The 112,098-nt window shown below is 46.5% G+C and overlaps 4 protein-coding genes across 13 annotated transcripts; 3 read left to right on the top strand and 1 right to left on the bottom strand.

Annotated features, from left to right (window-relative positions):
* Positions 1 to 9,224: 9,224 nt before the first annotated feature.
* Positions 9,225 to 15,586, bottom strand: RETREG2 (reticulophagy regulator family member 2). 2 transcript variants are annotated; one of them, XM_079924154.1, is made up of 9 exons: positions 14,732 to 15,586; positions 14,341 to 14,405; positions 13,589 to 13,619; positions 13,093 to 13,228; positions 12,602 to 12,686; positions 12,155 to 12,298; positions 11,899 to 11,993; positions 11,609 to 11,744; positions 9,225 to 11,356 (listed from the first exon to the last, which is right to left on the bottom strand). In XM_079924154.1, exons 1-9 carry the CDS (start codon positions 15,010 to 15,012, stop codon positions 10,743 to 10,745), a joined length of 1,587 nt encoding a protein of 528 aa, XP_079780280.1. In that variant the 5' UTR covers positions 15,013 to 15,586; the 3' UTR covers positions 9,225 to 10,742. The 2 variants fall into 2 exon arrangements, with proteins under 2 accessions (XP_079780280.1, XP_079780279.1); XM_079924153.1 differs by having other exon boundaries at positions 9,228 to 11,356; positions 14,341 to 14,447; positions 14,732 to 15,581.
* On the top strand, positions 15,554 to 21,496 carry CNPPD1 (cyclin Pas1/PHO80 domain containing 1). 3 transcript variants are annotated; one of them, XM_079924157.1, is made up of 9 exons: positions 15,554 to 15,686; positions 16,776 to 16,863; positions 17,316 to 17,424; positions 17,980 to 18,061; positions 18,226 to 18,346; positions 18,432 to 18,560; positions 19,486 to 19,547; positions 19,915 to 20,032; positions 20,267 to 21,496. In XM_079924157.1, the coding sequence occupies exons 2-9, from the start codon at positions 16,795 to 16,797 to the stop codon at positions 20,810 to 20,812; spliced, it is 1,236 nt and encodes a 411-aa protein (XP_079780283.1). In that variant the 5' UTR covers positions 15,554 to 15,686; positions 16,776 to 16,794; the 3' UTR covers positions 20,813 to 21,496. The 3 variants fall into 3 exon arrangements, with proteins under 3 accessions (XP_079780283.1, XP_079780282.1, XP_079780281.1); XM_079924156.1 differs by lacking the exon at positions 15,554 to 15,686 and adding an exon at positions 16,620 to 16,649; XM_079924155.1 differs by lacking the exon at positions 15,554 to 15,686 and adding an exon at positions 16,634 to 16,673.
* A 1,543-nt stretch (positions 21,497 to 23,039) lies between these two features.
* SLC23A3 (solute carrier family 23 member 3) lies at positions 23,040 to 29,795 on the top strand (the record flags this gene model as incomplete). 3 transcript variants are annotated; one of them, XM_079924699.1, is made up of 12 exons in its annotated part: positions 23,040 to 23,336; positions 23,464 to 23,621; positions 23,735 to 23,832; positions 24,045 to 24,118; positions 24,447 to 24,628; positions 24,952 to 25,075; positions 25,231 to 25,339; positions 26,485 to 26,738; positions 27,236 to 27,341; positions 27,781 to 27,948; positions 28,964 to 29,059; positions 29,503 to 29,795. In XM_079924699.1, the coding sequence occupies exons 1-12, from the start codon at positions 23,172 to 23,174 to the stop codon at positions 29,793 to 29,795; spliced, it is 1,827 nt and encodes a 608-aa protein (XP_079780825.1). In that variant the 5' UTR covers positions 23,040 to 23,171. The 3 variants fall into 3 exon arrangements, with proteins under 3 accessions (XP_079780825.1, XP_079780824.1, XP_079780826.1); XM_079924698.1 differs by having other exon boundaries at positions 23,735 to 23,856; XM_079924700.1 differs by lacking the exon at positions 26,485 to 26,738 and having other exon boundaries at positions 24,983 to 25,075; positions 25,300 to 25,339.
* Positions 29,796 to 30,713: 918 nt separating this feature from the next.
* Positions 30,714 to 108,797, top strand: NHEJ1 (non-homologous end joining factor 1). Of its 5 annotated transcripts, none has more exons than XM_079925311.1 (9): positions 30,717 to 31,015; positions 34,161 to 34,337; positions 34,781 to 34,993; positions 37,904 to 38,119; positions 42,026 to 42,164; positions 42,744 to 42,802; positions 106,162 to 106,279; positions 106,847 to 106,962; positions 107,431 to 108,797. In XM_079925311.1, the coding sequence occupies exons 2-9, from the start codon at positions 34,161 to 34,163 to the stop codon at positions 107,503 to 107,505; spliced, it is 1,113 nt and encodes a 370-aa protein (XP_079781437.1). In that variant the 5' UTR covers positions 30,717 to 31,015; the 3' UTR covers positions 107,506 to 108,797. The 5 variants fall into 5 exon arrangements, with proteins under 5 accessions (XP_079781438.1, XP_079781437.1, XP_079781439.1 ...); XM_079925310.1 differs by having other exon boundaries at positions 30,761 to 31,015; positions 106,844 to 106,962; XM_079925312.1 differs by lacking the exons at positions 106,847 to 106,962; positions 107,431 to 108,797 and adding an exon at positions 106,438 to 106,602 and having other exon boundaries at positions 30,714 to 31,015.
* Positions 108,798 to 112,098: the final 3,301 nt, after the last annotated feature.

Here is a 112,098-nt window from a genome sequence, read left to right as displayed (position 1 = left end):
AGTTTGTGTTTCCCAAAAGCATAACCTGAGACAAGGATTTCGGTGCAGATAATTCATGTAGGAGGTAGTCCTAGCCAGAGTAAGAGAGCAGGAAGGAGGAAGACAGGGAAGGAAGGAAAACAAAGTGTATTATTGAACTGGTTACTACTGTGGTTCCCAATTCCACTGGGAGCCCTAGGAGGAAGCATGTAAAATACACCTCAGAATCGTCCTTCTAAAGGACAGGAGGCTGGGCTGACTCCTGTCTTCTGTAAGTTGGGGGTTTCTCCTGGGAGTGATAAGTCCCCCATGTCCACCTTGCACAGCCAACCCGTACCTGTGTGCAAGCTGATTGAGCTACGCGGGGCTTTGGGAAAAGCCCTGAGGCAGAAATACTGAAGCTGGCTCAGCTTGGAGGTGGGAAGGCATCTGGGCTCACAGGAGCTGTCCACAGCGACAGCTGAAGTCCAAGGTGTGCCAAGCAGACGAGGCACAGGGCACCAGGAGCATCTGCTATATTTGGCCAATCAGATTCTTTCCTGGGAATTTGGAATCGAGGCCAAAAAAATCAGTGTTCATTGGATCTGTAACATACAAGCTATGGGCTTGCCATCTGCCATACTACCATGCTGTCATACTGACTGAGGGACAGGAAGAGATTGTTATCTGCAATACTATGACTGATGGGACACAGCCCCATAAAAAGAGATTGATTTTGTAGCTTACACACGTGGGTTTAAATCATATCATTACCTCTTTTGCCTCCTCCGAAAGTCTACACCTCCCAACAAAACCGTGGCTAACTGCCTTCATTTCATTAGTTTCACTTTGTCCCTTTCAAGATAGTTATAAGTTATCCCATTAGATTCACTATATTTCCCAAGGCTTTGTCAGACTCTCTTATCACACCCGAAGTCAGGCTATTGACATGCAGGCACTCTTCATCCGGGTATGCACCTAGGCGTCCTCTGCCATAGGGATTCAGCTTTTGACCTAAGCCCTTCAGAAAGGAGAGCTGTTGAAGAGCTTGCTATTTGTCAATTCCAAGACTCCATATCTGTGGAATCCAGCATCAGTTCTGTTAGATTTAAACATATGAAATTGTTAATAGTTGACTTTTTTTTTAATTTACAAAAACAGCAATTTCATATGGTTTAATCTAAGCAGCACATGTCATAGGCAAGAACTGTTTTTCCTCTGACCTTCAATCTAATCCTCACCCTGCTGGGTTTTGGAGCCCAGATATGAAGACAAACAGGCACTGTCTGGGAGTATGGTTTAAAGTCCACACACCTTAAAATCAGATGTGTCAAATGTCTATGTACCTTAGCACTTCAACCTTGCACCATTTTCTACTAACAATGTATAAGGAGAGGGTATTGGGTAGGATATAGGTTAAACTGCCATAACAGTGACTCAGAAACAGTGGCATTAACAAGAAAGAAGTTTAATTTCTTGCTTATGTAATTATTCAGGGCTGGCAGGTATGATAGCACTTGTCGGGGACTTGGACACCTCCTATTTTGTTGCTTCACCATCATTAAGGTGTTGCCTTTGTCTACGTGGTACCAAATGAGTCCTTGTTCTAGGCAGCAGAATGAGGGAGAAGAAGGCATCCCCTCCACCCTCCACCCGCCCCACCCCCGCCATTCAATCACCTTGAATTTGCATACATCACTTCTGTGAACATTGTATAGACCAGCTATAATTGTATAAATCATTAACTTAGTCATACGATCACACCCAACTCCAGGGAAGCTGGGAAATGTAGTCTTTAGCTGGGTGGCTATGTGTCCAGATAAAATTTCAATTATTATGTCAGTGAAGGAGAACAGATATTTGGGGGACAACTAGTGTCACAAAAGGAAATAAAGGATGACTTTTATGGTATTTGGGCTGTCCTGAGCTTGAAGTAATGAAGCAGGTGGTGGGTCACTTAAAGGCACACAGCAGCCAGAATGGTGTAAGGCATATCTCTTAGCTCGGGAGGTTGGAGGATGAGAAAAACAGGACCAAGCACCACCTGGTGAGTCTCCGATTGTAGCCCACTCTACCCAATAGCCATTCCCCAGCTCCCTCCTTGAGGACAAAACTCTGATTTTAATCATCTTTTTCCAAGTAGTTGTGTTTTGCATAGGTCCCTTTGCAGCTCCTAGAATGAGTCTTAAATGGTCTAAGTCAATGTTTTTCAAACTTTTTAACCATTACTCACAATAGGAAATACATTTTGTAACCCAACACACACACACGCACACACACACGCACACACACGCACACACACACATACATGCCTGACACTTGACTTTTTTTTTTTCTTTTTTGCGGTATGCGGGCCTCTCACTGTTGTGGCCTCTCCCGTTGCAGAGCACAGGCTCCGGATGCGCAGGCTCAGCGGTCATGGCTCACGAGTCCAGCCGCTCCGCGGCATGTGGGATCTTCCCGGACCGGGGCACGAACCCGTGTCCCCTGCATCAGCAGGCGGACTCTCAACCACTGCGCCACCAGGGAAGCCCTAAAAGTTATTTTTTAGCCCTGTGGAATGTTAATCAGTTTAGTATCTAACCTAGTAATTATTTTCATTCTGATATGTATACATTTTTTTCCCTGAAAACACTCAGAGAACCATTTTTTTGTATTCTTTATCAGTTCCCCCATGAATGATTTATATGTTCATATAGTCTATTTGGATGAGAATTTATAATATTTCTGCTCTGGACATTACCTATGACATCTAGCACTCAGGCAGCTATTTTGTGACCATGAGTGGAGCCAAGCAGAGCCAACATGCTGAAGATGGCAGAGAAGAAAGATGGAAAAGATCCAGGGTCACTGATAAATTAACCAACCCGGGGATACCACATCTGGCTTCTTGTTATGTAAGAGAGGAAATGTCCTTGTTAGCAATGCTTTCTACATTTTGCAACCCAAAGCTTCCTTTGTGATACACCTGTTGTGGCAGCTCACCTTAATAAAAGTGAACATTTGATTCACCCAGATGGAACTTTTTGCTGGTGTATCATCAACATATGATGGTGGCTCTGGTGGTAGCAGTGGAATGATCACTGAGTTTCCCAATCAACTTTAGAGATCCTCCCCTCACAGCTCTGCAAAGACTCCTGATACAGTGATATTATATTCTGCACATTAATATTCTGTAAACTTGTTTTTATCTTTATTTTTGTTTACTTGCTTTTAATTTTAAATTACTTCCAGGGCTTTATAAATCCTTTTGTTTTAATATATAGCTGTCTGATTTTAAATATTTTTTCTTGTTAAACTATAATCATTTCATTTTAAGAATTTTATTTATTCATTTTTTCCCTTTCTACATTCATGGCTTTAGAGAGGTAGGCTTCCAATTTTTTGGAACCTTGTGTGGAGCAGACTAAACAAAGAGAAACACTGCCTCTTTCCCCGCTCCCACTCCACAAATGCTCAGATAACCAAAAGCTTAGAGAACCCTAAAAATAAAATCTTGGAAGTTCTCTCTTGAGCATAAGCTAGAATGTTTTAACTGTCAGAGACCCCAAAGGCCACAAGAGAGAATGAAGCCCTCACAGTTTCCCTTGTCTCAGGCAAAACTTTTCCTGACTGGTAGGTTATAGTCCAGATTAAGCTATAACCTACCTGACTGGTAGGTTATAGTTCTGACTGGTAGGTTATAGTCCAGATTAACCTACCTATAGGTAGGTTAAGTCCATGCTGATCAGCAGCCTAGGAGCTTCCCAAGATTTAAAAGGATGATGAACAGACCAAAGCCACTACCTCCTGCTACATAGTGTGGACGTAGGTTCCTTGCTTCCGAATAAGGGAATAAAGGAGAACATTGAGAGAAATCCAGTAACACTTTCCAGGTTGAACAAGCTGTGTCAGAAGATATCAACTAGCAATTGAGCATTGCTTAAGTCTCTTTGATTGTAGACCAACAAAGCACACGCAGACCTGCTAAGCAGCTTTGTGCTTCAGCTGTGGGAAGCTGAGCTGCAGCCTCCCACAGGAAAAGGAGAAATGGGCTCCTCTACAAATCAGCAGTTGCAGTCACGGCCAGACACCTCTTATCTCAGCTTCAGCAGGTTTAAAGCAGACAAGGTCAACGTGAGGATGCCAGCAAGGATGTCTTGGGCCCAATTCTACTCAAATTTTAGTTTAATGGTATCTGTTTAGTTTCGTGGTTTTCCTCCTCCTCAAATGACTCTTAGAGAAACAGTGCATACTGAAAGGGAAAGGAAAACCGTTTTGCTAACTGTCCTGTCCTACTATTACTCATCTCTTAGTTTATTTAATCCCCCATGAAAACCTTTTGAAGTGAATATTATGTATTCCCCTTTTGAAGATAAGAAGACTGAGACTGAGAGAGATGAAGTTACTTGCCTTTGGAGATGGGATCTGGACCCAGGTTTGTGCATTGCCTTAAGTCCCGTGTTCTTTCATTATACAACATTGCCTCCCCCAAATCGACTCTATAACCTCCTCAGCAACTGAAAAGAAGAATCTTAAGGGGTGGTTTTCTCAGAGTGTGGAAAATCCCAAATCTCTCCATGGGTTATCAATAATCAAACACCCTTTCAGAGCAAGGTACTATTTAAATATCTAAATATGACTATTTAAATAACCAGGTGTGGAAGCTCTTTGATTGGAACTGACTTCAGACCCCAGGAGAGACCAGCATGGCTCTGCCTTCACTGAGGTCTGCCTTGCTTTCTCAGGTACGTGATACACAATCTTTGTGACAATATTCAGTCCCTTGTCCTGAAGTGCCCTAGCTCTCCTGTGGATTAATTATAGACCTAGTTTAGGCGCATAGTTCAAATTCATATGATTTTATAGGTCACACAGTGATTTCACATGTATCTGATTCAACCCACTAAATATTGACCAAGTCTTATCAGATGTTATACTAGGCCCTGGGCATAGAGGTGAATAACTTATGGCCTCTACCCCATAGTTGTTCAATGTCCAGAGGGGTAAGGGGATAGTGGGGGAGAGGGTGCTACTGGCATCTAATGGGTGGAGGCCAAGGATGATGCAGCTAAACATTCGACAATGAACAGGACAGCCCCTATCACCACCAAAAAATAATTATCTGGCTCAAGGGGCTTCCCTGGTGGCGCAGTGGCTAAGAATCCGCCTGCCAACACGGGACACGGACGGGTTCGAGCCCTGGTCCGGGAAGATGCCACATGCCGCGGAGCAACTAAGCCCGTGGGCCAAAACTACTGAGTCTGTGCTCTAGAGCCCGTGAGCCACAACTACTGAAGCCCACGTGCCACAACTACTGAAGCCTGCACACCTAGAGCCCGTGCTCCTCAACAAGAGAAGCCATTGCAATGAGAAGCTCTCACACTTTGGGCAAGCCATTTTACCTCACTAAGCCTCAGTTTCCTCATCTGTAAAATGGGGAAGGGGTCCTACATCCAAGCATGATGGTGAAGATTACAAAACTGATACATGTAAAGCACTCAGATCTACGACTAACATATACTAAATTATCTAACATATGTGTATTGTTAGTTGTTTAACTGTGTATATTATTCATTATTACTAAATTTGTTCATTTTCCATGTGTTGATACATTGTCTTTATTTTTTTTTTTTTTTTTTTTTTTTTTTTGCTGTACATGGGCCTCTCACTGTTGTGGCCTCTCCCGCTGCAGAGCACAGGCTCTGGACGCGCAGGCCCAGCGGCCATGGCTCACGGGCCCAGGCGCTCCGCGGCATGTGGGATCTTCCCGGACCGGGGCACGAACCCGTGTCCCCTGCATCGGCAGGCGGACTCTCAACCACTGCGCCACCAGGGAAGCCCCATTGTCTTTATTTTTTATAATGGGTAGATTGCCAGTCCAAATTCTTGAATATAATTTCAAGATAAGCTTGGTGTCGTGGTTTTAAAATATGTCCATAAGAGAACTCCCTGGTGGTCTAGTGGTTAGAACTAGTGGTTTCACTGCCATGACCCGGGTTCAATTCCTGGTCAGGGAAGTAAGATCCACAAGCAGTGCAGCCAAAAAAAAAAAGTCCACAAATTTTTTTCTACTTTTCCCTTAAAGAGCTTGGGCTGGACTCAGTGACTTGCTTCTAATGTATAGAATACAGTGGAAGTGATGGAGAGTGACTTTTGACACTAGGTCATAAAAAGCACTGTGGCTTTCTTCTTGCTCTCTTGGACCACTTGCTCTAGGGAAGGAAGCTGTCATGTCGTGATGACACTCAAGCAGCCATAGGAAGAGGTCAGTGTGATGAGGAACTGAGGCCTCTTGTCAACAGCTATCTATCCATAAACACATACGCCTCTGTACTCCATACACCGTACTCATATGAAGATTCTACGTGATATGTGGAAAAACAGCAGTATACTGAGGGAGCACTAGGAGAGCAGGTCTGCTATGGGGGGCGGGGTGGGTGATGTGGAACATCAGGGAAGGCTTCGAAAATGGAACGTGGTCTGAAGTACATCTTAAAAGACAAGTGAAATGTTTAGCAGCTGGAGGGATGAGGGGTGTGGGTGTAGAGCAGGGGTGGAGGAGGGCAGTGCAGCTGAGCCAAGGAAAGAATCTGTCTGGGGTTGATGCTGTAGTGTAAAGAGCAAGCCAGGGCAAGGGCAGATCTCAGAAGACTTCTTTTTTTTTCATAAATTAATTGAAATTATTTTTTAAAATATTTATTTGGTTGCGTCGGGTATTCGTTGTGGCATGCGAACTCGTAGTTGAGGCATGCACGTGGGATCTAGTTCCCAGACCAGGGATCAAGACTGGGCCCCCTGGGCTTCCCTGGTGGCGCAGTGGTTGAGAGTCCGCCTGCCGATGCAGGGGACACGGGGTCGTGACCCGGTCCGGGAGGATGCCACATGCCGCGGAGCGGCTGGGCCCGTGAGCCATGGCCGCTGAGCCTGCGCGTCCGGAGCCTGTGGTCCGCAGCGGGAGGGGCCACAGCAGTGAGAGGCCCGCGTACCGCAAAAAAAAAAACAAAAGAACTGGGCCCCCTGCATTGGGAGCGCAGAGTCTTACCCACTGAGCCACCAGGGAAGTCCCTTAGAAGGCTTGTTAACCATATCAGGGAGCTTGAATGATACCTTGTAGGAGGAGAGCCTTGATTACTATTAGATAGCAGAAAGCTCACCCAATTTGTATTTTTAACTTATTTAGCTCCTTTTTTGGGCATAAATTTCGGCAGGGGTCAAGAGTGTGGGCAGGGAAACTGCTGCATTGGGCCAAGTGAGAGATGAGGAGGTTGTGAATCAGGGCTGTGAGAGGGCTGAATCAAGAAATAATTAGGACACCCAATTAGCAGCAACTCCACACCCAACTCTGGGTGTGGGATGAGAGAAAAGCAGACCTTCCGAGCTGGTGGTGACGACAAGCATGATAGTAAATACAGAAAAAGCCTATCTGTGTAGGGGAGTAGTGGGGTGGAATGCAGAGTGGAAAGAGCATGGGTTCAGTTTTTGTTATGTTGAGCAGAAGGTGCTCGTGGGACATTCAAGTGGAGATGCTTAGTCGGAAGTTCTGGGAAAGGAGCTAAGATTTAGAAGTCATCAGCATGAGTGGAAACTGAATGGGTGAACAAGTGAAATTGCCCAGGCAGACTGCAAGGAAAAAGTGAGCCAGTGATAGACGCAGTGAAAAACCAACATTTAAGGGAGCAGGAGGAGGAAGTCCAAGAGACTTTAGTTGGACACGAAAAGCAAAACAACATGGTGATATACTGGCCTTGCATGATGGAAAATTCTTATACTCTGTCCTTGCTCTTTGTACTTTTTTTTTTTTTTTTTTTTTTTTGCGGTACGCAGGCCTCTCACTGTTGTGGTCTCTCCCATTGCGGACCACAGGCTCCGGAAGCGCAGGCTCCGCGGCCATGGCCCACGGGCCCAGCCGCTCCGCGGCATGTGGGATCTTCCCAGACCGGGGCACGAACCCGTGTCCCCTGCATCGGCAGGCGGACTCTCAACCACTGCGCCACCAGGGAAGCCCGATCTTTGTACTTTTAAAGATCATTTAAATCTGTTTTGCAAAATCTCTGACCAGAAAAACAAATTCTGCCTACACTATTAGTAATCAAACTCTTCTCAAAGATTTAATTTCTGCCCTCTGCAGTACTACAGATAACCCTGCAAAGTTTGACGGCAGCTAACGTGACTTACTTCAGCATTCCCTTCTTGGCTTGAACGTTACTTCACAGTTTCCCATACGCTCCACGTGATGACATTTTCAGCCTTCATCTCTGGTGATTCTCTTCTGGCACTCTGCTATTTGCCAACTTGTCCACAAGCATAGCAAGCCATCCTCTGGAAGTAGTCTAACTTGTGCACAGTACACTCTAGGTATTATATTCTTTCCAGTAATGCAGCCTAAAATTAAGTTTAGGAGCAGCAACATTACACTATTAGCTGTTTGAACGTGTAGTTAACTAAAGTGCACTGCCCTCCCCCTGCAAACATAAACATGTAACCAACCCTTTTTTCCCCAGCCTGTACTTCATTTTTTTCTTTAGCCTAACTGTAGTTTTCACATTTCTGCTCATTTTTCTTTCACTCATATGAAAAGCTTTCTTCTTGTCTCTTTCATCATGGGGCAGGAAATGGCCAGGACGCCTGATAATAAAAAGTTGTAGACAAACATATAGCAACCATCAGACCAAGGCAAGTGTCAAGAATGGACTCTCATGCAACTCCAAACATATGGTTAATGTTTTGACCCAACTACAGGCTTCTGGCTCTATCTTCAAGCTGCAAGTTTAACAAGGAAATAGTTTATGGGTGGGGCAGACGGCAGCCATTGTTTTTCTGATTAATTCTACTTTTCCTGAATTGCCTGTTTGATGATTATAACTGTTTTCTCATTCTCTTCAGAAGTTTCTCGATGATTACAAGTTCTTATGCCTTCAGTGACAAAAGACAGGGAGGGCCATTGAAACCCTGAGTCTTTCAGGCAAATGTAAAACAAATGGAAAAGAAAAATTTCTCACACGCTTAAGAGAGATGCAGCACAGAAGTCAACCTCAAAAAGCCAGGTAGCATTGCCATATGGTGTCTCCAGCTGAAGGCCGAGGATGTGAACTCATAAAAAAGGCCATCTGCCCAGTTCTGGGCTTTCCTTTAACGTTGTTCTCCCCCAAAGAGCAAGGATTGTTAAGAGACCACTCTTTGTGAAGCTGAGATAGTATGCAGATTGGTGCTCTATCATTCCCACGCCCTGAGCATCTTCCCGTTTGCGCCCTACTAATGGACAGGGGCTTCCTGTTCCAGGGTGATTGCTGGAGCCAGACTGCTTGGGTTTGGATTCTGGCTCCACCACGTACTAAGGCCGTGGCCTTGTGAAAGTCAACATCTGTAAAATGAAATAACAGTATCTATTATCTCAGGGTCATGAGGGAAAAACGAGTTAATATAAATCACCTAGAGGAGTGCCAAGCACATATCTTGTGTTCAATTAGCACTAGACACCATTTCTTTAATGTTCCTGGGCCTGGAATCACTTTTAATACAGGTGTAGGTCCCGCTTGTTTGGTTCTCCCAGGATAGACAAATGAGGACCGAAGGAGTTAATTGTCAGCACGTAGACGAGTAAGGACTTCTTGACAGTGTTAAGGTTGTGGGCAAAACTGTAGAAAACAACTGTTATGGTCCCAAATTTCTACTGACTGGGAAGCCAAAGCAATTTCCTCCTGCATACAATTTATTTGGACGTGCTCAATCTCACCAAGTATATCACAGCATCAGAGAACACGGCTAAGGGCAGGTTACTTACGTCTGTCAGGGTAAATCCTTGCTTCTTGCCTTGTTTTGCACGAAGGTAAATAAACAGCCAGGAGCGAGGTGGGGGACAATGAAATAAGGGCAGAGCACAGAGTGAGGGCGATAGCTCGCAGTGAGGCAGGCAGGCAGGCAGCAGCAGTTCTAGCCATCAATACTTTATTGTTCCAGTCAACACCTGCACAGATGTTACTGTCCAATTCCTGACCCTAGTAGGGGGTCCCACCACACTTGGACCATGGCCCAGAGAAGCAGGTCTCCTTATTCCTCCCTAAGATAGTAAGAAAGCCCCTCGCCCCACAAGACAGAGCTCCTGCTCACTAACGTAGTGCTGGCGCATGTGCTGTGGGATCCCTGCTCCCATCCTGCATTGGGAAAGGCTGGGATGAACCAGGGCAAGGGTGCAGTGGAGGATACACGGGCTACAGCGACTAAGTGCATAACTACTGACCTGACCCACCACCCCGGGCTTCGTCTGCACCTCCCAGACAGGAGCCTCCCTAAAGCTTTGCCGGGGCCTGCTGGGAAGGAGGAGCTGGCAAAGAGCGGGGATTGAGCTGCTAAGGACAGGACACAGCAGGGAAATAAAGCAGAGAGGAGCGTGGCACAGGAGAGAAAAATGATAAAGTGCCTGAACTAAACAACCAAGTGGGACACGAGGACAGAGCAGCACAGGTCCCTGAGGATAGGAGGAAAAAGAAAGGGACAGACCACCAGGGCTTGGGGCATCGTGGAATGAGACTAGAGTTGAGGCAGGGAAGCAAGTGGGAAGGACTCTTCTAGCCCTGTTCACATCCACTAACCCAAATGTAAAATTATTTACAAGCTTAAAACCAATCCCAGGTACTGTACCAGGCCCAGGACAGCAGGCAGGCAGGCAGGCAGAGGGCGGACTGGCTCCATCTGATAGCCAGCTTCCCCACATATTGCTCCTCCCCAGGGCAGTAGGGAAAGGAGGAAACAGTGACATCCCTAGCCAAGAGCCCTACTGTGCCTGCAACTCCTTCCCCTGGGGTTCATGGCTCTGCCATGGCCTGAGCCTCTTGGGCTGACTGTACCAGAGACGGGGTATTGGGCCCTAGCGGGGGAGCATCAGCAGGCTCTGGGAATGTCTCTGGCCCCAACCCCAGCTCTGCATTCAGCTGCTCCAGCTCCCCCTGATCCAGCAATTCGAAGTCCTCAGTGGTGAGTGCCTCTTCTTCCTCGGGGGCAGGCAGGGGCTGGGGTGAGTCCTGGGGAAGAGGCGGGAGTACTGAGGGGGTAGGGGCTGGGTCATTTTCAGCAAGGCAAAGTAGGGGTGACAGGGCGCTAGGTGGAGTGATGAGATCACCACTCACTGCCTCTGGGCTCGGTGTCTCCACTGGTCCTCCAGGGGAGAGCATCACTCCATCTGTGGGAGACCCCGCCCCATTGAAGTGCGTGTTCACAAAGTGAAGGGGGGATGAGAGCCGAAGCAAGGTTTCCTTGGATGCCACATCTTCTTCCTCCTCCAAGTCCAAGTCTTGCCTTGAGAGGGCCTGAGGGGAGCCCAGCAGGTCTTCGGGAGGGGCCAGGTCTGTCTCCTCTCCCTCCCCCAGCTCCCGACTCAGGGCCTCCTCTGGCTCACTTGGCAGGCTCTGCTGGTCCAAATCTGGGCAGAAAACAAAGGGCCAGGAATGGGCCTGCTGTGCTGAGCAGCTGCAACAGGCCAATCGGCTCGAGGTTGAGAACTCAAGACATGGAAGGCTGGGCCAGGCCTTAGGCATTAAGGTCTTTCAGGAGTTTGGAGTAGAACTAGAGGATCAGCTCCCCACAGAAAACACTTATGGGGGCAACTGCCAGAGAGCACAGCCAGCATCCCACGACAGGGAACAGGAAGCTTGGAGGGGACAAAGGACCATACCCTCCGACACGTCAGTTAGTTGTGGAGTCGTCGCCCGGGATACAGAGAAGCCACCACTTTCCAAAATAGAAGCCTCCTCATCTGACAGCTCTGAGTCTGTAATGGCCAAAGCCAGGGCTGTTTTCTTCACATCCACCTGCAGGAGAACCAGGATGAATGTCACAGGCAAGGGGCTAAGAGAGCCCACTTTCCAGGAGCATCCCTGCCCCACCACCAACCCCCACCCCGTGGAGAGGTGGCTGCTCTAAAGCAGAGCAATTCTCCCCCAGCCCACCTCCCTTGGACCTCACCACTGGGGAGAAGCCAGCCAGTTCTGCCTCGCTCTCACTCTCTGTCTCCGCCAGTGGCTCATCACCTCCGGGGGGTGCATTCTTCCCCTGCCGCTCTAGAGAACCAAGAACAGCTGGGCAGTGACCAAGCAGCAACAGTGGTGGGGGACAAACACTGCCAAAGGTATGGAAAGTATCTAAATCCCAGGGCATTTCACAAGCTACAAGCCAAGGTCCTCCCCCATTCCCCCCCTTCTGGGGCATGGGATCCCCTTACTCCTCTTGTCGTGTTTGTGATGCAGGGCATCAGCTTCCGCCTTCATGCTGTAGTCCAGCTGCATGAGCAGGGGCTCCAGACGAGTGTACATCCTCTGGATCAGCTCATGATAAACCACCAGGGGCCACAGCAGGATGCTCAGCACTGGGGGTTAGAGTGTCCACTCAGAGATCCCTAAGCCTATTTCCCAAGGGCCCTCATTCAACTGATGCTTAAACAGAAAAGACTGAAGGAAGACAAAGTCCCTTCCTGAGGCTGTTCCAACTTCTTCCCACATCTACTGCCCTCCCCAGATGACTATTCCACTGTTACTAATACTACAGCATCCCCTGGAGGTCTCTGTAAATGGGTAACTGGGCAGACAGTGTACCATCCACCCCTGGGTCAGTCCATGGAAAGAAAACAAAGACAGGGCTTTGGAAAGGGGAGAGGTCAGACCCTACTCACAGACAATGTAGGAAATCATAATCCCCGGAACATAGTGTCCCAGCACAGCCAGCACAGCACAGCCAGAGCAGACGCGAGCACAGAACTGCAGAGGAGAGCATAGGATCTAAGAACTGTAGGCTGAGGTATGCGCTCCACTTATCTGGGTAAGAAATATTACTGCTCAGCTGGTGGAAGGAAGCGTATGCCCTCTAGGAATGCGGTGATCCAGTTTAGTCAAGTGGATGCCCAGGACCACCAACTAGGAAGTTTGCAACAAACATTACCAAACACCTATAATTCAAACTGGTCTCTCTCGGCAAGAAACCGTGTCAGAACGGCAGAAGCTTATTCTGCCTCCTGTACCAGACTACTAGCTGTAAATCTTGCCTCAAGAAGGCACCAGGCCTTATCCTTCAGTCTCCAGCTGGGGAGTTCGAGTCACTCCTCCCCACCCCCGCCTCTATTTCTCCACAGCGTAGAGAACTGTTGTGTGATGTGGGGGAGGTTACCTGAGCTGGATTCTGCCTCTTGTACTGCAGCAGCTCCTGCAGGTGAATCTGGAAGGTGAGCCAGCTCTCAGCCAGGTATCTGCACAACTCGGGCACACTCAGCAGGTGCGGCCGGGCGCCTGACCCCGCACCCTCACTGGGGAGACATGACACGACCCCTGGAGGCCTCAGACACCAGCTTCCTAGGCACTCAAATCCCTCTGAGAATGTCAATGAGCTCTTTAGTCTAAGGAAGTGGACAACCCCACCTCCCAGAGGGAGGCCGTCTGGGTCCTGGGGAACAAAGCCCAGAGCTCCCAACCCTTTGCCCTGAAAGGAGCAGGCACACGAACACCGGCGCAAGAACCTGGGACCAAGCTTGTTACCAGTGCATTCACTATGCTGGGGCCTGTGCCTGCAGAAGCTGCAGTACTGCTATGCACTGTGGCGGTGAGACACTGGCACCAAAGCAAGACAGGGATTGGGCATCTGTCTTCAAGGGGTGGCCTGCACTCACCTGTCAGAGTGTGGCTCCTCTGGGGATGATGCTTTAGAGAAAGGAGGAAAACAAGTTATTGAGGTGTAGAGCTCTGGGAAACACTCCCTAAGCCAGGAACAGCTGCCCTTCCTCTGCAGTCCCAGAGTGCTTTTTTGAAATGCCATTTGCAGGCAGTATTACATTGTTGTCATTTGTATGTCTGTCTCCTTCTTTAGACTTTACCTTTTTCCACAATGGGAACGACATCTTATTCACGTTTACACCCCAAACAACTCACACACAGTCTGGCACCTAGTTACTCCAACATGTCAATTAAGTGAGTATGTAGACAACAAAAAACACAGGAAGAGCTAACGCTCCTATAGTTCCTATCATATATGAAGCCCTACCACAGGCACATAAAGTGAGTCCACTTCTTTATTCTCCACCTCCTTACGAAATAAGTTTTACAGTCCCTGTTTTATAGTTGAGGAAACAGGCAAACGCAAATCGGAGATCAAGTGACTCTTCCAAGGTCACATACAGGGTAAATGGGAGAGCAGGCAATGGAACCCAGGCCATCTGGCTGCAGAGTCCGCAGTCTTAACTACTACACACAATAACATTAATTTTGAGAAAGGGGAAATTATATTTCCCATCTGGGGAAGCAGTTGTGCTCTGGGAGGCAGGTGGCCTGCTGTACGCTCTCCTCACCATTCAACCCAGCCAGGTAAGTCAGGCACAAAGCAAGTGCTCAACGGGGCTTGCTGTATGAATGAAGTAACACTCACCTGAGATGTCAGGGAGGAAGCGAGGCTGCCAGAGATCCAACAGAAAATAGGCCAAAAGTGAGATGCTGAGTAGGAAGAAGGGCCGTAGGGAGGAAGAAGACAGCAACCTTAGGGAGAGACAGGCAGCTCAGCGGTGAGTGGGTGAGAGAGGCTCCCACATCCATCGCAAAGGCGGAAAAGCGCCCACTGATGGGGGAATGGGAACCTCCAGGCCTAACTCGACACCCGAAGACAGAGAAATGGGGCAACCCAGGCGGACGACGACCTTTAAAAAACAGCTGATGGGTCAGTCCCCCAGGACAAGCATCTTCCCCAGAAAGAGGAATCCGGGCTCTCCCGCCTCCGCTCTACCGCGCAGCCCGGCCCCGCCCCCCTCCTCCGCGGCCCTTACCAGAAGAGGCCGTTGAGCGCGGCCGCCGTGACCAGGCTGTGCAGCGGCTTCTCCCACACCAGCAGCCGCTGCGCTGCCGCCAGCACCGCCTCCCAGCCGCGGAGCCGCAGCCACAGAGCCGTGGCCAGGCGTCCCACCGCCTCGGCCGTGGCAGCCTCCTCCTCCGCCTCGCCGGTGGCCTCACCCATGCCTAGGCTCAGGCCCAGGCCGAGGCTCAGGCCCAGCCCCGAGCCCCCACCTGCGCCGGTGTTACCAGCGCCACCGCCACCGCCACTCGCCATGGCCCCGCCGCAGCCGCCGCCCAAGCCCGCGAGGAGCCAGGGCTGCGCGGCCGCCGCCGGGGGCGCGTCAGGCGGAAGGGGGCGCACGCAGCGGAGAAGGCCGCTGAGGCCGCGGACGGGCGTCACGTGACGGCGGAGCGACGACTCCCTCACGTGACATGCCCTAACCGCCGAGCTAGGGCGGCTGGAGCCTGCGCGCAGGAGGTTGCCGGTGACCCTGCTCCTACGCAGGTTCGTGTTTTGGCTGCGCCGAGCGGTGTCTGCCTCTTTCGGACGGAAGGACGGAAATCTCCGCCTTTACCCACCCCAGCCAATTTTCTTCTCCCTGTGTAGTCAGGGCGGCTAGGAAGGCTGGTCTTGGCCCGGTATTTCTGGCGTGATGCGGCCGACAGGGTCAGGGAGTGGGCTTCAGATGCCCAGTATACCCCGAGAGACCTGCTTCTGCTCTGGTAGGGCGGCGACCGTTCCTTTACGCAACACTCGACGGTACTAGTCCTCCCAGTTCCCTCTCCTCAGCGAATAAACAAACAGCAGCGCCTGACTCGACAGACTCAAAAACAGCTCCAGCTATTAAGAGAAGTAGTTACCTTCCCATCTTTCTGTAAACTCTCCCGCCTTTACGCATGGAAAACTCCTTCCAGTCCCTTGCTTAAGCAAGAGATTGGGGTCTGGGGGTGAGTTTAAAAATAAAACCCTGTTTAGGTGCTGTTTACTCTTTGGGGGGCATGTTAACACCATTTGTTTTTGTTTTTTGCGGTACGCGGGCCTTTCACTGTTGTGGCCTCTCCCGTTGCGGAGCACAGGCTCCGGACGCGCAGGCTCAGCGGTCATGGCTCACGGGCCCAGCTGCTCCGCGGCACGTGGGATCTTCCCGGACCGGGGCACGAACCCGTGTCCCCTGCATCGGCAGGCGGACTCTCAACCACTCCCCCACCAGGGAAGCCAACACCATTTGTTGAGGCGTAAAATATAACAAGCGTTTTGTGTTTCCTTGAGATCACTTAATCTCTGCAATAATCCTACAGAATTCGTGTTTAATTAGGTCTAAAATTCCAAGCTGTACAAAAGGAAGATGTACAGCCAAAATTGCTCTTGCCTTTTGTACACAATTCACTACTGTTAAATTTTTGTGTACTCTTCCTGACGCTTTTTTATGTATATTATTCTGTGTGTGCGTATTATCTCCTCTTTAAAAAAACAACTGCTAGAAACTCCCTGTCCTGAGTCTTTGTTTTATTTACATCATCCTCACTGCGCCATGGTCCCCTAAGAATTGTTCCGATTTCTCAGACGAGGGCACGCTGGGGCTCAGCGATACCAGGAATAATAGCCCGGCTCCCTCCCGGCGGTCGGGGCCGGCGGCTCGGGCCAGAGGGAGGCAGGAAGTCTCGGGCGCTGACTGGCCAGCGGCGCCCCCGCGGCCTCTAAACGCAGGGCAGACGCGCGGCGCGGCAAAGGCACAACACGCGCCTCGAAGCCGGGTCTTCTCTACTGGGTGAGGTGGACGTCCTGGCCCTTGAGCTTCACTCCCCGAGTCCGGAGCCCAGATCCCGGGGCTGGGAGCCCGGAGCCCCGCCCGGAGCGGAACAGGAAGAGGCTCCCGCCTGCCCGGCCCCGCCTGTCGCCTCTGGCCAGTGGTGGGGGTTGCTCCGCCGGCGAGGGTGGGGGCCAGCTCGAGGGAGGCCGGCGGGCAGGTGGACAGGCATTCAGGGGCGGTTCCGCGGCTCCCTTACAATTCGTTTCCTTTCCTTCCACCTTCGCAGGGCGGCGGCTGGCGGCGCGATGGACCTGGCCGGGCTCCTGCTGGACGAAGAAGGCACATTCTCCCTCACTGGCTTCCAGGACTTCACGGTGAGCGTGCGGCCCGCCCCCTCCCCTGCCTCCCCGCGCTTGGAGCCGGGACTCCGGGCGCTCCCGTCGGGGCCCGAGCGGGGCCGCGATCTCGCCTGATGGCTCTGCCGGGGAACCAGGCGGTAGTCGCTCTAACCGTGCCTACTCGAGGCCCTGGCTGCTTGGGCCCCGGGGGGTCAGCCGCGGGGTACAGGACTATGGAGTAGGAGGTGGCCAGCCGGGGCCTTTCTCAGAGAACTTCTCCTCCAGAGCCCTCAGCGAAGAGGATTCCACCCCCTGTGGACAGACTGCTATTGGCAAATAGTCCGGAGAATGCGGGGCTGGGTGGGGCATGGGCCGCGCTAGTGGTGAGGCAGGCCTCTCGTCCGGCACCCCCCTTCCAGCCGGGATCCACGATCTCCATCATATCCTTCCCTGCCATTCGCTCTCCACCACCCTCCTGCCCTGTTCAGTTCCTCCCAGGACACCAGAAGCTGAGTGCTCGGATCCGAAGGAGACTCTACTATGGCTGGGACTGGGAAGCTGATTGTAGCTTGGAGGAGCTCTCCAGCCCTGTGGCAGGTTAGACAGTGTTGTGCGAATGGGCCAACGAGAAGCCTGAAAATGGGGTTGTCAGTGGTCACCAAAATGACTCTAGGTGTACCCTGGGAACTGCACTGTCTCTTCATAGCTGGTGCATTTGATTGGTGTAAGCACTAGGTTTGTGTTTCAGTTTTTTTTAAAAGCCTAGATGAGGAGGAGACATGGCTATTTTACAAGTCTATATCATTCTTTTTTTTTTTTCTATATCATTCTTGATTTGTATACCAGAAACTTTAAATTTTCCGAGGATACATGTCATATATTTCCGAAACAACGCATGTGGACCTTTTCAAATGAATTAGAGTAAAGAACAAATCTAGATAATTTCAGGTGACAGGGAAGTAAGCCTTCCTCCTGGAAGGAGCTGAAATTCAAACCTGGAATGGGCTTTTCGTCTCAGTGTGGGAGAATTCGATGTCTATTTTTTATTATGGTTCTGCCCCCAAGGCCTCAGATAATACAGTTTTGGGTGATAACAGTGGGGACAACTTTGGAGGAGTTGTTTGCTCACTGTTTTCCTTCTGCCCCCTGCAGACATCGCTGTGGAACTGCTCCAGAAGGCAGCCCCCAGTCCTATTCGCAGGCTTCAGAAGAAATATGTAGCCCATGTGTCCCGGTGAGCCTGCAATTGAGAGAGATGGAGTGAGAGTGTTTCGGCCCTAGAGAGAGGGGAACGGTTATCTCTAAGGAGAAGTTGTAAAGATACAGGGATGAGCATCATAAGACTTACAAGAGCTGAAAGACCCTTGGGTTTAATTACTAATCCTTTTCGCCACCCAGGGAGGCATGCATTTCCCCGTGTGCTATGATGCTAGCTCTGGTGTACATTGAGCGGCTCCGGCATCGAAACCCAGACTACCTACAGCATGTGTCATCGTCTGACTTGTTCCTGATCTCCATGGTAAGATGCCCTCTTCCCTTCATCTCTCTGGTGAGCCGGGAGCCCGGTGTGAGCTCTACTGACACCACCTCTGGTTCCTCTGCAGATGGTGGCCAGTAAGTACCTCTATGATGAAGGGGAGGAGGAGGAAGTCTTCAGTGATGAATGGGGAGCTGCTGGGGGTGTGGCCGTGCCCACTCTCAATGCCCTGGAGAGGGGTTTCCTGAGTGCCATGGTGAGTAACTATTCTCTCTCGCTCTGTTTTCCTGGCCCATCTTTATATTCCTTTCATCCTTTGTCTTTTATCTCCCAGCTTTCTGCTGTCTCTTCATTTCTCTTTTTGCTTGTCCTCCCTGTGCCTTCCCTTGTTACTGTCTTCCCTTCTAGCTTTTCTGGAATAAGCACACCCTTTGGAGGTTCCTGGCATGGTGAAGCCAGAAATGGAGCATCCCTCATCACCAATCCTCCAGGCACCACAGGGGACACTCTGGGCCAGAGCTTATCTTACTGGGCTCTGATTATTTGCTCCCTATGAGTATGGACCATCCTCAAGAATACTTTTTCCCCTTGCTTTTAATGGAGGCTGCAATATGAAACCAGATATGTGGTGACTAAGTAAGTTAATACGTAAAAGCTTTTGGAACAGGACTTCTCTGGTGGTGCAGTGGTTAAGAATCCACCTGCCAGTGCAGGGGACACGGGTTCGAGCCCTGGTCCAGGAAGATCCCACGTGCCACAGAGCAGCTAAGCCCGTGTGCCACACCTACTGAGCCTGCGCTCTAGAGCCCATGAACCACAACTACTGAGCCCACGTGCCACAACTACTGAAGCCCGCGTGCCCAGAGCCCATGCTCCGCAACAGAGAAGCCACCGCAGTGAGAAGCCCACGCATTGCCACGAAGAGTAGCCCCTGCTTGCCACAACTAGAGAAAGCCCGTGCGCAGCAATGAAGACCTAATGCAGCCAAAAATAAATAAATAAATACATATTAAAAAAATAAAATAAAATAAAAACTTCTGGAACAGTATCTGGCACACAGTAAGAGCCAAGTGTTACCCGTAGCAGTGGTTGTACTTGCTCCTCTGGGTCTGGTTATTAATTGACTGTGACTGTGGCTCATATCCAAGCCTGGTTCGACGCTCTTCTCTTCCTACCCACAGGATTGGCGTCTCTACACTGACCCTCGGGAGATCTTTGAGGTGCTGAGCTGGCTGGAGAGCTGGTAGGTTCCAGGATTTAGGAAGAGGTCGAGGGATTTGGGGGGAGGCTTCAGCCATAGGAGCTAAACAGAGATGAGGGTGTGTGTAACTGGGGGAGAGAGAAGACGGGAAAAAGAATCGCCCAAGGTAGTGGTTCCCAAAGCTGTCTGCGGTCCTCTTTGTAATAACCTTTGGGAGGGTGGGAGAAGCTTATTTAAAATACAGATCTTTGTCTCATTCTCAGTTTCTGGATCAACGGGTAGTCTAGGAATCTGTACATTTAACAAGTTCCCTAGTGTTTCCTGGCGGGTCCCCAGGGGAAAGAGCGTGCCAGTGGGCCAGCTGCAGGAGGCTTGCAGACGCTCTCTGTCTTTTCTCCTCTTTGTGCAGCGTGGCTGAGCAGCAGGGCCGCCGGCGGGGCTGGTACACCTACACAGACCTGTGTGTGCTGCTGGAGCAGCCTGCCTGGCAGCTGGCCCTGGGCTCCCTCTGCCAGTGGCTGGCAAAGGTGAGGAGGGGACAGGAAGGATAGGGAGCTTGAGCCGGCTGCGGTGTAGGGTGGGATGATGGAAAGCAAATACGGAAAGGCTCAGGAGATGAGGTTTGGGAGTAGATGGTGATAGAGAGCTCTCACTTGAGTCCAGGTGTCCAGAAATAAGGGGTGGGCGTGTTAAGGACAGTGAGAAGCGGGTTTGGGGGAAGGGGATCTGGGCACTGACCTTTCTTAATCCCTCTCCTGCAGGTGTCCTGCCTGTTAGCTATGGCATATGTGAGCAGTGTGGCCCTGGCTGTGGCATCGATGGCCGTAATACACCAGTCCTTGGGGCAGTCCTGTAGCCCCCCACCTGGCCCCCCAGACCTTGGACTGGCCTCCAGGTGCCTTTCGGAACCCTGCATACCTGCTTCGGTGCCACGGTGCCTGCCTTCTCCTGCTAACGTCTCCAGCTGCCTGGAAGTCAACGTAGGGCCGCGTCCACTCTGGGGCAGCCTTCTGGCCTCACGGGCACCGCCACCATTGCCTCCCCCGGCTGCTCCGGCTCCTCTCGCTCTTCTCCACAGCTGCCCCCTTTGCCAGAAGCTCCAGAAGGACTCCCCAGCCTGCCGTACCTGCCACCACCCCAACCATACCGTCCCCACTGGGCCCCCCAGCCCCCGGTACCACTCCCACGGCCTGGCTCCCCACTGGCCTTGGAGCCCGACGCCCCCGCTGCTCCCACAGCCCCAGCAGTGTTCCCTCTTCGGCATCATGGAACTGGCCCGCCTTAAGTCTTTCATATTTCCAGGCTAGGTAGGGTTCTGAGGAACGCATTAAGAGGATTTGGGAGTCCCTGAGAACCTGGAGGAGCAAAGCGTGATCTGGGTTCTTGGCTGGTCCCCTGTCCTCCTGAGTGATGGAGCTTAAGGGCGTTGTGGGGCAGAAGGACTGAAGGTCACTTGCTCTTCCATCCCTCAGTGGCTGGCTGATTGGCCAGGGCAGTGGTGGTGCCAGGAGAAGCTTCAGCTCAGCGACCAGGGACGTGTCACAGGTGGACAGGGGAGGAGCCCCTGTCCCTCCATTTCCCCTGGGCTCTTTTAGACTTTTGAGTTTCCTAGGATGGGGGGAGGGAGGGAGGAAACATTGGCCATGGTCTATGTGATGTCCCTGATGCTGCTGCCGGCAGGCGGGGTGAGGGGGGAAACCCGCTCCTCACCCGTCACTGGGACTTAGTCTGGAAAAGCCAGGGACTGCTGGGACCTGCAACCTGGCCCTTTCGTCTTCCACCCTTCTCTTCTTAGTCTCCCGCTCCTGGGCTTCCTTCTCTTCTGGTTCCTCTCCCGGGTGTTCTCTTCACAGGCCTCTCTGGCCACTGCTTTGTATCTGGGTTTTTCACGCTTTTTGTAGAACCAAGATTTCAATAAACAATTTCAGTCGCGTGGCTTGGACTCTTCCTTCTGCAGCAGCCCTCGAAGAACTCTCCTCCCCATATCTACCTTCTCAGCCTCCCTACTCCCTGATGCTATCATCTTGCAACTCATTCTCTCAGCCCCATTCCAGAACTTCCCTGTTGTTTGATGGCCATAGGCTCCCATATCAAGCTTCTCCCTCATCCCTGCTCCCGGCACCCTGGGGCCCCAAGCACTGCTCGACTTGGATGCAGTGGGGCCCAGAAGGTGACTGTGCCACGCCAGGGGGTCGTAGCCCTGTCTGTCACAAGTTCTGATTGAGCACCGTCTTTGTGGATCCGTAAGCACATCTCGTGGAGAGAGGCCAAACCAAGTATCCAGCGGAGCCCCGTGAGCTTGAGGGCAAGCCCAAGGACACCTTATCTCTCTCCGGACATCCTTTCTGGTCTGACACGTGGTCGTCTTTCTGGTCTGACACGTTAGGTCGCCATTATTAAAGAGAAGACCAAGGCTGGGTTATCACTGGAAGAAGGAAAACCGAGCAGCCAGCTGGACTAAGGTTATTTGGGACCATGGAAGAAGATCCTCAGCAGGGGTGGTGCTGCTACCTAGGGTGCATCTTGGAAATTTATGGGGCTTTTTGTTTGTTTTTTGGCCGCACCGTGTGGCATGTGGGATCTCAGTTCCCCGACTAGGGATGGAGCCCATGCCCACTGCAGTAGAAGCATAGAGTCCTAACCGTTGGACCACCGGGGAAGTCCCTATGGGACATTTTTTGATTGACAAAAATTTGAAGGGAAGGAACTCGCTGGCATGTAGTCGCCCTGTACAGGATGCTACACGTCCTGAAATGCTCAGGAACCTCACCTCTTATTATGAAGAATTCCTGAGACAATTTTTGAACCACCGGATGTACGTCACGTATATGAAAAGCCTGTTTGAGCCTAGAATTATGTGTTTTACATGTAAACACAGAATAGATTTTGCGTATTTGGAAAAAGACTCAGTTTGCTAGGAATGCACCTCTGTGTAAATTAAAACTATGCTTTGTTCATCACTTTACCAAGAACTTGTTCACTATTTTGGAACATCAGGTCACTAATGGCAGCAGTGCCTGTGGTACATGTGTCATCAGGAAAGCACCGATATCAGTTGGCATTGCAGTTGTCACATCCACGTTGATTCCACATGTGGGGGTGGGCACTGGACTACTTCATTGTCTTCTGGTTTAGTTGGGCCCAAGCTTTCACACACTGAAAGGATAAATTACTTGTATTTCTCCTTTATATTACAGTGAGGACATTATACGGAGTTGTGGTCACTGTTGTCGTACACGATGTAGGGATGTTTCCTTTTGAGGTAGTCCACGGGGCTGGACGCTAATAGGCTTGAGAACTGCAGTGTAATCGTGATGGTTGCAAATGGCAGTGGTGAGGAGGGAATACAGTCTGTAAAATCTCCCCAGCCTATTTTAGAGGCTTTCTCCCCACCACTCCTATCCCGGGACAGGGGCTCTAGATGGAGATTCTTGGGGGGAGGGGTCCAGAACTTGGCTCCCCGGTTAATGGGTGACGGAATTTGTGCAAGAGCTGGGCAAAGGTGAAAGGGCCGTGTCCTGCCCCAAATCCCTCATCCCTTCGCTCTGCTTCATTGACACTCCCGCCCCCTGCCCGCTCCAGGCAGCTAACTTCACACAAACTCTGACCTCTTACTCTCCCTCCTTAACTCCAGGGCAGGCAAGACAAGACGAAAGGCAGGGCAGCATGAGCCGATCACCCCCCAACGCCATACAACTCCGATCCGTGGGCTCCCAGGGTACCATGGCTTCCCTGCCGCAGCCGTCTGCTGTCCAAAATCCCTCCTCTCACTCTTGGGCCTCTGTGTGTGGGTCTCCACCCTGGGGCCTCAGCTGTCTTCTGGCTCTGCAGGTAGGAGCAGAGGTGCAGGAGCTGGTGCTGGCTGAAGGGGGTGTTTGGAGGGAGGAGGTGTGGCATGAGAAACCCTCTGGAAGTAGGTATTTCTGCCTATTTCTGAAGACTGTTCCTCTGCCTGCAGCATATCTTGGTCCTGGCTTCTCTGCTCTGCGCCTCCCACCTGCTCCTGCTTCAATGTCTCCCTGCAGGAGGACTCTCTTCCTCCCCTGCCCAGCTCCTGGCCTCCAGCCTCTTTTCATGTGGCGTGTCTACAGCCCTGCAAACTTGGATGGGCAGCAGGTGAGGGGAACTCCCTGGAGAGAAGGGAACAGGGTCCCAGCGCGTAGGAGAGGCTCGGGGAGGCTTTCAGCTGCCCCGTGTTTCCAGACCTGCCTGGGCTGCTGTTCCTACAGGCTGCCTCTTATCCAGGCTCCATCCTTAGAGTTTCTTATCCCTGGTCTGGTGCTGACCAGTCAGAAGCTACCTCTGACCACCCGGACACCTGGAAACTGTGAGCACAGAGCAAGGGCACAGGGTGAGGGTGAGGTTGGGTGCTCACCTGAGCACACAGTTGTAAGTGGGTGCAGGATTGAGATGGGGCAATGATGGGAGGGTTAGGCACCATGGGGTGCTGGAGCTGTGTCAGGCACCAGCCAGAACTGTAGAGCAATGGGTCTCCAACCTGTTTATCTCTCTGCTCTCCACGTCCCCAACTTCTCCCAGCTTCCCTTGTGCTGCGCCTGTGTGGGGGACCTGGCTGCCACGGCCTGGAACTCTGGAACACTTCTCTCCGAGAAGTGAGTACGTGGGGATGCGGAGGAGGAAAGCTAAGAGTGGTGCCCGACTGGGGAGGCTCTTGTTTCCACTTTACAGGGACTGAGAGGCTCTAGGGCAAAGAGTTGGGTGGGGGGAACCTCTCCTGGAATTTTTTTTTTTTCCACACCACGTGGCTTGTGGGATCTCAGTTCCCTGACCAGGGACTGAACCCGGGCCACGGCAGTGAAAGCCCGGAATCCTAACCACTAGGCCACCAGAGAACTCCCTGGAATTAGTTAAGATGTCCAGGCTGAGGTCATCTCAATTGAGCAGAATGTTTTCTCTTTGTCCACTTCTCCACTCCACCAGGTGTCCGGGGCCGTGGTGGTCTCCGGGCTGCTGCAGGTCATGCTGGGGCTGTTCGGGGGTCCTGGCCACTTGTTCCCCCACTGTGGGCCCCTGGTGCTGGCCCCCAGCCTAGTTGTGGCAGGGCTCTCGGCCCACAGGGAGGTAGCCCTGTTCTGCTCTGCTCACTGGGGCCTGGCATCGCTGTACGTAAGTCCTGAGAGGCGTGGTGCCCGGTGGGGTGTGTGGGAGCGGGGGAGGGCAGAGGTGCTGGCTCCACCGGGTTTAGCTGCCATCTTGAAAGGGACAACACTTTGTGGATCTGGAATCCAGAACTTTTGCTGGATTCATTTGTTCACCCTGACTTTCACCTTGTCTCCTACTGACCCCCAAGGTGCCCTCCTTCCCCCTCCATGGGGGGCTTTCTTCTCCAGGACCCCCTTTTATGGTATTCTGCCACTCCCACCTCCACTGCCCCGCCTCCGGATGACTGCTTCCTCTTGCTCGTAAAGCTCCTTCCCTCTCCTAGGCTTATCCTGCTCATGGTGGTCTGTTCTCAGCACCTGGGTGCCCGCCTGTTCCCGCCTCACCCCTGGAGGCGAGCTTCAACCTCTTCAACCCACACTCACATCCCTGTCTTCAGGCTCCTCTCGGTATGTGGAGGTCTGGGCAGGGGCAGTTGAAGTTAGAAGGGCTGGCACGGAATGCTCGCTCGGCCCCCTACCTTTTGGTTTCTGTCTACCCCTCCAAGGCTAGCTTGAAAAGTTCTGGGGGAGGGGTTCTTTTCCGTCTCAGTCTTGTCCCTCAGGTGCTGATCCCAGTAGCTTGTGTGTGGATCCTCTCTGCCCTTCTGGGTCTCAGCATCACCCCCTGGGAGCTGTCTGCCGAGGCACCGTGGTTTTGGCTGCCTCACCCAGGTAGGTTTTCTCCTCCTCCATCTTCTTACTCAAATAAAGGTGTCTCTTTCTTTGGACTCTGAGTTAATGAAATTAGCTGTACGGATTCTCAAAACACACAAGGGAGAGAAATTGCCAGTCTGAGGGGCAATGCCCGCCGCTCACCACAGGTGTCTTTGTTACTGTTTAGAGACATCTGTAAGCCCCACCACTGCGTGTTGATACTCCTTAACCAATTTACACATGTACGTTACTTACTCCCACAGACATTTGAGTTGGTGACCTGTGCACAAAGATTGCTTTTGAGGAGGCATTGTATATGAAATTTGCTCTCTCATCAATTTAATAGTGGTCTGTTGAGTGCTTATTATGTGCTAGACACGTGACAGGGGACATGGTGATAAACATGACAGACACGGTACCTGCACTCATGAAGCCTATAATCTGTTGGGGAATACAGATACTAATTAAATAGTCACCCAAGTAAATGTAAAATTGCACGCGGTAAATTAAAAAGGGCGGGTACCTTGTGTGATGAAAGGTCATAATGGGGAATCTGACTTTATTGGAGAGTTCAGGAAAGGCACTCTTTTTTTATGTTTTTATTTATTTAATTTTTAATTAAAAATTTTTTTGACTGCACTGTGTGGCTTGTGGGATCTTAGTTCCCCAACCAGGGATTGAACGTGGGCCCTCGCAGTGAGAGCATGGAACCCTAACCACTGGACCACCAGAGAATTCCCAGGAAAGGCATTCTTGAGGAAGTGATCACTGAGCTGAGATGTGAGAGATGAGTAGGAGCTTATTGGGTAAAGGCAAGAGTGAAGAGCATTCTAGGTGGAGAGAACAGCATATGCAAAGGCCCTCTAGTGGCCAGCAACACAAGTACAAGGGCCTGACACAAGGCCAGTGTATCTGGAGTGAAAGAAGTGAGGCAGAGTGTGGTGGGAGATGAGGTTAGAGAGATAGGTGAGGGTCAGACCAAAGAGGACCTTGTAGACCACAGTAAAGGGATGGGTCTTTACCCTGAGTTTGATGCTTTTGTCCCAAGCCATTATCTTCAGAGACAATGGGGCCTTTAGGGTGCTTGTGTCATAGGCTGTCAGAGGCAGGGGGATGCTTCAGACGTGAGTCTGGCCCCAAAGCAGCTCTTTCTCCCTCCCCAGCTGAGTGGGACTGGCCCTTGCTGACACCCAGGGCTCTGGCTGCAGGCATCTCTATGGCCTTGGCAGCTTCCACCAGCTCCCTGGGCTGCTACGCCCTGTGTGGCCAGCTGCTGCATCTGCCTTCTCCACCTCCGCATGCCTGTAGCCGAGGGCTGAGCCTGGAGGGTCTGGGCAGTGTGCTGGCCGGGCTGTTGGGGAGCCCCATGGGCACTGCATCCAGTTTCCCCAACGTGGGCACGGTGAGCCTTCTCCAGGTATGTGGACGGGGGTGGGGGGAGAGGAGCCGGAGGTGCAGGAGAGGGAAGGGGACTGATTGCCAGCTGTGCCCAGCCCTCTGCCAGGCACTCCACAGCAGTGATCTCATTTAGAGAGGTACCTAGAAGTGGTAAGGGCTAGGAGTGTGAGGAAGACACTAAATCACTACTGAACTCCTTCTGTGCCTCAGGCACTGTACCAGGGCTGAGGTTCTAGAGAGAAGCAAGTCAGATGAAGTCCCTGCTGTCTTGGGGACTTCGAGAGAGAGAGGTGGACAATTTAAGAAAAAAAAAAAAGAGATAATTTCCAAGAGTGATAAGTGCTATTTAGAAAACAAAGTGGGGGTGGGATAGTGGTTGAGTAAGGGAAGCCCCTTTAGGTAGAGTGCTGGGGGATGCTTCCTGGGAGAGTGACATTTGAGTTGGGATCCAAACGATGAGAAGGTGTTGGCCAGGTGAAAACCTTGAACGGTCGAGGAGGTGGCTGTGTTTTCTAGGCTGGATCTCGGCGAGTGGCCCACTTGGTGGGGCTGCTCTGCGTGGTGCTTGGGCTCTCCCCGAGGCTGGTCCAGCTCTTCACCACCATCCCACTGCCTGTACTTGGTGAGTGGATGTATCAGCAGGACTGGTGTTGAACCAGTACCCCCCAGCAGGGCCCAACTGGTTGCTGGTGGTCAGCACCCTTTCTTTCTGAATAGCCTCCCTAATATATGGATGTACGTGTCAGCTGTCCTATTTGCTCAGCCATATCTTGGCCTCTTTTTTTTTTTTTTAACATCTTTATTGGGGTATAATTGCTTTACAATGGTGTGTTAGTTTCTGCTTTATAACAAAGTGAATCAGTCATACATAAACATATGTTCCCATATGTCTTCCCTCTTGCGTCTCCCTCGCTCCCACCCTCCATCTTGGCCTCTTGACTGGCCTTCTCTGCTCCTGGGCCTCTTGGTGGTCTCCGCCCATTACAACCTGCCCTGGCCTGCAATACTCTCTGCTGTGCCAGCCCTCTCCCAACATCTTCAATTACTTCTGTATGAGACAGGTGGGGTGCTGGGGGTGACCCAGGCCGTGGTTCTGTCTACTGGATTCTCCAGCTTCCACTTGGCTGACATTGACTCTGGGCGGAATGTCTTCATTGTTGGCTTCTCCATCTTCATGGCCCTGTTGCTGCCAAGATGGTTTCGGGAAGCTCCAGTCCTACTGAGCACAGGTGGGAAGAGGGGGGATGGAAAGAGAAGTTGCTTTGCAGTGGGAAAGCAAGGGCTCAAGGCTTGAGTTTCTCTGGACTCCAGGCCCCCACACCCAGAGAAGGGCTTTGGTATAGTCCATCCATTTGTTTAGCAAATATTTATTGAATACTGTGCTAGCCCCTTGGGATACAAAGGTGACTGTAGATGTGACAGTCTAGAAAAAGAGATGAGATGTGTAGAAACATAACTAGAAATGTTTAGATAAAGAGCTATGGTGCTCGGCGGTGAGAGAGATGGCTTCTGTTGGAGATGATCTGGGTAACTTTTATGGAGAAAGTAACATTGAGCTTGTCTTGAAGGACGGTAAGATTTAAAAACATATTTGGTGAGAAGGTCATTCCTGGTGGAGGAACCACCATAAACAAAGACATAGAAGTAGGAAGTCATAGGGTATGTCCTGGGAGTGGCAAGTAACTTAGTTAGCTTAGCTTAGCAAATAGCAGTGGTTCTTAACTGAGGATGGTTTTGTCCCACAGAGAACATCTGGCAATGTCTGGAGACATTTTTGGTTGTTATAAGCAGGGGAGAGGTGATTGTTAGTGGCACTTAGTGGGTAGAAGGATGCTACTAAACATTCTGCAATGTACAGAACAGCCCCCTCAAACAGAAAAGTATCTAGTCCAAAATGTTAGTAGTACTGAGGTTGAGGAACCCAGGCTAGAGCACAGAAGGTAAGAAATGGGAAATAAGGTTGGGGCTTTTAATACCAAACTTTCAGGAGACAGGGAGCCTGGAACTATCGAAGCATATCTGGAGAGCATGTGTATGCTCAGAAGATAGGGTGTTGAGCAGGGACCCTGTGGGAAGGGCCTGGGTGTGGGAAATAGAGAGCAGAGGGACAAAGGAGGGGGGCATGGAACAGTTCAGAAAGATCTGTCCTTGGTCCAAGACTTAGGCTTAGGTTGGAAGTATTAGGCTCCTTGGCTTTGCATAGGATCAGAGTTTCCCCTCCTGCCTGGCCCCAACCCCCTGTAGGCTGGAGCCCCTTGGATGTGTTACTACGCTCACTGCTCACAGAGCCCATCTTCCTGGCGGGACTCTTGGGCTTCCTCCTAGAGAACACCATTCCTGGTAAGTTGAGGCCAGGCCCCAGCAGACTGGGGAATGGCCAGGAAGTCATCACTTCCTGGGTTGGGCAATGGCCTGAACACCCTCTCTCTCTCTCTCTCTCTCTTTTTGAATTAAAAAAATATATTTTTTAAAATTTATTTTATTTTTGGCTCTGTTGGGTCTTCGTTGCTGTATGCAGGCTTTCTCTAGCTGCGGCGAGCGCGGGCTTCTTATTGTGGTGGCTTCTCTTGCTGTGGAGCACGGGCTCTAGGCGAGAGGGCTTCAGTAGTTGTGGCTCGTGGGCTCCAGAGCACAGGCTCAGTAGTTGCAGCACACAAGCTTAGTTGCTCCATGGTATGTGGGATCTTCCCGGACCAGAGCTTGAACCTGTTTCCCCTGCATTGGCAGGCGGATTCTTAACCGCTGTGCCACCAGGGAAGCCCTGACCACCCTCTCTTTTGCAGGCACACAGCTTGAGCGAGGCCTAGGTCAAGGGCTGCCATCTTCTTTCACTGCCCAAGAGGTTCGGATGCCTCAGAAGTCCAGGGAGAAGCCTGCTCAAGAGTATGAGCTTCCTTTCTCCATCCAAAACCTGTGTCCCTGCATTCCCCATCCCCTCCGTTGCCTCTGCCCACTTCCCGAAGACTCTGGGAATGAAGAAGGAGTGCCCTCTGAGCCAGGAGAGACAGCCGACTTGCTGCCTGGCTTTGGGGAGCAGTGCCCTGGGTCTAGCAGAGAAGAACTTAGGTCCCAGTAATTACCAGGACTCCAGCTTCCACCTTGATTACTTTAGCCCTATCTCTCAGCTTGCTGGAGAGCCAGATCCCAGGCTCTACTTTCTCTCAGGGAGAGGATTGTGTGTGTGTGTGTTTCACACGGGCCCACCTAAAGGTCTCATTTCCCAGCAGGTGTGTTTGCCTTTCCTTCTCTTAATTAGGCCCAACTGTTCCAGAGCAGGGCCATGGTTTATGGGCCATGATTGAATGATATTTTGCCTGTGAACTATCTATACTCGAACCCCAGCATTCACTAACTGATACTTATTATGCCTCCTATGTGCAAAGTCCTGGAAATACAGATATGGATAAGGCAGGGTCCCTGCCCTCTCAAACACTTATGGTTTAAAAAGACATGTAATTACCAACTAAAATCCAAAGCAGAAAGCAGTCTGCAATAAAGATCGAAACAATGCTATGGGAGCAAAGCGGAAGAAATAATGAGTTCTGATTGGGGATAGTGGGAAAAGCTTTACATAGAAGCAGCACTGAGGCTGGCCTTAACAAGAGGATTTTTCGTTGTGGAACAGGGATGGGGAGAATTTTTTAGGCTCAAGTATTCAGCTCGAGCAAAACAGTAAGTTGTACAAGGTGCAAGATGAGTTGAAGGATGTCAAGCTTCTCTGTGGTGATGGAGCATAAATTGGGGGTGCATGGAGGGAGAAATGAGACAGGAGAGGTAAAGGATGAGGTCAGACCATGGGATTTATGCCTGGGAGACTCATCTCTTAACTCGAGTGCTGGTGGAGACCCAAAAGAGATATCTAGTGAAGTTCAATCCCCTCGTTTTATTTAAAAACAAAACAACAAAAAAGGCTGGACGCGTAGGGAAGGGAAATGACTTTGGGTTTATCAACAAATCCAAATCCGGGGTCCCCTCTCCTGCACTTCGTCCGGCATTCTTTCTACTCTGCCAGCGCGACACTGAGGGGCGGCCCTACCCCCCCACCTCTCTACCAGGGAGTCCTCCAGCCTCTCTTCTCGCTTTCCCGGCCACGGTGTCGCTCCACCTCTGACGGATCCAGTTTATCAGCTCCGTGGGCCCAGATGTCCCGCCCACATCAGGCTTGGGCTCCGCCCCAGTGTCCCAAGACCCCGCCTCCCCGTGGTTGGGGGGAAATGCCCCTACTCTAGGCCTTTCGGGTTGCGCGGGCGGGCCAGCTTGCCGCGGGGAGAGTGAGAGCTCTCGAGGCCGCTCACGGTAGGTGGGGTCGAGCTCTAATCGGGGCCAGGGCCGGGGCCGGGCGGCGAGAGATTGCTCGGACTCTGCGGGCTGGCCCTGGCAACGCGCTTCCTCCAAGAATTTTCCTCCCAGCAGGGACCCGCGCACGGCCGGGGTTCTGGGACAGGCCTCCGAGGGTGGGCGGGGGCGGGGCCGGGGGGCCGCGCGTGCGCAGCTTGCCTCCCGGCCGCGAGGCGGGGTTTGTGCGGGTACTCCTATGCGGGCCGCTCGGCGCCACCAAGTAGCCGGTTTTCGGCTTTGTTGCCCTTTGAGGGGTCCCGAGCCGCGCCTCATGCAGCCGGTGCTGTAAAAATAGAAACGTGGGGCTTCCCCGGTGGCGCAGTGGTTGAGAGTTCACCTGCCAATGCAGGGGACACGGGTTCGGGACACGGGTTCGTGCCCCAGTCCGGGAGGATCCCACATGCCGCGGAGCGGCTGGGCCCGTGAGCCTATGGCCGCTGAGCCTGCGCGTCAAGGCCACAACAGTGAGAGGCCCGCATACTGCATAAAAAAAAAAAAAAAAAAAAAAGAAACGTGAACGATGAAGGCCTTTCTAGTGAGGGCGAATGGAAACTGGACGCCAGGCGGGTCTCCTGGGATAGAGCTGTGGTAAAGGGACCGAGGGGCGGGGCGGGGCCCAGCCCGGACGGTCGCCGGGGTTTTGCTGCCCTCTGCAGGATGGCGGAGGAACTGCGCCGAGGGAGGGGCTCACGGCCGAGGTGCGGGACTGGGTGCCGACCCGCTTTAGGCCACCCCACTCCTCTGTTGGCCCTCGGCGCTTCCCCATCCTCATTCAAAATAATAAACGGGTGACTCTGGTTAACGGCATCCTTGAAGGAAACATGAGAAAGGTGAGATATAGAGGCCTCAAAGCAGGACACGCGTGGTGGGAGCAGCAAACCCAGGTCTGATGCTGAATTTCTCAGACCTTTTTAGGGGGCTTGTTGATCCCAGATCCCACATTTTAAACTCCTCCCCCGCCCGCAGAACAAAACATACTGTGTGAGGGTCCTGAGCTTCCAGGCTTTCCGAAGTGACAGGCTCGGATAGTCAACCCAATTTTGGTGACTCTTAGAGCGCACGCTGGGGAGTGCCTGTAAGGGAGAGAAGGGCTTGGCGACTTGCTGTTTGTGACCGACTTGCTGTTTCTGACCTTGAGCAATGTGGAACTCTGGTCCCGTGAGGACTAGCTTAATCATTCCAAGATCTTCTCTTCCCAGTAGGAACAGCAGGTGGGAATGTGACTGAAATACCATCATCTGAACACAAGGTTTTGAGGCTGCTGCAGATAAAAATCACAATATATATAGTTCTATTTCACCTGTCTAGTGACTGTACAAATTATGTTACAAGGCCATGCTTCAAAAACTAGGTTATGGTTGGAAGAATAATGGCTTAGATTGAGATGAAAATGACTGGAAGAACAGCACCGTGTTAACCACGTTAATGAAATCCAAGGATTTTCATTGTTTTCTTTGTATTCTAAGATCTGCGCTCCCCCCACCAACTTCACTTTGTGTTTATAAACTGAAATTACATCACGTTTTTTGTTTGGCTGCGCAGGATCTCTGATCAGGGATTGAACCCGTGCCCCCTGCAGTGGAGGCATGGAGTCTTAACCGCCAGGGAGGTCCACCCTTTTTTTTTTTTTACCCTCCGGAAAAATGATCAAACTGCCTGTAAAGTAGCCATAGTTACTGAACATCTACTAGATTAAGGCTACAAATTTAGTTGCTGAAGTCAAAAGGTTGGTTTCCAGGATGTGCAGCCGGGCATGATATCATTGATGGCAGTGCCTTGGATGTGGGTGTGGATGAGTGAAGTGGAGTTAATTCGTGGTCTCTACCTCTGTGATGTGCTGTGCCTTGTATTGACTTCTTAGTCATTCAGGGTCTTCTTGAAATGGGGTTGGGGCTTTTCTCCTTGCTTCTGGACACAGAGTTATTAGCTCTTTATTTGTGTCTCATTGATCCCTTTGAGAATTTGACCATAGCTGTGGACGTCTTCCCTCCAAATGGGTATATGCAGGTATGCACAAATTTTGCACATAATTCCAGAGGGTTTACATGCATAGACTCTAGATTAAGAATCCCTGACTTAGAGAATGTATATATATTTAGGGAAAAAATATATTTAGGGAGCATATATATATATATATACACACACACACATACATACATATATTCATTTAGGAAATATATATATATGTTTAGGGAATACATATATATATACCACACACACATATTTAAAATTCTGAGAGCTTCCAGAGTTTTTTTTTTTAGATTTTATTTATTTATTTTTAATTTATGGCTGTATTGGGTCTTCGTTGCTGCATGCAGGCTTTCTCTAGTTGCGGCGATTGGGGGCTACTCTTCCCTGCGGTGCACGGGCTTCTCATTGCGGTGGCTTCTCTTGTTGTGGAGCACGGGCTCTAGGTGTGCGGGCTTCAGTAGTTGTGGCTCGCGGGCTGTAGAGTGCAGGCTCCATAGTTGTGGCACACTGGCTTAGTTGCTCCACGATATGTGGGACCTTCATGGACCAGGGCTCGAACCTGTGTCCCCTGCATTGGCAGGTGGATTCTTAACCACTGCGCCACCAGGGAAGCCCAGAGTTTTGCTTTTAGATAATGATCAAATAATTTGAATTTCCTGCGCGTGACACTTATGACATGATGTTTTGTAAAACAAGAACTATTTCTTCTCTTCCAGAAGCTCTGGGAAAGGATAACATTGACATATTTATTAGGAATGTGATAAAGGTGCAACAAGAATGGTTTAGGTTTCCATATTGTTATATTATTAGAAAGCAGAAATACTAGTACCAATATGCTGAGGCTTAACCGCTATAGAAGAAGGAGATATTTTATGTTTTCTAGGAATTTAATATGGGAAAAAAAACCCTCAAAATTCTAAATCGATTTTTAGTGGCAAGAGGTGGTAAGGTTGGTGCTCAGCTGGTTATATACTGGGAGGGTGAAGGAGAGGGGGTAGAATGTAAATCAATGCCTTCTGTTTTCTTAGGGAGGATTTTCACAAGATGTATTTGATAGAGAACTCTCTGAGTGGTGTCCCCCCAGGCCTACAGCACCCTGGGGGCACTTTGCTAAATTAAGACTCTCCTGCAGATGGAGGAACTGGAGCAAGGCCTGCTGATGCAGCCGTGGGCATGGCTACAGCTTGCCGAGAATTCCCTCTTGGCCAAGGCTTATATCACCAAGCAGGGCTATGCCTTGCTGGTTTCAGATCTTCAACAGGTGTGGCATGAACAGGTGGACACTAGTGTGATCAGCCAGCGAGCCAAGGTAAGTGTGAAGAGAAGTACTGCTATGGGTGGCAGTGGACATAATTTCTTTCCTAGTGAAGGTCAGGGGGCATTAACATCACCCAGCTCATTGGCCTATAGGTAGCCAAGGAAGGTCAAATTAGGTTGCTACAATTCCCATTAATGTTCTGTACTTCTACCTCTAGCCCTAGGATCTTTCCATATGGGTGTGTGTCTGTGTGTGTGTGTGTGTGTATGTGTGTTTCTGTAGTGCATTCAGTGGAAGGCAGAATTGTGAAGTAGGCCAGTTGATCTCTCTTCTTTTTGTTTTCTTCTTTCCTGTTCTGATGTTTTTATTTTCCCTTCCCTTCCTCTTCTGCCCACTGTCTTCATGTTAACCAGAGCTTTCCTTTGCTGTTACTTACCAGGGAGTCAGTTTCCTTTTAGCCCTCTCACCCTGTGCAACGCTTGCTCTCTTCTTAGGAGCTGAACAAGCGCCTCACTGCTCCTCCTGCGGCTTTTCTTTGTCATTTGGATGATCTGCTTTGCCCACTGTTGAAGGACACTGCTTGCCCTGGCAAAGCTACATTCTCCTGTGATCGTGTGGCAGAGGCGCTGATACTCCGGGTGCGGAGTGAGCTCTCTGGTCTCCCATTCTATTGGAATTTCCACTGCATCCTAGCTAGCCCTTCGCTGGTAAGTGCAATTCAAATACGGGGTAGGGAAAGGGATGCCAGCTGCTTCCCCTTCTCAAAGCTTCTCAAATGAAGCTTTAGGTGGGTTTTTTTTTTTTTTTGGTAAACCCCATTTGACATTTGTCTCCAATTAGAAAACTTTCCTTGACTAGGAAGAAGGCAGAAAGATTTCTTGACTGGTACATTCTTTCCTTACAAAAGGAGCATAGTTTGGGCCTACATGCTTTACCGGGTATCTTTATTCATTACTTGGTTTATTCAACATTTATTAAGCATCTACTATGGGCTAATTGTTGGGTGTCCAGATCTAAAACAATATAGCCTATTCCTGGAGTTCATAATCTAATGAGAAGGCAGACAGACAGGAAACAGGATAAATTATGGTATATACTTTGATTGAGATAAGCCCAGGATGATTGAGGATCTGAAAAACCTTTTTGAAGAGAGAGTTTCTGAGCTGAGTTTTGAAGATGAATAGGAAATAAGTGGGAGAAAATAAAAAGATCATTTTAGGCATGAATGCATTCTGAGAGGTGTGGAGATGTATAAGTGTGGGGCAAGTGGGGGAACTTCATGACTACAGGGAGCCGTGAGAAATGAGGTAGACAGTGGCCAGATCTTGAAGGATTCTAATGAGTTTGGATTTTACCCAAAAGGCAACGGGGATTCACTGAACAACTTTAAGCAGGGGTTTAACACGATCCAATTTGTAATTTATCAAGATCACTCTGGTAGTAGGGTAGGCTATATACCAGTGTTGAGTACCTTTCTGAACATTATCTTGTCATTTAATCCTCACAACTGTCCTGTCCTGCAAGATAAATATTATTGCCATTTTTCAGAGTAGCAAGCTGAGATTGAAGGTAATTTGTCCAAAGTCATCCAGTTTATAAATGAATGAGCTGGAATTTGACTCCCAGGTAGGTCTGATTCAAGAGCCCATTTTCAGGGACTCAGAAGATAATGTCCTCTGCTCACTTGTAGCTTTCTAGGCCCCAAGAGCTTTTATTAGCAATTAGTTAGTTGAGAGTGAAGAACTAGTTTGCAGGAATTACTTCTGCTTGTCCTTCTACCCTTTTATAGAAACAGAGCTTGTTTTAGCATTAGAGGACAGGGTCTTCTTTGGGGGTCCTAAGGTTGTAGGTTTATCAGCAGAGGGATCTGAAGACAAATGGGCATCATTTCCTGTCTCCCTTCTTTAGTTTCCCAGAGGTAGTGTGATGCTTTGGCAACAATAGGGTGATGGAACAAAGTGCTTTTCAATAAACTGTTCCCTGTTTTTGATCTAGTATTTTTGACCCAAGCTAGTCTTGAGTGTTTGGAGAATACTAACCTCTGAATTTTTAAGGCCCATTAACAGTGCTTAGCAAATAATAATCACTCAGTTTTGTTGATTTTAATTGAACTTCTTGTGAAAGTTTCCACCTTGCTTTAGGTAGAATTTATCTTGTTCAAAACCCCTGTAACTTTTTCTAAGTAACACCAGGAGGCACTGTTCCCTCAATAATGCTTGTTATGACACCAAAACATTTGGGCAGCCTTGGGGAAGCCCTAGCAATAGCTACTCTCATTTTATATCACACAGCCCTGGAAATTCAGAAGAGTGAGATTGGGGAGGCAGTTCTTGTTGGAAGCTGATGGGCTCTAATAGTTTTTCTTTCAAAAGAATACAGTAAAGAACACTTGTACAATGATATTATAATTGAAAGTAATGGGTGAAGAAAACCTAGATATTCTAGGCAAATTCCTCTAATTGGAGAGCTGCAATTTAAAAAGAGGCAACAGGGGCTTCCCTGGTGGCACAGTGGTTAAGAATCCGCCTACCAATGCAGGGGACACGGGTTCAAGCCCTGGTCCGGGAAGATCCCACATGCCGCGGAACAACTAAGCCCGTGCACCACAAATACTGAGCCCGTGCTCTAGGGCCCATGAGCCACAACTACTGAGCACGTATGTCACAACTAGTGAAGCCTGCACGCCTAGAGCCCATGCTCCACAACAAGAGAAGCCACCGCAATGAGAAGCCCGCGGACTGCAATGAAGAGTAGCCCCCGCTCGCCACGGCTAGAGAAAGCCCGCGCGCAGCAATGAAGACCCAATGCAGCCAAAAAAATAAATAAATAAAATAAATTATAAATAAATAAAAAGAGGCAACAGTGTTTAGAGTGGAATGAATCTTGGTTGGCCATGGGGAGAACAATTTATTAATAATTATGCTTCAAGGTATATTATTAAAAGAAGAAGAATGCCATCCCAGGGAAATCCCTGTACCTGAGGAAGCTTTATAGGGAAAAAGTTAGAGCCAGTGGACACCGGTGAGGATGTAGGCGGATACTATTTCAGGCTTGTGTGTGTGTCTGTGAGGTCACACAGTCATAATTTTTGTTTGTTACTCATTCTTGTCATAGTTTTTATTTAATTCTTTTTGAATGAGTAACTCATGCAAAAGGCAAACACTTCAAATAGCATTTAAGGGTATGTAGGGAAGAAATAGGTCTTCTTTCTACTCCCTTTCCAGTCCCTCATTTTCCTTCTCTGAAGCAATTACTGCTGTCAGCTTCTTGTGAATTCTCAAGCAAAGCCACATATATATATCAGTACATATGAATATACTCATATAGTCAAATACATATCTAGATATATGTATTTTCACAAATGGCAACATTCTGTTCACAGTGTTCAGTACCTTGCTTTTTTCACTTAGTTTTAGAACATAGAAATCATTCACAGCATTACATTTAGAAGACCTGCCTTAATATTTTTTAATGGCAACATAGCATTTTGATGAATGAGTTTATCAACGTGTGTTTAATTGCTCTGCTGCTAGTAGACACTTAAATTGTTTCCATTCTTTTGTTTTTATATGTAGTGAATATCCTGCATTTTCTTTCTTTTTTTTTTTTTTTGGCAGTACGCGGGCCTCTCACAGCTGTGGCCTCTCCCGTTGCGGAGCACAGGCTCCGGATGCGCAGGCTCAGTGGCCATGGCTCACGGGCCCAGCCGCTCCGCGGCATGTGGGATCTTCCCAGACCGGGGCACGAACCCGCGTCCCCTGCATCGGCAGGCGGATTCTCAACCACTGCGCCACCAGGGAAGCCCTGCATTTACTTTTTCTATGTGTAAATGTGTGAGTAAATTCCTAGAAGGGGAATAGCTGAATCAAGGAGTATTTGCATCTTTGATCTCGCTAACGTAATGTTGTGTTGTCTTCCAGAGAGACTGTGCAGCTTAACTCCTCCAAGTCATGTCGGAGAGTAGGAGAGTACCTATTTCCCCACACTCCCTACCACATTCACATTAATAATGTAATACTTTTTATGTCTCTGCAGGATATTATGGAATATACAAAGCTTTCTAACACTAAGCCCATTTCCACTTCTGGCCAGCTTCTCTTCATCACCCCCTCCTCCTTCCCACTGTCTATTCTTCCTAGTATCTAATGTAATTCTTTTTTGTTGTTGTTATTCTTATCTTTTTTTTCTAGTGTAATTCTTTATATTCCATATTTTGAGTTTCAAATTTGTCACCTCTTTGGCCAGATTATGATTCCCAGGAGTCACATCTGAAGGTTTTTTGGGTGGTAGAAGGAGCACAGGCAGACCTGAATTTGTAACTCAGCTCCATCACTTTGACTACTTGTATTACCTTGGATAAGTTACTGAATTTTTATGAGACTCAGTTTCTTCATCTGTAAAATGGCGATACCAATCCTGACCTTACCACAGAGACGTGAGGATTAAATAAGAGAACATATGTAATATTACTTAACTTAGCATTATAGTGGGCCTGTGAGAGCAAATAGTCCAACTCCATAATTTGTCTTTTTAAAAAAAGACAAGGGGCTTTCCTGGGGGCTCAGTGGTTAAAAATCTACCTGCCAATGCAGGGGACATGCCATCGAGCCCTGGTCTGGGAAGATCCCACAGGCCGCAGAGCAACTAAGCCCGTGCACCACAACTACCGAGCCTGTGCTCTAGAGCCTGCGAGCCACAACTACTGAAGCCCGCGCGCCTAGAGCCCATGCTCCGCAACAAGAGAAACCATCGCAATGAGAAGCCTGCGCACTGCAACAAAGAGTAGCCCCTGCTCGCCACAACTAGAAAAAGCCCGCGTGCAGCAACGAAGACCCAATGCAGCCAAAAATAAATAAAATAAATTTATTTTAAAAATAAATAAATAAAATAAAAATAAAAAAGACAAGGACCATGAGAGTACTTGGGGTTAAGCCATTTTCACATCTAGGTGCTATGAGAGCCAGGGCTAGAATCTTGGTCTCCTAATTCCCAGTCTACTATTCTTTTCATTATATCCAAACATGATACGTTTCATCTTGGGATTGGTAACTGCCATCCTGCTCTTCTGCCTATGACTTATGAGCATTTCTATGGGAAATCTGAAGATGCTGGGGAAAATTATAAATAGCTTTTCCTCTGGAGAAGATTGGCGACTCCTGTTCTGTATCCACCACACTTCCTGACTTCCTTAATTGTTGTGATCTCTTTGAGGGCAGAAGCCTCACAGGGTCAGAGCGTGTATTCAGCACCCAGTAGGTATTTGTTGAATTGATTTATTGAACTGCATCTTTTCATATGTTGCTGTCTGTAAATGAAGGGGAGGGAGTGTCCCAGCCTCCTAAAGCACTTCAAGATTTTTCTTCGTAGTGTCTGTGGATTTGCTTTGAAATCTGTTGCTTCAGCCACAATGTTTTATTCTAATTAATTGATCTAAGTTAGGGTTCAACTAACTTTGAAATGAGTTATACCCCAATGAGTCAGAGTGGTGTAACCCAATCCTATGAAATTATTTGAGAAGTTGAAATATTTAAGGATAAAAAGCTTTTAAAAAATGCTCTATAGACATTGGAGTCCTATCAATAATTACCACATTTAATTAGACATAGCATTGATTAAAAACTGTTCCTCATCATGTTTCATGCTGTTATATTTACCACTACTCAAAGGAATTGCTGTGAAAGTAGCCCCCAGAGAAAGGTTGGTTATTAACTCTAGGAATTTCTGTTATTTGAGTGCTGCCAGCAGATGGATGGTGATGCTGCTTGGTTGGTAGTGGCAATTATTTTCAATTCAACTCACCAAACATTGGCTTGCTTTCATACAAGTATTCACCTATTTTTCCTCCTGATCTCCCTTGAGAAGGAGCAAACTTAAAACAATTCCTAGGAAAGAGAGTTGAGTCTAGAGCAGATACATTTTCCAAAAGCAGAGCTTCTGTCACATTCTGAACAGTACTTCCTGGAGGTTTAAGTTTATACTAAGGACTGAGCGGGGAGACAGTTCTAGGTTGGGATGTGCTATGTGACAGAAAGAAGTGACGGGTGTCTATAGCTGGACCTGATTGCCGGCCTTCCACTCTGCACTGTTACCCTGCGTTTCTTGGGTCCTGGTGCTGGTGCAAAAGCTGCTGCCACTAAACCCTAACCTCCCGCAACCCTAACGCACACCCAGTCTTCTCCTCTACTCTGTTTTTAGAGAAAAAGAATCATTTCCTGTTAGTTTGAGCCACAATACACCTGAAATTTTTAGTAATAAGTTTTACTAGAAAATTAATGGAAATGAAAACGTACAAGTCTGAAGAGTCCAGACTTCTGATCCTGATCCAGATGAGTCTGGCTTGCACATCTTATGGGCCACTTTAGTACCTTTTCCTCACTTCAAGCCTCTGTGAGGTTTCTTGTCTAAAAGCTATCCTTTTTAGGTCTAGGGTACAGGTTGGCATACTATGGCCAACAGGCCAAACCTGGCTTGCTGCTTATTTTTGTAAAGTTATACTGGAACCCAGCCACCCTCATTTATTACATGTTTTCTATGACTGCTTTCTTGCTACAACAGCAGAGTTGAATATTGTGACAGGGACTATATGGGCCACAGGGCTGAAAATGTTGACTCTGGCCCTTACAGAAAAAGTTTGCTGACCTCTGATCTAGGGCGTTTCTTCTCACTGCCTCCTTTAGTTCATCTCCTTGGGGGAAGGGAAAGGAACTTTCATAATATCCCCCAGCCACAAATTATCGATTTTAGCTAATTTTTTGGACGGCTAATGGACACCTTGTGTAGGTGAATGGAATGGTTATTCTATATAGCTATGCATTATCATATGAGAACATCACTCTAGCTGCGCTGCAGTGTAGCCATGCTTACATCCTTCTTACCTCTGGTTAAGAGCAAGCTGTGTGGAGGGGTGGTTTATTCCTTCCTAGGCTGGTCTCTTGGTGACTGGCTTGTTTCTATTACAACAGTGACCTTAGACTTTGCTGCATTTGTGGGAACAGATGGAAACTCTGGCCTCATTCTGGGCTATCATCAGCCCTGAAATGGTTCATAATTGGTGTCTGGGTCTGATTTGACTTTCACAGTTCTCTACTTTCTGTTGATATTTGTCTTCTATTACACTCCAGCTAGCATACTCTGTTTTAGTTGCACTTACTTGCTTAGAGGTTACTTGGATCTTCTGCTTTCATCTCTCAGTTTTTGCTGAGAGTTGAGTCCACACTTACCTCTTATCACCTGTATCACATCCTTCTCTCTTTTTTTTTTTGCGGTACGCGGGCCTCTCACTGTTGTGGCCTCCCCCGTTGCGGAGCACAGGCTCCGGATGCGCAGGCTCAGCGGTCATGGCTCACGGGCCCAGCCGCTCCGCGGCATGTGGGATCTTCCCGGACTGGGGCACGAACCTGTGTCCCCTGCATCGGCAGGCAGACTCTCAACCACTGCACCACCAGGGAACCCCACATCCTTCTCTTTAAATCACAGCTCTAGGTTATCTATTCATACATGTTCTCCTTTATTCTTCCCATCCTTTTATCTGTGCCACAAAGAAAATCCTTGAACCTCTTTCATATATTTATTTAATTATTATATTTGTGTTTACATTCATGTAAATGGGTTGCTTGACTATGAAAATACAAGTTCCTGTGAAAACATTTGTTTTTCAGTATTTTTTCCTGGTACCTTATACACTGTTAGGGAGTACTTTGTGTTTATCTGTTGGCTAATTGGTATCTCTTCCATGGAAGGTCTCCCAACATTTGATTCGTCCTCTGATGGGCATGAGTCTGGCACTGCAGTGCCAGGTGAGGGACCTAGCAACATTGCTTCATATGAAAGATCTGGAGATCCAGGACTACCAGGAGAGTGGGGCTACGCTGAGCCGAGGTGAGAGGACATTCTTTGAGGAGTTGGGTCGGGAGTGGTACAGACGGTCGAAGAGCCTTAGCAAAGGGGGAGACTCATTTGCATTAGGGAGGTGCTTTCCCGAGGGTGGGTGCTGGGTGCTGACCAGGACTGGAGACTAGATGACACTTCTTTTGCGTCAAGTACCTGGCTGGGGCCCAAGTATCCAACAGAAGCTGTAACTGAGCCCAGACATGCCCTAGGCAATGGGAAGGAAAGACTCTGGAAAGGGCCAACGGCTATATAAAATTGCATGAGGGAAAAATGACCTGGGACTTTAGGAAGCTGCATAGCTCCAACTTCAGAGTAAAAATTCAATTTCACCTGTCTTTGTGGTGGGAAAACCTTCTAGAGCGCCTGCTGCCAATGAACCTGTCATTTATTGCTAATCACCCTTTCCTCCTCCTGTTTGTCCTCTTCTCCCACTGGACTAGGTGTCTCTGGGTGTTGCATCTTTATCCTCTTTCCCAGGAAGTCCTGGGCTCTGTTCCCTTTCCATCTCACAGGTAGGAAACTCATTCTAAGACTCATATTTCTTTTCTGCCTCCCTTCTTATTACAGATCGGTTGAAGACAGAGCCATTTGAAGAGAATTCCTTCTTGGGACAGTTTATGGTAGAGGTAGAGTATTTGCTATTTCCTTTCTCCTTGTGCAGCTTTGCTTTACTTCCTCTTTCCAGATGCCTGAGTGGTGACTTGCATTTTGGGTGTTAGGTTTGCTTGCATCGTTGGAGAACCCTTTCTGTGGAAAAGTTACCTATAGAAAGTCTGATAAAGCTGAAGATGTACCTGGGGCAGATGGGGAGAAGTAGGGGGAAAGATGTAAAAGGCAAAAGTGAGCTGATTAACATTTGTAAAACATCTCTGCTAAGGTACCTAGGGATTTTGTTTGGAATTCTCTTGGAAACCTTGGTTGACCAGTTGCTAAATTTTTGCTTGCTGAGATCTGATCCCAGGTCTGGATTGTGGAGCGGGGGGCTAGTCATTATTACTTGTCTGGGCCCCTTCGACATCCCACAGTAGAGGAAGGTGAAAAGCACAGGGCTACCATTTGGGGACTGTCTTGTGGGCACAGTAGGCTGTGGAAAATCACAGTGTTTATACAAGGGGACTGGCAAAGGAATGAATGGGGAGTAGATAATTGTGGCCTGTCAGAAGCTCCTGCCTAGGTTTCCCTTCTAAGGATTGAGCTTGGCCAAAAGAAACATCTATTAAATGCCAAGCAGGGGTAATATTAATAGTAGTGACCTTTGATAATACCAGTCAATATTGATCTTTTTCTCTAACTCTTCTGAGACTTGTTGGTTGTACAGTTAGTACCCTAGTATTATTGCACTATTTTCTAATTATACGTGTTACCCAGGTTGGTACTTTATTGTGTAAGTAAATAATGCTGTTATAATATTGTGTTATGTATAGATTATTTATATTTCTGTCTTGTCTTCTAGGCTAATTTGTAAGCTTGTTGTGGACAGGGACTGTGACTCCTACTTCTTTTGAACCTGAAATTAGTGCTTTTCACAGGGCTGAGCAAAGCAGGTGATTTGGAACCTTCTGTTCTGCCTTTTGTCCATTGAGCAGTAGCCTCCTGATGCTTGAGGTCTCAACAGTGAGAACAAAACATGTGAGTTGAGCGTTCAGTCCATCTACTGAAGCAGTTGTAATTCTGGAGGAGAAGGAAAGCATGTGTTGCTAAGTCCTGAAGCAGAATAGGTTTCAGGTCTTCATGGGGGAAGAGAGATCATTAAACCTAAACCTGTGACAGAGAGAGATTTCCTAGGCCATTTTTCTCTCAGATAGCTTCCCCCATTTTTCTCTCAGATAGCTTTCTCTCAGATAGGTTTGGGTATTAAGGAGGTTAATGTAGGCTGGGATGGCATACTAGTTCCCTACCTCAGCCCCTTAGTCAAACAATGAGATGCTTATTCTTAGCTCAGCAGGGAGGTCCCTTCCTGATCTAGTGCCTGCATACGTATCCAGCTTGGTTTCTCAACATTTTTCTCTGTGTATTTTATGCTTCAGCCATGCAGAATGGCTTTGAATTACCAAAAACGCTGTTTTCTCTAGCCTTTGTGTCTTTGCACACATTGTTCCTTTATCTAGAATGCCCAGTGCCCTGGTCTTATCTACCTTGTAAACTTCTATTAATCTTTCAAGTGTCAGCTTCAGCTTCTTTGGGAGACCTTTCCGGACTGTCCTTGTAAAGATAATCCTTCTTTCCTGCTACTATAGTGCCTTGGTTCATGCCTCTATTTTACTAGTTATAACTTTGTCATGATGCTGTTTGTATGTCTGCAAGACTATGTCTTTTTCCACTCATCTATGGACTCTTTGAGGGCAAGGACCACGTTGAATGTGTTTCTATGTTCCCAGCACCAAACATAGTGCTTAGAAGTAATAGGTTCTCAACAAGTTTGTGGGTGAATATGTTGATAAACCTACACTGGAGGGATTTTATGAAAATTGTGGTGGTGTGGGCTGTGGATATAGTGTTGCTTGTTAGACCCATATTTGGGATCTTCAGTTATTCTCCTGATTTATTTTGCGGCTTTGGATAAATCACTTCTCTCAGAGCCTCTATTTTCTCATTTGTAGAACTGAAGTCTCATTTCTTTCATGCTGTTGGGGTGGAGGAACACTGCAGAACTGAATGAGAAAGCATGCGGAACACAGGTGCTAGCCCAGGAAGGCGATTGGTGTTTGGAACCAACTACTTCAAGAACTCTGGTCCTCTAGGTTCTGGGTGGATCACATCCAAACTGCATAGACCCGTAGAATTTTATTATATCTGGAAAGGATCTGGACGATAGATAGTTGTAGCTTTCCATTTCATAGATTAAGAAATTGGGCCTCAGAGGGGTTAGGTGACTCGCCTAAGGTCATATGGTGGTAGCTGTATGTTTCGGACCATCCACACTTCTTGACTCATAGTCTAGGATTATCCCTATTTTGTTTTGCTACTTATACTGGTCGTACACACAAATTAGAGGAGAGTCAAGGGCTAGGATAATGTAGAATTCTTATGACCTCTGGGATCACTGCCCTATCCTTGGAATGTCCTGTAGAACTGCTAGAACTGAAAGGTTTCCTACCGGGACTGCAGCATTTCTTATGGCCAGTGCATCTTTTCAGTTACTCTGCTTGCCTGGGGTCCTACAAACAGGACACAGAAGGGTCACGGGGTCACCCAAGACCGAGCTGGAAGGATGTGCCATCAAAATAAGCAACATAGGAAGATAAACAAACCAGAGACAGAGAGCTCGGGATGAAGGTGCAGGGGGCAGGGCTGATGTCAGAGGGCCATGCGGTCAGTGCCTTTGCTCTGTTTTTCCTGCTTCTCGTTAGGACTATTGCTAGGAAAGAGGACATCGAGATAGGGCACAGGAGGCAGTAGGATGGGAGGTTTCTAGGATACTAAGGCCAGGAAGATTATTTAAGGATCGAACAGGGGTTACTTCTCCATATTTAGTCCTTTTGTTTTTCCTCTCCCCTTAGGAGCCTGATTTTCATTTCCAGGGAGCCCAAGGGGGACAATCGATGGTGACCTAACTAGAGGGGGATTCCTGGCAGTGCCCATTCAAGTCAGGGCTGGCCCTGTTCTCACAGAAGGCAACATCCCCATGTAGAGCATTTCCTAGGACTAGGGGCTAGGAATAGAAGACCAGTCAAGGAATTGGGGGCTATGACTACATGCCAGTATGAACAGTGTTAAGGAGGAAGTTTAGGATGAGTGGGCTGGCATGGCCCACGCTCAGCAGGGTCCACTGGAGGGAGTTCCTTCCCCTGGCCGCGTCCATGCCTCCCTCTCTTCATCTGGTTGCCATCAGGCTGTACGGCTGCTGGCGTGCTCTTTATTTATTTATCCCAGTGTAATGGGGTGAGGAGGGAGCTGGCCTAAAGCTGGCATTCCGAGGCCATGCCACGAGCCACAGGCGGTTTGCATGGGTGTGTGAGTCACTGGGGCTGCATGCTGCTCAAACCAGACGCGGCTGGGCTCAGGGACAGCAGGCAGCCCAAAATAGAGCCCCGCCCTCTGCAGCTGGCAACCCCTGGCTGGGAATCAGCCCTGTACACCGAAACCTGGGCAGTTGCGTGAAGTTGGCTTCCTTGGGGAGGGAGGCCTTAGCAGAGATAGAGATTTTTGCAGTTCTCTCCTTCTCTATCTTCAGAGGAGAATATTCAGCATAGCAGTCACTCCCGTTAACTGCTTTCCGAATGCCTTGTAAGACTTAAAGAATCTGTTCCGTGTAATATCTTAACCAATTTCTATTATATAGTTATAGTTCTACAACTATAGTTAACATTGATTTGACTCAGCATCCTAAATGTAGCCATGGCCTTTGTGTCCTGTCTAGTTTTTTTTAGTATTTTCATCCCCTGTCTGGTTGCAGCCTGATTCTAGAGCAGAGACTTCAAGCTATGAAGATATTCATTGCTGTTCTTATGAAGCTAGAGCTTATATCAGAGACACCTGGGGAAGATGCAGAGTTCTTTAACCTGAAAATTGCTATCCTGTTAAGTTCACAGACAGCTTCTACTTGGTTTCCTTGGCTGGCTCTCCATCCTTTCCCTACCCTCAAATGTTAGTGTAACCCAGGATTGGGTCCTCCATCCTCCCACCCTTCACTCTCTTTCTCTCTGGGTGATCTCATCCAGAACCCAGTTCTAGCTATCACTAGTACACCCCTGAGTACCAGTTTTATATCTCCACTATGTTTCAGGCCCATATTTCTTTCTGCATATTTGACATTCCCACCTGGATGTCCCAAATGCAATACCCTAAACGTGTCCAAAATTAATCATCTGCTCCCCCCAAACCCAGTTCTCTTCTATATTCCTTATCTTGGGGAATTGTACCATTATCCATTCAGTTTTCTAAGCTAGAAACTTGGGAGTTATGCCCTCTTCTCTTTGTCCTTACTTCCAGAGCCTAATTTATTAACCCGTTTTTGAATCTGCTCTTCTTCTCTATTCCGGCTTCCATTGCCTTAGATTAGCCATTCCCCACCCTGTTTCTGGTTTGACTATGCCACAGCCTCCTAACTTGTCTACCAGTCAATACTTATTTTCCTCCAGTTGAACTTGCAGTTATGTCAGAGTGATCTCTTTAAAACAGGAACATGATGATGTCACTCTCTCGCTTAAAGTCCTTAAGTGGTTCCCAGCAGGCTGCAGGGTAAAGTTCAAACTCCTTGCATGCCACACAAGATGGTTCATGATTTGGTCCTGCTGACCTCTTCAGCCTGACCTTCTGTCACTCCCCAGTAGCACCCCACCCTTTCATCACGTTCAAGTATTGACAGCTTCCTGCCCGTACGTCTCGTGATCCATTTGCCAGGTATTCTCTTGTCCTCATGCCAAACTCCTGTTCAATTTTCCCAACTCTGCACTGGTGTCATCCCTTTTGTGAGTCTTCCATGACAGTTTTTCCTTTTCTCAGTCTGCTCTCCTTCCTCTAGGGATAAGTACACTACCCTGCTAGCCCCACAGCCCCCTGTAGTTATCACTGCTGTAGAATTTGACATCAGGCAGGATGTGGAAATGAAAAGAAGAGTAGGGAGACAGAGGACAATCGAGTTGGCTAATCCTTTCCCATTTAGGTTTTTCCTTTATAATGCTTGTCAGTTCCTTCTCTTCAATATACTTTCTTAACATGGCTTCCACAGAACAATACTCTCCTGTTTCTCCCCATCTCATTGGTTGTTCCTTCTCAGAATCTTTTGCTGGTTCTTCTCCCTTACCTCCTAATGTTGGAGTGCCTTAGGACTCAGTCCGTGATGCTCTGATCTTTTTTCACTCGTTTAGTGATCTCATCTAGTCCCATGGCTTTAAATATCATCTTGTTGATGAATCCCAAGTTTAATCTTAATTCTAGACCTTGCCCCTAACTTCAGACTGTCTCCTCAACATTTTTACATGGAAGTCTAATGGCATCTCAAATTCAACATGTCCAAAACTGAACTCCTAATCCTAACCCCCAAAGTTGCTTTTCTAAAAACCCCCTCCCATGTTGATGGAAACTTCATCCATTTACTTGCTAGGGCCAGAAACCTTGGAGTCATCCTTGACTTCTGTCCTTTCACATCCTACATCCAGTTTATCAGCCTCTTGGCTCTACCTTCAAAGTACACCTGTAATTTCACCTATGCTGCTACCACTCTTTTCTGAGCCACCATTGTCTCTTACCCACATTGTTGCATTAACCTCTTTATTAGTATCCCTCTTGCTACTTCTCCTCCCTTCTGGGCCCATTACCAACAAAGTGATCTTATTAAAACACAAATCACATCGTGATACTCTCCCGCTCAAAGCTGGCTTCACATTTCATTTATAGAGTAAAACCCAAAGACCTTATGATGGCCTACAAAATCCTACATGATCTGGATCTTATTACCTTTCTGACCTCATCTCCTCCCTCTCCCCCCACCCCCACTCCACTGCAGCCACACTGGCCTCTTGCTGGTTTTCTAATACTCTAAGCATCACCTCCTTTAGGCCTTTACACTGCCTATTCCCTCTGCCTGGAATGCTCTTTCTTCAGATATTTGTATGGCCAAATTCCTCCCTTCTTTTCTGTCTGTATTAGTTATCTATTGCCGTATAACAGATTACTCCAAAACTTAGTGGCTTAAAACAATAAACATTTATTATCTCACATGGTTTTGAAGGTCGGGAATCTAGAAGCAGCTAGCTGGGTGATTCTGGCTCAGAGTTTCCCTTGAAACCGCAAGTCAGGATCTCGGCTGGAAAGGCAGTCATCATAAGGGGCTGGAGAATTCACTTCCAAGCTCTCTCATGTGACTGTTGGCAGGAGGTGCCATTTCATTGCTACATGGCCTCTCCATAAGGCCGCTCACATGACATGGCCCTGGCTTCCTCCAGAGCCAATAATCCGAGAGGCTGAGAGACCAAGACCAAGACCAAGATGGGAGCTGCAGTCTCTTTATAACTTGATCTCAGAAGTGACACCTTATCACCGTCTTGTTATATTCTCTTCGTTAGAAGTGAGTCACTAAGTCCAGGCCACACTCCTCCAGGAAAGGGTAATTAAGCTCCACCTCTTAAGGGGAGGCATGTCAAGAAATGTGCCGGCATATCTACATGGACTACAATCGTGTCTTTGTTCAGATGTCACCTTCTCAGTAGGTTTACCCTAATTATCCTATTTAAGACTGTAAGCCACATCCCTGCCCCTCTGCACCTGGCACTCCCATTTCACTTTACCATGCTCTACTTCTTATTTTTTCGCCATAGCACTTATCTTCCATATTACCATCAAGTTTACTTATTTTATTATGCTTATGGTTTATGGCCTGTCTTCCCCCTGCCCGAATGTATAAACTCAATGAGGACAAGGATGTGTGTTTTGCGTGCTGGTTTATCCAAGTGCTTAAAGCCATGCCTCCACACATAGTTGGCACTCAGGAAGTATTTGTTGATGGATGAAGGAATCATATCTTCCCATTCTTCCTTATTTTTACTGTCTTATGACTAGGCCATGAAACCATCACCTGTTGGTAGCCTGAGACTTAGACAGCCCTACTGTAAACAGATGAGTAGCCTAAGGAGAAGATCACTGTCAGATTGCCATTCTACTACCTGCCTTGTTTCTTTGACACTTAGTTTACTGGGAGACAGTCCCAATTTTGGGATGAAGTATAAACCTTGAATCTTTTATTACTGAGAGATCCTAGAACCTGTTTTTTTAGAGCCAGTTAAGAAATTAAATATCTCAAAAACCAAAGGAATAAGAACCTGACAAAATCCTGGGAAGAACATTAGTCATAGAACCCAAAGTAAGTTATTAAGTTTCTTCCTTCCTCAGTCTTTCCTTCCTCTTCCAAGTCTGGAAGGGCTGCTCCTCTGCCATATATCTGTTCTTCAATATGTAGAGGAAGACATAGCATTCAGAGGATGTTTTTTCAGTTTTCTTCATGGGCATCACAAAGAAGGATAAGTCTAGATGCATGAGAACATCCTCCATACGATTGTGTGTGTCAGTTCTCTGATCTCGCGAGACTTGCAGCTAGTTCATCCTTACAGTATTCAGTGTTGTGCATATGTATTATGAGCATAAACGGCAATATTGCCATCAAAGAGCTTGCTGTACTTAATGAATGGCTACAGGGGCCACAGTAGTGGAGTGATTGGGAAAAGCTTCCTGTAAAAGGCATGACTTGAACTGGACTTTAGTCTTTCTTTCAGATTTTGCTAGGGAACTATGTGGAAGGCATTTTAGGTGAGAAACACATGGGCAAAGGATGTAAAATAAGAAGAAGAGTGGGTGAGGATTAGTAGAAAATAAAGTTAGCAAGATAATAACTTGAGGCTAGGTTGTGGGGAGGCCTTAAATGCTGGCCTGGAAGATTGGTGCTTTGTTCTGAAGGTAAATGTTTTTTAGCTCTTTTCTGCCTGTAATCCATTTATTTGCCCGTTTCAGTCCAGTTATTAACATCTATCATTACATGCAGTGATTTTCAAACGGCGGCACGTCTCCTAGGAGGGAGATGGGGCGCTTCCTTCTTGCAGTTAATTACTGTTATAGAGAGTGGGAAACCATTGGAAGTTTTGACTGGAGAAGTGACATATGAAAGTGATCTTTTAGGAAGATTAGGCTGTCAGTGCTTTGCCTATGTGATCTGAAGAATAGTGGTGCCATTGACAGACTGGAAAAATCATGGGTGGGGCTCAATTAAATCTAATCTTGGGCATATAAAGGAATGGTTTTCCTTATTTAAAACACAAGTCCACCAGTATTTGAGGTCTGGAATGAAAATCTCCGGGGAGGAAGGGATGGCTGCACATGTTTCTCAACCATATTTCTTCTGAATTTTGCCTTCGCTTTGGGGTTTTCTCACTGGGATTCCTGTAGTCACCACTGAGCCCTGCTACCAGGGGTTACCACTTCTCTCTTTTTGCCCCAAGAATGTATAAAAAGGCTTCTTTCTTTATTTTCCTTTTACAAAGCTCTATAAGGGCTTATACTTTCAAAAGAAGATATATTAAAAGTCTGAGGGGAAAAAACCCACCAAAAATCTGTGGGAAAACAAGAAGGAAATCAATATAGAGAATACAAGTGGGTTAAAATTACTCATTTCCAAAAGTTGGGCTTTCTGATTCTGAGAATCCCAGTAGTAAAGGGCTTTATCACATTTAAATTCTCTTATCCTAAAATACTCAAAACCAGGTGTTACAAACTCAGATGACTACAGGGGGTAGGTATATAACAGAAACATGTATCCAGCTGGATAAAAGACAACAGAGTTTGTAGGGGCCTGTGGAAAACTAAATCCTGCATGTCTAGATACATCTAGACCCAGATTGGCTAACACGGTTTAACAGACACTGCCGCAGGGGCTGTGCACCTTATTTCATTCAAAGGAAGTTACCTACTCTTCTAAAATGAAAACTGTTTTTCTTTTTTTCTGTTTAGCTTCACCAAATCCATTGCTAGTCTCTCATTTGGTTTCAATCTCTGGTCTGAGAAATCCACTGAGATGAGAATTGCGTAGTGAGGGAGTGATAACTGATACCTTATTTCTGGCAAATATCGAGTCCTTTTAGGTCTAACCTATAAGCTTCACATACCTCTGGAACATTTTGCCACAATTCACACAGTTGAATCTCCCTCGTCGTCCCCTAGTAGAGGAAGGGTTTCATAAAAGCCCATTCATTCCAGTGTGACCACTTAACGATGCCTTAGCTTATTAAAAAAAAAAAAAAAGCCTTATATATAATTAGAGTTAATTTAAAAACATAAGATGAAAATCTTTTTCAATACATGTTGAATTTAAATTGATTATAGGACATACAAGTGGGAATGTTCAGGAAAGAGTTAAAAAAATAGGATTGAAGCTTAGGTTGAAAAAGGACCTCTAGAAATAGAATTGGGAATGTTCTACAAAGGAGCAGCATTTGAAGGCATGAGAATGGAAGCATCTTTTGCTGGGAACAGCATGGAGAAAAGAACAGAAGTCCAATGATTGAGATTTGGGGAACAATCATAATTGGAAGGTAGTAGGAGCCAGTGAAGGAAACGTGAGATAGGAAGAGAATCTGGATAGAGGAGTAAGTTAGCTAAGAAAGGGGAACTAGCAGTTATCAAGTACATACTGCTCGTGTGTTAGGTACAGCAGTAGGTGCTTCAGCTAAGTTATAACTTTTAATCCTTAAAACAAACCTATGAGGTTGGTTTGATATTATCCTCATTTTAAAGATAAAGAAGCAGGAGCTCAAGGGCTAGGTAATTTGCTTCGGGTCACTTCAGGTCACAGAATTTGTCTCTATTCAAATCCCATGCTCTTCCCATTACCAGGCAGGGTCGTCCACCGTGCCATGTGCTGGATAGAGACTAGACTGACTGCCTGAGGAAAGATCATCAGGCAGTTCGGAATCTTGGGCAATATCAGCAGATTGTAGGCAGCTAAAGAAGGGTGGATTGATAAGGCAATGGAGGCAATAAGTGTAGAACTCTCATCGGGAAGTTTCACAATGAAAAGGAAATGAGAGCTAGCTGGAGAGCTAGAAGTGGCCCAGCAAAACTCCCCTTTAAAGAAGAGAAGACACATACGTGTTTGAAAACAAAGAAGCCACTGGAGAAGGAGAAACTTACGGTGGTGAAGGGAAAATGACAGTGTGAAAGCAAGGACCTACGGAGTGGAGCAAAGTGAGGGGATAGGCCTTCCTCTGGGATTTGTGGGTGGCATGAAGGCACAGGCGATATTTTGAAGATAGGTGACTTGATTTCTGCCTATTTCCCTCTTCTTTCCCCAGGGGATGTAGCCTTTTCATCCAGGAATTTTGCAGTTCTTTCCAAGGGCATTTAATTCTCCTTACTTAAAAAGAGAATCAGATGGTTCCATGACATTTCTGTTATGCTAGAAATAGTGAAAGGGACAGAAGTCAAGGTATAAGCTATATTCTTTCCCTCTTCTGAGATCCCACAATGCTTTGTATCTTTCCTGTGTCTCTTATCACTTTGGCCTTGTATATAAGAATTTCTGTACTTATCGCCCCTGTTAGGTGATAAATTCCATCAGGGCAAAACTGTCTTGCTCATTTTGTTTCCTATTCTGAACCTACTGCAGTGCCCTGTAGTAGGAGGTACACAATAATGAGTGCTTGTAGTTCAAAGGTCTTGGCATTGGAGAAGTTTCTCACATTGGTAAATGTCTCTGGTTATAGAAAGGAAGAGAGAAAACAAAAGTATCCAACGACTTACCTTTAAGCTTTGCCTGATCTATTGACTTTATATAGCCTTATATAAAGTGGTCTCTTATGATGGCCTTCGCTTGTGGGTGAAACCTGTTTTGGATAATGAGCCACAGTGAAACATGAGAGGGAGTCTGAGTTCTGTAGGTTGGCAGCTCAGCTGTCCAATGTTTAGGGAACAAGACAGCAGGATTCGTGGGCATCCTTGTTATCTCCCGTAAGGGAATTGTCAAAGGGGAAATTGCCCCGGAGTCTCAGGAAGCATTTTTTTCATTCTGTGTGGGTGATCTTTAGTCTATTTGTTTTTTTATTTGGAAATTTAAACTCTGTGTGGACAGTACTTATTAAGCACCAGTGAAATATTAAACATAGTGGAGTCATACTGAGAAGTTAAAACATGGTTTCTGCCCTTGAAAGATGGACATTTTTTTTTTATTTTGCGGTACGCGGGCTTCTCACTGTTGTGGCCTCTCCCGTTGCGGAGCACAGGCTCCGGACGCACAGGCTCAGCGGCCATGGCTCACGGGCCCAGCCGCTCCGCGGCCTGTGGGATCCTCCCGTACCGGAGCACGAACCCGTGTCCCCTGCATCGGCAGGCGGACTCTCAACCACTGCGCCACCAGGGAAGCCCCAGAAAGATGGACTTTTGAAGAGAGAGATTAGACCATGTTTACACATATGCAAAGAATATTCTAAATACATAAAATATATGTTGTCTGAGAGGAGGAAGAAATAGATTCATTTGGATGGGATCTAGGGTTCATATCAGGCTAGTTTGGGTAAGGTACTTCTGGGAGAGGTGAATCTTGAGCTTCAAGTTCAGAGAGATTTTGTACGGTGAATAGCTGCTGAAGGAAAGACACATCTAAGGATTTTATTCATTTATACAATCTGAGAGGCTCTCCCTAAGTGTGGTGGTTTGAGGGAGTCCTTCAAAAGCTCTTTGGCTACTGTTACTCTTACCCTTGAAGCCTAAGCAGTTCTGATGCTGTACATTGTCTTCTTCGAATATTTATTGCAAAGAACTCCTTCCAACTTGGTGTGAGTGAAGCTAGGAATGAAGAGGAGCTTTGAGACAAGGATGATGATACTGCTCGGTGTAAAGAAGGAACAGTCAATGAGCATCTTAGCATTTAGGTTTCTGTAGTACCCGGCAGCCGGGGAAGAGCAGAGTGAAACTGCTGAATTTAGTGGGTTCCTAAGGAGACGCAAGTCTCAAGCCGAATATCCCCCCCAATTTGGGATCACTTCTGATACTGAGATAAATAAGAATCAATATAAAGTGGATGAGATTAGCTACCTACAGAAGTAATCCACCCAACTGTTTGTAAATATATTGCTTATGAGATGAGGTTATAGACCTCAAGGGCCTAGGCTAGTACCTAAGAAGGAAATTATGGCATCTCAGATATCTTGTTCAGAAGATTAGAGCCATAGAATTTTAAGAGCTGGAAGGGACTTTATCAATCTAAGGATATATCAAGCCTCTTTGTTCTACTTATGAGGCAATTAGGGCCTACAAAGGTAAAAGAACTCTTACGTAGAAAAACAGTGGTAGATTTTGGCACCAGGACCCAGAATTTAGCACAAGGACCCAGGGCTCTGAACTTCCAGCCCAGTGTTCTTCCATCATGTCCCATTGCCTTGCTGCATGTTACACAGCTACACCTGGAACTTTCTGTGGGCAGGAGGCAAGACTGAGACCCATCTATGAACAATAGGGAGACTCGTAACTATCTCGTAACTTCATTTTTTTTTTTTTTTTTGCGGTACGCGGGCCTCTCACTGTTGTGGCCTCTCCCGTTGCGGAGCACAGGCTCCAGACGCGCAGGCTTCAGCGGCCATGGCTCATGGGCCCAGCCTCTCCGCGGCATGTGGGATCTTCCCGGACCAGGGCACGAACCCGTGTCCCCTGCATCGGCAGGCGGACTCTCAACCACTGTGCCACCAGGGAAGCTCCGTAACTTCATTTTGAGATAGGGAAGTGGTCCATGGCTAGAGAACTCTGCCCCAAGTACCGCCTCATTTCTTACCCCATATCCCTTTCTTCCAACTCTTCATCTTGCACACCTCTTGGCTCTTACAAGCAATTTGAGAAAAACTGTTATATAGTTAATTCATGAGGTCTGAGGAGATGTACTAACAGAGGAGCAGAGTTGTATAGAATTTAGGAAAAGGAAAGCCAAGGAGTGACAATTGATTAATTTGTCTAGCACAGTGCCAAAGCAATGCTAGAGTAGAATGAGGATGAATGGCTAGTTTTTTCCGCAGTGTATATGAACTATCACATAAAGTCATTTGCTGTGTTTGCCTTTTTTCTGTGTTTAGCAAGTAGCACTCTCAGTGTTTATTCAGCGTCCCAGGAAAAATCGGCTGAAGATATATCAGTCACTGGAATAGTATAGCCCTCACCTTGTAAACTAATAAATTGGTACTTTAATTTCTAAATTGGTCTCTTATGATTTTAGTTAGCATCAGTTAATCCTCTAGAGTCTGATTATCCCTAAACTAACCAATGGAAACCAAGTTAAAGACTCTGGACCTTTGGTGATGCCAACAAAGTAGAGACTCCCCATGAGATGCTGCTTCGGCAACCACTCAGGGTGTCTCAATCCATGTATCTATTTCCCTCCGCCAACATTTCTTATTGAAAACTGTCAATAGCAGGGGCTCATCTGACTCCCTCTTGGAGGATCAAGGTGATTTTAAATGCATCACAGATCAGTCCTCGGAGAGTGGGTATTGGATGCTGTGCCTCTTGTTCAGTGCAGTAAATGTACACATGGCCCCTTTTGTCAAACCTAACATGTACAGTAAGAAATCCTCCCATCAGTTTTGGGGCTTTGCCCAGCTGGAGAAGCCCTTTGGTGAAGGGAGGTATGAAGTTCTAACTGGAAGTGGGGGGTCTCTCTCAGCGCTCTCTTAACTCATAGCTTTCTTTTCTTTGACTTCATCCACCGGTGGAAGAGGGAAATATCGGTGCCCCTTTGACTCTCTTTGTTCCATTTTAGAAAATGTAGTGTCAGAGAACTTCCCAGAGTTTTGTTCCCCTGGTCTAGTGAGCCCTCATATCTCAGAAGTTCGAGCATTGTTTCTGGCTGTACTGGTCTGGTCAGAACCGCCTGGATCAACTAGCAATCAACTGACACACAGACCTCTCTTGAATCAAATGGCCATTGTACTAACCTCATATCGAGGCTCAGAATGTCAGTTTCCAGCTTGTCCTCATATATAAATATAGGTCTCTCTAGATATAAAAAGTGAGAGAGTCTGTAAGTTGCTTTTTTTTTTCTATACCCCCTTTCATGGGGAAGGCTAATGAGATGCATATCATTAGAGACCCGATGTTTTGTGGGACAGAGCCTTTTAAACTGGATGTGCCTGGCTTAGTCATGGCAAATATTTACCAAAAAAAAAAAAAAAAAAAAGGGACATACCATATAAAATTAGAGTTCTGAAAATAGTACTGAGAGAGGGAGAAAGAAAAAAAAAAAAAAAAAAAACCAGGACAGAAAATACAGGCCAGTCTGTTTGGGGAAAAGGGAAAAAGAGATAAAATGAGAGAAACCTCGCAGTAAAAACAGCATCTTGGTAAACAGACTATAAAAAAAATTGTGACCTGCTTTCTGGCAGCCCTGGCGGCTGTCGAGCGGGTGAAGGTGGCGAAGCTGGCGTCTGTGTGGACACACGGTGCCCGGGGCGCACGGCTCCCCTGGCCGCGCAGGGCGTTAAATTTAGCCACATAATGATGGGCCTGAGGACAGCCTCTTGTTGACCACACCATAATTACTGCTTCGCTTTATGAATTTTATTTTGCTTATTCTGTTTCCTCCTTCTTTGGCATGAAGGAGGCCTAGAGTGGGGGGAGTCCCGCCGCCACACCCCTCCTCTTACTGGACAAATGAGTCTTCATAGAAACTTGGACTCTTGAGCCAGGGTAAAGAGTAAGCTCCCCTGATTAATCCGAAGGGGAGGAAGGTTTCCTGGTCCCCAAGGCTCTTGATTGATCATAGTAAAGTCATAAATAGGACTTGCCAGCCCTACTTCTCAGTGCTCTTGGAGAAAATGTTCCTAAGTCTTTGGTCTTAGAAGGTGCTCTCCTGTGAGTCTGAGAGGTTGACGCTCTTACTCTGTTTATACCCCAAGAGCTAGACTTCCAGGTGGTGTCAGATGTTTGGGTCTTGGGTCCTCACTCCCTAGCTAGCTACTAGAAGTTTAGTGTTGACAACATTCTGCATCGTGAAGAGGTGCATTGTTTTATATATGTTAGTCTTGGTGATAACTGGGTTCTTGAATCTGAGAACCTAATATAATTAAGTGACTATTCAGATAACTTAAAAATACTTGTTCAGAACATTTTGTTGAAAGCTCAAATATTGTTCTTCTTGGGCACTTGTATAGGTGCTGATTTTCTTGGTTTTAGAGTTAAAATAGCATAGTTTGCTAGAGCGTACCATGACCTTTGTCAGAGTGGTGCTCTGAGGCTTAGTTTTACCTACAACTCTAGGGAAGGATGCCCTTGGTCTCAGACCAAAAGTACCATATTGGGGAGAGAAAGTAGGCTGTAGAAAGGGCATCGGAAGAGTCATATGGAGTAGGTACTGGGTCATTGGGGGTGAAGTTCTTGAGTGGTGACCTAGGCTGGCAGCTCCCTATGGCCCCACAGTGGCCCTCCAACTGAGGAAGTGGTGGAAAAGGAAAAGCAAACAGGGGTTGTGGTCAGGGTACTGGCTTGTCTCTCACTGGCCAGGACTGTCCTGTTTGTGTGTCAGGAGTGGTTGGGCTCCTCCCGAAGCCAGGCAAGAACGTGTCAAGGAGAGGCTTCTTGCAGCTCTTGTTTTCCCAAAACAAAGGAAACTCCTTGCATTGCTGGAAGTCGCGTGCTTGGATGCTGAGTTTGTTATTGCCTGATAACCTGGCCACCAACTCCTGCCCTCCTCTTCACCCCACACAGCCAGTGGCTTAGTGGGAGCAGCTTCCTGTTCCTCATCCTCGGCAGCAGATTCGCTCTCTTGTACCCAGAAGGGAGGGGGGGAGGAGGAGAGCTAGCCCTCCTACCCCAAGACCGTTCCTCTTCTCTTCCCATAGAACCTTCTAGAACAGTGCTTTTCAAAGTAATCTGACACATGGGCTTACTGTGCATAACTCATATGCAGCAGGTGTCACATGTGACAAGTCCAATGATACTCAAACTGTTTTGTACCCTGTTCATTGAGATGAGTCCTCTGAACATGTGTTTGGATGTCATGGCAATATCAGGTTGCTATAAAAGTTTTCAAATGCTTACACTTGATTTCTGTACTTACCTTATGTGTGGGCTGGTAACAAGGAGTCCATGGACCAGGAGCAATTTGTTGATAACACTTTGAGTAGCATTATTCTAGAACCTTAAGACGTAGTGAGTTTGAGCTATTCCTTATTGGACATAGAGGCCCCACCCTAAACCTGTTCAATGGGGGATGAATCTAAAAATAAATTCTTAAGGAAATTTCAGGCAGTAAGAAATAATCTGATCTCAATTGCCAAGTCATGCCAAAGAGCTCTGACACTCAGGTGGAAGGCTGGGCTAGAGGATTAAAGGTTTCTTTCCCAGTGCCAAGGTTCTGCAATTCTAAGGTTAAATGGTGAGGCCAAGAGATAAAGTTAATGACCATGATGATTTTCCCTTAGGGTATTGATTCTAAGCCTTAAACTGTGGCTCTAGGTGACTAAATGAGGTAAAGAAAGAAAAGGAGGGGATGTTTTTCATACAGTTCATTTGCTAGTCTGTCATTATCATCCAGTTATGAGGTCTTTCTTATACAGATCGATCATGTGTTTGGGCAGCATTATCTTAGCCTTCTGTTAGGAGGCCACCAAATTGTTTCTACAGGTTGAAAGATCTAGGATTGAGGAGAAAAGTAAATATTGGCAGAGTTGGTGGAATTCAAGTAAGAGATAAGAAATGGCCCTTGGGTTAGAAATGTGGACTATTGCCTGGGTTACCCGACAGCCCTCATTGGAGAGTGGGGGGTGATACTCAAGAAAGGACAAGAAACCAGATGGAAACTCCTGACTAAAGTAAATCTGGTCACGTGTTCCTGCTGAAAACTGATCGGTGGCTCCCTATTGACCTTAAGATAAAGTCCAAACTCCTTAGTAAAACCATTATGGCCCTTTATGATCTGGCGTCTCCTTACCTCTCCCACTCTTTTGCTAGGCCACACTCACCCCCAAATCTACACTTCCAAATCTACACCCCCAAACCCATCCCAGATCTTCACTTCAGTCGCAGTGAACGGCTGTCAGTTCCTAGAGCCCATTATTCTCTTATCTCTAGTCCTGGGCACATGCTCTTCCCTCTGGAAACCTCCTGCCAACCGTCAGCAAAACCTTCTCACCTGGATGACTCCTGTTATTGTTTGGATTTCAGTGAAGATGTCACTTCCTCCAGGGAATTTTCCCTGGCCCTCTGAGTTCAGGCTAGTTGCCCTTCTTTTTTTTTCTTTAAGGCCGTACCGCATGGCTTGCAGGATCTTAGTTCCCCTACCAGGGATCGAACCCAGGCCCCCAGCAGTGGAAGCACAGAGTCCTAACCACTGGACCACCAGGGAATTCCCTAGTTGCCCTTCTTATGTGCTACTTTTTTTTTTTTTTTTGCGGTACGCGGGCCTCTCACTGTTGTGGCCTCTCCTGTTGTGGAGCACAGGCTCCGGACGCGCAGGCCCAGCGGCCATGGCTCACGGGCCCAGCCGCTCTGCGGCATGTGGGATCTTCCCAGACCAGGGCACGAACCCGTGTCCCCTGCATCGGCAGGCGGACTCTCAACCACTGCGCCACCAGGGAAGCCCTTACGTGCTACTTTATTTGTTCTATCATAGGCCCTATCAACACTGCATTGTACTTACTGGTTTTTCTGGCTCCTTCCACTACACGGTAAGTTCCCCAACAGCAGGGATATTTTCTTATTTTTAATAAATTTATTTATTTTTTATTTTTATTTTTGGCTGTGTTGGGTCTTTGTTGCTGTGCGTGGGCTTTCTCTGGTTGCAGCAAGCGGGGGCTACTCTTCCTTGCGGGGCGCAGGCTTCTCATTGCAGTGGCTTCTCTTGTTGCAGAGCACGGGCTCTAGGTGTGCGGGCTTCACTAGTTGTGGCATGCGGGCTCAGTAGTTGTAGCACACGAGCTCTAGAGCGCAGGCCCAGTAGTTGTGGCGCAGAGGCTTAGTTGCTCCGCGGCATGTGGGATCTTTCCAGACCAGGGCTCGAACCCGTGTCCCCTGCATTGGCAGGCGGATTCTTAACCACTATGCCACCAGGGGAGCCCCTGAAAGCAGGGGTATTATTGGTCTTGTTTAACTTGTCTCATCCATTGTAAGTACTCAGCAAATTTTGTGGTGCTATGTATTCTGCAGAGAATTTTTGCCTTTGTTATTTAATTTGATTCTCATAACTATCTGATGAAATGAGCAGGTTTCATTGAGGAAAATTCAACATAATATATTGATCACCTACTCAGATTTTTAAAAAGGCTAAAAAGAAAGAACAAATTTACATAAAAATATTTTTCACTCCACTAGTGCCATTTCAGATTAAGGAGATATGATGGATTGGCTAAGAGAATTAAGTGACCTTGTGTCCCACAAGTAATTGCAGTTGAAGCCAGAACCTCATCCTTTGACTTTCTAGTACAGAGCTTTTTTCCACTATCTCACACTGTCTCAGAGACTCTTGTTCTAATGAAATATATTTCAGAAGGCAGGATACTCAGAGAGTAAAAAGCATTCCTGTAACTCTTCTTAACTCTGCCCATTGAAACACAGGTCTGAAATTATAGAAAAAACGGCCAAGCACCAAACTGGAGTATTATCACACAGAAGGTCAAGGAAAAATGTTAGGACCACGGGACATAGAAATGAGCTGAGACGCAGTTGGAGGGGAATCCTCTATCTTGGAGAAGGATCTGAGAAACACTGACATTTTCAGCTGCCAAAATGTTTCCCTTGGGGCCGCCCTGGGAACAGGATAGCCAAGTGGGATGAGAACAGAACTGGGTGGGATACTTGCTAGCCCTCTTCCAGCTCTAACAATTTCTCAGCCACTGAACAAGTAAGGCAGAGCTAGAACCATTAAGGTTGCCTCTCAGCCCTTTTTATCCTTCAGCTCTTGGGAGCTGGAGGGAATTGGTATCACCCAAATCAGCGGAAACCTAGTCTGTAGGCAGAGCTGGCCACAAGGCTAGGTTCAAAATTATTCCTGCGCCCTGGCCTTTGGGCAGGGAAGAGCGTGGCCTGCGTTCTCTCACCAGGAGGGATCAGTAAATTCTAGCCATATAGGACCCAGACGCTCTTTGTCCAGCAATGTTTTCCCAGTGTCTCCTGGGGAGTGATTCAGGGCCAAGGTGACAGTGGGTTTGGAGCCTAGATGAAAGGATCGCGGGGACCACAAGACAAGATCCCTTGTGTGGTGGCCGGCTGGAAAGAGGAGGGAGTGAGTGTGTGTGGAGGTCAGTGACGCAATCCCCCTGGCTTGCAGCGATGGAGGAGAAGGCTCGCGGTGTGTCTCCTTATAAAGAGGCCCTTACCACATGAAGCAGGGGTGAAGGTGATCCCACTGTGAGTCACCCAGGAAGGGACGCCGTGTGCCCAGAGCCCAGAGGAGAAGACTTGTGGATTTCCCACTCTTTCCTTCTATGATTTTATGCGTAATATGGGCTGGTTTAGTCACTCAGGCTGCACTGCTTCTCTTTCTGTCTTCGAATCCATTCTGTCTCCTCACTCTACACCATCCCTGATGTGTGCAGTCTCTAAATCTATCAATTTGCTCTCGATTTTTAATAGTTGTTTTTTTTTAATCTGAAGTTTGATATCTGTTGATTTCAAGAAACCCAAACCATTACTAATTGTGTTTGCCTTTGAGAAGATGGTCTGGTGGCTCTTTGCCAAGCATGGCTGTTCTTAGATTGTGTTTGCTTTCCTTCTTATCTTCAACCAAGGCAGGTTCATATCCTGGCCTGGAATCTGAAGAGATTCTAGGGGCCCCCCGGATCCAATTGCCCCTCAGTTGAAAGCGACTCTAGTCTGGCCTTTATTGAGGTCTGGGACTGCAGAGAGCTCTGGGGAGTGTCCCTGTAATCAGCCAGCCACCAACCCCACACTGCCTTGTAATAAAGCAGCTCTATATTTGTTCTGTTTATAGTCTCCTCTGTAATAATGCCACAGCCCTCACTGCTCTCTCTTTGGGGAGATTTTCTGGGTAATAGGAAATTTTGAAATGTTAAAGAGGGTTGTAGACTCAGAAAATGTTTTTATCTAGGATGTGTCTTAAGTTGGGAAGGTGCCCGGGAAATCCAGGCAGCCAGTGAGAGCTCGTGGGGAGGAGTGTGCTGTGGTGAGCGTGTTGTGTGTGAGATGCTGTGGCCGTAGGGACCGTGTGTGAGGGGGGTGTGTATGGGCCACGCTGTGGTTGTCATACGTGTGAAGCGCACCGCGCTCTTGGTGGCTGCAAGTGGAGTGTAGGGTCGGCTCGGCGAGTGTGAGAAGGGGTTGCAGAGGGGAGAGTGCAATGACAGAGAACCCTGTTTTGGCAAATTTCGAAACTGTCAGGTATGTTGGATGGTGAGATGTAGACGGTTAGCCTCAGAATAGAACCTTTTAGAGTTCACATTCCATTCATTCTTTCAACTGCCGTCCCCTGTACTCTGGTCCCCAGCCTTTTCAGGCCTCCACACAGTTCTGCGGACATTCCTTCTGCTTCCTTCCCAGTCCTTTCAATTTCTCATCTCTTTCTTTGTTAACCAGGAAGAAGTCAGAGGCAGACTGTTCTGGAGAGGGAGTGGAGCCACCTTGATCGGGGCTAGTGAGAGCCAGCCAGGTGGCCCAGGCTGACCCTTTGAAGTTGAGCTATGTGATGAATACTGGGGGTGCTGTTGCCAGGGCTCTTGCGAACAATTACAATTCTGATTCCTCTTCCCGCCCCCCACCCCCCCCGGATTCTATAAATACTTTATTATATGGCATTAGTAAAGCTTCAAGTGTTTCTTTTTATTAGAGCTACATAATATGGTAATTGTGTGACAGAACACAGCTCCATGAGCAGTCCCCACCCTCTTCCTAGTTGTGGCCTCCACCACCTCAGCTGGGGTTAGGCCCACAGGCCTCTCTGTTCCTCTGGAGTGTGTGCAAAGGGGGCGGGGTCAGGTGTGCAGACAGAGCTGGGGGTCAAGGCCTTTGGGTAGGATCAGGCAAGAGGAGTAAAGAGGTGTTTTCTAGTTTTAAGCAAAGTCTGCTTTGGTGTGCAAGTACAGCAGGAATCCTATTATTAGCATTAATTCCAATCCTCGCATGGCGCACTTAACCTGCCTTTCCTTTTTTTTTTTTTTGCGGTATGCGGGCCTCTCACTGTTGTGGCCTCTCCCGTTGTGGAGCACAGGCTCCGGACGCGCAGGCTCAGCGGCCATGGCTCACGGGCCCAGCCGCTCCGCGGCACGTGGGATCTTCCCGGACCGGGGCACGAACCCATGTCCCCTGCATCGGCAGGCGGACTCTCAACCACTGCGCCACCAGGGAAGCCCCTGCCTTTCCTTTTAATAGTATTGTCATGTGCCATGGAAGTAGGTTTTGAGCTTAGACCCAGGGCCAGTGGTGGCTGGGTTTCTTTGGTCAACTCAATTCATGGTACTTTTCCTTTATTTATGTATTTTTCATAACAGTCATCATTCTTACTGGTGTCTCCTGGGTTCAGAATCTGTAGGTGCTTAAGGAACCCGATCCCTCTTATCTCTTGCTCCTTCAGTGTTAGAACATCTTTTCCCTTAAACCCAAGTCATTGGTCTCTGTGTCTGCTTGTTTCACGGAAGGTGTAGGGCTGGAAATTCCACAGCCTGTAGGTCTTTCATTACTGTTAATGTGTGACCTGCTAACTGTGTATTTTGTTGCCTAATTGAGCCTTATTATTTGATTCTGGTTTCTGTCCAATGAGATCTGACTTTGAACCTTCCCTACCCCTCTACTGTAGCTCTTGATTGATCTAGGTCAGGGTATCCCTACCAGTTCTTCTCTGAATTGAGTAAGACTTAGTTTCTGCATCCTTACTTCTGTAGAGCTTGAGAATTGGGGATTTCTGCCTGGGTAGCAGATAACAGAGTCTTCAGTGCCAGGGACGTGGGCACAATGTTTAGTCCTTTCTTAACTGCCCTTGTGCCCAGCGTTTGCATAGGGGCCAACCCCCAACTAGACTCTGCCATTCGCTCTTTACTCATCACGGAGTCGTATGGGCATATGCTCTTCCCACCTTTTGGGACTAGCCAAGGTTAATATTAGACCTTCTAGCTGGGCTGCTGTTCCCGAAAGCCACAGGGTGTTGTTAATATTCATGTGACCGCAGAGGCTCATCAATATTCATGAGGTATCTGCAGCCTTCCTTCGGGCCCTTAGCTTGGAGAAAACAGGAATGATTAGAGTTTCTAGAACTTAAAACTAGCTCTATTTCCTGGAGTCTCTTGAGGAGAAGGCAAACCTTAAGAGTAAATGTCTGGGCCAAGAGAAAGAGGAATTTTCATGCCAATATCCTGAACTGGTCTGACAACTTAGCAGAGTTGTGCTGGATGGCTGTTCATGCCATCGTCCTTGTCCTGTGTGTATTGAGTACTGCTGGGTTTACGTTCTTGCGTGAGGTACTCTGTGGGGTAGGAAACTAGCATTGGTAAGTACTCAGTGAGTGCTAGGGATTCCTGCCCCAAGAGGCACGTGGAAGAGAAGGGGAGACAGTTAGGTATTCATATATCTATTATCCAAAGTGAGAGTACTGTTCCGGAGACGTACACAAAGCGCTGAGCGAGGACAAACGAGGAAGTCGTTCTCTGTGAGGAAATTAGTGAAGGATTTCCAGGGAGCTCTTGAAAGGAAAGAAAAATAGAATTTCCTGCGATTCCTTTAACAACCCTCAACAAGGTGTAAAGCCCCTCTAAATGCCACCTCCCCCGGGTGCCCTGCTTACCAGCCTTGCCTGCTACACCTTTTGTCAGATGCTTCAGCTATTCCAGTATCTTATTTAATAGAACTTCTTTCCTAGAAAGTATCCTTCTACTTCCTAGGTGGGAAAATTTCCCTTTTTTTTTCTGAAAGATTTAACTAGTAAGAGCTCCCAACTGTGATACAGTTTTTGGCATAGTTTGGTTATTGAAAAAGATGAACATAATTCCAGATTGCATAATTAAAAGAAGAGTAGGAGAGCCTGAGGCCACCCTTCCATTGTAGCACTAGTTGGCCACTTAGGATTTTGGTGTCATGTTTGAAAGATGCATGGGGCCTTAGTGCCCATAAGAAGATCAGGACAATAATAAAAGGGATGGAAACAGAATTCTTAAAAAAGTATCCAGGCTTCCCCGGTGGCGCAGTGGTTAAGAACCTGCCTGCCAACGCAGGGGACACGGGTTCAAGCCCTGGTCCGGGAAGATCCCACATGCCGCGGAGCAACTATGCCCGTGTACCACAGCTACTGAGCCTATGCTCTAGAGACTGCGTGCCGCAACTACTGAAGCCTGCGCGCTTAGAGCCCGTGCTCCACAACAAGAGCAGCCACTGCAATGAGAAGCCCTCGCGCTGCAACTAGAGAAAGCCCGCGCACAGCAACAAAGACCCAATGCAGCCAAAAATAAAAATAAATAAATTTATTAAAAAAAAGAAAAATATATTCAAGGAAAATGGGATTAATTAATTGAGAGAGTAGATTGAGTGGTAGCTCGTTTTTTTAAACATGAAAATTTATCATCTGTAGGATATGCTTTTCTACATTTCATACACGATATTACAAGAAAGGATAAACTTGAATTATAGCAATAAGGATATAGTTGAGGTGGAGAGAAGACTTTTTTACCTGACTGTAATGTTACCAGGGAAGCTTTGGAAACTACCCCTCCAGAATTCTTTAAGACTGTTTCCCTAATGACAGGTGTTGTCCCTGCTTGGAAACAATTGGAAAGCAATAGGAGAGGGCATGGCTGGCCCTAAGATTCTATGGTTAACTCTCTATTCCCCTCGAGTTGCTGGTTTGTACTACAGCCTAGCAGAAGTTTCTCCCTCTTCTACCAGATGACAATACTTTTTATGGAGCCACACATATTTCCTATGGTGACATTTGGGGAAATACTTGCATATAATTTAAGCTGTCAATCCCAGGCATCCCTTCATACTTTCTACTAAAGACCTACTAGATCCTTCTTGAGGTCTGAGGAAGCTGACCTTGGAAGCTGGCATGCAGTGCCTAGAGTTAGGTCCAGGAATGGGTTTTAGGAAAAAAACATTTCTTCAGAAGGAATATGAGGGAGGGATAATATTAACAGTTCTTTTTCTATACACATTCATTGTCCCCCTCTATATCCTTCCTCTTATATTTCTTCATTCTGTCTCTTTACAAAGTCTGTTTACATTTTTTCTTGATCTTCGCTGTTCACCTAGATATTCTTTAAGATGGGTGAGAAATTGCTAGATTACCTTAAAGAATCAGATAAATGATGCTAAAATGGAGGCTTCATGAGAGCTGGGTGCTTGTGTGTCTTGTTCACCACTGTACCTCCAGCTTGTGCCTCGTTCATAGTAGGTGCTACAGAAATATTTGTTAAATGGATGAACAAATGTTTATATTTGTGAGATGAACTGACCGCTCGATGAGCATATTGCTTATTAGAATGTTTGCCCAGACCACAGTGAGGACCACAGGAATGGTAGAGCAGCGTGAAATATCTAAGTCACTGCTCGGTGATGACACTGCTTTCATTCTACTGTTTGATGACAAAGGATCATGTCATCTCGGTGCAAAATTAGAATTCCTACTTAAAACCAAGAAAACCAGACAGTGTGATACAGAAATATTTTTTAAATATATGGAATTTATTAACTAGAGAAAGGGCTTGTTGAGTGTTCACAGTTCTCAAATCAGCAAGTCTCTTGGAGAAGGAACCTCACAGACTAACGGCTGTTAAGACTGGAACTCAGAACCCACTAAGAAGGTTCTGGCTAGTTGGGGTTCCTAAGACATCAGTCCAAAGGAATGGGAGAAGCGTGGAGCCCTGGACTTGTCCATTGTTTGGATTCCGTTCCTTTAGGGCTTGTGACGAATTGAAGAAGGTGAATTTGAGGTCCATCCAGTTTTAGGATCTAGTGTACTCAGCTGTCAGGAAGAGACAGCAGGTGGCGCCAAAACATTGTCCTACTTCTCACGCTGACTTGGGGAAGACGCGACGTGGAGAGAGAGGGAAGGGTTCTCTTGGGGACAGGGAGGGGGGACTGGCTGCCCCGGCTGTTGCTCAGGTAGGAAATCCTTGCGGGCTCAGTGTCTGCTCACTCCCCCTCACCCAGGGACTGTACCTCCAATGTCCTACTTTGACCAGAGGTTTGGAGAGGAGAGGGGGATCCCAGCAAATCCAAGAGTGGAAGAAGGGCCAGCTCACCTTCTGTGCCTGGCAAGACTGTCTTCTTCAGGGCCTGATTCTACCAGATGCCGTGGGTTCTGAGGCTCTCGCCTCATTCTGTGAGCCTTTCTGTGAATTTCTTTCTGTCTTTTGACAGATGCCCATCTTGGGATACCTTTCTTGTTTCGGGACACTTTCTTCATGGGTAGATCTCTTTTTTCGACCTGTCCCCACCCCAGTTTCTCTGGGAGGCTAAGAGTGGGGTTAAGGGAGTGGGGAATGGAGAACACTGGCCCCTGGATGAATTTAAACCGGAGGTGCTGGTCAGGAGGGCAGAGGAGGACAGGGAAAGCTGGTTCATGAGAGGCTCTTTGGTTCTGAGAAGGCAGCAGGACACTGTCCAGACTGTAGGACACCAAAGCGAGTGTTAGAAGTCACCTCAGGATCTGCCAAAACTCAGAGGCCGGCTCTCTGGCCTCCAGGTGTTGGAGCAGGCACGGCTCCCCAGCCCTGATTCCCGCAGCCCAGTCGTTAGCTCTCTTCTCCCATTGTCCCCGACACCCCTGCTTTCCCCACTCCCTTCGCAAACCCGCCGGGCTGTCTCCAACCTTCATTCCTTGAGCTTGTTCCTTGGGCCTCCCCCCTTCTCCGGGGCGGGTTTAAGGGCTGGGCGGAGCTGTCCGCCTGAATCCCCTGTGGCCCCTTTGGTTCCTGGTTCTATATATATCCCTGTCCTTCTCTGCGCAGGGTTTGATACGGCTTTATGGGCATTTCCATCCGCTTCACAGGCACAGCCATCACAGAGGCGTGTTTCACCCGAGAAACCTCAGCGGAGCCTGGCCTGTGGCACGGACTCAGTCTGGCCCCTGAATCAAGGCTCTCTTCTCTCCCTGCTCTCCCCCGTCCCTCCCCCTCCGTGTCCCCACTGCCTACCCCCAAGTGAGTAACAGAGCTCTGGGGAGCACTCAGCCTCATTGGCAGAGCGTTTTGGAACTCCAGAGACTCATGGAGAATTCTTTAGTGTCCATTTCTCCACTCAGTTAGCTGGGGAAGGTATGAACCCTGACTTCTGGCTTAGACTCTGCTGTAATAGGGCAGTCAGGCACTTGAAGAGAATGGAACCCAGTGGGAGGTTCCCTTGAGGCATATGAAGAGAAAGAAGAAGAGCCTTTATGAACTGAGGCCGGAGGAGCCAACGGGGGCCTGGTGAGGAGGGTCCGGAGCACAACTGGGTCATATGAGTTCAAAGTGATGAAGTGACAAGGGTACTCAAGACAGTGGGTAGGAAAGAATACTCCCCCTGGGGCCTCCCTTTTGGCTCATTCTCTGGCCAGGAGATGAAACGGTGGAATCTGGTTTAGAAAGGGAAAGTTTTCTTAGAATAAAGGGGAAACCTGTGCAGCAGGCTAAAATTTGCGTTAGGAAGCAATAGAACCCCCACCCGCCCCATTTTAGGATGTCTAACATCCCTGATGATCATAATAGCTACCGTTTGGGGTACCTCTTGAGTGCTGGATCCTCTAACTACAAATCTTGTTGCTCTTCACCACCTTTTTATGAGTTGGTATTTCCCATGGTATGGAGAGTGAAACTGAGATTCAGAGAATGTAAGTTTCCCAAAGTCACATAGCTGGTAAGTGATGAAGCCAGCTTTCAAAGTGAGTCAGCTGAATCCAAAGCCCATGCTCTTTCCACTACGCCATGCTGCCTCCCTGAGGAGCCCATAAGAAGGTGATGGAGCTGATTCTGACTTAGTTTGTGGTCTGAATAATGTTTAGCCTCTTCATGTTATTTAAAATTTCACATTTCCACGTGGTTCTCTAAACCTGACACCTGTGTTTACTCGTGAGTTTCCCTGACATTCTGGCTGATTCTTTGAGCCTGGGAATTCCCAGGGCACCAGGATGCTTGGCTGTGCCCCGTGAAGGATTGGCACATCTGGGTGTACATCTCTTTGTTATTATCCAACTGAGCTCAAGCAAGAAGACAGCTCATTGTTATTGCCTAGAGGGCTTCATCCATGGCTTATAGACATCAGTCCGTTTGTGACTCTGCTGTCCAGAGTGGCCTGGCCAGGTATTTTCTTTTCCCTGTGATGTTTACTGTTCTTTCGTGGGATTTCAGATTTCCATGATGGTGGAAGGCTTGTAAAATGTAGGCGTGGGGAAGGGTTACTGTGGCAAGAGCCTGGGCCAGGCCAGGTCGAGCCAGCAGCACAGACAGCTTTTATAATGGTGTGCAGGGCTAGCAGGCTTGTAAAGGCGACGCAGGCAGATAGGGGGATAAATCATGCAAGCAGTGGGCAGGGTGGTGAGCCGAGGTTAGGAATTAACTTTGTGTTGGATGGAGCCCAGGTTGTGGGATGGGAAGAGAGGCCTCTCCTCTTTTCCTCTCCTCTCAGCTCTGTTCTTTGCCTCTCCTTTCTGTTGGCCCTATTCACTGCAGGCTGTGACATGTTTGCCCTAGCCCTTCCTGTCCCTCCTCCAAGTTGCCTGAACTAAATCAACAAAGGAGAGGGTACCCCAGAGCAAGAGAAGAAAGTACTTCACGCTTCTACCAATCAAACTGCTTTGTTCTTTTGTAAATATGGAATGGAACTAGCTGACCCCTTCCTTCCTATAGCCATGTGTATATGAGGGTGCCCATCCCTAGTTCCTTTCTGCTTGTTCTCATGCATTATGACTTTTACCTAGAAAATGGACCTGAATCCTTCAGGATCATAAGGAAAGCAGAATATACTCCTCCAGCTCTTCTCAGGTTCCCCACCTTGATGTCTCAGCCTGCCTGAGCCAGGGTGTAGACCTTGACTGGCTTCTCTTGAGGGCTGAGGCGAATCCAGGTAGCTTCATTCAGGAAGTATATTCCATGACGGCCTGTTTTTTCTCGTGAGGTCTCTGTGTCTCGTGTGTGGAAATGAGGAGGGAGCTGGGAGCAATGCAGAGTCAGGCCACATGAGTGGTCAGAGTGGACTTTGTAAAAGAAGTCGAGGTTAAATTTTCTCTGAAGACTTGTGCATGTGTATATAGTGGCTGAGAGTTAAGAGCTGGGTGCTTATTGCAGGGATAGTGCTTATAAGCCTCTTCAGGTCAGAGCTACATCTGTCACGATCTTTATTCTAGTCCTCCGTACAGCCTTTCATGTGATGCTTTGCAAACTGCGAGTGATCAATAAATGCTTCTGACTATGTGCTTTGGCTCTTGATTGGCATGAGCAGTCAGCCCCTAGGCCCGCTCTCTCTGTTGCTCCCTTCCCCTCCAGCATCTCTCACCATAAATTGTCCCTCTAACCATCACAGCTTTCAAGTGGATGGCTCAGCCCAAGCGAAAGTCATTGACTGCATTTCTTCCTCCCCAGATCTGTAATAATAGCACTGCCACTTTTCTTTCTAATTAGGCCCTGATTGAAAACTGGTTGCATTCAGACTTTTCTCCTTCTGTTCTGCTTTTTAGTTCCAGTGGTGGAAAAATATTCAGCTGAGGTTTGGGTTTTTCCTTTCTCCCCCACCCCACCCGCGCCTTTTTTTCTTCTCCTTTTTCTTCTTCTTTTTCTTCTTCTTTTTTTAAATATGGTGGGATTCTTTTGGAAAAGCTATCCCCAGCCTCTTGGATTCCCCACTCACAAATCCTAGCTTTCTTCTAGAAGACCAGGTCTTTTCAAGCAGTTTGCGTTGAACATGTCGGAGCCCCCAGTGCCTGTGACAGTTTCTGTTAATTATAGACGCTCTTTCCCCCTCTCACATTAGTCAAAGGAGTTTTGTGTATTTTAACAGCGCTTTCCCTTGGCTTGAATAAGACTCTGTTCAGACATTTCCCAGGGCTGGTGAGTCGGCAGCACTCACTGGTACCCGGTAGCAGTGTTTCCTTATTTACTTCTCTAGGTGCTTCAGAGATTACCAGAGAAGGATGCTTCCTAATGTGCTTGAAATTTAGTTGTTTCTGGGTAACAGACATAGTTCTTACACAGTCAAAAACTTCTGCAGTGTCTGAGCCTCAGACAGGAAATAGATGTGCACTTGTGTATGGAGATGTTCTCCAGGTCTGTGGGTCCCTTCTTCGTGCTTTCGCTTTGCTCCCAGCCTTATCCAGGCCCTGTGTAAGAGTCCCCGTCTTGACCTTACTGTTGGGCGACATCAGAGCATTTCTGGGGACCTTGGCTTCATTTTGTATTTCTTAGGCCTGAATAAGCATTGCTCAAAGGCCTGAATAGGCCTTTGGAGCCTTTGCGGAGCTGTCATCTTTGATATTGAAGTGCCCTTCTGTCTTGAAGCCCCCAAGAAAGACATTTTGCTTGCTTGATCAAGCCAAGGCATTCTAAGTGGGAATCTGCCCTGGCACGTGATCTGCTCAGGGGCTGCTCTGAGAGGTCAGTCTCCCAGTTTGGCTAGGAGAGAGCAGGAGATCACTGAAACAAGCAGTATTCAACGAGAAATCCTAAGTGGGGCTGCATTTTGCTGCATTCCGTTGAATTTGGGCAGCCTGAATTTAGTCTGAGAGGGGATCGCCAGCGTCTCACAGGTGAAGCTGTGGGTAGAGGGTCAAGAGACCCCCTCGTCAAGCGTCTTTGGACGCGTCACTTCTAACTGCTGGATAATAATCGCTTGTCCCATTGTGCCCTTTATTATTTTCTTGGAGATTTACTTAGCTGTGATTTTCTCCTTAAGAATAGTTTGCTTTTGAAGATACTTGTTTCCAGCTCCTGTACCATTTTCCAAGCCTAGACACCTCCCTATCTAAAGCATTGATTTTATTTGGATGAGAGCATTGAGGCAGGAGGATCTTGAAGAGTGACAGACTGACACGTTCTGTTCAGGGCTTCTCCTGGGAGCACTGGCACTTCGAGTGAGGATGGACTTTTTTGGAGTATTAAATGGATGACACTCTTAATTACGGTAACATCTATTTCCCTTTTTCTAGAAGTAGGGAATACTTGAAAACAATATCAGTTCTGGGTATAGCTTAATAGGTAAGGAATCTTAGGCTCCTGCAGAGAAGGTCCGCTCGCTCAGCTAGCTTGGCTTCTCCAAAGTTCATGGAAGATGGAACTAAAACTTACAGAGGAGTCCTTTGCCTATGGGAAAGGGGGTGGGGGGAGTGAGGAGAGAACTCTTTTCTATGAAAGAATAACAAAAGCTCTTAGAGGCCCTGAGCAGCTGGACCTGGGGGCATATCACTTCTCTTTATCCCTGCAGAAGGATAAAGCCATAGGAAGAGGGTTATGGAAATTCACAATGATTCCATTTTTAAGTTCTTGGATCACAGTTCAGGGAAGCTGGTTCCCCACGTGGAGTGTAATTTCCCCACTCTCTTCCCCTTTTCTTTCCTGTCTGTCTCCCGCTCCCCAATTTGTTGGGAGTCTCTGCCTCAGCACGTGTTTGGTGCACCAAATAAAAAACATCTTTCTGGGCTTCCCTGGTGGCGCAGTGGTTGAGAGTCCGCCTTCCGATGCAGGGGACGCGGGTTCGTGCCCCGGTCCGGGAAGATCCCACATGCCGCAGAGCCTGTGCGTCCGGAGCCTGTGCTCCGCCACGGGAGAGGCCACAGCAGTGAGAGGCCCGCGTACCGCAAAAAAACAACAAAAAAAACATCTTCCTGTCCTGTGACCACAGAGACTGCAGCGTTGGAAATTCCTCCTGAATTGCTGACATGGTTGTGCTGTACATTGTTTATGTTTTATGACACACGTTTAACAATATAAACTGTAATATATTAAGGTAAAACATTGAACAAGTGAAGCGGAGTTGGAAGATACTAGTGACGTGTCTGGTTAGTACAGAGGAGGAGGTAAAGGACTTTAATTTCATCACTACCTTTCTCATGTGCCGTAAGTGATAGACGCTTGCCTACCCCATGCTTTTAAGGTGTGGAGTATAAGCAGTGTAAACAGTGTACCACGTAAAGGCACAGGAGCTTTCTATAAAACCGGTGACTAATTTCAGCAAAACCTTTTCATGTATTGTTCAAAGTTGAAATACTTTCAGAATTGTGATTCTTGGTGGCATAACTGGGGGAGAGGGTGTTATCATGCCCTGTGTAGAGATTGGATCCAGGCCTTTTATGTGTATTATTATTGATCATCAAAGTCATGTGTGTAAAGGAAAGGATAAAAGAGGGTGAAGGCATCAGAGTTTGGAACAGAACTAAGTTGCCCAGCGTCTGTGATGTTTGTTCCTGCAAAACCTTAGGTTGCCAGAGATCAGCTTTCAGGGAAATAATACTGATGAGTCCTTTCTCCTCCTGCTTATCTAGGCCTTTTGCAGCTGTGAGTGTGGCTTTTGGGGACTATTGCAGCAAGCTGGCCTCCCTGTCATCCTGCAGCAAGGGAAGGATTAGGTATATGCCGTTAGGAGGCTTTTAAACAAGTTAAGGGGAAGCTCAGCCTCTCCCTTCTGACCCCTCCTGCCTTTGCTCTTAGAGAGACTGCAGTTTATTGGCCAGTTTGGAGCATAAAGGTGCATAGTTAGCTGGAATAGAATTAATAAAAGTAATGATTTATATCTGTGTGGTATTTATAGTTGGCAAAGTGCTTACATTTACATCGTCTTCTGGTTGTGGTCTCTGTGAATTAGGACAATGTTTTTATATTACTACCCCTATTTTACAGATGAAGAAGCTGGGGTCCCTGCGCTTCCCAAGGTTACATAGCAAGTAAGCAGCAGAGCCAAGACTCAATCCAAGTCAGTTTAGATTGTTCCACTGGGTTAAGTTGGTCACCTGGTCTTCTACCTTATGACTCTTGGTTTGACCAAGGGCCAGGGTTCAAAAGGATAAGCTCCCCAGTGTTTTCTCCATTCAGTTTCAATCTCTGTTATATTTCTCACTATTTTTAGCAATTTTTTCTTTCTGACACTTCCTTTTTCCTCTCTATCCCTACTTCTCTGACCCCCCACTTTCAGAGACTGCCTTATTTGCTTTCCTAGAAATTCCTCTTTTAAGGCTTCTGGGAACTTTGACCTACCAGTAGTAACTACGTTTAAGAGAGTGTTTAAAACGTCTCCTGCCCCTCTCACTCATCCCCCACCCCCAAAGCATGGCCTCGCCCCATCCTGCCATCATGCTGGCCAAGCGCGTGGGGCAGCTGTGGTCAGTCCCATTTATAAAACTGGTAAATATGGGACCGGTTTCTGTCCCCTCCAAAGGTCAATATTTGTGCAGAGTTTAATTTTAACTTAACAAGCAGTTGTTTTCTGCAGCTGCCCTGGTGTGTTGTGTTGTGTGTGCTTTCCTTTTCCCTCCTTCCCCCTGACTGTGTGGGTCTGTGTGTGTGTACGTATCTGTATCCATGCTGTAGACTTCATCTGGCCTCCAGACCTGCGGCCCACTGGCTCGGCCAGGCTCTGTCTCACAAAGGACATTTGGGCTGAAGAGAGCTAGGGAAAGGGGAGTGGGCCTCGCAGGTGGAGATAACAGACTTTTTCTAGGGGTCAGGGGACAGAGAACACTATTTAGTCTTCGGTAATCCTAATGTCATCACCATCACCTCCCTCTGCAGGAGAGACTCTAGAAATGTGAGATTTGAGAGAAATGGTCCCTTCTTTTAAAATCTGCACTATCCCCCTCCTTTGCTTTCTAAGGAGTGTTAACTCTTATCCAAGAGCCCTGGGTTCTAATTCGGTAGCTGCTTCTTGTGTAAGATGAGGGGAATGCGTAATATAATCTATTAAGGACTCTCCAGTTTTTAATATGCTATGATCTGATGAATAATGGAGCATCGGACTGGGTATGAAGAGTAAATTCTATTCCAGTTTCTAGCTTTAAAATCATTTAACAAATGATTCTGAGCTAGCCATTTTTCCCTCTGGTCCTTAGTTAAGGGGATATGACCTTTGTTCCTTGGAGGGATTTTGTGCAAATGGATGAGATTTTATTTAGAAGAACTCTGCGCTGTTTAAATAATAAGAAAGACTTTAATACTAAGCTCATCTTACCTACTGACCTGTGCCCCCTTTCACCAAGGTATTTACATTTTTTCTGCTTGTGATCACGTTCCTGGCTTCGACAATTTAGTCCAACAGGTGATCAGAGCCGCAGGATCTGAGGTGGAGGAAGAACTCTGATGTGAACAGTGGGATGTGGGCTCCAGCCTCAGTGGCTACCTCCTTAGTCTTCCTTGGACATCCTAGACGTGTGTCCCACCTCAGGCCCTCGGCACTCGCTGGGCCCTCTGCTAAGAATGCTCTTTCCCCAGATACCTGCATGGCTGGTTCCTCCTCTTCCTCCAGGCCTTTTCCCTGTGCCTTCTAGTTGAGGACTTCCTGGCCACCCTATCTAAAATTCCACCCACCCCCACCCCCACCAGTACTTTCTGTCCCCTTTCCCTGCTCTGTTTTTCTCCTTAGTAATTATCATTACCCAATGTACCCCAGATTTTACTTTTCTATTATGTTGTTTTCCTCCTCTGTGAAGGCATGGATTCTCAATGAGGGCAGGGATTGCCATCTACCCAGTGCCTCTAGAACAATGCCTGGCACGTGTAAGCTCTCAAAATGTATTTGTTGAATACATGGAAGGAAGGGAGGGAGGGAAGGAGAAGTAGGCTCTCTAAACCGATGATTCTTCATAGGGGGTACATAGCCCCCAGGGGAGGTGGTCAGAATGATTTGGAGGCCTTTCCGAGCATTCATACCCTCACCAAAAAAAATTCCGATATGTGCCCCCGCCAACCCCAGGATGGTCAGGATCATTGCATAATGACCTGTAGTTACCGATGAAAATATTTGGTATGCCTCATATGTGTTGGGATGGGAAAAAAAGGTCGAGAACCACTGTCCTAGGCAGGCTGACAGGCTTGTCCCCTCCTGGCCTGGGAATTTCAGGCAACCCTCATGGTAGGAGATTTGTTGTTTGTTGTTTTTCTCCTCCTTTTCACCTTTCCCTACCTCCTATATACCCCCAACCCATGCCTCCCTGCCCCTCCTGTTTCCTTTATTCTCAGCCAGACACCCACCCACCTCCAGCACACAGAGGCTGCCTACATTGTGAGTGGTTGTAGTCAGGACACAGAGAGCCCTTGACGGCGGCAAGCCCTTCTTGTGACATCAGCTCTGTGGCTTTAGGGGGAAGGCTGTGGCTCCAGGTCCCCAAGGGAGGGGGCTGTTTTTCTCTTCTTGATCGTTCATGTTGGTGCCCGTCTGACTTATAAACTTTAATGGCCAGTTTTAAAGGTTACCGCCATGGGGCACCTTTGTTGCCAGTTTTAGTTTTTTAATTTGGAAACATTTTTCCCCCTTGTGGTCTTGGGAGGAAAGATTTGGGGCCATTTGGGGCTGGGAATTGGTATTTGTGGGGGATGATGAGATAGCACAGCAGCATTCTGGTTCTGGCTCCAATAATCAGAGTCTATGGCATATTACCCAGTGGCCCAAATGAACCCCAAAGTGAGAAGGAGAAGACTGACATTGGGATGTATAGTCTTGGGCAGTATCGGTCAAGGATATAGAGGGTTGGGAACTTGTTGGGCTGTCTGAGAAGAATGGTAACCGTAGTCGAGGCACTGGAGCACCAGGAAAGGAAGGAGACGTCTCACTTTTATTCTAAGCCCTTACCTCTTCTTTTATTTCTAGTTGTAATCCTTTGCTCTGAATATGAACATCATTGACAATGGTCAGGTTTAATTGAGATGGAGGCAAGGCTTCAGATTAGAATTGATGGTTGAGAATGTGGCCCATTGGTGGTTGTCCCAGTGCGGCACAGATACAGGTCTAACACAGAAAGCTTCACTGAGTCTTTTTGCCAAGTCTTTTTGTTATTAATCTTTGTGCCTTTATCTTTAAAAAACCCCAAAACCCCTTTTCTCCACTCAGGGTGACTTCACAAAGCTTCACATATCAAACAACGGTCATTGTCTGCCTCAGAATCATCTGCATTCCTAGGAGAAAAACTGCATTATGGACTAATACTCAAGTAACAGCATCTTGGAATCAGAAGGGATTTTTAATACATAAGAACTCTAATAAAACTAAAAAGTACTCGGGTACTTGTCTTGTTGTGGCGTAGTAATTCAAATAAGTGGGTAGATAATCTAACAAATAGACCCTAAGAATGGGCAAGCCTACCAATCCATGGGTGCTTAGACACTTACTCAAAGAGATATGCTCTTCATGGACTGTCGGCTGATGTCCTCCCCTCTCTAGTGTTTGAATGGATTAGGCTGAACTCAGGATTCAACTTTGGATGATCTTGAAGAATTCAGGAAGGGATGCCTGCTATAGAAGGAACAGATAGAACTCAGCTCTCCACGATATGCAGTACGAGGGCAGACCCTTTGGGACAGTTTCGATACCTTCCGCGGGACATATAATATAGGGTCTTGGATTCAGATCTCACTCCTGGCTGTTCTTCCTGGGCTGGACAGAGCTGGGTTTGCTTCTCGTTCCCTGTGTTGCAGGGCGGGGGAGGAGTGGGGGTTGGCTCGGGGCTGGGCCACAATTAGTGACCTGGAAGCCGGGCTGGGCACCCAGAGGCTATAAATAGCAGACATGGCGCAGTCGCTGAGTGGACTCGAAGCCCAGCCAGACTAGCCGCGTTTCAAGTGGTCTGGGTGGGATTTTTTTTCTCCGTTAACCATTTGTACGTCTGGTTTCCTCAGCATTGGTGGGGGCAAAGGAGGAGGGTGGGGTTGTGAGCAGAACCAGAAGTTCATATGTGGAGTGGCTTCTGGGTTAGTTTTGCCATATGTGTATCTTGGAGCTTTTGGGGCCCTCAGGACTAGCGGGCATCTGGGAGTAAAAATGGTGACTGCTAGAAGATAAGGTCTCAGAGCAGGACATGCTGTGTGGGAAATGCGGAAGTCCTGCAGGGCCCCTGTCACTAACATATGGTGGGTGTTCCTGAGGAGGGAGAGAAGTAGGGTCTCACATGGAGCCACTTGTTATCTGGGAATAGACAAGGGCTTCTTGGTTCTCAGCACTCTATGAAACAGGCCCTCTGTCACAGCTAAGCCAATCTGCTCACCTTCCTCCTTACAGGCATTGCTGATTCTTGCTTCTCTGCATTTGTTCCTGTCATCTGCCCTGGATTTGAAGTCAGAATACTTTGACTTTTCAAATTATTATTGAAATATAGTTGACGTACAGTATTATGTTAGTTCCAAGTGTGCTACATGATGGTTTGACATTTGCACACATTATGAAATGATCACCATGATAAGTCTGCTAACCCTCTGTCCCCATATAAAGTTATTACAATATCACTGACCATATTCCTTATATCACATCCCCATGGCTTATCTAGTTTATAACTGGTGGTTTGTACCTCTTAATCCCATTCACCTATTTTGTCTCCCTTACCCCTTTTCCCTCAGGCAACCACCCATTTTTCTCTGTGTTTATGAGTTTGTTTTCATTTTGTTTTGTTTGTTTGTTTTGCGTTTTAGATTCTACATATAAGTGAGACCATACGGTATTTATCTTTGTCCGACTTATTTCAATTAGCATAATACCCTCTAGTTCCATCCATGTTGTCACAAATGGCAAGATTTTATTTTTTATGGTTGAATAATATTCCATTATATATATGATATTCCAACACACACACACACCCCCATATATATATATATATATATACATCTTCTTTATCCATTCATCTATCGATGGACACTTAGGTTGCTTGCATAACTTGGCTACTGTAATGAATGCTGCAATGAACAGTGGTGTTACTTTGATTTGAATTCCAGTTCTTCCACTTATTTGTCACTTGGACATATTATTTAAGCTCCCTGGGCTTCTGTTTAATTCATCTGTCAATGAGCAATCTTGATAGACTATCCCATAAGATTCCTTCGAGCTTTTATAAACCCATATATTGATTTCAGTCAGTCCATTTCTATTTTTCTTCTTCAGGATATATTTTTCTTCTTTCCTTGCATATATCAAATGTTTCTTTGCAGTTATTTTCTGGCTATTTTCACATATTTATATTTTGTCTCTTCAAGTAGATTACAAGTTCTTTGAAGCAGGAAACCATATCTTCTCTATCTCTACCACTCACTGCACTTACTATGAATGTTGTAGGCAGCATTAAAGCCCACTAATACTTCTCTGAGAGGCCGGCAGGCAGACTTGGAGGGGATTGGGCATAGGAAGTAATGAATATGTTTTCAGCAAACTCCACTTTGAGAGATGACTTTGTTAGAGTAAAATGGAAAATAGCGAATTAGAGCACAGATGGGACACTTCATGTGTTTTACTGAACGACGGGATTCCAGGCCCGTTGCTTTGCTGATCTCTTTCTCTTCACCGTTTCTTCTTTCATCTTCTCTTGGAGGTGCTTTTACTTACGGGTGCAGTCTGAAGCAGTGGTTTTTTTGGACACTGCTTTAATAACACTGAGTATGGGACTATATTTTGCATAATGGTAAAAGGACTTTCTGTTCCAAGCATAGGCTCTTTGATATTAGGTTTCAGTTCTTCTAGTTTCAGTAATCCGTCTGTTTGTAGACCTCCTTTAGGCCTGGAGATGAGGATAATAACACTTGCTGATATCTGAAAATGTATATGACATTGTTTTCTCAGTCCAGGGAGAGCAGTGTCTCTCCTGGTTGGCTTTCCTGTCCCAGGGCTTTGATCTCCCATCCCTTGTTTCATCCTTTCTCCTACTTTTAGCTCTTTGGACCAGGCTAAACAATTCCTCCCCTCTTGGGTGTTTACACTCTCCCAATGTTAGCAGAAGGTTATCGTGTCCAGTCTCAGACGTCATAGGCCATCTGCCTGGCTTAAGCCCCTAATCACTCCTTTTTTATCCTTTCCTCCCTCACCCCAAGTCAGTTATGTGACTCTTCCTGGAGCTCCCCCAAACTTATCTCTACAGTTTCGGTGCCAGAATGCCCAATACTGGGCACATGAACCAGGCAGGAAAGAGACCGTTTCTCTAACTTCAAGGCATGATGCCTCCCAGCACTGGGATTTGAGGCAAGGAACTTTCTTTTTGTTGGTATTATCTTTCTTTCAGTTCATTCATGTAATAAACATTTCTTGAGCACCTATTATATGCTTCCTTCTTATTAGACACCAAGAATATAATTCTATTTTATTAAACTTAGCAGACATTTAGGTAATGACTATTTATTTGCAAGGTATTATGTTAGAAGGTGGGGGTTCAAGAATAATTGTATCCAGAACTTTGCCCCCAAGGAGTTTATAACCCGGTGGAAGGGCCCCTGACGTGTATATACTGAACTGTAATGCAGTGCAGAATGAAATGAGAGCAAATATGGGTTGAACTAGTGTGCTCTGGAAGAAAAGAATAAAGTAGGTTTGATTTTTGGCTCTTTGAAGGAGGTAGGGTTGTGGGCAGCAGGAGGGGATCAGGGAAGACTTTGAGAAAGAGAAGAAATTTGAGCTGGACCTTGAAGGGTAAGAATTTCCCTAAGTAGAGAATGTGGAAAAGGATATTAGACCCAGCAAACAACATTCATTCTTTCTTCCCAGAAATATTTTTTGAGAGAATGGGAAAGGGGCATATTAAACAGAACAACACTTATTCCTTCTTTAGATATTTGTGAGTGCCAACTGTGTGCCGGTCACTGTGCTAGATGCGGTGATAGAGCAGTGACCAAAACAAAGTCCTTGCTCTCAGAGAACTGACAGTCCGGTGAGTTGTCTAAACGAATGTGACCTTTTTCCTCTGTCCCATTGCTATTATCACTCATCATGCTTCTTACTGTACTAAGTCCTTTGAACTGAAAAAAATCATGTCTCAACCCTCTGGGCATTGTCATCTCCCTACGTGGTGCTATCTCCATCTTTCTAGATTATTCCTTCTTAGCTAGATTTTTGACACGTCAGTAACAGGGACCAGATTCTGCACAAGCCTTAGGCAATAGTGATGATTGATACTTTTGATAAACACCCCATATCATTAGAAGATTATGAGATGTCTTATATTTTACTGTTATTTTTACTTTACAGTATACTTTTGAATTCTTTGAAAATTGATAATCTGTATATGTTACAAATGGTAAATATTAAACCAGAAAATATGATTAACCAGAATATCCGCTTCTCAATCAAGCATGTGATTGATACTATAATCATATTTACCTTGGCTGAATCTGCTCCATTTCTTTCAGTTACTGTGCTGATTCTCAAGGCCCATCTTCTGCCCAGCTGATGTATGTTTCTGTTTTACCCATGGTCTCTTCATGGCTTTAGGCCATTTTAATTTGGTCAAGTTAAGCCTTTCTTCCCAAGTCTGCAATTGCCTTTGCCTCAATTCTAAGAGAGGCTGACAGTAGGAATGAATCCAAAATTCCATTCATTTTATATTCACCACATCTGGGTTTCTTTTAGCATCATTTTCCCCCTTGAGAACATTTTCAAGGTTCTCCTAATTTTCTAGGTTTTTTTTTTTTTTGGAGGGGGCGGTGCCTTTTATAAGATTGCTAAGAAGTTTCCAGGACTGACTATCTAGTCTTGAGTCTATTTATGTATCCCCTCTTCTCTGCCACCTTCTCTAGACTAGTAAAATAATTTTCTTTTCCTTTCTTCATTTATTCTGTAGGCATCTTATTCTTGAGACCCAAGATGTGGGTGATACTTACCCTCTGTTCCTCTTTGTTCCCTAGGGAAGCATTTGTTCTATAAAGAGTAGTCCTGATATATCTTGCATTCCCTTATAAGGGAGCCCTCTAGGTAGAGAGAGCAGCAATTAGTTTTCATATCTCCTGATTTCACTACAGCAACGACCCTAGTTCAGCAGTTCTGGAGATTTCTAGCCAGACTTTTGTGGTTGTTAACACTGTTCTGAGCCACTAGGGGCCACTCTGTTTCCCTTAGCTCTTTTGGCCTAATTATGGGAGAAATATCCCTTTTCCTTTAGTCAGTCTGTGTCGGGTCCTGGGGCCACCACATTTGGCCCTGCAGGTTGTGTACTGCACAACTCCAGTGAGTTCCGTGCACATAAAGTATGATGCCCTGGAGTCATGCACTGAGCGGCTCTGCCGTTAGTTCAGCCAAGGCAATCTCAGTACTTTTTTTTTTTGAAACCTTAGACAAAACAGAACCCAAAATACCAAAACCAGAACCAAAAAAACAAAAAAAAAAAACCCCCCGCGTTTACTTAGGACTAAATTCTTTCCCACACCATCACTACATTATTGATATAAATAATGCAAGTTCTACTAAACAAACAAACACCTTACATATGTGTGCTCTGGAGTTAGACAGGCCTGGGTTTGACAGTCTGGGTTGACTGCACCACTTGCTGGCTGTGCAACTTCGCTTGAGCAAGTTACTTAACTTGTCTGAGTGGGGGCTGCAGAGTCAAGTGATCTGGTTTCAAAGCATGGTTCTACTCAGTTACTAGCTGTATGACTTTGAGAAAGATACTTAACCTATCTGGCTTCAGTTTCTTTTTCTGTAATATGGGTATATTAATGTACCCTATAGAGATGTAAGAGCTTGATAAGATAATATACTTAGGTACTTTTCACAGTGTCTGGGCACATCATCAACCCTCAAAGGTACTGGTTATGTGTATAATTATTATTCTCATATTTCTTTCCATTTAGCAATCAGTATATTAATAAAGATGGCATCCCTTGGTTCAATGTTCATGTATATAAATGGATTTGAAATTAGTTCTCATTATCATTACACTGAAATATCCTTCCCTACCTAAACAGACAAACAAACAAAACAAAAAGGAGTTCACATTAAAACAAGAATGCGGGGCTTCCCTGGTGGCGCAGTGGTTGAGAGTCCGCCTGCCGATGCAGGGGACACGGGTTCGTGCCCCGGTCCGGGAAGATCCCACATGCCGCGGAGTGGCTGGGCCTGTGAGCCATGGCCGCTGAGCCTGTGCATCCGGAGCCTGTACTCCGCAACGGGAGAGGCCACAACAGTGAGAGGACCGCGTACTGCAAGAAAAAAAAAACAAACAAAAAAAACAAGAATGCGATCTTCTATCAGTTGGCAAAAATTAAGATAGATTATTATAGTTTTGGCAAGAGTGTGGGGAATTGGGCATTCTTTATACAATTCTAGTGGGAAGGTAAATTGATACATTAGTTTTGAAGGGCAATTTTTGGCAGTATCAGATATATCCTTTAATCCAGCAGGTAGGAATGTAATCTGTAGAATTATTAACATGCAAAGATATACACAAGTATGTTCAAAGTAGCGTTCTTTATAATTGGAAACAGTTTAAATGCCTACTGTTATGTAAATAAGAAAAATTATGGTTTATCCGTTCAATGTAATACAAAGAAGCCATTAAAAAGAATGAGGTAGACCTGTCTATACCTTGAAAAGATGACCATGATATACTATTAAGTGAAAAAAGAAAAATGCATAAAAATATGTGTAATATGATCCCATTTTAGGGGGAAAATCACCTCTGTGTATGTTTATATAAGAATAGAAAAACGTCTGGGAGGATATACACCAAATTGTTTACAGTGATTACCTCTGAGGAATGGACTGGAGGTGAAAAGAGGGAGTCTTTTACTTATATACTTCTGTAGTGTTTAAACTTGTGTTAAGTGTAAACTTAAGTGTTAAGTCAGTATGTTTCTCTGTAATCTTTTTAAAAGGAAGAAAAATAAATGGATGAGTTTACCCAGCACCAATTCCTTATCCTGATAGAGTTCTTTGCCCAGCACCAATTCCTTATCCTGATAGAGTTCTTTGCCTCTTCTTAGACTGATTGATTGGTTTAGCTTCCGGGGCCCACTGGTCCTTGTTCCTTTCCTCAGTCTTGTCTGGCTTGGTGGGTGTGTTGCCGGTGGGATAATTATCAGTCCCTCTGGGAATTTACAAATTCTAATTCTCTTCCAGAGTGTAAGCACGAGATCAAGTCCTCTGGATTCTTGGCCATATTTCATTGCTTCTTTAGAGCTCCTCTGGCCCTCTTAGATCGCCCTAATTTCTAATCTAATGAGGAAAGCACTTTCCTAATGGGCCCCAAGAGTTCTACTTAGGTCTTTAGGCCTATCTTCACTAACCTTACACAAGCTTCACCCTTCTTGAAAGTTTCCTTAGCTCCTGGACTCTTGAAAATCCTGTTCTCATCTCTTGAGAGATATGTGTCTGTTTGGTTGACTTCCTAATATTAAAGCTGGTGCTATTCTTTGGAGCTTAGAAATCTATCCTTTTGTTCTAGACTAGTTCTAGCCTCCGGTTGGTAATTATAGCATGACTCCTAGTGGCATGTGCTGTATTCCCAGCAGATTGTTACCTTGTGTCCACCTTCCTGCCAGGATAACAGAGGCTTCCTTCTTTTCTGTTCTGAAGATTTGTGTCCTCTACACCACCACTCCCCTTAGTGGACCTTCCACTGGATTCCACCTTCCAGTTTGAGGAGCACATCTTGCATTTCTCCATTCTGTCCTCTTTTCCCACCCTTCCCCAGTTGCTGAACCCTTCCACTGTACCTTCTGGAATTAATAGTACATCATCAGCAGAATCTTCTTTAACTTCAGTCTCTTCTCTGGGCATTTCTTTCTCTTTCCTGCTCAGAAACCTGGCTTTCCCCTGAGGATGTTTCTTTTTTACACCCCTCTCACATGGTAGCTATTTCTTTTCCCATAGTCCTCTTACCACTGAGTTTGAAGGTGGGATACGTGTCCTCCATGCTTCTAATTGCTGCTTTCCGACTGTTCTCCCTCCTCTTCCCTAAAAAGCCTGGCTTTGAATCTCGTGTCATAAGATTATATCATCCATTATTCTTCATTGTTGTTGTAACGCACTGACTCTGAGTCATTGCAACTCATTTCTTGGGGACTTTAGCTCCTGACTCACCACCACTTTCTCCGGTCTTCTCTGATTACCTTGACTTCTGCTGTGTCTCATTCACTGATTACTGTGGACATACTCTAGAGCACTGGTTCTCAGCAAGGGGAGGTTGTGCCCTCAGAGAACCTTTGGAAATGTCTGGAGACATGTTTGGTTGTCACCATCTGTGGTGGGGTGCTGCTGGCATCTAGTGTAGTATGTAACATCCAGGGATGCTGCTCAGCGTCCTGTAGTGCACAGGATGGGCCCCATGACAAAGACCTGTCTAACCCAAAGGGTCAGTAGTGCCACTGTTTAGAAGCTGCTCTAGGGTCTCCTCTGGACTTTGTCATCATCAGTTATCGCAACCCCTCCGTAATCTCAATTTTATACATCCTACTTTCCAACCATTTCCTTTTCTTATCATTCCAGCTCTCCTTCTCTACCTCGACTCAACATTCTTTTAATTCCACAGAGACCTCCAGTCCATTGACCTTACCCTCCTTTTCATTGTCTTGACTCCTTTGATGTCCTGCTTCCTTTCCTTACCCAGCTTCTATGGTCAGTCATTATAATCACTTCCTTGCATGCACTCTTTTTTTTTTTTTTTTTTTGCTCTCACTGTTGTGGCCTCTCCCGTTGCAGAGCATGGGCTCTGGACGCACAGGCCCAAAGGCCACGGCTCACGGGCCCAGCCGCTCCGCCGCATGTGGGATCTTCCCGGACCGGAGCACGATCCCACGTCTCCTGCATCAGCAGGCGGACTCTCAACCACTGCGCCACCAGGGAAGCCCCCTTGCATGCACTCTTGATTCTGTTACCTATCTCTTGTGTCATATACAGTTAAACCCAACTTTTCTACCTCTCCCATACCTGCATATGCAGCTATAGATATAGTCAGAAAAAAAAAAAAAAACAAGCATGCTGTCAGATATAGTCAGAAAAAAAAAAAAAAACAAGCATGCTGACCAGTTTCAATTTAAATTCTTGACCAACAACTTCAAGTGCACCCTTAATAATGCCAGGCAGTCATATTATATTTCCCTAATCCATTCACTCTCCCATCATTCTAGATGACTATTTCATACCTTCTTCTGTTTCCTTAAGTCCCTATCACCTTAACCTTGCTTCCTAATTTGCTGGGGGAAAAAGAAGAATCAATAAGAAGTGAATGGTAACAGACTTACGCCACCACTTCTACTTACTGCTAGCATATATACCCTCATATACTGACTTTCTGCTTGTTTGCATAGATAAATTAGCCATCTACCAATCTAAAAGCAGTCCCTCTATTTGTGCAATTAGATTCCATGTTACCTATCAAGGAAATTGCTCCAGTAATTCTCCCCTCTCTTAACTTTTTGCTTTCTATAAGTTTATCATATTAGCATACAAATGTGCTATTATTTTTTGATACCCTGCTTTGCCCAGTAATTACTACCCTACTTCTTTGCCCCCTTTGCTACAAAACTCCTTTCAAGAGCTATTTTCATGATGCTCATTTTCTCTCTTGTTCTCTCTTAAAACCATTTCAGTGGGGTTTGACTCTCACTCTACCAAAGCTGTTCTTGAAAAGGTCACTGCTGACTTTCTCACTGCCAAGTCCAATAGTTAGTTCTTGGTTCTCATCTCTTTTGATCTACAAGCAGCCTTTGATACAGCGGGTCACCCAGGCCTTCTTGACACACTATCTTCATTTGGCTTCCAGAGCTGTGCACTTTCTTGGCTTTATTTTCCACTTCTTGGTTACTTCTTCACAAGCTCCTTTGCTGATTCCTTCTCTTCTGCACTCCCTCCAGGACTCAGTCCTGGGTCCTCTTCTGTTCTCTACCCACCTTCACTCTGACTGATTGCATTCAATCTCATGGCTTCAAATACCATCTTTACGCCTGTTTCTCCAGCCCAGATGTTCTCAAACCCCACACTTGTGTTTCCAGCTGCTTGTTCAACATTTCCACTTGAAAGTCTAATAGACGTCTCAAATGCAACATATTCAAATTGAATATTTCCTTTCCATTCTCTGCTTTATTCTCCCACAGATCTTACAAAAGCCACCTCTGTAACTAGATTCAGTGGAAGTGGGAAAGGAAGAAAGCTGATTTGGCCAAGTGTTTCCTTAGCTTTTCTCTCATATCCACTGCCCACCTTCCCTTTCTAGGAAGGGATCAGTACAGCCTTTCACATCTCTTGGTCAGTCTTTTCTTTAGACCCTCCTTTAGGTGCCTTTCTACTCTGGCTAGTGGCCTTTGGGGTGGAGTGGGGGTGGGGGGCCCCTGGGGTGGGCATCACAGGGAATAAATTCCTCTCCCACCCTCTTCCTCTGTTTTGGTGGGTTGGAGGGCCAAAGCCTTGACAGATAATGTTTTATTATCAGCAGGTGTTGCAGATGCCCTGTAACCAGAGCCTAGATTTGGTCCTTCCTTCGTCCCCTCACCTGGAGATGAACCCTGGAGTAGCTGTTCTGTTCCCTAGGGTCAGCCTGGTGTCAGGGCTGCCTGTTCTTGCCTCCTAAGTGAACCTGAGGATAAGGGTTTAGCAAACTCAGTGGGAATCTTAAACCCACAAGATTATGGCTTCCTACGAGGAAGTGGAGAGTGTATCAGTTAGGAAACGCTTAATTAGGTAACCAGGGCATTCTCTCCTCTTCAGTGAAACCTAGATCCAAAGGAGTGTGAGATGTACTGTACCTAGAAATGATCCAGGCATCTTTGAGTCCCTGTGGTCCCTGGACTACAACGGGGAGAGTGGTCAAGGGACGCAGAAATCCTGGGCTGAGGGACTAGAAAGGCTCAGAAAGCAGCTTTTAGCGTCAAGCCTGATTACATCCATTTAGGAAAATTCCCTCCTAATCAAGCCTGCCTTGACCCCTCTGCAGAGTCACACTTCTCTGTTTCTCCAGCCCCCTTCTCCCACCACCCTCAACTCCCCCATAGTGCAACCACACTCCTGTTCTGAGTCGTGGTCTGGTTGAAGTGTATCTTTTTTTTTTTTTTTCTTGAGGTACACGGGCCCCTCACCGCTGTGGCCTCTCCCATTGCGGAGCACAGGCCCAGCGGCCGTGGCGCACGGGCCCAGCCGCTCCGCGGCATATGGGATCTTCCCGGACCGGGGCACGAACCCGTGTCCCCTGCATCGGCAGGCGGACTCTCAACCATTGCGCCACCAGGGAAGCCCTGAAGCGTATCTTTTAACCTCCACTTTTTTCCTAGTATTCCATCTTTTTCTGGCATCTCTTTAATGCCTCATTAGGCCTGCCTAGTTTTCCCTAGGCACTGGAGTTTAGAGTGGACAACTTTGGGTCACACCCCTCCGTCACCACCCCAGCTATGTGTTAGGCAGGTGCCCTGTTGTGAATGAGTATTTTGAGCTGAACTGTGCAGGTGACTCAGGCCTAGCGATTAACACGCTAGCGCTTCAGCTTCCTAACCTTGAAGCCTGCCGGGTTCTTGATTTTCTGGAAAGTGACTTTGTATCTAGAATTTTTTTTTTCTTAGAACCTCAGATTTCTTGGAATCTGTGCCCTTCTTTAAACTCAGAGTTCAGGGGGGCCAGGCACTGGTACAAGTCTGAAGAGCATGACCCTCAACAGATTTGCCATGCTTGGACTTTGGTAGTCACTGCAGTGTTGTGTTAAATATTTTTTACATTTTCATTTGGATGTTTGATTTGATTTGTTTTCACTGTCTTTTAAAATATTTTTACTTGCTCTTGCCCTCCCTAAACCTAGAGCTCTACAATGATTCAGATGGTACCAGGACCTCTTTCTTGATTTTTCATCCTAATCCATTTCATCAGGCTCCTATGAGCTCACTATCTAAACTGCCTATGTTTGCCTGCCAGGTTTAGCCACATAGGCAGAAGAAAGGCAGCTTTCCCTCCTCCTCAGAGGCATTTGATATTGTTAGTATCTGCTACAGCGAGCTCATGGACATCAGCAGCTACGGGCTTTACAGAGTTAAGATTACACATACTCTGAACTCTTAAGGAATTCATAATCCGGTAGGATGTTAATATATACAAATAAACATAGTATATTATAAACATGTTTCAGTTCACTCATTTGTTTAAAGAATTATTTCAGTAGTTAATTGTAAGGAAGAAAATCCCCTCAATTAGCTTAGGTAAACAGGAAATTTACTGAAAAGGCACAAGGAGATCTGTCCGTGTCTAATTTCAGGATACCTAACCATGTCTCACAGGAACTGGAAAGTTAGCGTCTTTCTCTGGGATCTCAAGATCGCTCATCTCAAGACCCACTGACAGATTTGTTTCTGCTCCTGTAAGCTATTGACTGACATGTGGCTTTGGCTTGCCTTACTGCTAACTCTGACTAGGTCTGCATGGCCTTTCTAAGTAAGCAAGCACTATTATCTAATGCAAGTCTTTATAGCAGGAGTTTTTCACCCTGGGATCCATGGATACCTTGAGAATTCATGCTTAGAATTCAGGGTTTCATGAATTGGATGCGGGGGGGATTGCATCTTTATTTTCATTAACCTGTAACAAATTTAGCATTTCCTCTATTATAAACGTAAACAAGGTCAGAATGGCTGTCATCCAAAAGTCTACAAACAATAAATGCTGGAGAGGGTGTTAAGTAAAGGGAACCCTCCTACATTGTTGGTGGGAATGTAAATTGATACAGCCACTATGGAGAACAGTACGGAGGTTCCCTAAAAATTAAAAATAGAGCTACCATATGATCCAGCAATCCCACTCCTGGACATGTATCCCAAAAAGATGAAAATTGTAATTCAAAAAGATTTAAGCACCCCAGTGTTCATAGCAGCACTATTTACAGTAGCCAAGACATGGAAATAACCCAGGTGCCCATCGACAGATGATTGGTTTAAGAAGATGTGGTATATATATATATATATATATATATACACACACACACACACACACAATGGAATATTACTCAGCTGTAAAAAATGAAATATTGCCATTTGTAGCAACATGGATGGACCTAGAGAATATCATACTGGTGAAGTAAGTCAGACAAAGACAAATAGTATATGATATCACTTATATGTAGAATCTAAAAAATAATATAAATGAATCTATATACAAAGCAGAAATAGACTCACAGACATAGAAAACAAACTTACAGCTATCAAAGGAGAAAGAGGGTGGGAGGGGTAAATTAGGAGTATGGGATTACCAGATACAAATTACTATACATAAAACAGATAAACAGAAACTAGGGGCAGGACGGGAATAAGGACACAGATCTACTAGAGAATGGCTTGAGGACACGGGGAGGGGGAAGGGTAAGTTGGGACAAAGTGAGAGAGTGTCATGGACATATATACACTACCAAATGTAAAACAGATAGCTAGTGGGAAGCAGCCGCATAGCACAGGGAGATCAGCTCGGTGCTTTGTGACCACCTGGGTGGGTGGGATGTGGAGGCTGGGAGGGAGAGAGATGCAAGAGGGAGGAGATATGGGTGTGTGTGTGTATGTATAGCTGATTCACTTTGTTGTAAAGCAGAAGGTAACACACCATTGTGGAGCAATTATACTCCAATAAATCTGTTAAAAATATTTTTTAATTAAAAGAAAAAAACACCAAAACACAAAACACAGATAAACAACAAGGATTTACTGTATAGCCCAGGGAACTATATTCAATATCTTAACCTATAATGGAAAATAATCTGAAAAAATATGTATATACATGAATCACTTTGCTGTAACCTGAAACTAACACAATATTATAAATCAACTATATTTCAATTAAAAAAATAAACAAATATAAGCAAAATTCACCATGTCATTAGCAGTATCTGTGACTTTGTCACCAATAGAAATCACAGATATTTTCATATCATTTTATAGTTGCTACAGATATCATGAAATATAATTTACACTCATCACTACTTGAAATTCTGGTGGTTATTTGACCTACTACTAGATCTTATAATTTAATGTGTTAATAAAGAAGTACATATATTATTCTGTTACACATTTTATTTTATTTATTTATTTTTAAAAAATATTTATTTATCTGGTTGCGCCGGGTCTTAGTTACAGCAGGCGGGCTCCTCTTAGTGGTGGCTCGTGGCCTCCTTAGTTGTGGCATGCGAACTCTTAGTTGCAGCATGCATATGGGATCTAGTTCCCTGAGCAGGGATTGAACCTGGGCCCCCTGCATTGGGAGCATGGAGTCTTAACCACTGTGCCACCAGGGAAGTCCCCACATTTTAAAAATATTTGAATATGGCATTTTAATTAATTTATTTCCTTTGTAATCTTATATATTTTATTTTATGCATTTGAAAAGGCTCCCCAGGCTTCACCAGACTGCAAAGGAGTCCATAGCACACACAAAAAGCTAAGCATCCGTGCTGTGACTTTCGGGTCACACAGCCAATGAAGAGAATCTGGTTGATCTAGAGACTGACTTCTCTTGGGTCAGGTGTCCACCCTTGGTCTAATTAGTTGGGGCCAGGGGCTCAGAGTCACACTGATTGATAGATTGATCAGTCAATCAATAAAGGATTGATTTTGTGTGTGTGTATGTACACTCTTGTTCATTTAACAAAAAATTCGAGGCAGCTTTTTAAATATTCCTTTCAATTTTATTATCTCCCAATCCTGGAAAACAATGTTCTCTTGGCCTGTCCCCAGAGAGTTTGCTGCTGAATATATTTACTAAAGTCTAATGGAGCATCCCTAGACCTCAGGCTGGTTTTAGCAGGAAGCAGCCTTGGAATGGTCAGGATCAATGCTAGAGAAACTCAGACTATGGGAAGCAGCAATCTCAGGGCACTGAATTTGAAAAGTGCTGAGGACTCGAGTTATTCCTCCTCTGCAGGACTTAAAAGGAGCCTTTTGCCTCCCTATCCCCACCTCCCATCCCACCCCCATCCCAGACAGTACATCCCTTGCCCGATACTGACTGTTCTTGCTTTTAGAATGCTGATGTGAATAGCTTTGTAAGGAAAGAACTTGCTGAAACGTCTCTGAGGTTGTGCTGTTTGCCCTCGCTTAAGCTCTGCTGGACTGTGAGCATGGGAATCTGGGACTGCAAAAGGAAGAACTAAGATGTCCCAAGAGTTCCAGCCCCTTGCGTTTTGGACTCAGTGAGAGATTGGCAGCCAAGGGCTCGTCTCTAACTGGGCTAATCAGAAGAGGTCCTCAGCCAGGACTGGGATATACTTCCATCCCAAAGCTCTGCAACAAATATAGAGTATAAGCTCCATGTCTGTACCCCCAAACTGAATTCCCAGCACATACTTCAGAGCCTAGCATGTAGCAGATACTCAATAAATATTTGCTGAATGAACCTGAACTCTAGGAGCTCACAGTCTACTGGGAGAGAAAGGAAACAAGTAAACATAAATAATTGAAAATTATTATGACTGTTTTGAGGAAAAAGAAGAGAGTGCTATAAGAACAAATACTTTAGATGACATGGTAAGGGGACCAGGAGAAGTTCCGTTTGAACGGAGATCTGAGATCTGAAAGATGAGAAGGAACCAGCCACTTGAAGAGTAGGGGGAGACAGATATACAGGAGATGCCCTTAAGCCCCTGGCCAGTTAGTAGCAATGCTGAGGAGGAAGTCGAAGTCTGCCTGCCTATTTATCTAGGTTCTTGTAGGCTATTTGTAGAAAAAAGAAGGGGTCTACTGTTAATTCGTGGTTAGTCTGTTCACCGCTGCCCCCACCCCACACCATCCCGTACGTACCCAGCTTGGTTTTATAATGCCTTAGACCTAGTGTTGCTGACTGACAATCAAAGGCTCCAGTGTGTGCCCAGCCATAAGAACAATTATCTGTTTATGTGTCTGACTCCCCAACCAGACTATGAGCTCCTTGAAGGCAGTGAACTCCATCTTATCCTTAGGACACAGCACACTATCTGACATAGTCAACAGTTTTGATTAATGGCTGAATTAATAACAACAGTTAATATTTATTGAGTGCCTTCTATGTGCCAGACAGTGTAGTGAGGACTTTACATGCGTTATCTCATTTAATCCTCAGAATTACTCGAAAATGCATGTAGTATTCTTATTCCCATTGTATAACTGGAGAAACTAAGGCTTAGAAAGATAAAGTAATGGACTTGGGATCTGAGTGTAAGCAATTCAACTCCAGAGCCCACACTGTTTTGCCAAATCAAAGTGCTTCTGGTTGCCTTGAGGTAGCTGAGGTTCCTTGGAACTCCAAGAGAGCAGAATTAATATGTTACGTACATGATCTCATTTAACAATCCTCACAACAACCCTCATTGATAGGAATTATTCTACTCATTTTATAGAGAGAAAATTGAGGCTCAAAGAGATTAATAGACACTTAGCCAAGATCATAAAAAGAATATGTAAGTGGTGGGCTTATTTTCAAAGCTAGGCCCATGCAACTCTAGATCCCGTGCTCTGTCCCCATTCTGTGATAACGCCAGTTACTCAGCCACTAGGCAGGAATCTGCTCCACTGACTGTGTTAAAGTCCTTTGAAAGTTGTCCAGGCCTGTTGGGAGCCTGAGAGTCTTTTCCTGACAGAGGGAATAGAGTGGAGGACAGGCAGAGGAGTGTGGGAGAGTAGAGACTTTATCTTTTTTAAAAAATCTTTTCGAAAAATTGAGATGTAATTCACATACCATAACATTTACCGAAAAAGTATAAAGCAAAAGTATATAATTCCGTGGTTTTACAATATTCATAAAGTTGTTTAACTACAACTACTATATAATTCCAGAACCTCTTCATCACCCCCGAAGAGAAACTCTATATCCACTTGCAGTCATTTTCCATTCCCCACTCCCCCCATTCTTGGAAATCACGAATCTACTTTCTGTCTCTGTGTAGATTCACCTCTCTTGAATATTTCATGTAAATGGAATCATCCAGTATGTGGTCTTTTGTGTCTGGCTTCTTTCACTTAGCATTGTTTTCAAGGTCCATCCATTGAAGCAAGTATCAGTACTTTATTCCTTTTTATGGCAGGATAATAGACCCTTATACGGATATACCACATTTTGTTTATTCATTCGTCAGTTGATAGACAGTTGGGTCATTTTCCACTTTGGGGTTATTATGAATAAAACTGCTGTGAACATTTGTGTGTAAGTTTCTGTATGAACATACGTTTTCAATTCTCTTGGGTATATACCTAGGAGCGCAATATAATAACTATATGGATCATATAATAACTCTATGTTTAACTTTCGGAGGAACTGCCAAATTGTTTTTCTTCTATTAATAAACTTTTAAAGTCAAAGTATAAGATGCATACAGAAAAGTGCCCCTATCATAAGCCTACAGCCTGAAGAATTACAAAATGAACATAGCTGTGTAATCAGAACCCAGATCAAGAAGTAGAAAATTTCCAGTACTCAGTACCTACTGCCTCCAAAGGGTCACCGTCCTGACTTTTAATATGATAGATTAATTTTGCCTGCTTTGAATTTCATATAAGTAGAATTATATGGTATGTACTCTTTTGTGTCTGACTTCTTTCACTCAACAAAATTTTTATGAAATTCATCCATGTTAGTTGTACTTTGTTAATTTTCATTTCTGTATAATATTTTATTGTAAGACTATTCCACAATTTATTTACCCATTTGTGTTGGATGCTTCATAGTTATGCATATGTTTAGATTTTGTAGATACTGCCAAACGGTTTTCCAAAACGACTGTATCAATTTATACTCATACAAGCAGTATATGAGAGTTCTGGTTGTACCACATCCTTGTCAACACTTGTGTTATCTGCCTTTTCTTTTTAGCCATTATAGTGAATATGTAGTGGTATCCTACTGTGGCTTTTTAACTCCCCCAGTGACTAATGAGGTTCTGTACATTTTCATGTAATTATTGATCACTTAACTATGACCGAGCATTTTGTCAATTTTCTGCTGGGTTATTTGTCTTTTTCTTATTGATTTTTCAGAGTTCTTCAAATATTCTGAAAATGAGTCCTTTGTTGGTTATATGTATCGCAAATATTTTCTCCCACTTTATAGCTTGCTTTTTTGCTCTCTTATTTGTATCTGTTTTTTTTTTTTTTTTTTTTAGCTGTACGCGGGCCTCTCACTGCTGTGGCCTCTCCTGTTGTGGAGCACAGGCTCCAGACGCGCAGGCTCAGCGGCCACGGCTCACGGGCCCAGCCGTTCCGCAGCATGTGGGATCTTCCTGGACCGGGGCATTACCCCGTGTCCCCTGCGTTGGCAGGCAGACTCTCAACCACTGCGCCACCAGGGAAGCCCTTATTTGTATCTTTTGATGAACAGAAGTTCCTAACTTTGATGTAGTCCAATTTATCAATCTTTTCCTTTATGAATGTCCTGTTAAGAAATCTTTGCCTACCTAAGGTCATGAAGATCAGGCCCTTATCATGAGCATGTGTGTGTGTGTGTGTGTGTGTGTGTGTGTGTGTGTGTGTATGTGTGTGTTACGTGGGGTGGAGAGGACAGGAAGGGCGGGGGCGAGGAGCCCATGAGATCACAGCCGCCGTGGGCTGTGTTCCCAGCTGTCAAGCGTGTAATGGGGAGTGAAAGAGAATCCCTTTGGTGGTAGAGGTCCTACAGATAATACTGCCGGGTCCTCTAAATCACCTCTGTGCCCTACAGACCCAGTTGACTGTCCTCTCTTCTCCACTGATACAGGGAAAAAGTGAAGTATGTGCTCCTGTGTCGTGCTCATGGCCTGGGGCAGGGATCACAAGCTTTCGGAGTCAGATGCCTGCTGTATTGTTGTGATTTTCTTTTTGTCCTTAAACCTGAGGCTCTTTTCTTTTTGGTTTTTACCTCCTTGTTTCATTTCCACCTGGAGAAAGGATGGTGAAGTGGCTGACTTTGAGAGAGGGGCTAAACTATCCTTCAGACTGGTTGTCCCCGATGGGCTGGTTGGCACCCCCTCCCTGAGCCAGAGCTGACAGGAGCTGCTTGTTCTTCCTGGAGAAGGAGTGGGAGTAGAAAAAGAAGGAATGAGAGTTGCTACTGCACTTTCTGAGGGGCTCTGAGGATTCCTTCCCCCCCAGGAAACCACTTGCGTCCCCCCAGCCCCTTTGCTGCTTGTTAGTTAGAAAGCCGTGGTTTGTGCTGGCGCTGGGTGGGGCTTCGGGGACAGTGTAGGCTCTGGCCCTCCGGAGGGGAGGGGGTGCTTGCAAGCGAGCAGAGGGTCACCGCTCAGGCTGTACCATTTGCTTGTCACCTTGAGAAGTTCCACCTTGTCTAGCAAAACCTCCTTTCAGAGGCAGCCACCACAAAGGGCTCTTATGAGAGCGGCGGCCCCTGCCCCCACCTTCACTTCCACTCCCTTTACCATTATTTTTCTTTTGGGGCAGAGCTGAGGGGCCTTCCTGCTATGACTTTGAGGGGCTGTACTTATTTTAAAAGGAGATTTAGAGTCTAGAGCCTCCCCATACCAGAGATTCATTTTTCTGATTTTCTAGTCCCGTTGGAGGACAGTCAAGGACTTAAGTAAGGCTCTCCTTCTCTGGAGGGCATTTTGTCTTTTCCCTCTATCAGTCTCTTGGGCTCTTTGGAGGTTTCAGAAGGAAGGCGAGAGAGCTACATTCTAGTACCACTAGGTCTCAGACCAGGGACCATCCTCCTTCTGGGGAGTGGGAGCTGGGGGATAGGAGGGAGAAATGGCTGTCTCAGCGGGTGACTTTACGAGGAGATTCAGTGAAGTGGTTCAAGTGTACGTTCTGGAGTTCAGCTTCCTGGGCCTTCTGCTGCCCCATTCTGCAACTTTCTAGCTGTGGCCTTAGTCAAGTTTCATAACCTCTCTGAGCCTTTGTTTTCCCCTGTATAAACTGAGAATGATTTTAGTGCCTACCTGGTAGGCTTACTGTGGATATTAATTGAGATGATGGATTAAAATGCTTAGCCTAGTACCTAGTACACTGAAAGCATTCCAAAATGTTCATCTTACTAATATTATTCAAGCCTTCTGTTTGGACCTCCCTTTATAGTCTTTCTTCCCATCTCCCTTCTCTTCTGACTGTGCACTTCAGGGAGCTACCTAGGCCTCAAGCAGAACCAGAAAAATCTGGACTTTATCTCAAACTGTTTTGAGCTCTGCACCTATTTTATCTCGGCTGCATTTCCAGCACTGTGAGGGACAGTGAGGCAGCAAAATTATCCCATTTTGAAGGGCAGACCACGGAGAAGGTGCTGTAATGGTTTAACCGGATTGCATGAATGCATTCTTGGATAGGTGAGTATATGCACGCATCCATTCTCCCACCTAGTTTTAAAAGTGGGGAGGGCTGAGGTAGACTGTAATGAATTTGCAAGGTCTCAAACACAAGATTAAGTTCAGGTCTGTTTGTGTTTTTTCCCCTAGTAGAGCCCAGTGCTGAGTGGGTGGGTGCTCAGGAACCAGAGGCCAAAGGGAGAGCATGGTGAGGTCAGCCGCGGCAGGGCACAATGGTCAGGGTGGGCCTCGTGTGACACAGACCCAACAAAGCCAAGCCAGACGAAACACAGGAGCAGGTCAGCTGTCTCGTCGGCTTCACATACGCTCTCAAGGGCAGCGCGCCTCGTATCCTTAGAGCGCCGGGTCTCTCCCAAATCACCAGGGTTTGTGATCAGTGAACTGAGGGAATTCAGAGGCGTATTCTGTGAGGGACAACACAGAGGGACCCCTTGGGCTTAGATCTTGCCTGAAACACCTCATCCAAGTGAGCTGCTGTGGAAAAATTTCAAGGGAGGCGAAGGGAGAGTGAGCTGGTCGTCTTTTGAAAACCTGGACGTCACCACCACATCTCTTTTCTCTGTCCTATTAATGTTTTTTTTTTCCCTCTCAAACTCTGAAGAAGCTGTGAGATTAATCCCATCAAAAACATACGACTGACTGTTTGAATGACATATCTGCAGGTCACGTTTTTCTACTTTCCAAATAGCCTTTACTGAGTGTATATTACTTTACAATGGAAACACCGTAGCAGAGCCTCTTGGCCAGGCCTCACTGGGGAGCAGGAAATGGCAGTGAGAAAGGGTTCCTGGTGGAATCATTGTTGGACTTCAGCTAAAGTTTTTCAGGGAGTAAGCTGTTTGTGCTTTGTGTGCTTCTGGAATAGGAAGTTTTACTCTCCACTATTATACCCACCACCTCCCAAAAAAGGAGGGTGAGGAGAAGGAAGGTGAAACCTTGGCTTCTTGGGTAGGTCCGGCACTTTGGGAGAGTAAAGGAGATATTTGAGAGGCAACAAGAGCATTTGAGGGGAGGTCAGGAGACATAATTTATAAGGAGCAGGCAACCTTTACATGTATTACCTCATATAATCCTTCTATCAGTCTCATAAAAGTAGGTATTGGTCTCCTCATTGTTCTGGTGAAGGGATAGAGGCTAAAAGAAGTCAGTAACATAGCTGCTAACTGGCAAAGCCAGAGTTTAAAGCCAGGACCTTGGTCCTTACTGGAGCCTGAGGATTGGGCTCGTGTGGCCATGGTGGACAGTGAACTACCCACAGGTTACTAGCTGGGTTTCTGTGACTGTATCTCCCTGACCTGGGCTTTGAGTAGTCACTGAATTTTTAGATCATATGCTTTGGGACGCAGTGGGAAAAGGTTAACATTTGGGTGAGACCCTGGTTTCTCTAAGTACTGGAGCTCATTAGGGCATTTCTTGAGCCTCCTTTGTCTTGCAAAGGGAGGGGACAGAGATTTCTTGGGTACTTATTCTACTCGCTTGTTTAATCCCCTCATGAACTCTATGATGTAGATATTGTTTGTCTCAGTCCCCCCTCCCCACCCCCCATATCTACCCAACCCTCCATCTCTTTTTTTCTCTTAAAATAGGACGTTGATTAAATACAGTAAACTGCCCAAAGTGTCACAGCTAGCAAATAGAAGACCTTAGGTACAGATCCGAGTCTTTGTGACTCTAAAGCCAGAACTTAAAGCTTGTTTCTACTTATCTTTTTTTTCTGAGACATTTTTCCCCCTAATTCTTAGACGGTTTTGTTTCGTCCTCTTTGAGTGAGAAGCCACTTATGGCTTCCTCTTTTTAAACTTTTTGGTACTTCTCTTGGGCATTGGGTTCACGTTTCCCACTGAGTCTCCCTGTTTTCCTACCCAGGTTGAGTCTGTGTTGTCGACCCACGAGCCATTTCAAGTTATCTCTGATTTTATTTTAGGTTTCTGGATCATCCCTCTGGAATATCTGCCTTATGCCCTGGAGTAGAGCTATCCTTGATTCCTCTCAATGGATTCCATCCATTGATGGATTGATATACAATCCATCAATGAATCCTATCGGCCATACCTTCAAATGTATCCAGAATCTGATCACTTATCACCACCTCCACTGTTGCCATCCAGGCCCAAGCCACTATCCTCTCCCACTTGGTTATTGTAGCAGCCTCCTAACAGATCTACCCACTTGTCTTTCTACATTCAAAGTGATCTTTTTAAAATGTGTATCAGATCATTTCACTCTTCTCTTTATAAACTCCAGTGGCTTCCCATCTCACAGAATAAAAGATCATATGCTACATTATCTCACGATTTCAAATAAACACACAGACACATATCCACAGACCTGCTATGCTCTCCCTCTGATCTAGGGTGATCACCTAATTTATCATCCAAATTGGGACACTTATAAGAGAGAAAAGGAGCTCTACTAATAAATGACAACAAGCACAAACTGGGACTGACCCAGGCAAACTGGGAATCTGGTCACTTGATCTGGATAGCCAGTGGACCGTCCTGTTACTTTCCTTTAGATCTTTTTAAAGTGTCATCTCTCAGTGAGGCCTTCTTTGACCTCTATTTAAAATTGCAACACATTCCTGCCCCATCCCGTAATCAGCCTGTGCTGATTTATTTTTCTCTGTGGTGCTAACACCATCTGATAGAGAATATGGTTTAATTAGCTATGTTTGTTGTTGATCTCCCCTCTCTAGAATGTAAACTTCAGGAGGGCAGGGAATTTTTTTTTTTTTTTTTTGCTGTACGAGGGCCTCTCACTGTTGTGACCTCTCCCGTTGTGGAGCACAGGCTCCGGACGTGCAGGCTCAGCAGCCATGGCTCACGGGCCTAGTCACTCGGCGGCATGTGGGATCTTCCCAGACTGGGGCATGAACCTGTGTCCCCTGCATCGGCAGGTGGACTCTCAACCATTGCACCACCAGGGAAGCCCGAGGGCAGGGAATTTTTATCTCTTTTGTTCAATATACTGTATCCCCAGCACCCACATCATCGCGAACACTGTAGGTAATCAGTAAATATTTGTCGAATGAATGGATGGTGTGGCGGGGGTGGAATTCTATTCCGAAGAGTCTTTCTCCTTGGAGTCCTCTTCCCAAACCAGTTTTCTTGTTCTTCCCTATTTATTTTGGTAAACCTTTGGTAATCTGAGACCTTAGAAGGGTTTTTCAGTATGCTTTTACCGCAAAGAGGAGCTAATGATGAAGATTACCATGATTTCCTAACCTGACTTGGGCCCTCTAGGGAGGGAAGTTTGTATCCAGTACAGCAGTTTACCACATTGCAAGAGGGAGGAGAGGATTTTTACCCTTGGGAAGTCACGTGTTGGGGGCCCTGCCCTGGCGGTTATGATATTGTGATGGTCAGTGTCAGGGCCTTGGGGCTGTGCCAGCTTCTGGGGCTGGTGCCAGAACCAAAGACCTACTCAGGGCTAGTGTTGGGGGCTCCAGTTTGCTCATTTCTCCCTTCTCTTCTGTCTTTTAAACCTGTATACTTGACCTGTGGGTCCATACTGAGTAGGGTGAGCAGTATATCCGGGTCCAGCCTTTCCTTACCCAGGATTCTAAAGGTTTCTTTTCTGAAGCAGCCTCAGAGGAAAGGAGGGATGAGATGGGGGTGGGGAGTGGGGGTAGGATCAGACCTTTCATTTCTAGTTGAAAGTGGCAGTTGGGATTGCTCCAACAGATCCTGTTGGGATCATGGGGCAGGAGGGGGTCTTAGAATTTTCAGACCACTGGGAGTGAGTTTTAGACTCAGTGAAGATGGGAATTATGGTTAAAGGAGGGGAGTTTGGGGCCTAGCAACCAAGATGGGCTGCCATAGGGACAAGAAGGGGAAATAAAATGCCGTTTATGATTTCTGTAACTTTGGTTTTCCTAACGCTTCTGATGTGGCCGTATAGCAGGGGCCAAAGTCCTAGTGGACTGGAGGTGAGAGAGTAACAGAGCTGCTGGAGACAGGAGAGTGATGTAGCTCTTGTGGCTCTTAAAGGGTCACAGTACCAGCAGTAAGTAGTGAAGAGGTTCTAAATGTAGCAGAAAGCCTAGAAAGGGAAACCTTGAGGAAACTTCTGACTCCTCGAGGTTTTATCAGTAATAGTTTGATGCCAAGGAAGCCTTGGCAAGTAGTTGTATAGCAGAGAAAGCCACTTTGTGAAACAAAAGGGATTCCCACGGGCATATCCTTCATTCAGAAAACAAAGTCCTTTGCCATCTCGTGGATATGAATTTAGCCTTCCAGTCTCATTTCCCATGAGATCTGTCCACCTGTCCTGTCCTTTCACACCTTTGTGCTTCAAATACTTCCACCACATTCAAAGTCTAACCTTGCAAAGGCTTAACTCAATGTCACCACCTCTGAAGTGTTTTGCAGGACTCTCAGTGAGACTTTGTCCCTTCCTTGTTCTCTGGGTTCTTATTACCCTTTGTTTATAACTCTGTAATAGCATAATGCCTGAAAAACACACATACACACATACAGGTTCCTCCTTCTATCTGAAAGTAGAGCACTCCTATGAACCATTTCATAAGCTGAAATGGGGTAAAGTGAAGGAGAAATTACCTTTTTTCATAAAAGCGAAAATCTTTTTTGGATTTCTTCCAGTTAGCAAAAACAGGTACTAATGTAGGCTTTTCCTAAAAGCAAAGTGACATCAAGCAAATTTTCAAAAAGTGGGGGATACCTGCATCTGCCTCTGTCCCACGTATGACTGTAAACTCTTTGAGGCAGGGCCCCTGACTTATTTATCTTTTTTTTTTTTAAATTTATTTATTTTTGGCTGCATTGGGTCTTCATTGCTGTGTGCGGGCTTTCTCTAGTTGTGGCGAGCTGGGGCTACTCGTCATTGCGGCGCACGGGCTTTTCATTGTGGTGGCTTCTCTTGTTGCAGAGCACGGGCTCTAGGTGCGCGGGCTTCAGTATTTGTGGCTTGCGGGCTCTAGAGCACAGACCCAGTTAGTTGTGGCGCATGGGCTTAGTTGCTCTGAGGCATGTGGGATCTTCCCAGACCAGGGCTCAAACCAGTGTCCCCTGCATTGGCAGGCGGATTCTTAACCACTGCACCACCAGGGAAGCCCTGACTTATTTATCTTTATACTAACTCTGTCCTGTTCTGAGGAGGGAAGGACTGGTGCATCCACTTCCCCTCCCCCAGTCCTGTAGCACCTGGCACATGGTAGAATCTCAGTAACCTTTCTGCTGAGTAGAGTTGATTCTGGGTTAATCAGATGAACATATTATACAGTAGACTGACCTGGCTCTTCTTCCCCTCCCCATTCTGGGCAGTGACCCGCTTGTGGCTGGTACACCTTGCTCCTGGCTCAGGTGTACTTATAGCAGGGGGCACTGCTATTTGCTTTTCTTAGTCCTGACTCCAGCTTCTCCCTTTGATCTCTGCTGCCCGCCCCAGCTCGCCCCTACCATTGTCCTGCACAGGGAACTAGTATTTCTCCTTCCCAGGCTCAGGCCTCACCACCTGTCTTCCCTAGCATATTCTGAGAATGATACCCAAGGGATCAGTGATGATGGGGAACAGCGAGGACAGGATTAAGGGTATGGCCCTTCAGCCCTCTGAGAGTTCCAGATGGGGCCAGTTGCCTCCTTTATATCTGCTCATGTTTTCCTTGTCCCCTGAGGGAGCCTGTTTCTGAGCTGGATGGGTGCAGCTGATGATCTGTGACGCAGATGGTCTGTGATGCAGATGATCTGTGATGCAAGGAATTAAGGGCTGTAATCCTGGGGAAGGCTGTATTGCCCTTTAGACTAAAATTCTATGCTTCAGAGAAGTAAATAGGGTAGTTGTTATATGCGAGGGCCCTGAAGCCACATGGTCTGGATTCTGATCTTGTTCCACCACTTACCAGCTGTAACTGCCTCAGCAAGATGGGGTCACACTCATGCCAACCATAGTCCTTCATTCATACATAGTTATTGAGCATCCCCTGTGGGCCAGGTTGTTCTAGGTGCCAGGGAAATAGCAGTGAATAAGACAGGATGGGTTGATACCTTTAAATGCTTAGAGCAGTGTCTAGCACATAGTAAATATGCAGGAAATGTACCAATACTCTCTTCCTAGTACTTTTCTGAGAATAGACAATCGGGTGGGATGACCTTTGGTAGCAGCTCCAGGACCAGATCTCCCTGAGAAGGGGAAGGATGGAGGAAGGGCTAAGATACAGGTTCTGGATTTGGACTTAGGTCCAGGACAGCAGTAGCTCCAGTGGCCTTTTATTTCTGGCACTTCATTTTGAGATTAAATACATGAACTGGCTAAAGGTCACCCTGGAAATTTTATGAGTCTGTTTAGTTCCATAGAAAGGGCAGGAGGAGATGACCCTGGACTGCCTAGATTCTGCCTGGCCCGTTTGTACAGACAGCGCAGTGCCTGCCAAACCATGTGTGGGTGACCCTAAGAGAGGCCACACGTCGTGAGCAGTATGAAGGGAGATCCCAGAGACGTGAGATGTGAGGACGGAGAACAGCCGTTTGCCTCTCTGCTGTCAGGGCTCTCTGGCCATAGAGTAGAGGACCTTCTGCTGGAGGAGGTGGCTTGGGGGTTGGAGAGCTCAACTTAGGAAGGAGAGTGAGGTGAGATAGAGGTCCGTGGCCTGTTTCAGTTCATTCCTCAGGGAATGCTGCTGAGGAGGGCTGTTATACTCCTAGTGAGATTACTGCTGGAAGCAACGTCTGCACTCAAGGCTCCTGATTGATTGCGGTTTCCAGTGAAAGTCCAAGACTGGTACAGTCTTTATGCGAGTAGGATTGGAGTAGAAATCGATGTTACATCTGCGGTTTCCAGTGAAAGTCCAAGACTGGTACAGTCTTTATGTGAGTAGGGTTGGAGTAGAAATCGATGTTACATCTGCGGTTTCCAGTGAAAGTCCAAGACTGATACAGTCTTTATGTGAGTAGGGTTGGAGTAGAAATCGATGTTACATCTGCGGTTTCCAGTGAAAGTCCAAGACTGATACAGTCTTTATGTGAGTAGGGTTGGAGTAGAAATCGATGTTACATCTGCGGTTTCCAGTGAAAGTCCAAGACTGATACAGTCTTTATGTGAGTAGGGTTGGAGTAGAAATCGATGTTACATCTGCGGTTTCCAGTGAAAGTCCAAGACTGATACAGTCTTTATGTGAGTAGGGTTGGAGTAGAAATCTATGTTACATTTCTCGGGGATCAATAAGTTTTTCAGCTACCACCGTGCTCAGGGAAAGAGCTGTATAATCTTAACCATGGTTTCAGCAACTAGTTCACTGCTTCTCCCACTTTCTCTCTTCCATCCTTCTCCCACAGTGGGTTTTCAGAAATGAATGCCCTTATAGCACAGAGAGAGTGCCCTTGACATGAGATGTGGGCCAATCCAGGATTCCTGGGCTTGTTCCCATGTGAGCTGCTGGCCTGGCTTCCCTTGGAGAACCTGCTAACTTGGCTGGGAGCCATGGCGATTTGCATGCATAGGGACAGACGAAGTGGTTCTGGGCCCTTTCCAAGATTCTGAAGTACAGCCAGGTTTAGGTCCACTGGACACCATACTCTTTCATCTCATTTTTATTGCACTTTCTTAAGTCTTCAGCCGTTACTTAAACTCAGTTCAGCCAAGTGTATGAAACCTGAACTAGGCAAAGCATTTTGCTGTGGATATAAATCCACAGTTCATTCCATAATGAAGGAAACAGATAAATATAATATGATTGTAGCAGTGTTTCTCAATTTTTTTTTCATTATCACCTCCCTGAGGAACCTTTTAAGACATTTTTTCCTAATCATCCCCCCTCAGGAAATTTTAATACCATAGATAAACCAAAATTCTGTTTATGTGCAATTTGTGTATCTGTGCTTTATACTTTAAAAGAGTAAGATTTTTTTCATCCCCCAAGAGCAAATTTTCTCCCCACTTGGGGGAAATATCACCCCCAACGTGAGGTCATGGGTTATAGTAAAGCACAATGTATAGTGTAGCAGGCAAGCCTCCAAAGCTCTGTGGACTTTGTCTCTCCCGCCTCCTGTGACTGACTGTCATAGCTCCATAACCTATTCTTGTCTCTCAGTCTGTCATTCCCATTTTGCTCTTTTTCCCCTTTCCTGGATTTCATCCTTTTTCTCTCTCCAGTGTAGAAGTTTAGGAGTGAATTTAATTAAAATAGTAATCTGTACAACTCAGGGACAATTTAGGGAAGATGATTTCGTAAAACAGTCCTCTAAGAGGTCATCCTTTTGGACAAAAGAACCTACAAACCTATGAGGTGTTCATGGGGAAACATAATAGACATAAGTATTGAAGGAAATAAAGATATTTGTTTGAGTTGCCTTTCAGAGGAGAAGACCTCCCAAGAGGTCTTTATATTGGTCCTAACAGGTTTGGATATGGATGTCCTATATTGGATCTAAGTTCTGTATATAAATTCTTTTAGGGTTGATGCCAGTTCTGCCCGTGGGATATCAAGTTTCTTTTTTCTAGCAATACCATGTCACCAATGATAGCATCTCCTCTCCCCTGTAGAAACTACCAGAGGCATGCAGTGTTGGTGACGGAAAACGCTTTGTCACAAATCTACAGAGTCTGTATATGGCAGTCACCAGACAAGAGATCCAAGTGGGACAGAAGCTTCGAGGCACTGGTGAGTAGCTCCAGAGGTACCTGGTCTCCTGGGGTTAGAGTTAGGGTCTAGGTTTGTGCTGTTCAATATGGTAGCTCTAGCCAATAGTGACTATTTAAATTTAAATAAATAAAAATTAAATAAAATGAAAAATTCATCCCCTCATTTGCACATTTCAGGTGCTCAATAGCTACATGTGTCCAGTGGCTACCAGGTTGGACAGCTCAGATACAGAACATTTCCATCACTGCAGAAAGCTTTATGAGAACTGGTCTACATGCTGAGGAGAATTAGTGAGAGAACCAGGAAAAAAATTAGTCTCCCTACCTGAGACGTGGCAGGCAATACGTAGAAGAACAGTGAGCTGTTCTGGGTCAGGGAAACTCTTGTCCTACGTGGTTAACGTGGCCTGGAGAACCTTCATCATAGAAACAGCGCTTTCCAGAAGTTAGTTGGAAGTGGATTTGTGTCTGTTTACATATTAGTACCAAAGCCTGGCCTTTATCAGAATGCTTGGTAAATGCTAATGCCTTTCTGGTAAGAAGAAGGCAGTTATCACTATCTTCCCTTGATCTTTCTGATCAGAAGATCCCCAGACCTCAAGCAGTGCCTCCTCACAAGGAACTGATAGCCAACTTCTGAATCAGCCAGAAGAGCTGGACTCCTCAGCACCGTCCCTCCCAGTGCCTGAAAAAGAGCCCACAGTAAGTCGTGAGCAGCTTCCTAGACTGCATTTCAAGATTTGGGAGAGTCTGCACCTATAGCTCCCAAGCCAGTGGTCCCTGGAACTGTCACCTAGTTGACACTGCCTTAACAACACTGGGCATATTTGCGACCAGGCATCTAAATTGTGGATTTCTGGATGGAGAGTCATGGTCTTTTGCATCTTCCCTTGCTGTCTCCTCTCTGCAGTTCTTCTGGATGATGGACCTTGACTCCTTTTTTGCCTTATCGCACTTGCGGTGATGGTCTATGAGGTTGTTCCCTAGGGGAGAAGTGATGTGCGTATCTCCTGCATAGAGTCTTATATCACATTCACTGCCTGACATGGACTTCAGAACTCCTGCATCAGCCACCCGTCTTAACCAGAGCCATGGGAGGAAGGAATTTCTTTTCCTAACTTAAGTGGAACTGTTTAAAACCTCTATTAACTTGGGTTCCTTTTTTTCTAGGTTACTTCAGGCCCTACGCAGAGACCTCAGCTGTTGAAGGTCAAGAGGAAGAAGCTAAGGGGGCTCTTCAGTTAACCTGTCACTGTCTCAACTGCTGAGGATGGACTCAGAGAGTAGTTTCCTAGTGTCACCTTGAAAGGAGGTCCTGTGACAGCAGCAACTCTGACACAGAGTTACACAGTCAGGGACTCCACTGTAAGGGCAAGATAACTGAAGTTCATGTTGACAGGCATGGATACTATCAACTGAGGGAATCCTGGCTCCAACCCATCGGGCACTGGCCTTCCCTGTCCGAGTGGAAGCCAATCTCTGGGAATCCCATACCCTCCTTTCTTTTGGTGAAGGTTCTCTAGACCCAGGATCTACCATGGACTTTAGGTATATGGGGCAGGTCTGCAGAAAGGCACAGCATGCTTAGGAAGCCTTGTCTACCTTTCTTAAGAGTCCCTAGCCAGTCCTAGGTGTTCCGCAGAGACCCTCTCCTCTCTTTAGCATGGAATAAAAAGCACTCACACTCCCCTGCTCTTGAGATTGCTTATCTGTGGAACACATACCAACTCACTTCACTTTACTGGGTCCCACCCCATTGTTGTCTCTGGATGAAGTCTAGGCCCTCGGTCTAATCCTTCAGGTTCTTCTTATACTTCTCTTCTGTGGCCTGTGCTAAGCCTCCAATCGGGAGCTTTGATCTTGAGACCTCTCTCCATGGTGGGCACAAGATAGCAGAACATATGGTTTCTGTGCTCTTTGGTCCAACTTGATATGGGTTTTTTTTGGTCTATTTCCAAGGCATAGACAACAGGTTAATATGGGATTGAATATGGGATTGAAATTACAAAGAGCTCTGAGCCCTAGGGCCAAGTTAGTTTCCCGGAGTGGGAGAAAAAGGAATTTTATTTTCCCATCCTTCACTTCACTTCAAATAACATAGCAACTAGAAGAACTGGAAAAGATAGGATGACAGGGAACAGGAAATATGGCCAGAGGAGTTCTCTGGAACCAAAAGAATTGATGTATAGAATGAATAGCGCTTAGCAGGAAAATATGTAAAGACTGTATGAGATAGGCAGAATCTTAGTTAGAAAGTGAACTCTTTGGACAAATCTAGCAGGATTTGAGACTTCCCTGGCTGTCCAGTGGATAGGACTCGGTACTTTCACTGCTGTGGCCCCGGTCGGGGAACTAAGATTCCACAAGCTGCGTGGCATGGCCAAAAAAAAAAAAAGAAGAAGATTTAGCAGAAGAGGATTCGCAGAGTTCCTTGGCCTTCTCTGCTAGGTTTTCCTCTATAGGTAAGACCATCTGAAACTTTACCTTGGAGAGACAGGAAGGAAAGTAGAACTCAGATATTCACTGGGAGCTGTTAGGTAGAGACCTTTTCTGGTTCAGTTACTTACGATGGTCAAAGGCCTCCTCGTCCACATGTCCTTTCTGGCTGGGACTGGTGTGTCTGTCCCCATGTCAAGTCTTGAGGGAAAGAGGATGATCCAAGTAATTATAATAATGATTATAATAACGATAATAAACAGCTACCAGTTAATGTATACCAGGTACTCTAATAAGTGCCTGGCATTGAATCCTCACAGCATCATATGAAGAAGATACTGTTAACCCACTAGGAAATGGAGTCTTGAAGGGACTAAGTGACTTATCAGAGGTCACACAGCTAATAAGTAACAGCCAGAATTTGAACCCAGACAGCTGAGTTCTAAACTGCATTGTTACATACATTACCGAAAACATTTTCCAGGAAGGATGTAACGTCCTTCTTTCTCCCGTGACGCTGCCTCTTTTCAAAGAGGATGTTCTTTCTACTCCCTATTAGCTCTTCAAGGGAGGAGCCTTGGCGGACTCCAGGACTTACCACCAGGCCTTTTTACCTGCTGGCAGAGTCTGAGAGAGCTCCACCAGGGCTCATTCCCAGTTGCTGCTGATAACCTTCTTTACCCTCAGACCCAGTCTGTGCCCTGGTGGTGACTGTCATTGAAGTGAATTGGGAACTATGTAAAAACAATCTATCAGATGACTTACTTTGTTGTTTAGTTTCTCTTGGCATAATTTAGATGGCCAGATTTCAAGGTATGAGACCACATGAAAAATGGAAAGACTTCCGCAGCAAGCTGGGGGAAAATAAGGGTTCTTTACCCTAGATAATCCTTCTGCCCTAAGAGCACAGTCTCAAGAGCAGGCATTTTTAATCAGAGAGGGATCAGGGGTTTTAGAATCCCCTAAAATTATAAGTAAAATCTTAACAGCATAATTTTTCTTTTCATGTTCTCAAAAGAATGTGTAACTTTTTAAAAAGGTTAAGTAAGAGTATGCCTCATGACCTCCCCGCCCACTGCCCCCTTTATCCCCAGAGGTTGCTGCCCCCATGGGGGTATTGCCCAAACACACCCTTAGAGAAACATTGCTCCCCAAGGCTCTGCCTCAGTCATTCTTGCTCTGAAGCTCTTGCCCCCCAAAGCAATGGGTGGTGTTTGAAAATCATTCATCCCAGGGCAACTCCAGGGAAATCCCTGCCTTGACAAATTGGCCTAGCCAGGCTGTATTCCAGCCCTGCCCCCTGGCTTGGGCCCCTCCCTGAGGCCCCCAGGCTGGCCCAGCCCCACTCCACATGCACATAAAAGGGTCGAATTCTCGTGGCTGCTCCATAAATTTTATTCCGTAAATATTAGTTTTCCCTGTGTTTAATAAAGCAGTGGCCCACCTCCCCGCCTACCCACCCGCTCCCTGGGGCTGGGGCTGGGGCCAGGGCTGGCTGGTGGGAGAAGGGACTCTTTCAATTGCTTTGGAGTATTTTTAGAAAAAAAAATAATATAAGGTGGTTTACAGCAGCAAGCCAGCAAACCAGGAGCAGGAGTAGGGACCTCGAGGAAGTTCCTGCAGGAACTTGACCTAAAAAGTAGAGAAATAGCGCCACCTAGGCTGCAAGGCCTACTTGGCCCTGCTGGTGGTTCACCCCTCCCCCACGGTCAGCCAGGAGAGGCCAGCTCTTTGCTGGGAGAGAAATCTTCATCCCTTAGCACTCCAGCTGGGCAGCACCTCCTCTCTTCAGGCCTCACCGAGGGCTTTCTCAGCAGCCCTGAGGGCAGAGCCCGAGCTGGGTCCTGGAAAACCCCACGAGGGTCATTCTCTGTTCTGTCACCAGTCATCCAATCTCCCAGATCAAGGAGTGTCTCCAAGGGGTAGTAAAATTATTGAAAAGGGAGGAAGGAGCTTCTAGTCTCTGCCCACTGAATCCTGAGGAACTAGCCCTGGAGTCCCTAGGGTGTAAAGTGGCAAAGAGTGAGATCTGAGCTCCTGTACTCTGGACTTGGAAAGAATCTGTTCCTGTTGGACCAAGATCCTTCCACGGGTCTGATACAGTTCACCTTCGGTGAGCACTTGGGGGAGGGAGAGATGCTCAAGTCTCCTGAATACTCAGCCCGCTGCTTCTTAATTTTATCCCGTGGTCCATTTGAACTCCCTTTTCTTGCGTTCCTGTTCACTTAAACCTCCCATTTTCTGAAGCCCTTACCTCCTCCTCCCTGGTCTGCTGGGAGATCAGCAGGAGCCGGTGTGTCATTCTCTGTACAGAGATGGTGGGAGTGGGGATGGAAAAGCCCGTGCTTTTTCTCCTCGTCCTAGATTTGGTCTCGTTCTTGACATTGTCACCAGGGGCATTTCCTTCTTCCAATTATTCTGTCCTTCATTTCCTCCTGTTTACAAAGCTAAGGGGATTTGCTCCAGAGAGTATCGGGGAAACCTAAAATCCTCTTAATTACCCTTCCTCGTGATGTAGTAAGCTCACTTTATCTGTTCTGCCCACCTCCTCGCTATTTGTGCTGTTAATATAATCAGTGTTTATATACAGATTTCCTATGGGCTTTTTGTTTTCATCCTTACATTGGCATATACTCTGAGAACAGGGTCAGTTTTTAACGCTAAATCAAAAAATATCACTGTGTTGGGATTATACTACTAAAGGGTGCAACGTTATGTTCACTGGGTTTGCATGCAATCACGATATGCTTTTCTGAGCTCTTCCCAGAAGTATTTTTCTGTCTTCTAATTTTCCTGAAGAAGAAACTGTTCAAAAGGAGCAAGTGACATTCTACAAGGAAGCCACTAAACTCGGAGCTCAAGACCCTTGGTTCCTAGTCCCTGTCACCAACATGAGTAAATGCACGGACTCACAGAACTGTGGTGGATTCTGCTAGCACTTAGACACAGAGAGAAATGCCAGAAGAGAAGGGAGCCCACGCTCTGGAGAGAGGATTTCCCCTAGCTGCTGTGACCTCCTGGAAGCTGCTGCAGGGTATTCTTGTTGAGGGCTTCTTAATGCTCTCTTTTTCTTCCATGTTCTCTTGGACAGGGCTTCAGAAGATCCCACCCTGAGGGGAAACATTCAGAGAAGGGAGGGTGTGAGGTAGCTTGTCTGTCTGTGATTGGCGAGGGTAGGGAATCCATCTCTACTTGAGGATCTAGAAGCCCATCTATCCTCCGTCTTCCATCCCAGAGCTATCGAGGAATACTTTTCTCCTGAGACTTGCATTTATGGTGGGCTTTAAGCTTCCCCTCAATTCTTGGGTCTCACTTTTCTACCCTGGCATATGGGAGAGCATGAGGTAGCACCAAAGCATTCTGGCAAAGGCTCAGTCTCTTCAAAGCTGTGAAATCCTACCT

The sequence above is a fragment of the Stenella coeruleoalba genome (genome assembly GCF_951394435.1).
Source record: "Stenella coeruleoalba genome assembly, chromosome: 6".
In the NCBI taxonomy this organism is placed as follows: domain Eukaryota; kingdom Metazoa; phylum Chordata; class Mammalia; order Artiodactyla; family Delphinidae; genus Stenella; species Stenella coeruleoalba.
This window is presented reverse-complemented; position numbering and strand designations above follow the sequence as displayed.

Excerpts from the sequence above, each read along its gene's own strand:
- NHEJ1 (XM_079925310.1), top strand. The coding sequence starts at position 34,161 with ATGGAGGAACTGGAGCAAGGCCTGCTGATGCAGCCGTGGGCATGGCTA. Across the intron at positions 38,120-42,025 it reads CTTTTTCTATGTGTAAATGT|GTCTCCCAACATTTGATTCG; the intron begins GTGAGTAAATTC and ends CTTCCATGGAAG. Across the intron at positions 42,165-42,743 it reads TGGGGCTACGCTGAGCCGAG|ATCGGTTGAAGACAGAGCCA; the intron begins GTGAGAGGACAT and ends TTCTTATTACAG.
- CNPPD1 (XM_079924157.1), top strand. The coding sequence starts at position 16,795 with ATGGACCTGGCCGGGCTCCTGCTGGACGAAGAAGGCACATTCTCCCTC. Across the intron at positions 18,347-18,431 it reads ACTTGTTCCTGATCTCCATG|ATGGTGGCCAGTAAGTACCT; the intron begins GTAAGATGCCCT and ends GTTCCTCTGCAG. Across the intron at positions 20,033-20,266 it reads TCTGCCAGTGGCTGGCAAAG|GTGTCCTGCCTGTTAGCTAT; the intron begins GTGAGGAGGGGA and ends CCTCTCCTGCAG.
- RETREG2 (XM_079924153.1), bottom strand. The coding sequence starts at position 15,012 with ATGGCGAGTGGCGGTGGCGGTGGCGCTGGTAACACCGGCGCAGGTGGG. Across the intron at positions 14,448-14,731 it reads GCGCTCAACGGCCTCTTCTG|GTTGCTGTCTTCTTCCTCCC; the intron begins GTAAGGGCCGCG and ends TCTCTCCCTAAG. Across the intron at positions 13,229-13,588 it reads GAGGAGCCACACTCTGACAG|TGAGGGTGCGGGGTCAGGCG; the intron begins GTGAGTGCAGGC and ends ATGTCTCCCCAG.